The sequence below is a fragment of the Podarcis gaigeae genome (assembly GCF_964106915.1).
Source record: "Podarcis gaigeae genome assembly, chromosome: 3".
NCBI classification, from domain to species: Eukaryota; Metazoa; Chordata; class Lepidosauria; order Squamata; family Lacertidae; genus Podarcis; species Podarcis gaigeae.
Window position 1 is genome coordinate 10,763,876 of NC_139680.1, and position 123,890 is coordinate 10,887,765.

Here is a 123,890-nt window from a genome sequence, read left to right on the forward strand (position 1 = left end):
ATGGGGCTACCTTTCAAGGTGACTTGGAAACTGCAATTAATCCAGAATGCGGCAGCTAGACTGGTGACTGGGTGTGGCCGCCGAGACCATATAACGCCAGTCCTGAAAGATCTTCATTGGCTCCCAGTACGTTTCCGAACACAATTCAAAGTGTTGTTGCTGACCTTTAAAGCCCCAAACGGCCTCGGTCCTGTATACCTGAAGGAGTGTCTCCACCCCCATCATCCAGCCCAGACACTGAGGTCCAGCACCGAAGGCCTTCTGGCAGTTACCTTGCTGCAGGAAGTGAGGTTACAGGGAACCAGACAGAGGGCCTTCTCGGTAGTGGTGCCTGCCCTGTGGAACACCCTCACAGCAGATGTCAAGGCAATAAACAACTATTTTACTTTTAAAAGACAACTGAAGGCAGCCCTGTTTAGGGAAGTTTTTAATGTCTGATGCTGTATTGTTTGTAATAGTCGATCAGGAGCCGCCCAGAGTGGCTGGGGAAACTCAGCCAGATGGGTGGGGTATAAAAAAATTATTATTATTATTATTATTATTATTATTATTATTATTATTATTATTACATAACATTATCCACAACTTCCATGTCATTCCCCCAGAATCCTTGGCTGTACCTTTTCACACAGCACACAATTGAACTATGAAATTTGCTCCCACAAGATCTAATGATGGCCATAAATGTAGATGATTTTAAATGAGAATTAGGTAGATTCATAGAGGGTAAGACTATTGATGGCTGGTAGCCATTGTTTAGTTTCGTATGCCTCTGAATACTAGTTGCTGGGAATCACAGATGGGGCAATTAGGTTCTGCTTGACGGCCTCCCATAAGCATCTAGTTGACCTCTGTGAAAATAGGATGGTGGCCTCTATGAACCTATGAATTATTATTATTATTATTATTATTATTATTATTATTATTATTATTATGACAGATTCAAGGATACAGGGATATGTATGGAAAAGGGGAAAGTGAAAGGAAACATGATAGCCATCTTCAAATATCTCAAGGGCTGTCACACGGAAGAGGGAACAAGCTTGTTTTCTCCTCCTCTAGAGGGTAGGACTCAAACCAATGGCTTCATGTTAGAAGAAAGGAGACCCGGCTAAACATCAGGAAAAACTTTCTGACCATAAGAGCTGTTTGAGAGTGGAATGGTCTCCCTCAGGAAGTTGTGGACTCTCCCTCCTTGGAGGTTTTTAAGCAGAGGTTGGGTGGCCATCTGTCATGGATGCTTTAGTTGAGATTCCTGCGTTGCAGAGGATTGGACTAAAGGACCCTTGTGGTCCCTTCCAATCTATGATTCTAGGGCAGGCAAGTCCAACAGGTAGATCATGATCTACCAGTAGACCACTGGACGTCTGTGGTAGATCAGTGGCTCCCCCCAAAGAAAGTGAACAACTTTGGATCCCCTAAAAAAAGCTCAACATGTTGGAATGGCATACAAAGGATGAACAAGTTAAATCTGTGATGATTGATTGGGCAAGAGATGTAGGACACAATATAATGTTGGATGATTGGGAAAGGCTGTGGAAGAAAGGGGTTAAGTTTACTGCATGTACTGTATTAAAAGAAAATATTGTGAAAATGATGTATAGATGGTACTTAACCCCGCTGAAACTACCAAAGATCTATCATACTAATGATAATCTATGTTGGAAATGCAAAGAAAAAGAAGGTACCTTTTCTCATATGTGGTGGACGTGTCCCAAGGTGAAAGACTTCTGGGAAAAGATTTATAATGAACCAAAAAAAAATATTGAAAAATACATTTATTAAGAAACCAGAAGCCTTTCTACTTGGAATACTAGGAATGGAATTGCCCAAAAAAGATGCTAGACTGTTTTTGTATGCCACTACAGTGGCAAGACTTTTATTAGCCAAAAATTGGAAATCGCAAGAAATACCAACAATAGAAGAATGGCAGATCTTCGACTTTTTGGAGCTGGCCGACCTGACTGGAAGAATCCGCGACCAGAAAGAAGAGGAGACACAAGGGGATTGGAAGAAATTCAAAGAATATTTTGCAAAATATTGTAATATAAGATAAATAGAAAATAACTTGGAAGTAACAAATAGGCTTAGGGGTAGAATAAGGATACGTGGTAGTAAATATTAAGGAATAGAATATTAATAAAGGAGAAGAGGTTAGTAAATGAAAGGAATTTATATTATTAGAAATATGAACTTGGAGAACTGTTATAAAGATGATATAATGAAATTCAGTTAGAGGGGATTTGAGGAAGTCAGTTAACAATGTAATGAGGTAATTGAAGAAATTATGTGATGAAAGTTGGATATTAGAAGAGATAATCTTTTTTTTCCTCTTGTGTGTTTAGTTTATTGTAGTGTGGTGTGTGTTTTTCCCCGGTTTGTTCTGCATTTTGTTATGTTATTTTTGTGATAAATGTTGAAAAGCAATTTTAAAAAAATGGGGGGGGGAGCTGAACAACTTTGACCTTTGATCACTGCCAGTCTTCAACTGTGAGTAGATCGCAGTCTCTTGGGAGTTGGGCAGCCCTGTTCTATGGCATATGGAATGGAGGAGACAGTAAGTCACATGCTAGGAAGGAAAGGGGAGAGGGTGAAGCATGTTTTCGGAAGGATGAGGAAGGAATACACACACACACACAAAATCTGTTTGTCTGGAACCAACAGGCACAGCTGCAGCGCCACTTAATCCTGGGTTTACACCTGCTGAAGATTTGGGCCAAGTGACAGAACTTCAGTAATGTCAAGACTGCAACCCCCTTCTCCACCCTAAGCAAACAAGCAGCATAACCTGCTTCCTGAGCTTGCTTCAGCCAAATGGAAAAGGTGCCAAACACCTGAAAATGCCATGTGTTAAATACCGAGCTAATAATATGCCTTAGTCAAGCCAAACATATTGCCAGTAAAACTCCTTGGCCCCTTTTCAGTAGCGGAACAATGACATCCAGCGGACAGTTCTGTTAATCACAGGGGTGTTGCAGAAGGCGGGGGGGCGTTGATGAATGCTTTCTAATTATAAAATTAAAAAAATAGCCCCACCTAATCCTGTTCCCAAAAAGGAAGTTTCCACCCTTTCCCAGCTCTGCTCCATCCCTTGCAAAACTTTCAGACTTTCACGCTGCCTGAAGTCGACTCTTTAAGAAACATCTCCCCCCTTTTCCGATTATTATCTTTGTCAGTTGGGTGGTTAACTGACACAGGGAGACCACCAAACACACATTTAAAGAGCTTCGTCCTCAGTTGCTGGTTAGCTCCAAGCTGCAATTCTAAGTCTTACTCACCTTAAAGCCCTAAATAGCCAAATTGCCTTGATGCAGATGACCATCTAGTCCAGTCATCTGTTTCTGATGGTAGCCAACTAGGTGCTGCTGGACCCCTGAACACAAAGCGTTTTCATTTAGCTGTGATCATAGTCCTCTATTTCCAATGTTTGGAGGTGAGTCCCATTCCTTACGTGGTTACCTGTACTTACCAGTACTCGTCGTATACATATGACTGATCCATCCACTGCAATGATTAAGTTTGCAGATGATACTACCATAATGGGTCTAATTACAGGTGGAGATGAATCAGCGTACGGGGGGAGGTTCAAAAAGTATCTACATGGTGCTTAGAGAATAACTTGCACCTAAATATTAAGGGATGCGGGTGGCGCTGTGGGTTAAACCACAGCCTAGGACTTGCTGATCAGAAGGTTAGCGGTTCGAATCACCGCGACGGGGTGAGCTCCCGTTGCTCGGTCCCTGCTCCTGCCAACCTAGCAGTTCGAAAGGACGTCAAAGTGCAAGTAGATAAATAGGTACCGCTCCGGCGGGAAGGTAAACGGCATTTCTGTGTGCTGCTCTGGTTCGCCAGAAGCGGCTTAGTCATGCTGGCCACATGACCCGGAAGCTGTATGCCGGCTCCGTTGGCCAGTAAAGTGAGATGAGTGCCGCAACCCCAGAGTCGGTCATGACTGGACCTAATGGTCAGGGGTCCCTTTACCTTTAAATATTAGCAAGACAAAGGAGATGGTGTTGGACTTTCGGAGGAAGAAAGGAGAACTAGCCCCGCTGTATATCAAGGGGGTTGTGTGGAGAGAGTCTCTTCCTTTAAATTCACCTTAGTGAAGACCTCACTTGGAAAAATAATATAACTCAGGTGGTTCGGAAGGCCCAACAGAGACTCCATTTCCTCAGGGTCTTGTGAAAGAACAATATTAAACAACAATTGATGACCTCCTTCTACCGGTCCACAATAGAAAGTGTCCTCTCATATTGTATCACAGTGTGGTACGTTGGCTTGACAGCCATGGACAGAAAGTCTTTACAGAGGGTGGTGAACACAACCCATGATATCATGGGCTGTCCACTGAGCCCACTAGATGACATCGCAAGGGATCGTTGCCTTAGGAGAGCGAGAAAAATTCTCAGGGACAATTCACACCCTGGCCAGCACTTCTTTAATCTTCTACCCTCAGGCAGGAGATATAGAAGCATGATCAGTCCTACCAACAGGCTAAAAACCAGTTTCTATCCGTGAGCTGTTAGGCTGCTGAACGGAAAATAATATAGTGCAACTGACTTTTGGGGTTGGTGTGTTGTGCGACAAGCACACAGAGTGCAATGAGATTGAGTGTTTGTGGGTGGGGGAGGGAGGCTTGGTTAATTTCATTGTACACAGGTTGTACATTGACAATAAAGTAGTTATTATTATTATTATTATTATTATTATTATTATTATTATTATTATTATAAAACAGCGCCACTAATGCACAAGTATCAGCAGGCTCAGAAAAAACAAAACTACAAAAACAGTGGCTAACGCTTTTCAGTTCCTACCTTAATGTCTCCTGCCATAGAATTCACCATTCATGGAATGCTTACAGGCTAAATCAGAATTTCCCAAACTTGGGTCTGCAGCTGTTTTTGGACTATGGCTGCCATCATCCCTGACCACTGGTCCTGATAGCTAGGCGTGATGGGATTTGTAGTCCAAAAACAGCTGCAGACCCAAGTTTGGGGAACCAAGGACTAAACATTGGGTCAGGAATATGAAACAACCGGGTGGTTGTGTTGGAATGAAATGGAGTATCCAGGACAACATGGCTGGCAGACTGGAACAGGGAGCAAGAACACTCCACGTTGCAACTCTTTGTTGTGGCAGTACATGGACCTCGCTCCCTAGTGTGGCACATCAGGCCCGTTTTGCATCTGCTTTTAGACATCTGGTAGACTTTTAAAACATTGGTTAACTCTACTGGGGTGCTGCTGCTGGGCTTATTTTTTATTTCCAGCTTTTTAATTTTATTGTTGTTTTACACTGATGGTTTTATTGCCCTTCTTGGGGTTGTTTTGTTTTAATGCTTTAAGTTTATGGTATTTATGGCTATTTTTATGGAGCAAACAGCCTTGAGGGTCTGGTATGAGCCAAAAGGGCGGGTTTAAATTAACAAAACAAGTAGCATAAACAGCTTTTGACCTGGTTTGCAGCTCAGAGGAAGTAAACCTGGCTTCCCCCTCCAGACAGTTTCATCCCTGGGGTTGAGGGAGCCACGTTGAGCCACCAATTCTCTCGTTTACTTATCCTTTAAGCAAAGGGAGGTCATCCATTCTGGCCTCCCTCCTCTCCATAGGTACACCTCTGATATTGGATCATCCAGCCTATAAAAGGTAAAGGTACCCCTGCCCGTACGGGCCAGTCTTGACAGACTCTAGGGTTGTGCGCCCATCTCACTCAAGAGGCCAGGGGCCAGCGCTGTCCGGAGACACTTCCGGGTCACGTGGCCAGCGTGACATCGCTGCTCTGGCGAGCCAGCACCTGCGCAGCACACGGAAACGCCGTTTACCTTCCCGCTGGTAAGCGGTCCCTATTTATCTACTTGTACCCGAGGGTGCTTTCGAACTGCTAGGTTGGCAGGCGCTGGAACCGAGCAGCGGGAGCGCACCCCGCCGCAGGGATTCGAACCGCCGACCTTTCGATCGGCAAGTCCTAGGCGCTGAGGCTTTAACCCACAGCGCCACCTGCGTCCCCATCCAGCCTATACTGACAAATAATTGAACGAGGAGGAAGTCATGTTTCTTCTCACCCTCACAAAGGCAGATTCAGAACAGTGGCAGATTACCAACTAGGCAGAGTAGGCCTTGTGCGTTATAGGACCCCCGTGACAATGGATCAAAATAATATTGATTTGATCTTGAATGAAAATTGCAATCCAGCTTTCCACTCGATTGGGAGCCGCCCAGAGTGGCTGGGGAAACTCGGCCAGATGGGCGAGGTATAAATTTATTATTATTATTATTATTATTATTATTATTATTATTATTATTATTTATTACATAACATTATTCACAACTTCCATGTCATTCCCCCAGAATCCTTGGATGTACTTTTTCACACAGCACACAGTTGAACTGTGAAATTTGCTCCCACAAGATCTAATGATGGCCATAAATGTACATGGCTTTAAAGGAGAATTAGGTAGATTCATGGAGGGTAAGACTATCGATGGCTGCTAGCCATTGTCCAGTTTCAGAGCCGTATGCCTCTGAATACTAGTTACAGTACTGGGAATCACAGATGGGGCAATTAGGTTCTGCATGACGGCCTCCCATACTCACCTAGTTGACCTCTGTGAAAAGAGGATGGTGGCCTCTACTGTATGAACCTTAGGGCTCCTCTTGTATACATTATTTGCAGTTGCCTAACTCCTCAGACTTTTGAATTCTGGTCTGGAGGAGACTCTTGAGAGTCCCATGGACTGCAAGAAGATCAAACCTACCCATTCTTAAGGAAATCTGCCCTTAGTGCTCACTGGTAGGACAGATCCTGAAGCTGAGGATCTTTGGCCACCTCATGAGAAGAGAAGACTCCCTGGAAAAGACACTGGTGTTGGGAAAGATTGAGGGCACAAGGAGAAGGAGACGACAGAGTATGAGATGGTTGGACAGTGTTCTCGAAGCTACCAGCATGAGTTTGACCAAACTGCGGGAGGCAGTGGAAGACAGGGGTGCCTGGCGTGCTCTGGTCCATGGGGTCACAAAGAGGTGGACACGACTAAATGACAACAACTCCTCAGACCCCACTTAGTAGGTACAGAAGATGGGGTCTCTTGTCCCTTACTTAAGCACCCCACATATTAGTTCAACCATTTCCCCCACAACTTCCTTCCTGACTTGAGAGAGATTGATGGTGTTGGATGCCACTTTCGGACAGTTTTAAAACAAAGGGATTTGATGGTTTACCCGTTTTCGCTGCTAGCTTTAAGCAGTCCATAACTTCCCATCGAAGCCTCTCTCTTCCCAAGCAAAACAATCCTTAGCCTCTGCAATTTATCCCCATACATCAACCCCGCCCAGACCTCTAACCATCCTGTGGCAAACTCTTGTCCACTTTCCAAGCCAAGAAAGCTTTCCAGAACAAGCCTCCAAAACGTCTGAGGTTTCTCCATCTCTGCAAAAGCCACTTTCCAAGAGCACACTCCCAGCAATTTTGGACACAGCCTTATAAACTAACCATCATGTAGTCAGGAACATGTCTGGTTACATTTTATAATGAACATCTATGTTCTTGGGAAGTATTAAGCAGTGATGCGCAAACCTCAAAAGTATTAGAAGCTCTCTGTTTTGAGCTGAAAGGCTGGCAAAATGGGCATCAGGGGGCAAGTGCTCCCATGCTGCAACAGGACTTTTTTTTCTTTTTCAGTTGACATTTCTTCTCAATTAACGCTGCCCACAAGTCTTGTCCTTGGTAGGCTGATAACATTGCTCCAAATGGTACTGTAGAAACTGAGAAAGAAATACGCCTTGTCAATTTTTCTAAGGGAGTATGTGTGTTTTTTCCTATACTCATTTCTATGTGGAAGGTATAAACACACACAGTGCTTTTTTCTGTTAAAAAAACCAGATGTTTAGGGGTACTCTCATTTTGACTCAAGAAAATCAACATTTTATAGTTCAAATTGGGAAAAATAAATACAGTAAATGCACAGAAGTACAAAGATTCACAAAATGTTTAGGGGTATGCATACCCCTGCAGAGGGATGCGGGTGGTGCTGTGGGTTAAACCACAGAGCCTAGGACTTGCCGATCAGAAGGTTGGTGGTTTGACTCCCCGCCACGGGGTGAGCTCCCGTTACTCGGTCCCTGCTCCTGCCAATCTAGCAGTTCGAAAGCACGTCAAAGTGCAAGTAGATAAGTAGGTACCGCTGTGGCGGGAAGGTAAACGGCATTTCCATGCGCCGCTCTGGTTCGCCAGAAGCGGCTTAGTCATGCTGGCCACATGACCCGGAAGCTGTACACCGGCTCCCTTGGCCAGTAAAGCGAGATGAGCGCCGCAACCCCAGAGTCGGTCATGACTGGGGTCAGGGGTCCCTTTACCTTTACTTTTTATGCGTACCCCTGCATACCCCCAGAAAAAATCAGTGTGTGTGTGTGTGTCTTAAAGATGTGTGCAAACTAAGACATAACCGTGTGTAGGGTTGCCATATTTTGAAGAGCAAAAAAGAGGACCAATTTGCTGACTTCTACTTTTAACTATGGATTACTATGATGACTCTCGTTCTACATTCCCATGAAAAAGAGGATGTGTCCTGGAAAAAGAGGGCATATGGCAGCCCCTACAGAATCACACATGGGGTATACTGAGTATAAAAAAACAAATTACAGAGATGCAGTTACATATAGCAAAGTTTTCAAGAAGAGTCTATATAATTCAACCCCATATTGCTGCTGTCTGAACTTTGACTTTGCAGAGAAACGCCGTGCTCTTTCCTGAAAAGATGCCATATAAAGTTTTGGTGCTTTCGGGTTGGGTGAGCAAAACGATTCCAAGGTTCTCTGCAAAATTCAAAGGCCGTCCGTATGTGTCTTTGGCAGGGAAAGAGCCCATCCAGAACTCCTGGAGGAGGGAAAGAAAGGTGGGTAGAGCTGCCGCTGTAAAGTAATGGTCAGGTACCCCTGACTGTTAGGTCCAGTCGCGGACGACTATGGGGTTGTGGCGCTCATCTCGCTTTCCAGGCCGAGGGAGCTTGCGTAGCATGACTAAGCCGCTTCTTTCAAACCAGAGCAGCGCACAGAAACGCTGTTTACCTTCCCGCCGCAGCGGTACCTATTTATCTACTTTGATGTGCTTTCGAACTGCTAGGTTGGCAGGAGCAGGGACCCAGCAACGGGAGCTCACCCTGTCGTGGGGATTCGAACCACCAACCTTCCGATCAGCAAGCCCTAGGCTCTGTGGTTTAACCCACAGCGCCACCCGCGTCAGGAGACAAGACTAAATGCACAGCCCTTCCCCTCTTCTTCCTCTCTGCTCAAAATCACATGAACCCATAATCAAAATTACCATTGTGCAGTGGCGGTGAGACCTGTAGCAAGCATTGGCTTGTAAATTTTAGCTATGCCCCAACAAGCAGTCTTCACTTCCCCAACTTTCCTGACCCTTGACCACAGTACCTGGGAGCGATGGGAGTCCAACTCATCTGGAAGGCCAAAGGGTTAACTATCCTGATCCAACTTTTGTCTAAAATCTTTGCACAGTATCTACTTGATACGCGCCATTACCTGCCAGCAATGCCTTTCTTCATTCATACAACAAACATGCCATACTTTGTGCACTAGTTGCAAGTTCTGGTTCATCTTCAAGGGTAGTGTCATCTAAAGTACAGTGGTACCTCAGGTTAAGTACTTAATTCGTTCCGGAGGTCCGTACTTAACCTGAAACTGTTCTTAACCTGAAGCACCACTTTAGCTAATGGGGCCTCCTGCTGCTGCCGCGCCACCGATGCCCGATTTCTGTTCTTATCCTAAAGCAAAGTTCTTAACCTGAAGCACTATTTCTGGGTTAGCGGAGTCTGTAACCTGAAGCATATGTAACCTGAGGTACCACTGTATACTCTAACCAACCATCCTGGAGGCTACCAGAGCATCGATAGCTGTAGGCATGCTATCCCTATCCAGAAAAAGCTATACAGTGGTACCTCGGGTTAAGTACTTAATTCATTCCGGAGGTCCGTTCTTAACCTGAAACTGTTCTTAACCTGAAGCACCACTTTAGCTACTGGGGTCTCCTGCTGCTGCCGCACCGCCAGAGCACGATTTCTGTTCTCATCCTGAAGCAAAGTTCTTAACCTGAAGTACTATTTCTGGATTAGCTGAGTCTGTAACCTGAAGCGTCTGTAACCTGTAGCGTATGTAACCCAAGGTACCACTGTAGTTTACAAAAATATGCACACTGTCTCTTTTTTCAACTTGTGTTTTCTACAGATCAGTTTCATTTGTTGTGAGACACCTACAGTGTTAGGTTAGGAAGAAATGAGATGAGTGACATGGGGCCGGGTGGTAATGCTTCTATTCTTCTCCTTAGTGTATGTGTGGGGTTTTGTGTCAGTGTCACTTGTGTGGGTTGTCTTTACTATTCACTCGTATTTCTTTGGTGGTGAGGGATGTTGGGGTGGCCTTGGGGGTGGTTGGTTGTCTTTGAATGGCTGTGGTGAAATTTGTTTTCATGTGTGAGTGGGGTGTGTTTGTGTGTGTGTGTGTGTGTGTGTGTGTGTGTGTGTGTGTTTGGGTCAGGTTAGCCAGATTGATTCGTATGCTGTTGGTGGATTCTTGTCGTCTTTTTGGGCTTTTTATGTGATAAAGGGGAGCCATACCAGGGTGAAGGTGTCTTCTATTTGTCCCTGTGTCAGTTTCAGTTTATTGGTTAGTTTTTCTCATAAGGCTGTTTCCCATACTATTTGATACCACTGGGCCATACTTACTCCTGACAGGTCTCTCCAGTGTCTGGCTAGGATGTTTCTGGCTGCCGAGAGTAGGTGGGTTATCAGCTCTTTATGATGTGAGTGGGCATTATTATCTTGGAAGATGTTTAGTAGGGCCAGTTCTGGAGAGAAAAAGCCATAGTTGATGCACCAACTGAAGACGGACGTAGGCATGTCTCCCCACTTGGGCCTTCTGAGCTTCAGGTGATCATGGGGTATCTAGGAGCACCCCAAAAATACAAACCTGCTGCCTTCAGGCATCAATTTGGGGGCTTCAGTGCCTCTCCTGATAAGGATGGAACAAAGAGAGAAAGCTGGGTGTTCTCAGCATATTGACGATCTTTCTTTCCAGAGCCCTGCTCCATCTGTATGTAACACATAGTCCACTTTTTAAATCTGTTAAGCAGGATCCAGTCTATGAACAATTTTTACTATCACAAAGTCCAGCTGAACAATATCTGGTTTCTAATTTTAACTTCTGAGAGGAACTTTTCTGTTTGGCCTGGCCTGGGTGGACAGGCATTGGCCAATGACTGGCGGTGGTGTTAATATGTCAGGAATTTAGGCTGGCATCCCACATCCTCCTGGAGTTGGTGAGGAGATTTATTGCTTCTTTGTGAACTCTCGCTTTTCCTGTCTGCTGCAGAAGATGGCCTGCAAGGAGGTCAGAGAACAGGAGACTTCGAGGGTCAAGGTTTGGAACACTTCCCAAACTATGGGCAACTGGTGATTGAGCTTTGTTGCCTGTGTCTGAGCCACTTCCCAGTCCTCAGGTGAAGCCAAGGTCAAGTTGGGAGACGGCTCTCTGGGAAATGTCAGGTTGTTGAATTTTGTGTCAGAGGTCAGTTCATCTGGAGCGTTGCAAAACACAAATTGAACTTCTCTTTCCAGGGTATGTGTGTGTGCCAATGGTGAGGGAGAGTTCAGGATCCTTGTTCTGGCTGAGATGTTTTCAGCCTCAAGGTAGATAAACACAACCACTTTCCCCTCCTTAAACTGTGTTCAGGCAGAAGCATGTTGAGTCCTTTACAAAATCAGAAAGGGTTTGGGGGTCTCCTGTATGATGTTAAACAGAATGGGTGGGAGCAATATTAGATAAAACCCGCAATTGCATGCAAATATGAGTTGCTACAGGACGAAGGCTGCTCTCAGGGACAAAAGACTACCTTTTGGTGATTGTTGTTGTTTAGTCATTTAGTTGTGTCTGACTCTTCGTGACCCCCATGGACCAGAGCACGCCAGGCACTCTTGTCTTCCACTGCCTCCCGCAGTTTGGTCAAACTCATGCTGGTAGCTTCCAGAACACTGTCCAACCATCTTGTCCTCTGTTGTTCCCTTCTGCTTGTGCCCTCCATCTCTCCCAACATCAGGGTCTTTTCCAGGGAGTCTTCTCTTCTCATGAGGTGGCCAAAGTATTGGAGCCTCAGCTTCAGGATATCAGTTGCTATAGGACGAAGGCTGCTCTCAGGGACAAAAGACTTCCTTTTGGTAATGCACACCTACAAATGGAAATACTGTCTTCCCTAATCATAATGATTTCAACCTATTTCTGGTACTTACACTTGCACAGGGGTTAAGCAATATCTTCTGTCAACCAGTAGAGGTTGCCTAGGAGGATAGGGAAGACAGCCTTACTCTTGCATTTAAAGGGTAAGAGAAGATTGTAAGAGATCCAGGGCAGGGGACTTTATAAAGATTTTTAAGACCTTGATACTCTGGAAAGTGGTGTGGACATTGATGGTGCTAGGAAATTAATTCTGAAGGGTGCAAGATGGTGAGGCAGTAACAATGGCTTCAGAGGCCATCTGAACCCATCCAAAAACTTTCCTCAGCAACTCCATGTAGCAATTCAAAGTGTTGGTGCTGACCTTTAAAGCCCTTAAGCAGCCTCAGTCCAGTATACCTGAAGGAGCGTCTCCACTTCCATTGTTCTGCCCGGACACTGAGGTCCAGGTCCGAGGGCCTTCTGGTGGTTCCCTCCCTGCGAGAAGTGAGGTTACAGGGAACCAGGCACAGGACCTTCTTGGTAGTGGCGCCCGCCCTGTGGAATGGCTTCCCATCAGATGTCAAGGAAATTAACAACTATCTGACTTTTAGAAGATATCTGAAGGCAGCCCTGTTTAAGGAAGTTTTTAATGTTTGATGTTATATCGTGTTTTTAATATTCTGTTGGGAGCAGCCCAGAGTGGTTGGGAAAACCTAGCCAGATGGGCGGGATATAAATTATTATTATTATTATTATTATTATTATTATTATTATTATTATTATTATTTATTGCCACAATTGCTATGTTCTGCCTGTCCTGTTGGAAGCAGTAGGCCTGTGAAGACCAGTTGCTGGGGAGAGGGCTGTTGAGGTCAGGTTCTGCTTTCAGGTTTTCTACGGGTATTTGGCTGGACCAAATGGGCCTTTGCCCTGATCCAGCAAGCTCTTCTTAAGTTTGTAAATTCAGCAGAGACTCCCTCTTCCCTATTAGCCAGAAACAGAATTCAGAAACGACATCATAACTTCATTTGTAACGCAGAGCAGCATCAGGGAGAGCAGGATCTTGCAGTTAAATAGAAGCATTTTGTGATCCCCATACAGTGGTACCTCGGGTTAAGTACTTAAGTGGTTCCGGAGGTCCGTTCTTAACCTGAAACTGTTCTTAACCTGAAGCACCACTTTGGCTAATGGGGCCTCCCGCTGCCGCCGTGCTGCGGCTGCACGATTTCTGTTCTCACCCTGAAGCAAAGTTCTAACCTGAAGCACTATTTCTGGGTTAGCGGAGTCTGTAACCTGAAACGTATGTAACCTGAAGCGTATGTAACCTGAGGTACCACTGTATTTTGTTCTTTGAGGTCAGCAACTATGTGACGCTCCAGCCACACACATCCTTGCCTCGCTGGGGTAGGGATGCACACAAACCCTTGTTGTGGCCATTGTCATCTCCAGCTACAGGAAAACTGGCGCTCAATTTGCGAAGTTGTGCCAAAAGAGACCAAGGGAATGAAGCATCCAGTTAAAAAAAATGTACGGAAACAAATGGGAAGACCAGTGAGGGCGAGTCGGCAGGAGAAGCAGGTTCTAGAGAGGACAAAGGGGAGTGGGGATGAGGAAACAGGAAACAGGAAGGAAGAAGGGAAGGGAAGCACCTACTATGGTTTCTTGCAACACGCCCCACAAGAAACAGTTGCCATATTTCCCTTGTGGTATTGTAGCCACCATTAACACAGTCCTGGAACTGCATTTGCCATTCCGAGCCGAGAGACTGTTATGGATCCAGGAAATATTAAATCCAACTGCTGTGGAGAAAATGTGTTTTATCAACAAAACTTTTTACAAAAAAACCCCATTTGATTTATCGTCTAGACTCACGGCTCAGACGAAGGCACTAAGTTGTGCTATCTCATGTGGTCAGACATGGACTTCTGTCTGGGCATTAGTCACTGTGTTTACTTTTCCCCCTTTCCACCGCCTTACTCATATGACCCCTCCCTCCTCATTATTGCTTTAGTCTACTTGATAGATCATAATTTATGTATTAAGGGGTGAGGCTTTCATGCCTTTGTCCGTAACCTGAGCTGAGGAATTGAGTTCTTGTTTTTTTCTTTCTTTCTTTCCTTTTTTTTGCCTGTCCCTGCTTGCCCGTCTGGTGCTCCCATCAGCTGGAATCTTAACGTACGTTTAGAACGTACAGCCGCAAAGCCAACGCCAATAACTTAGCAGGGTCATTTAATCATCGGCTTCACTTCCTCCCATTGACAGAGTGTGAATGTGTTAGTGTTGGATCTGTCTCATCAGCATGACTTAGCAACTCCCATCCAGGAGAGAGGGGAGGGTGCACCCATCTGTGAATTGTGCAGTGTTGCACACACAGACACACACACACAAACACACACCCCAAGAGTTAACTCTGTAACTCTAGCTGCAGGCTGGGTACAAAGCATACACTGAAAGCACATGGCTTCCTCTAAAGAACCCTGGGAACTGTAGTGTGTTGAGGGTGCTGGGAATTGTAGCTTGGTCATTTACAGCAAAAAACAACAACAAAAAAACCCCATATCCTTGCCAACAAAGGTCCACATAGTTAAAGCTACGGTTTTCACAGTAGTGATGTATGGAAGTAAGAGCTGGACCATAAAGAAGGCTGATCGCCGAAGAATTGATGCTTTTGAATTATGGTGCTGGAGGAGGCTCTTGAGAGTCCCATGGACTGCAAGAAGATCAAACCTATCCATTCTGAAGGAAATCAGCCCTGAGTGCTCACTAGAAGGACAGATCCTGAAGCTGAGGCTCCAATACTTTGGCCACCTCATGAGAAGACAAGACTCCCTGGAAAAGACCCAGATGTTGGGAAAGATGGAGGGCACAAGGAGAAGGGGACGACAGAGGATGAGATGGTTCGACAGTGTTCTTGAAGCTACCAGCATGTGTTTGACCAAACTGGGAGGCAGTGGAAGACAGGAGTGCCTGGTGTGCTCTGGTCCATGGGGTCACGAAGCGTCGGACACAACTAAATGACTAAACAACAACAATTTACAGCCCTCTAGATTCTTGTGGGGATGGGCAGGGGAGAATGTGTTTTAAGTGTATGATGTGCACACAGCCATGGCAGGACTATAGGATGCTGCCTTTTACTGAGTCAGACCATATTATTTTACTGTATCACAGCTGAAAACATCCCTCCAGGCGTATGGTGCTCACCGACAGCACATCAGCTGGCAAAGGGCTTCTTACTAGGGCTTGTTGCTATAGCTTGTTGCTATAGAAGGCAGGAATCCCAGAGATCGCCTAGTCCATAAATAGCATAAATAGTCCGTAAATAGCAACACCCTAGAGGTCCCGGACCCTAAGGAAGTTAGATTGGCTTCAACCAGAGGCAGGGCCTTCTCAGCACTGGCTCTGGCCTGGTGGAACGCTCTGTCTCATGAGACCAGGGCCCTGTGGGATCTGATTTCTTTCCACAGAGAGTTGTTCCGCCTGGCCTTTGGCTTGGAATCGATTTGATTCCCTCCCACTCTTTCGTTTTTCCTTTCTCCTTCTGTGTTGGAACTCCTATTTGGGGACTTCCCTGGCTTTTTTCTGGCCTGGGCACCAGTTTAAAATGGGGTTAGACAAAGTCAGATGCATCCTAACACCAGTCACTGAGGATCATGAGCAGGAAAGGGCTATTGTTCTCTATTTCTTTATTCCCTATTCATCTGAATATTGATATACCATCTGCTTACGTTATGGTACATCTGCAGCAGCATAACTGAGTGGCTTCATTTGCCCCACCTGCAACAAAACATGTCTCTCCTGTGCCAGTCTCTTCCACCACAGAAGGCGCTGTAAGCTTGCCACAGTTTGACTTCACCCCCGAAGGCACACTCGTCCATTGTCTCCCGAGGAAAGATGGGTGCAACTTTATGGTCCAGTATACCTGAAGGAGCGTCTCCACCCCCATCGTTCTGCCCAGACGCTGAGGTCCAGCGCCGAGGGCCTTCTGGCGGTTCCCTCATTGCGAGAAGCTACAGGGAACCAGGCAGAGGGCCTTCTCGGTAGTGGCGCCCGCCCTGTGGAACGCCCTTCCAGCAGATGTCAAAGCGATAAACAACTACCTGACATTCGGAAGACATCTTAAGGCAGCCCTGTTCAGGAAAGTTTTTAACAGGTGATATTTTAGTGTATTTTTGGTTTCTATGGAAGCTGCCCACTCTGGGAAACCAAAAATACACTAAAAACCAAAAATACACTAAAATATCCCACGTTAAAATATCCCAGCCAGATGGGCGGGGTATAAATAATAAATGATGATGATTATGATTATTGTCACAGGACAGTGTAGAAAAATAAAACAAATACAGTCTTGATAAAAACTACACAAAATTAAAACTGCAGCAACAAAAAGAGCAAAACCAAAACCAAAACCAAACAGTACAACAGAGGGAGATGCAACAAATTAATCCAAACCACCCTAAATTCTTTTGAAAAACTTGGAAGAGGTGTGTATTATATCTATCTATCTATCTATCTATCTATCTATCTATCTATCTATCTATCTATCTATCTATCATCTATCTATCTATCATCTATCTGTCTAATCTATCTATATCTATCTATCTATCTATCTATCTATCTATCTATCATCTATCTATCTATCTATCTATCATCTATCTATATCTATCTATCTATCTATCTATCTATCTATCTATCTATCTATCTATCTATCATCATCATCATCTATCATCTATCTATCATCTATCTATCTATCTCTATCTTACCCAACCTTCACCATAAGGTCCCAGGGCAGATGGTAACAATTTTTTAAAAATAAAATATTAAAACAGTTAAAACAAATTAAAATCAAGAGTATAGTGTGTCAACCACCAGAATTAAGAGGCACGTCTTCAGCATATGATGAAAACTCCATTATGAAAGTGCCCCACACACCTCGGTGGCGATGTGTGTCTGAGAATGAGGTGTGGCAGAGAGAATGCCCTCTCTAGGGTTGTAGTCAACCCACTCTGGACTTCTTTTTTTAAAAAAATTAAGGATTTTCTTGGCTTACATAAGTACGTGCATCATTTCTACTGATCAGTTACTTTCAGTGTGAGACATTGATATACAGTATAAGGCTGGGGAATAATAATAATAATAATAATAATAATAATAATAATAATAATAATAGTAATAGTAATAATTTTATTATTTATACCCCGTCCATCTGGCTGGGTTTCCCCAGCCGCTCTGGGTGGCTCCCAACCAAATATTAAAAACACAATACAGCATTAAATATTAAAAACTTCCCTAAACAGGGCTACCTTCAGATGTGTAATGGTTCTAGGGGTTGCTCGTGCGTAAACCGGCGCCACACCTGGCTGTGTTGCCTGAGCGAACCTTTTCTGTCCGTACAGCCACTCGCCCGTGGCTGTCTCAATCGCTGGCAGAATCCGTCAGTGGGCGTTTCTTGAACTTCTTCCGGCAAAGAAGCTCTTTGACGCCTAGTCTCCACCTACTCTCCCTGCGCGGAAGCCTTCTGCGCAAGGAGGGTGTGGGCAGCAGAGGACCCGTGCTCTCCCCGCTGGTCCCCGGCGAGGAGTCATGGGACCGCCTCGCCGATTCCCCCATCTGCCCCCCTTCTCCACTGGTGCTACGCTGATTTCCTTCCCCAGAAGATGGACTGCTTCTCCCCATCCCGGGATGCTCTCCGGAATCCCTCTGGAGCCCTCCCTCTCCCTCTGGCTCCGATGGCAGTTCTCTGACAAGATGTCTTTTAAAAGTAAGATAGTTGCTTATTTCCTTGACATCGGATGGGAGGGTGTTCCACAGGGCAGGCGCCACTACCGAGAAGGCCTTCTTCCTGGGAAAGGGGTGGGGGGTGAACTTACATCCATTTGCTATGGGGGGGCTTTGTGTCAGCGTCACTTGAGTAGCCTCTCTATTTGTTTATTACATTTTCTTGGTGGGCAATAGACTTTGGTCACATGAATTGGATGCTTGGTATAAATTATGGGATGTAAATATGAAATTTGCTGCATGTACCGCTTTAAAAGAAAATTTGATGAAGATGATTTATAGGTGGCATCTTACACCTGTAAAGTTGGCGAAAATGTATAGGATGAGGGATAAAAAATGTTGGAAATGCAAGGAGGCTGAGGGAGATTTTTATCATATGTGGTGGACTTGCGATAAAGTTAAGAATTTTTGGGAGGTGATTCATAATGAACTTAAGAAAATATTTAAATATACCTTTCCAAAAACCCCAGAAACCTTCCTGTTGGGTTTGATGGGGAAAGAGATCAAGAAATCGGACAACGACTGTTTATGTACGCCACAGCAGCAGCAAGAAACATGCTGGCCCAAAATTGGAAATTACAAGAAATTCCGACCATTGTGGAGTGGCAGACGAAAATGATGAACTATGCAGAGTTAGCGAAGCTGACCGGCATGATTCGGGATCAGGACAATCAGAGATTCATAGAAAGTTGGAGTAAATTCATGGTTTGTTTGTTTGTTTGTTTGTTTGTTTAAAGATATTTATTGGAATTTTCAATATTAATACAATAAAAATCAAAAAGAAAAAAGAAAAAATATAACAAAAATACAAAAGTAAAAATAATTAAAAACACACAAAATTTCCATAACTTATTTTCCTTTAACTTATTTCCCAGACCTCCTCATACCTCCCTTCTTTGTATTCCAATTCAAATTGTTAATTCAGCAAATCCTTATCCATAAACTTTAACCTGCTTCTAAACCTTTTTTTCATATTCTCTTAAAACATTACAGCTGGAAACCACTTAATTTCTATCCGACATCATTCTAACATTCATTAATTTTGCAATATTTCTGTAAATAGTCTTTAAATTTCTTCCAATCTTCTTCTGCCGACTCTTCTCCCTGGTCTCGGATTCTGCCAATCCCATATAGTCCATCACCTTCATCTGCCATTCTTCCAAGGTGGGTAGGTCTTGTGTCTTCCAATACTTTGCGATGAGTATTCTTGCTGCTGTTGTTGCATACATAATGTTCTGTCCTTCTTTGGCACCAGTTGACCGACCATGCCCAGGAGAAAGGCCTCTGGTTTCTTCAGGAAGGTATATTTAAATACCTTTTCCATTTCATTATATATCATTTCCCAGAAAGCCTTAATCCTTGGGCACGGTGTATTCATGGAGTATTTAAAGGATAATTGTAAATCTTTAAAAACACTGGCAGGACTGAAATAACTCCTACAATGTAATAGATAAGAGGTTTAGTATCAAAATACGCAATTAAAAAAAATAAGGAATACCTGTTGAAGGGAAGGAGGGAAGTCACAAGCTTGGCAGAGCTAAAAGTATGGATGTGGTTTGATGTATTGTATAAAACTGTGTTGAGAAAATAATAAAAATTTATTCTGAAAAAACAACATTATATTTCCTTGGTGATGAGATAGGTTGGGAGGGCAGGGCGTGGTTGGCTGGAACCCACTATGAAACATACCTACAGGTGGTACCTAATGCTACGGAAACTAGCGCTGATACACCCAGGTTGTTGTTGTTTAGTCGTGTCCGATTCTTCGTGACCCCATGGACCAGAGCACACCAGGCACTCCTGTCTTCAACTGCCTCCCGCAGTTTGGTCAGACTCAAGCTGCTAGCTTTGAGAACACTGTCCAACCATCTCATCCTCTGTCGTCCAACCATCTCATCTTCTGTTGTCCCCTTCTCCTTGTGCCGTCCATCTTTCCCAGCATCAGGGTCTTTTCCAGGGAGTCTTCTCTTCTCATGAGGTGGCCAAAGTATTGGAGCCTCAGCTTCAGGATCTGTCCTTCCAGTGAGCACTCGGGGCTGATTTCCTTCAGAATGGATAGGCTTGATCTTCTTGCAGTCCGTGGAACTCTCAAGAGTCCAGGATACACCCAGGGACCTCGCCTAAATGCTGGAGAAGCTGTACCTCTACAGGCACATACCTCCCCATGTGGTGGGAATGCCCCCACATCCAACCCTTTTGCACCACAGTCCTACAAGAAATAAGCAAAACAACTAAACAGGTACTTGGAGTCACCCTAGAACTGGCACTCTGGAGTTCTGAGAAGAGGGGAACTACCAAGAGGGCCCCAAGAAGGTGTCGGGAAGGTGGTGGTTCTTGGAAGACACACCTCAGTAGGGAAGGTGTTCCATATGCAGGAAGCCACCAATGAATGGTCCTCCTTGTGGAAACCCCATTTGGCACACCGGCGGGGGAACTTGGATCTTGCACTAGATTGGCCTTGGGTCTGATTCCCCAGAGCTCTTCATAAATGTGCATTTGACTAGAGCCTTAAACCAAGTCAAATCCCTGAGCTCCTGATTCGGTGTGCAAGAGTACCCTGGTTTTGCCTGAATATCTGGTAGCAGGAGAACACTATTGCCTACACATCCTACTTGTGCGATTCCTATAAACATCTGACTAACCTATGTTGGGACACGGGTGGTGCTGTGGGTTAAACCACAGAGCCTAGGACTTGCCGATCAGAAGGTCGGCAGTTCGAATCCCCGCAATGGGGTGAGCTCCTGTTGCTCGGTCCCAACTCTTGCCAACCCAGCAGTTCGAAAGCACGACAAAGTGCAAGCAGATAAATAGGTACCGCTCCAGTGGGAAGGTAAACGGTGTTTCCGTGCGCTGCTCTGGTTCGCCAGAAGCAACTTAGTCATGTTGGCCACATGACCCAGAAGCTGTACACCGGCCAATAAAGCGAGATGAGCGCTGCAACCCGAGTCGGCCACGACTGGACCTAATGGTCAGAGGTCCCTTTACCTTTACCTTTAACCTGTGCTGGAAACAGGATACAAGACCAGATAGGCCCTTTGTCTGATCTAGCAAGGTTTTGCTTATGTTTTTCAGTTCATTCATGACTTTTTACTAATTTTTTGCATATTAACACTTTATAAAAGGCCACCATTTCTTATAAAAGGCTAAATCTTTGGGATGGTTTAAAACAAAATTGAAAGAGGGGGGGGGGGATTGTGAACATTTTGTTTAACTCCTATATATGCATTTGTTCATTTGTTGGAGCGTTTCACTTTTAAGACTGAAAGCCTGGTATGTGTTCTTGAAAATATTTCCATATGCTAAAGATATGCAAGCTTTTGCCAAAAAAACTGGCTATTAGAACAGCAGGCCAGAGTGGTTCTCTCTCTTTAAAGTGGGGGAACTGCTACAGAGACTAGGTATTCACAGAGGAACTAAACCAACCTTAACTACAGTCACCTCGAGATGACCTACAACTCCTCAGATTACAAAAATGAAAAGGTTGTTAGTAAATCTGAGGCCAATTAGGGGTTCTTTTTCCTGGAGACATGATGAAATTTCCTGAAACAAAAAACTTTTTGCAAACTCTATAAAATATTTCTAACTTTGGTGGAAAAATAAATAATCTCCCTTTTTATCTTCTCATTCCTGAGGTGCAAAGCTAGCCCATTTCTGTTTGTGCAGATGGAGGGGAAACACCCCAAGACAGAGCCAAACGACAAGGTTTTTGGCAGGAGGGAGTCGAAATGTGAGGCTCGCCTTTTCTTTTCTATTCTTTCTGGCTGTCCATTTGTCACTGGAGCAGGAATCATTAAACTATGTACTACTATGTGGGTGCTGGTGGAAGGAACCAACAGGATGCGATGGGAACATTACATGAACGCAAAGTTTCTTAGGTTTTGAGGTTCCTCAAGTCCAACTCTTGTCTTGTATTACCTTGATAGCCGCCGCCCCTTTTGTCAGTAAGCCACACTTCTCCTGTACTCACTTTATGCCCTGCAGAGGACCTTAAGGTCCATGAATAATCATAGCTTAGAGGTCCCGGTCCCTAAAGAAGTCAGATTATCCTCCACCAGGGCCAGGGCCTTCTCAGTGATGGCTCCAACCTGGTGGAATCCTGTCCCATGAGACCAGGGCCCTGCAGGATTTAACTTCCTTCCGCAGGAAGATATTCCAACTGGCTTTCAATTTGAACTTAGCCTGATCTTTTATTCCCCTTCCTTCCCTCCCCCTCCCCTTTTTATGAAGATTAACCGCTCTGGGATCCCACAGTTAATTCTCCCCTGGTCTCCTCGCTGGCCCAAAAGGACTTAGCCAGCTAGCCCTGGTGATCTTCTAATGTTTAATGGATGGATTTCCCCCCTAAATTGATTTTTGATTTCTGAATTTACTGTTATTCATGTTTTATACTGTTTTTTTATGCTTTTTTGTTGCATCAATTGTTTTAAATTTGTTGTTAGCTGCCCTGAGCCCAGTCTTCCGAACCGGGAAGGGTGGGGTATAAATAAAAATTTATTATTATTAATATTATTATTAGGTCAGGTCTATAGCAGGCATAGGCAAACTCGGCCCTCCAGATGTTTTGGGACTACAACCCCCATGATCCCTAGCTAACAGGACCAGTGGTCAGGGATCATGAGACTTGTAGTCCCAAAACAACTGGAGGGCTGTGTTTGCCTATGCCTGGCCTATAGTGATTGACTCAAGCTCACCTGATCAAATTTTTTTTGGCAGAATTGGGATTTGAGCCTAGATCTCCTCAGCTCCCGCCTGCCACCCAGGTTCTCAGTGGTGCCATCAGGGCAAGACTTTGGGGGCAAACGTCAGGGGAGGGACCCACTCAGAATGAGGTGGACGGCCCCCAAATGCAGCAGGGCTGTCTTACCACATTGTGAACAGCCAGCCAAACAGTGGTCCTCATTCATTCCCACCCACCCCCCCGGACTAGGAAGTCCAGTGTCTATCATGGTCTTACTCAGGGGTCAGCAAACTTTTTCAGCAGGGGGCTGGTCCACTGTCCCTCAGACCTTGGGGGGCAGACTATATTCTGGGGGGGGGGGGATGAATGAATTCCTATTCCCCACAAATAACCCAGAGATGCATTTTAAATAAAAACACATACTGTATTCTACTGATGTAAAAACACCAGGCAGACCCCACAAATAACCCAGAGATGCATCTTAAATAAAAGCACACATTCTGCTCGTGTAAAAACACGCTGATTCCTGGATCGTCCAAGGGCTGGATTGAGAAGGCAACTGGGCTGGATCTGGCCCCTGGGCCTTAGTTTGCCTACCCATGGTCTTACTAAACTGAAAACTATGGAGAGACCTGGTCTGAATAGAGATTGGATTCTTGTCTCATTACATATGCTAAAGCTATTCTTTGTCATCTGCATACTACCCCTTACTTTTTCCTGTAGGACTAATTGCAGTCGTTAACAGTCATCAACAGATTTACCATACCCATTGAGTCAATCACCCTCCTCCTACTACCCTTCTGAGAAACACCCAACCCCACTCTCCCACTATATATAATAATAATAATAATTTTTTATTTATACCCCGCCCTCCCCAGCCAAGGTCGGGGTCAGAGCGGCTTACAAGCAATAATAAAAACAAGATGAATGATTACAACTTAAAAACAAAAATAAAATACAACATTAAAATAATGGAACATTAAGATATTAAAATGTAGCCTCATCGCAGGAGGAGAAGGATCTGGTGACTTCTGTTTCAGTGTATCTGAAGAAGTGTGCATGCACACGAAAGCTTATACCCAGAACAAACTTAGTTGGTCTCTAAGGTTTTAGCAATGCCTCAGTTCATGTGGGATTGTGAAGCTGCCATTTGGCTCAGATCTACCAATGTTTTATCAAGACATAACTCTACTTTTACTATCATTTGTGTATATTGGAGATGGTAGGATTGATGACAGAAGCCCATTCAAAACTACACAGGAAACACAAATTTCAGCCATTCAGAATTAGAACTTGATTGAAGTATAATAATGTTGGGTTAGTAATATGGACAAAAAGGTGTTTAGAATTTTTTTATTAAGCACATTCCACAGTACAAAGCCTTATATCATGAACAATATCTGTACAATTCAACAGTTGTCCAATAAGCTGTTCATACACAAACTTTCCAAACAGGTAACTGGCAAACATAATTACAAGTTAGAATAAGACTATCCCAGTGCTTTGAAACATTAATCTAGCAGTAACATACAGCTGCTCAGTAATGATTAGCGAAACAAAGTCCAGAGTACAGCCAGGATCACTATCATTAAATCCCAGGAGCCAAGCTCCCCTGGGTGCCAGTCACAAACTCCACAGCTATGTTACACCAAGCACAATCAAAAGTAGTTTAGGCTGCATCTTCAAATACCATTATTTCCCATGGAAAAAAAAACATGAATTTCATCTTACACATGCATTAAAAAAGGATAGTTTTCCATAAATACCTTTTTCTTCAGGGCTGCAATAGTCTTTCACATGACAGCCATTCAATGACAATTGGGGGGGGGGGTCCATTCATATTACAGCTATCATAAGACAGTTGTGTGACTGTCAACCATATTAAAAGCCGAGAACATGGGAAAGGCATCCTCTGATGGATTTGATCATATCCATGTCTTAAGTCTTTGAAGCAGTGCTCCGAGGGGGGAAATTCATGAATGCAAAAAGCAGTTGATTTGTAACATCTAGGAAGGCAAAGAGTGGAATACCAGAAGCAGATCAAAAAGTTGCGCCTTTTGTTCACATCTCACGAGTGCTTTCTTTTGACTGACAAGTTGGCAGGTGTGTGCAAGTGAAATATCCAGCCGCAGCTGTTCCACTAAAATAAGCGATATTCATTCATTGGTCTTTTTTTTAATATTGGTTATCAACATTCCTTGACCCCTCAACCAAAAGAAAAAAGGGAGAGGGAAAGAGAAATCAGGAGTGGCGGCAAAGGAAAAACAAATACAAAACCATATGACTAAGGAATGACAGTATCCATATCCATGCCAACTACACAGTTCTTAGACCATCCAGTATTATATTTTATTAGTTAATAATTTTCAAAACTAGCATTAAGAAGAAGCCACTAAACAATATTGCCCAGCAATAACTTAAAAAGATGAGAGAGAGACTAGGAAGTTTGCTTTTGTACAAGGAAGCATATGACTAACTGCCCCCACCAGTCATACTTTTAAAGGAGAAGACAATCCTGCTGCCATGACGCTGCCATAATCCGCCGGGTTTCTCAACAGAACTGTTAAGGAACACAGACCATCTCTCTTACAAGATCACAGTGGAATTGCAGTTTCTGCTTCAGTTCAACACATAAGCATGGTAAGATCAAGGACTATCTGAATGGATTGTAAAAGTTGTTTCCAGGTATGCAACTTTGGCCAACGGCTTAAGATGGTTTGCAAATATTGCAGCATGGAAAATCAGAACCACTTTTAACTTTAATTTTTTTCCTTAAATTAAAAAAACGTTCTTGAAGCTTAACATTAAGATGTTTCGCCTCATTTTTTCTTCTTCTTTTTCTTTTTTTTAAAAAATCCCAATGGATACCAAAAATCCTCCTATTCACAGAGAAATATTTCTAAAGCAATTCATCCCAACCCCATTATGGTGCCAGTAGTTAAGAATGCCTTGATGCTTAAAAACTTATTCCTTGAAATCTGCATACAGTATCAGGAGACCCTGACTCCCAGCACTTGGAGGTTACAATGTTTATGTACAATATATCTACATGCTTATACAGTTACGGTATTGGAAATTATGAGGCAAGCACACATGAAGGATTCGACTATACCAAACATGAGGAGGAGGAGGAGGAGGAGGAGGAGGAGGAGGAGGACGGCTGTAGTACAAAGCACAATTAAAAGAAAGGACAGTGCTGTACACCTAGTTTAGATACTCTAGCCCAATTTACAATCGTTAAATTAAAGCAAATTACTGTTGCAGAAATAAGTAAACAATCATCCAAAATATTACTGATCCATTCAGAAATATCTCTATCAGTCCAACTGATACTCCTAGCCAACAGAAGAGGATCCGCCTCAGTCGTGAAACGTAAAGTCTACAGGAGGAGGGTGGCTTTGAGAGCAAAGCTCTGTACATCCTGGGTATGTTTGGCACCCACATTTCACTGAGAATGTTTTTCTTCTTCAGAGTCAGATAAAAGTGCAAAGCAAATATAAATTAGGTCAAGTCCTTCCTTGACATCTGATTTACTCCTGGAAAAACAAGCCATCAGTTCAGTGTATATGGGCAATTTACTCATGAAGCTTTGGATCTTGCATTGCAGTGGAGGACAGACTGAATTTCTTCTAGCTGGACTCAGTGAATTCCTAGTCAGTTTCTCAGAGGAGACCAGACTGAGTGGAGGAGGACTGGAAAAGGTAAGTTTAGATATAGACTTGTGCTGCTTTGCATCTACACAGCATCTAGAACCACTTCTGACTTTAGCGGTGGCTGATGTCTTCAGGTGTGTAATTGCCAAATGTCCAGTAGTTCAAAGACTGTGGAATCCTAAAAAAAGAAGAAGTCTGAATTAATTTCAACAGTCTATAGTTGCTTACTGTCAGATTTTAGGCAACGGTGCACACATCCACAAACACCATTGGTCACAGTTGTCATTTAGGGAACTCTTTGTTTTGGAAGTTCTGCTTTTTCAGTGGTATTTCACCACTCTTTAAAGACATAGTTTGTCTGGCAAGTACTTTTAAATTCCCTAGGGCTGGCTTGTTTTTTGCTACAGTGGTACCTCAGGTTAAGAACTTAATTCTCTCTGGAGGTCCGTTCTTAAGCTGAAACTGTTCTTAACCCAATGTACCACTTTAGCTAATGGGGCCTCCCACTGCCGCTGCACGATTTCTGTTCTCATCCTGAAGCAAAGTTCTTAACTTGAGGTACTATTTCTGGGTTAATGGAGTCTGTAACCTGACGTGTCTGTAACCCGAGGTACCACTGTACTTTATTTAGTTATTTGTCATTTTGTCCACTTCTAACCAATACATTCTGTGGCTAATATTTGGCTGGTGAGATGGTTTCTTCCCCCGTCTTCCAGCCATGCTCACCTGACCTGCAACCGACGTCGTATGACGTCAGGTGTAAGCCAGGTAAAGCAGTGGCTGCAATTTTTCCCAATTTTTCCTCTGCAAGCCTAGCAGGGACCAGCTCCCCTTGGCAGCTCCTGAGCAGAGCCAACCGGTCAAAAGCAGGAATGGTGTGTTATCAGGAACAAAAAGCTACAGTGGAAGGGGAAGTCAGGAGACATCTATAGGGCTATCTTGTATAAAAGTGTCCTTGTGTCCACACAAGACAGCTCTGGATCTAGGGCATTATCAAGAAAGATTCAACTGATTTAAAGGAAGACCTTTTAATGCAGGCAAGAGTTAAGTTCTCTCTGCAATATTACAGGTATATAATTGCAGTGCTTTATTGGCTCTCCTGAAACTAATGCAACTTACTGAAATTAAGCACAAAGTAATTAAACCTAATCTTCTATATATTTTTTTCTTCCCAAGAGAGGCAAGCTTTGGTGCTCAGTTATGGACATGGGAGTTTCGCCGCTAAGAGGCTAAAACATTTTTTATTTTATTTTCCACTAAAGTGTTTAAATAGCGGATTATATTAAGATTATCATATGGTAACAATTTTGATCCTGTTACAATAAAAAAAGGAATTCAACAGAAGGCAATAAAATTCTCTTATGGCCAAGAGCGCCAGGGTTGTCAGAAATGATCGACTTTAAAAGGCATATTCATTTGGGACAGCGAGAAGGGAAAAGGTGCAGGATTTGGTTAAAAAGTTAGAAGCCTACATTACTTGAGCTGAGCACATAAAACGGCTCCTCTATCATTAGTAGTATTTGTTATTTTACAGCTATATAAAATGGAGCAACATTTCTGCCCTGTGATGTGGGAAACACTGCAGAGAATAGGAAGCTTCTTTAAACAGAGCCTGATCACTGGCAGTCTGGCACAATGGACTTGGATTGGCAGTGGCTTTACTCTCCAGGGAAACCTGCGACCCTCCAAATGTTTTTGGACTCCAACTTCCATCAACGCCAGCTAGCATGGACAGCAGGCAAGGATGATTTATTTTTATTTATTTCTATACCACCCTGCATCTGAGGATCACAGGGAAGTTTACAATACAAAAACACAAAAGTACCGTATTTTTTGCTCCATAAGACACACTTTTTCCCTCCTGAAAAGCAAGGGGAAATGTGTGTGTGGCTTATGGAGCGAAGGCAGACGGGAGGCAGGCGGGGAAAGCCCCCAACACATGCTCCACGCGGCTCTTGCGGGCTTTTCCCCAGGAAAAGCCAGTCAGTCCCTTCTCCCTCCTCATAGAAAAGCACGCAGGAGCCGCACTCTCTTTAAAGGGTGTGTGGCTCCTGCGGGCTTTTCTACGAGGTGGGGGACCCGCAAAAGCCACGAGCTCTTTAAAGGGTGCGCTGCTCTTGGGGGGTTTTCCCTGAGGAGGGAGAAGGGACTGACTGGCCGCATCAGTCTCTTCTCCCTCCTCATAGAAAAGCACGCAAAAGCCGTGCGCTCTTTAAAGGGTGTGCGGCGTCAGTGATGTACTGCCCTTCTCACTCCTGGGGAAAGGCCTGCAAGCGCCGCACACGCTCCACACGGCTCGTGAAAGGGAGCGCTGTGCAGAGCCTTGGATGCATACAGGCTCTGCTCAGCGCTCCCTTTAAAAATATTTTTTCCCTTGCATTCCCCTTCCAAAAACTAGGTGCGTCTAATGGTCGGGTGTGTCTTATGGAGCGAAAAATGCGGTAGGTAACATATTAACAAGCAGAAACATTGCCCCCACCTCAACAGTTTAAAAGACCATAGACTGTTTAATTAGCCAAAAGCCTGGGAGAAGAGGAATGTTTTTGCCTGGCACCCAAAGTTGCAGTTCGACATCTGAAGATGGCAAGGATCAGAAACTGAAACCTCCAGCTTCCAGGGGACGTTGTTTTGCTACAGAGTTTTGCACTTTTCTGACAGCTGTTCAATGACTTGCCTACCTCTCTCTCTACTTAAGGGAGACACGGCTTTATATTTCCAGGGCAACTCAAGCCTAAGTCAGGGTTTGGAAATTGCCCAAGGCCTGTAACAGCAAAGAGGTATTGCCTACAACTGTCCCCCACCCCCATCCACAATTATCTCCTGTTGTACATGATCCCCACAACCATGGCAGATCATGCCTCTCAGATGACTGATGCCCAATAGGGGGAAAAAAATCCTTCCAGTAGCACCTTAAAGACCAACTAAGTTAGTTCTTGGTATGAGCTTTCGTGTGCATGCACACTTCTTCAGATACTTCTGTTTCAGTGTATCTGAAGAAGTGTGCATGCACACGAAAGCTCATACCAAGAACTAACTTAGTTGGTCTTTAAGGTGCTACTGGAAGGAAATTTTTTTGTTTTGACTATGGCAGACCAACACGGCTACCTATCTGTAACTGGCCCAATAGGAAAGCATGGGAGTGAAATCCTTTCACTGGTGATTGCTCACTCCTCCAACATGTGCCTCTAGCCCATGGGGCTGGATCCGGCCCAATCGCCTTCTTGATCCGGCCCACAGACAGTCTGAGAAACACTGTGTTTTTACATGAGTAGAATGTGTCCTTTTATTTAAAATTCATCTCTGGGTTATTTGTGGGGCCTGCCTGGTGTTTTTACATGAGTAGGACGTGTGCTTCTATTTAAAATGCACCTCTGGGTTATTTGTGGGGCATGGGAATTCATTCTTCCTCTTTTTCCAAAATATACTCCAGCCCCCCACAAGGTCTGAGGGACAGTGGACCTGCTCCCTGCTGAAAAAGTTTGCTGACCGCTGCTCTAGCCAAGTAACACACTGGCTCAAGGAGCCTGGGAAGGGGACATTAGATCCCCATTCCTTACAATTACTGTCCTCCTCAAAGAAGCATGCCTCTCATTTGAGGCATATACACTTCTTTGGGGAAAGCGGGGTAGAGAGGAGGAGAGGTGTGTTTATCACTCACAAGTTTTTGAGAATACCCTAGTGATAATTCACCTTGTCCAGTAAAACCTTAGAGACCAACTAAGTTTGTTCTTGGTATAAGCTTTCGTGTCCAGGAGAGACCTGGTCTTAATAGAGATATTGGAGTCCTGTCTCATTACATATGTTAATCATCTGCATACCACCCCTTGCTTTTTCCTGTAGGACTAATTGCAGTCGTTAAGTCATCAACAGGTTTACCATACCCATTGAGTCAATCACCCATCTCCTACTACCATCCTGAGAAAAACCCCACCCCACCCCTCACTATATATAAGGGTCTGGTGACTTCTGCTTCAGTGTATCTGAAGAAGTGTGCATGCACACGAAAGCTTATACCCAGAACAAACTTAGTTGGTCTCTAAGGTTCGAAAGCATGTCAAAGTGCAAGTAGATAAATAGGTATCACTCCGGCGGGAAGGTAAACGGCGTTTCCGTGCACTGCTCTGGTTTGCCAGAAGCGGCTTAGTCATGCTGGCCACATGACCCGAAAGCTGTACCCCGGCTCCCTCAGCCAATAAAGCGAGATGAGCGCCGCAACTGGACCTAATGGTCAGGGGTCCCTTTACTTTTAAGGTGCTACTGGACAATTTTTTTTTTAATTTTTTTATCTAAAGATGGTTTGCACTTGTTCTACTGAAAAATCTCACTGAAAGCATGAACGAAAATTCACTTTTGCCAGGCCCACTGCCAGGGCTGGCGGTATAGTGGATACAAAAAGGGCATCCTTAAAATAGCAAAGCTTACCTTGGAGAGCAGTACATTGCAGACTGTTATCTGGAGATGTAAGTGTATGTTCTTGATGGAGAGCGTGTCTCATTTTGTGCATTGGGGGGCACATTTAAAAAATCCCAAATCAAAATGGTATCATCATGGGAACTACTAATGATCTGAAATTCATCAAATTGGAGTCTAAACACACGTCCTGAGTGTTCCTGAAAAATGGCAAAAGAGTTTGCAGTTAGGAGGGCAGAAGACTCTGTTTATCGTGTTCATACTTGCACTCAAATATTCATTTCCACTTGTAGTTGGAAGGAAATATGAATGCGACAATCATGAGTTTTATAAAATGTTAGTCAAACTCAGAATAGGCCCCACTGAATTTAATGTTAAGTTAGTCACATTCATTTCTGCATTGCAGGGGTTGGACAAGGTAACCCGTAGGGTCCCAATTCTACAATTAATTTCAATGGGTCTACTCTTGGTTTGACTAACATCAGAAAGAGCCTCATGAGATAAAGGATTTCTTAAAGGAAGGAGGAAGCGTGTAGGTTATCATTCAGAAGACAAAGGGACTGGAGTAATTTAGCACAATAGTGACACCTTGGGACATTTTAGAGACTACCGTACTTTCCCCTCTATAACACACAGATTTTTTCTCCTAAAAAGTAAGGGGAAATCTCTGTGCATGTTATAGAGCGAATGTGTGGTCCCTGGAGCCGTTTGTCCCAAGTGCATGGCAAAAATCAGGCAAAAATCATATTGCGCCGTCACGGAGGAGAGGAGGCTGCTGCTTTCCTGCATTCTGCCTCAGGGTCTTACTGCCCACCCTGTTCTGTTTCGGTTGCTGTTTGCTCAGATGGAACAAAGAGCAGTGAAATCCCCTCCCCTCCAGGCAAGTAGAGAGGAAAGCAGAGCGTCCGTGCTCCGGTGCTGCTGCCGCTGCTGCTGCTGCTGCTGCGTCTGGGGACTCGGCAGGCAGCGGAAAACATGCAGATGAGAGAGAGGGGGGGGCCTGGCTTGAGTGGATGGACTTTTGCCTTCCTTCCCCCCCCCCTTTAAACCCCTCTCCTGCATTCTTAGCCAGCTGCTTCTCCGCACACCCCTCTCGTGCTCCTTGTCCCTTCTATATTTTTCCTTCCCTCCCCACTTAAAACGTGGTTACAAAGCACGGATCCACATGGATCCTCAGGATCTTTGCATTGGGTCACCCCAAATTCACCATCAGATCACATAGCAATGATCTGATGCAAAAACAGGGCTGCAATGGTGCAAAAACGTGGTTACAAAGCATGGATCCACATGGATCCTCAGGATCTTTGCATTGGGTCACCTCAAATTCACCATCAGAGCACATAGCATGTCCATGGCTACAGCCTGCCCCCCCAAAATCACGCACCCACTGTTGCCTGGGGCTGCAATGGTGCAAAAACGTGGTTACAAAGCATGGATCCACATGGATCCTCAGGATCTTTGCATTGGGTCAGCCCAAATTCACCACCAGAGCACATAGCATGTCCATGGCTACAGCCTGCCCCCCCAAAATCACGCACCCACTGTTGCCTGGGGCTGCAATGGTGCAAAAACGTGGTTACAAAGCATGGATCCACATGGATCCTCAGGATCTTTGCATTGGGTCTGCCCAAATTCACCATTAGAGCACATAGCATGTCCATGGCTACAGCCTGCCCCCCAAAAATCACACACCCACTGTTGCCTGGGACTGCAATGGTGCAAAAACGTGGTTACAAAGCATGGATCCACAGGGATTCTCAGGATTTTTGCATTGGGTCACCCCAAATTCACCATCAGATCACATGTCTGTGGCCACAGCATGAAGCACAAAAATGATACATCCTCTGTTTCATTCAGAATGTTTTTTCCCTTGTTTTCCTCCTCTAAAAACGATGTGCGTGTTATGGTCAGGTGCGTGTTATAGAGCGAAAAATACGGTAATCAGGAAGAGCTGGATTTCACACAGACAACATGCCAAATATTTGCTTTCAACAATTACTGCATCCATTTAATTGGTTTATTTAATTTGTGTACCACCCTGCATGTGAACGTCACAGGGCAGTTCACGATCTAAAATGAGAACACAAAATGCACAATAAAAACAAGGCGCACCAGTTATGCCCCCATTGCCTGCCTACAAACATGTTTAAAAGGGAATAGAATGCTAATCAGCAAAAAGCCTGGTTAAAGAGAAACGTTTTCACCTGGTGCCTACAGCTATGTAATGAAGGTACAAGGTGAGTCTCCCCGGAGAGGGAATTAAGAAAAACAGAGAGCCACTGCAGAAAAGGACCGTTCTGGGGTTGCCATCCTCTGGCAAAAACACACCAAATTTCCACTCCATTACAAGGTAGTAGATTTAGAAACAAGCAGACAAAAGTATGGTCAACGTGTACTACTGTTGTACAATAATATCTGTATAGTTAATGTACATACCACCAATGTACGTAAGCATAGTGTACTTGCTGGGGCACGGGGGTCAAGAGCAGCTTGCAAGTCCCAAACTTTGATTTTGCTATGAAGCAAAGAGAGAAAAGGCAGTGAGAAAACTACAACACCCTCCGAGTACTAAGAACCACCAAAAACCAACCTCCCAAGTGAAAACAGAACTTTGCTTTCAAGCACATACCCATCGTAGGCTCCGCTTACAATCCTCTTGTTATCAAATCTGATGCACCTAACCAGTTCTTCGTGACCTTCTAGCACTCTTAAACAGGCCCCGCATTCGATATCCCAAAGCCTGAAAGAAGGAACACGTACAGCTTTTTTCAAAAAAATAAAAGCAACAACGCATGTATTCCTTCTTATATACCTTTTGCAATTTCCATCACAGCTTGACCTGATTATTTCTGAAAAGGCTATACTCAACACAATATTGGTTGTGGATGCTGAATCACTTGGGGGCCACGCTGGACAGATTCCCTGGAGTAGGGCTCACTACTTCCCTCTCGCACCAGTGGTTAAGCTTGATTACTTGGCTCAAAGTAATTTAATGTACTAAGCAGAGCTTGCATTAAAGACCATTCTTCAAAACGGTAAGTGAGTTTCCATACAGCCTTTGCCTGTCCCAATTGCTTTTGACCCTAGCACTGTCTCCCCTCTGAGCTGATGCTACTGGGGAAACCCAGCCAGTTGGAAAGGGTATAAATTAATAAATTATTTGTTGTTGTTGTCGTTATTATTATTTGGCCAAACTCTGTGCAACACTGGCCATACATAACAGGCCAGCAGCTTTGTACGTGTGCAATGGCTTCTTCTTCTTCTAGAAGCTCACCTGCGGCCAATGCTACTTGCACCAGGGGATCAAATTTGTGACAAACAGCTAACCGAACTAAGAATGGCTGAGAAAAGCACACAGATCCCTTGGAGGTGGTCTGAAGGCAGGTGAGGCTGCCACCTAGTTGAAGCTAAGCATTCCTGGGTCTGATCAGTGCCTTACTAGGAACTAGACGTGTATCACCCAGATTCCACAATGGAAGAAAGACAGGACAGGCTATACATAAAAAAAAAACCTTTAAAAAAATGAAATCCAGCAAGATAAGACAACAAAAAACTGGAACCTGGTGCTTGGGCAGTCAAATGAAAAGGGGTTGCAATGAAACAATACTGTTTCCATTTGTCTTCACAGATTCCACCCACCCCTTACCTAATGGTATTGTCTGATGATCCACTCACAACAAGCCGATCCCTATACTGCAGGCAGGCAATGCCTCGCTTGTGCCCATTAAGAGTGCGAACAAATTCACATGTGCTTGTGCTCCAGACCTAGGAGGAAAATAAATATTTAACTGCAAAAGATATAATGGCAATTTGGCACATTTTGAAATTCTGCATTAAAAGACAGAGATGAAATGAGATGAAGGCAAAATACAGTTTTCATTCCGAAGGCCTTCCCTTTTCCCCCGACTATAGATCACATTCCCCCCCCCCCCGGGAAGATTGGAGGGGGGCCACGTATGCCAATGGTGGGCGTATTCAGAGGCCAAAGTAATGGATGTGACTCCAATCTTAGTATATTGGGCTATATTTCAGCTATGCAAAAAGTCAGAGGATTCTACACACCCTGCCCGCCACCTCCCCATCCTTCATCTAGGCACACACCAGCCAAGCAAAAGTCCTTGAGGAGAGGATGTGCTTGGGGAGAATGTCAAGGGTTAGGCAGAGAGAGCTGGAAGGTCACAATCTGCCCCTGGGCAAGAATAAGGTTTTCCCCACTCTACTCTACTTAACCTCATGACAACAGTGTGATACAAAGGGAAATATCTAAAAAAAAGCTTAAAACCATTAAAGCAGCCTTTCTCAACAGCGAGTTCCCAGATGTTCCTGAACTACAACTCCCATCATTACTGGCCAAGCTGGCTAAGGATGATGGGAGTTGTAATCTAACAAGATCTAGGGGCCCCTGGTTGGGAAAGGCTGCATATGGGGAATGTCAGACATGCAACCACTATCCTTAGAAACTACTTTAATGGATGTTTCAGCAACACGTCAGTCAGAGACCAAACTTATTCTCCCATAACTCCTTTCTGAATTTGCTATTTTGAGAAACTGGTTGTCCACTTACTTTAATGGTCCTATCACCAGAAGCAGATACAATATACTTGTCATCGAAGTCAACGACGTTAACAGCCGCCCGATGGCCAACTAATACGCGGCGCAGAGTGATGTCAGTCGGTGAGGCCATATCCCAGACAGCAATAGATCTGTCCTTGGAACAGGTCACCATTAAGCCATTGCTGAAACGCAAGTGGAGCACAGCCTCGTTGTGATGAATCAGTGTGTTGAGGACTTCACCTGTGTTCACGTCCCAAACTCTGCAAAAGCACATATACACACATCAAATCATTTGGGATCAAATGCTATGCAATCAAAAGCTAGTTTCATGGGTGGTGGTACTGGTGAGCCTTTAATTGTTTCAAACCACAAACTGCTAAATATCATCAGTAGCAGGGCATCATTCTTGCAAAGACACACCACCGTCCATCTCCATGTTCAAGTGCTCAGAAAGCCCTGTCCACTTTCAGTGGTTAATAACACAGTGGTACCTCAGGTTACATACGCTTCAGGTTACAGACTCCACTAACCCAGAAATAGTGCTTCAGGTTAAGAACTTTGCTTCAGGATGAGAACAGAAATCGTGCGGTGGCAGCAGGAGGCCCCGTTAGCTAAAGTGGTGCTTCACGTTAAGAACAGTCTCAGGTTAAAAATGGACCTCCAGGACGAATTAAGTACTTAACCTGAGGTACCAGAGTAGTAGTAGTAGTAGTAGTAGTAGTAATACCTTTATTGTCAATGTACAACCTGTGTACAATGAAATTAATAGAGCCTCCCCCCCCCCATACAAACACTCAGTCTCATTGCACTCTGTGTGCTTTTCGCACAACACACCAACCCCGAAAGTCAGTTGCACTATATTATTTTCCGTTCAGCAGCCTAACAGCCCACGGATAGAAACTGTTTTTTAGCCTGTTGGTACAACTGACTATACTTCTATATCTCCTGCCCGAGGGTAGAAGATTAAAGAGGAGCTGGCCGGGGTGTGAATCGTCCCTGAGCATTTCCCTCGCTCTCCTAAGGCAACGATCCCTTGCGATGTCATCTAGTGGGCTCAGGGGACAGCCCATTATATCATGCGCTGTGTTCACCACCCTTTGTAAAGACTTTCTGTCCGTGGCTGTCAAGCCAACGTACCACACTGTGATGCAATATGAGAGGACACTTTCTATTGTGGACCGGTAGAAGGAGGTCAGCAATTGTTGTTTAACATTGTTCTTTCACAAGACTCTGAGGAAGTGGAGTCTTGGTTAAGCGAGGGTGGTTAAGGCCCATTTGTTGTTTGAAGTCCCTTTTATAGGGCTGCTAGGAGACAAAACCGCATGACTAGGGGCAGACCCAGGTCTTGAAAGCAATGTTGGCTCTCAAACTGCTATAAGCCATCAGGATGATGTAAGGCAGCAGTGGTGTGTGGTGCTTAGCCTTTCCTCTATGGAGCTTCTGTAACTGTCTTCCCAAGGTCTCCCCCAAACTCAACATATTGGTTGTATTATTGGGAAATGTGGCTGGCAGAAGAAGGTTATGTCTTTTCCTCATGCCAACCCATTATCCTCTGCCAACTGTCCCCATCCAACAACATTTTAGGTGTCGCACAGAGACTGAAGTGTTTCTGCAATCGTAACGACAGAAGCCATAATTCACAGTATTTAATTAATCTGTTCTGGGGTTTTCCCCAACCCTCCAAAACAGATTTACGGGATCATGCAAGGAGAGGAGGAGGGCAGGGACGTTCCACTGCACAGCTAAAAGTCCTTGTTGTGCTGGCAGAACTGCTTAGTTGGATACAGTCCTTAATTGGCCTGTAAACCCAAGACTGACTAGTACCAGGAACATGGGAGAATCTAGAGAATTCCAGATTTAGGTGGGCAACCCCTCTTTTCTCAAGAAAGGTTGTACTTTTCACTGGCTGTCAATTTCCCCTTTGCATCATCCTTCTCACCAGTTTCGCAGCTACAAAAATGCTCACCTCACAGTGGAGTCAGAAGATCCAGTTACAATTACTCTTTCATCATATTGCAGACAGAGAACGGAGCCAGTATGTCCTGTTAATACTTTCAAACATTCCAATCCTGTTTTATCCCAGATCTGCCAAACAGAAACCCAAGAGAATTATATGACTGCAGAATCACTATCTGTAAAGCCATGTCGAAATGAGTCCACAGTCCCTGTGGACATGGGTTTCCCCACTTGTTTCTTCTATACTTTCTATGCCTTTCCGGAAACGCAGAAATACATAATTCACCTGAATATCTGAATTATAGCGTTGTGCAGAGGGAGGTTTGTTTTTTTTTAAAAAAAGAAAATCACAGAATCCTGACTGCCATTATTCCCAGCGTTACAACATTTTAAAGAAAAATTATATTCTGGCTCCCCTGGTTACAAATAAGCTTGAGAATGCACGCGTGGTTTTTGCAGAAGCACCAGAAAGTAGAACTGGGTAAGATGGTGCAAAAGTGACTTAATTAAGATCTATAGTCCTCTAATGGCCCCCAGTCCCCAAACCTCTTTTCTCCTCCTTCCCAAACACTGTTCACATGTTCACACATTCCCAACTGCATGGGGAGCACGCTTGTTTGTCTTGTATCTTCTGCCACATTCCTAGCAGCTTGGCAATGCCACCCTCCCCATGTTGAGGCTCAACATCCGCAGAAAGGACACATTCTCCCTACAGGGTGCCCATGTCGCTTAGAACCCTGAATGAACAGTATGAGGAGCCTATACGAGCCTCGCCATTGTAGAGTTTCAGCCTTAGCACATCGAGGGGCTGCAGAGACAGGCCGCCAGAACACGATGAAAGGGACAGTGCCAATGAGCACATTCTCATTCTCCTCTCTTGTGATGAGGAATGCTTAATTCAAGGAAATGAGGCAGACTACAAGCACAGATTTTTTGCATGTGTTCAAAAAAATTTTTTTTAGAAGGTATATATTGTATTCATCTGTGTTATGCTCTGACGTGCTCTCATACTGTGATAGCTGCCTTGGGCATTCTCTTTTAAACTGAAGAACAGGGTTTAATATATGCTTAAAGGTAAAGGGACCCCTGACCATTAGGTTGTTGTTGACTCTGGTTGACTCCAGTTGTGGTTGACTCTGGGATTGCGGAGCTCATCTCGCTTTATTGGCCGAGGGAGCCGGTGTACAGCTTCCAGGTCATGTGGCCAGCATGACTAAGCCTCTTCTGGCAAACCAGAGCAATGCACAAAAATGCGTTTACCTTCCCACCGGAGCAGTTCCTATTTATATACTTGCACTTTGACGTGCTTTCGAACTGCAGGGACTGAGCAACAGGAGCTCACCCCGTTGCGGGGATTTGAACCGCCGACCTTCTGATCGGCAAGCCCTAGGCTCTGTGGTTTAACCCACAGCGCCACCCGCATCCCTTAATACATGCTTAATCAATAATAAATACATAAACCTCTGGAACAAAAGAGAAATTTTAAGAATTACATCCTGCCTTTTCAGATCTGCTCTTTCTTCTTCTTGTGAAAAGCAGAATGTAGCAGAGTTCAATGGGCAGCATGTTGTATTCTAGACTATTAGTAAGGGCTCAAGACTTCTTCAGCTACAACCAAGCAATATTCTACTTTTGTGCTGAAATGAATCATAGAATTGTAGAGTTGGCAGACGTGCACAAATGATCTCACCAGAAACAAGACAAAAAGTCGTCAAGAAAGGCCTTCTTACCTTGATGGAGTTGTCCCTTAAGCCACTGATAATCTTCTCATCATCATACTGTAAACAGTAAACACCTTTACTGTTTTCAGAACGGCATTGAATTCTTTGCAAGTTGTGCCTTCCACATCGCCAGTTAGACTCTATAGTCTAAAAGAGACCACAAAAAGGGGGTGGGTGGGTGATGTAGAATCCCGACACGTTTTCATATCACACATGGTTGGTTAAGACTATGTTACAATTCCATACCCACTTACCTGGAAGGAAGCTTCACTGAACATAATGGAACATGAGTAGACATGTCTATGAGTAGATATGAAGAGGACTGTTCTCTAACTTATCCCAAGCCTTCCCTTAACCCCCCTCAGAGTTGTCATATCAGGCAGAAAGCAGCATCTGAGTTAATGAACATAGAATTCTGCGGCAAAAGACGATTCAGTCTGCAAACCCAGTTTGTCCAAAGGAAAACCACACGTCTACATGCAAGTCACTGTAGTGTGAGACACCTAAATGCCAGAATTAACCTGGAAAGAGAATTTATGTGATAATTTGAACAGATTGCCTGTTACAGCAACCTGAGAGTTAGGAGGGATTTTTAGAATGGGAATCCAAACCGATCAGCTTTTGCCTAATCTCTAACTTGCAATATTAACAGTGGACTAACCTGCTGCTGCATGTTATGTTTTCAACCCAACTTGCACCATGGGGATTAAAAGCAGTGGATTTAATGGAAGGGTCATTGTAATCAACTCTCAGCCCAAACACAGACCCTCTATTGAAGGTTAATTCCTCTGGGCAATGCCACAGGGCTGCTGTAAACCATTCAGAGTCTACCCTGAAATATTCAGTGTGGTACCACAGGCCTTCATGGTCACTGTCTCAGAGGAAGTGTCTCTTCAAACCTGAAATACTGAGAGAGTGCACTGAATGTTCTTAGGTATTTGCATAATCAGGACTATTTTTTAAATTTGTCTGTTTTAAATAAAAACTGAGAAAGCGCACAACTCTTCTTTTTGCTGCGATATTTTGGAGGGCAGCCAATCTTGGGTTATGCTAAAATCTTGAATTTCTCCCCCAATTTCTATAGGCAACTCTCACTTCCATTCCTAGGGACATTTTAAAATAATCTAGGGCTGTATTCAACACTGCAGCTAGGCTTGCACAAGCGACATCTGTGCACCATACAAAACTTGCTCTTCTTCGCAAGTCCCCTTCACCACCCTACGTGCCTTCAAAATGAAGCCAGGGGGGTGTTGGGGAACGCTCCAGAGCAGATTTTGGGAGTGTGAGGGGCAGCGAAGAGGGGAAGTCCCACTGCACAAGTGGAACTCTGCTTGCACAGTGTTTCACGCAACCCTTAGTATTTATGCATCACCCATCCAATTTGCTGGGAGGTTCACACAGACACATAAATAATTCCAGGTGTGAACTATGAAATGGTTCTCTGTACCTTTTTTATATCTATGTGCCTCTTTTGTCATCCTCTTTTGCTCAATTCCCTGGGAGGGAGAAAGAGAAGGGGAATAATGGAGCACAATTCAATGGAGGAAGAGGCATAGAGAAATAACTGCCTCCTGTACCCCTTGTCTTGAGTCTTCACTAGCCTTTTCTGCCTGCCAAGTAATCAGTAGCATTTTGTTGTGCCATGACCACACCTTCTTCTTCTTCATCAGTAACTTTCCACCAGACCGCTAATTCCTCTCTCTCCCCCAATTACCTGCTTTTCTTTTCCGTCTAACTCAATGTTCGGTATCTTGGATTGTTTTGTGGGGTTTGCAACTCCCTACAGAGGTTTTCCATCTCACGAAAAAGGGGTTTTGTAAACATTACAGTATCCCCCAAGCCTACTTATACCTCTCTCAGGTGCAGAAGTGGTGCAGTTTTGGCAACAAAAAAGATTTTAACTCCTCTCCAAACTTTGCAAATAGAGGGAATAGAGGTCAGAGCTTTCCAAACTGTGTACGTCGACTGAGTCCAAACATTAGTGTGTCGACTGCAGTGTATAGATGTGCCTGTGAATTCTCCCTGCACTCCTCCCTGGAAAGGGGTTAGTTTAACCTCTGGCTTGCTAGTAAAACAGAATTACTGTGTCATGAAATGATGCATGTCTAAAAAGTGTGTCACCAACATGAAAAGTTTGGAAAGCTCTGCAGTAGATTATATATTTACTAGTGTGGCAAACAGGCAAACAGTGTGGACATTTACTTTCCCTCTCATGGGGAAACACTGTTTTGCCCTGTAGCTAATCACCCATAAATCCAGATTGCGCACACCTAACTTTGTCTTAAAACAAGGGACCTTGCATTGTTTTCTGCATGCGAACACAAAGCCAAAGAGAAATGCGTAAATTTCACAGTTTTTCCTCTTTGTCTACACCACTACAAATGGGTTGTACAAAAGGCACAGGAGTTGCATGACCACAAGTTCTGGACTGTACTCTTAGGTAGTATAAACACTCCCAGGAAATGCATTTATTATAAAATGGGGAACTTGATATAAACCTGTCTTTTCTCCCCTTCAAACAACTGATTGAAACATAGATTTAAAATAAATTCAGTCTATGCTGGATGGGCATAAAATAGTCCTGCAAGACTCAGGTTGTACTCAACACAGAAACCCAGTTGATTAGTATTAACTGGCTAATTCATTTGGTTATATATATGTGCTTCAGTTGTTTACAGTTCTCCACACCGGCCACGTGGGCACTTGAATCGGTCACATATTTTGGCATGCCACTGATTCTTGAGGTATTGCACATAAGCGCCTGTTCACCAAATAAAACACCAGTCAAAACAATTCTACCTAAGAGGTTTAGGGAGAAACATGCTTTCCATTTTGTGCAATTTTCAGATTTTTAAAAAGCTCCTTTATAAAGTTACCAGAAAAAAATGTGGGCTGCAAATCAAAGCAACTGGAGCGTGTTATTCATCCTCGGGCCAGAGAGCTGTGAATCAGTAAGATCCATGCAGGTGCACAGTTTAATTCTATGAGTAGATGTGATTTCAGAGACACATTAATGTGGTGTTGCTACTGTGGGAAAATATTTTGTATTTTTGAGAATTTGTAAAATCCCCTTTGCCGTGTCAGTTGCCAGTATACTGGGAAAGTAGCCACAATACACAAAAAGTATACAGCTGCACAGAAATTGGCAGGAGTAGAAACATATGCGACTACAAAGCAGAAGGATTCGAGAGAACTAAATATAGCTGAGTGGGTGGGCCCTTTGAGGACCATCAAGAAAAGGCCCTGCTGAATGCAGCCCTCTGTAACCAGGCACATTGGAGGCTGTGGGTATGAAACATATTTCTAATATATGCAGCTCTGATGCAGGCATAACAGGCCAATCACAATACCAAGAACCAGGAGCACCTAACACTGGTGCACTTTCATTTTGCCATACTTGTGACTGATGCCTTGTGATGCCTCATGGATTGTTTCAACATACTCTAATTGAGGTTGCCCTTGAAGACTGTACAGATAGATACTCCATTTCTGAATCCTGATGCCTGGGCTTCAGCAGGAGTTGGGCTCAGGTGGGGCGTATTAAGTCATCATCTTGCTGAACTGGCTAAGCTCTGGTCTCATTCCAAGGCAATGGGATGCGATCTATGAAGACCTAAATGGCATTGGTCTTAGGGGCCACCTTTTCCCACACGAGTCTTCCCCTCTCGTTAAGATGTGCATCAAGATTTCTGCATCCTCCATATTGAAAATGGCAGAATTGTGGAGGGAAATTAAGCAAAGTTTGCAGACTTTATAGGGGTTATGGAATCCAGCTTTTCTTAGTACAGAATTTGAGCTGCCTGATTGCTTATTTTATTTATTTCAGTACTGAGTGCATGCAGTCCTAGCATCAGCTATGGAAAATGACCTTGGGTGGTCTTTCCAATTTATCAGCCTTGTAATTTACAGCTGCCTTCAGGAGTCTAGGGCCACTGCTGTACTATGTTCTGTACTGCCCTACTATGACAATTACAAGTGGGTTTTCTTTTTTTTAAAAAAAAAGGCTTCTAGCCAGACATGTAATTCTTCCTAAAGTGGGAAGTCTGCGTGTCTGGACCATACTGTTTCAGTGCAATTGAGGGTTAATATGACATAATGCTCTTACCAACAAAACAAATCAAAACCCTCCATAGAGAAACAAGCATATTAAGCGAAAGAGAAATTCAGCCTAACCTTCTCTTTGATATTCTCACTTTCTTCACTGAGCTTGTTTTTTGTATGGACAAATGGTCAAGTCCTATGTGCCTGCCCTGCAGTTGGTGAGTGGTGTCACAACAGATCTACTAAATCAGAGGGGAGAACTAATCCTTAGAGATATTGACATCAGCCTAGAAGTAATGGATGCCTTTCTGCAACATTCCTAGCACCATACTGCATAAAGAGAATACAGCCGTAGAAACTGCATGAGTGGCTCAATCTTCGTTCTAAGCCTTAATAGTTACTGTCACTTTGATTACAAGGAAGAACAAGAGGAGCAGGAATAATGATCTCCATAACGCAAGGCAGCACTAAGGAGGCTGCATGTGTGCAGCTCTTAACTTTCATTTTTGGTCCCTGCCCTAGACAGCACCTAAAACAGCTCCATAGCAGCTATAAGAGTGTCTGTCGTGGCGGTGGTGGAAGGAGGAGGAACTCTGAGGGCAAGTAGGGCAGAGATTCTCCAATCAAGTGTTCACAGGGCTGCAATTCCATTTTAGTCTACTTATTCCGAGGAACCATATTGCTCATGGTGTTATCTTTCCAGCATGGCTCGAAATATAGTGAAAATCAAGCAACAGATGTGCCCAGAAGTCCTTGTAGTGAATAATGCTTCAATATCTTGGTCACTTCTGGATGGATATAAATCCATTTTTCTATCTTGTCTCGATGGACGGAGGGAATGTAGGTGGATATATTAACCCTCCCTTCCTTGGGTCCAATAGTTGGAATCTTTTTGATAGTCTGGCCACATTCTCCATCCCCACTTCAAAATCTTGCAGGGGAGTGGAGAGACAGGGAGCTTCCATATGTCACAAGACAGGAGAGCAAAATATAGTGTTTGTAACTGCTCATGAGGAATAAATTATATCTGTACTAATTCGAAAGGAATAATGAAGAATTTGGCCCAGCATCATGGATAATATGGAAAAGGCCCAGGGATTTAGAATTGGGAGATCAACAGTACACCTGGCAATCTGCCTATTAACACAGTCTGCTAATAAGAGTCAAATTGTACTACAATATTTTGGGACTGTGTCCAAGCACATGATTAACTGAACCAAGTCAGATTTCCACAAAAACAAGTTTTGCATACCTAAATAAAATTTCCTGGGAAGAACCCAAAAGTAGTCTTCCCTTTAAGGGAGTTCCTAAAACAGTTAAATCTGGCAGGTCAGCACAATGGATCCAGGCAGTACCAGAAGTTATTGGACCACCCTGAATGCAAGAAAGCCTCTTCATAAAACTATTGCCCTCAACTGCCTGCCACTGTGGAAGGAGAGAAATCATTTACCTATTTCCAATAATCACCCCCTCCCATACACAACGGAATGTTGTGCGTTTTAGGCACAACACTGTGTTCTTGTAAGACTTTTACTGGGGATTAAACACACATTGATGTCAAGTCTACAATGTCACTTGCCAACTCCTCATTGCAGCTGCATGTATTTTTGGCCCCAAATTTAAAGAGGGGTCAAAAAGGCCAGGTTACAACTCTGCTATGCATAATTCCTCACTGCCATTGAGTTTAACAGTTTCCTTTTAAACTGAATCAGTGCACTGATGTAGCTAATCACAATAAATTAAACAGTTTCCCGCTCACATTAGTAGCAAGAAAAATTATGTGCCTCAGATCTCTGTGTCCCCCTAGAAATAGTTGCTCCACGGTAGTGTAATTTTTGCTCCTTGGTGATCTGTTGACGTCCAAGCCTAAGCATCTTTTGAAAAACTTTCTTTTTGTTAGCTTCTAGCAGCAGGAGGGGAGAGGCTAGGAAAGGTTCTTAGCATTTTTCATGTCTGATTTACTTCTATTAACATTTTTAAAATGAATGAGCGGCCCCAACCTTTTGGAAACTGTGCAGGTTGCAAATTTAAACAAATAAAAAAAGATTGACTGCTGGGAAATAACAGATTTAATAAAACTATTTGTATTACGTTGTACCTTACTGCCAATCTTTTTACTGTAACCATTAAACAGTAGGGCTGGGCGATACCAGCTTTTCAACATCATGGTATATCGCCAGCCAAACATTGCGGTTTGGCTATATAAATGTGGTTTTTTTGTTGGGGGGGGGGGGCTATTAGGTTGTTGCTTTTATTTTTATTTTGTGGTTTTATATCTTGATTTTATTCTGTGAACTGCCCTGAGACCCCCGGCTATAGGGCAGTATATAAATTCTATCTATCTATCTATCTATCTATCTATCTATCTATCTATCTATTATTATTATTATTATTATTATTATTATTATTATTATTATTACTGCAATGTTGAAAAAACAAGATGCCTTGGCCTCTGCTCGTGAGACACTGGGTGAAACTGCCCCAGCTCTCACCTTGAGAGCTGAGGGGGTTTCACCCAGGCGCTTGCAGGCTGGGACGATGCAACTTCTTTGCACAGCTCAGCTGGGGATCAAGAAGGTTCCCCCTCCCCAGCTGAGACAGCCCTGCTGCATTTCATGCAAGCGGGCGAAACATTGGGGTTCCTTTAACTGCTTGCTGCAGGGAGCGGCAACCACGCTCCCCTCAGCTGAGCAGTTTCAGGGAGCCCCCACCCTGCCGGAGCCACCGCCAACTGCTCAACATAACTGTCAACCTTCCCTTTTTTGCAGGACATTCCCTTATTCCAGCGCCGTTTCCCGCTGCTTCCCGCTGCTGTCCCAGATTGTTAGATATCCCGTAGACTGTCCCTGGGACAGGTGAGGCTGCTGATCCCTTATTTTCGAGGCTGCTGATCCCTTATTTATTTATTTATCTATCCCTTATTTATCCCTTTATTTTCGAGGCTGCTGATCCCTTCTTTTCAAATCTGAAAGTTGACAGCTATGTTGCTTGACTGAGGCAAGGGCAGCTGCATGCACCTCAGTCAAGCAGTTTCAAGATGCACAGCGAGGCGCAAGATGTATCAGCGCCTCTCTGACACAGCTTGTTTCTCCCTCTGCCTCGTATGCGATTGCAGTTGCACTCAGCGATATAGCGCAGTTGAAACCGCTGTCGCTCCTGAGTCCCTCTGCTACCACTGCCTGCTGGAAGAAGGAACCGTTGACTCCCTCCAGCTGCTGGCAAGGGGACTCAAGAATGGTGGCGGTTTCACCAGCGATATATACTGCTGAGTGAAGCCGACATTGAGGTCTGCTTCTCATACCAGTCCTGGGCAATATATCTCCCAGGTCTACTAAAAAGCTATAAATACTCTCCTTTTACTTATAAACAAAGATCTCTGAAGAGACCATTCCCTTCAAATAAGAAATAAAATCCTCTAAATTTATCAATTTAGGGGGAGGGAAATCAAACGGTCCCCCAGAACAGATTACGTTCAAAAATCGAGGTACCACTGTATGATTATTCTGAGTGTGGGTACGGTACAAAAATGTTCTTTCTACTAAAGTCTGGGAGCACAACATGCTGAAACATTGCAGGCTGCATTATCCAGTCTATCATTATCAGCACCTTGTCTTTAATTAATTTAATTTGAAAGTTGTAATGTAATGTTCACTTATATTATATAAATGTGTTTGTTTGTTTGTTATAGCTGGGTAAGTAACAAAGAGCAGACGTTGCCAATCATTTTTTCCCTCACGCCCCTGCAATTTAAGCACCCATTTGGAATGGGCGAAAAAGAATAAACCTCCTCTCCCAGTTTTTGAACCACTGCCCTCTCCCTTGCTTTCACCACCAGAAAAGCACAAAGGTTAGATAGAATAGAAATTCTCATGATAATAAAGCTTTTGAGACCCATGTACTCCAATTATCATCAGGCTTGCAATATGCTATTAGAAAGAAACCCCTAAGGAGAAATTTGATGATCTAAACTTATATTACTAATACTTTTATTATTTTAAAGCAGAAATAGTTACTTGGCCCTGTTCTAGTGACAGGGCAGGATTAGTGGCTAAGCTAAATTCTCCTGTGCTCTATTTGAGTAATTGTAACTGAGTAAAGAGATTTGCAAATATTGGAAGCTTTGCTCTGTTCAGCTTTCAATAAGGCCAAGAGTCCTGATCCTCTGGGCACAGAAATGCTGACGTATACACCAAACTCGGAGAGAACAAAAGAACGCAGACATGGATCTTTTGCCTCTGCTGTAATAAATGGAGTGGCCACCATCTGCAGACCAGCTCCATGTGCACAGAAAACCTGGATCAGAATACATTAGCTTCTTCCCCTGCAACTCAGTAAGTTATTGTGAGTTTATCACATCACCTAACTTACTCTGCTTTGATACTTTCACATTTCTCAATTCCTTACTTTACGGTAACACTTCTTAAATCCACAATTCTTTAAATCCACGGTTGCTCATTCTCATAATTCTTTTTTAACTACTTCTACCGAAGATCCTTATAACACTGAAACACATTTCTAAAAAGCATGGCAAAAGAATGAAGTTTCATGAAAACGCAGCTTCAAACTCAGTACAGTTTAAAACAAGGTTTTCGAAAACATACCTCTATATCTTGTATTATCTTTGGGTACAGTGACCTGTAAAACGAATTAGGAGGGCCATCTGTGGGTCTGTTTTTAAACAGGTACTGATCCCTATAATAATAAAAAAGAGAGAGGTGAAATTTTGCGTTTAGAAACAACAAGCCTTGCAAAATGCACTAAAGGTAAAAGGCAAGAGCAGCTGTAGTCCTTAAAAGCTGCCTACTTGACAAGTCAACTGTTGCTATGGCAAGAACAAACCACGAGCGGAGGATGTCCAGTTATATTTGCCCGTCTTTTCTTATGCCCCACCAACCCACAACCCTGCTCATAACCTGAGCTGGGGGTAAGAGTACGTAGAACCGCAGTGACATGGATAAGGATGGGCCTGCATAGCTCTTTCATGCCTCCTGTTTTTGCTTTTCCGATAGTAGCAGAGAAACCGGGCCCACCTCAACTTCCTCAGCAAGACCAAAGGGCAGGAGTCACCTAACAAACCCTGCCAGCTGAAGACCTGTGTGAAGGCTTCCACTTGCACAACAGGCCTTCCCACCCCCTCGTGTGACCCCCCTGAAATTGGCTCAGGATTTGTGTCAGGAGAGCATCCATAAAAATCAGGTGGGGGAAGGTAAGGGGAGAGGATCGGTCTGCCTGGCAAGCTAATATGCTTGTGCAGACAGAATGTTTGCAATAGTGCAATGTTAAATTCCACCCAAAGAATTGTGGGGCCTAGAGCATCTATGGCTTACATGGCTCCTCCCGTATCTTGATGGCGCAGGGGAGCATACCCGGGTATGGGTTTGATTCTGGGAGACCACTCCTAGCATTTGTGCTGCGTACAAGTTACATTGCTCATATGGAGTTTAACATATTCTACCACCTCATAGAAATGCACACTTAAGGTGGTTGGCATAATGGCTAATTACAGCAGAAAAGTAGTCAAGGAGCAAGAAGGCTGAAGACCAAAAAAGGGGGAGTAAGAGCACACAAGTACCAATTTTTGAAGTCATTCACTGTCATGTAATCTTTCTACTAAGAGTTTAAGTTGCCCAGATGTGCCCAGTGTATCTTGGAACTGTTTCTGTTCTAAAGCAAAGGAGCAGATTTTGCACAGATACTTACCAGCCCCTTCTTTCCGATAGCCCCTTCCAAAGTGGATCGGTTCGTACCATTCTTTCAATAAGCTTCTTCCATAGCATTCCTTCTGAAATAACTCGCTGCCATTCCTTACACACCAGCTCTGCTGCACAGAGTGACCTGGCATCAAGGTAGGAGAGGATATTTTCTGCTATGTGATCTAAGCCTTGCTCTAGCAAGAGAGAAAAGAAAAAGAAATAAGTGTCAGTCTTTTCATAGCCAATGACTCTCTTGCCTGCAAATGTACTGCGCATGCTATGAGGCTGTACTGCCTCAGGGGGAAAGTCACACACAACAGATTTAGCCTTTTTTCACATATTTATATCCAATTTATGGGACACAGGTGGCGCTGTGGGTTAAACCACAGAGCCTAGGACTTGCCGATCAGAAGGTCGGCGGTTCGAATCCCCGCGACAGGGTGAGCTCCCATTGTTTGGTCCCTGCTCCTGCCAACCTAGCGGTTCAAAAGCACGTCAAAGTGCAAGTAGATAAATAGGTACCGCTCCAGCTGGAAGGTAAAACGGCGTTTTCGTGCGCTGCTCTGGTTCACCAGAAGCGGCTTAGTCATGTGGCCACATGACCCAGGAGCTGTACGTCGGCTCCCTCAGCCAATAAAGCGAGATGAGCGCCGCAACCCCAGAGTCGGCCACGACTGGACCTAATGGTCAGGGGTCCCTTTACCTTTACATCCAATTTATTACTGCACAGTTTTGGATAAATGCAATGTAACACTGACTATATAGCAAATTGCACAGCACTGTGATAGACTTTGAGGAGCTCTTGGGCTTATGTGACAAAGTGCCTATGGATCCAAATGATGTTATCTGAAAAAAATGCCTGGGCTGGGATCCAAAGAGCTACTTTAAGCATACCCAAAGGCTCACTTGCTCCCAGTGAAGTTTTTACACCCCCCCCCTTAAGAACAGATCCCATCTCCCCCCAAAAACTGTTTTGAAAGTGGCATGCCATATGGCTAGCAGCTTGCCATTCCAGTTCAAAGCTCCATACTGCTCTGGATCCTGGCCTTCGTTCTTTATGGTAACATTGGTTACCAGGCTTCTAAAAAAACATTTTATCAAAGGCATGCCCACAAGCAGAGGCTGGATCAGACTAGCATCTACATTCAACTAGAAGTCTCAAGCCATTTTCTCTCCAAAGCATTTGTCTAAAGTAAAATAACTGTGCATCCACACACATAACATCCACATACATTACATACTTGTTGGTCTTTTCTTACGTGTCAAACCTTCAGTCTAACACATTAGTATATTTGCCTGGAAGAGTCAACATGGTTGAATTAACCACCATGTGGACTGCCTGTGTTTTGATTCTTAACAACCCTCTTCCCAGGAACCTAGTGAGTTATGGATAGAACTTGGCAAGCTTGTTATTTTCTTGGCTTTTCAAACTCCATTACTGGTTATCTAAAAAACATGGTATTTTACTAGTTAGAACACTGAAATGCTGGTTGGCCAACAAATTGAAAAGCCACCCAAATTGTAGAACAGAGACCCAAGCCTCTTTTGGGGGGGCAGGGAGCCCCAAGGTTCTCCCATATCCTACAGATAACTATTTCGTGGGGTGTGGAGCCCCCAAGCACTGTTCCAGCAAGAAGTCCTGGGATGAATTCTTTGGGTCAGAAAATGTCATGGTCTTCTCCACTGGAATTAGGAGACAATTGTCCAAAAGGATTCAACTGTTATTGATATTTTATTAACCAATTAGCATAGTACTAGGGAAGGCAGGAGATTGACAGTCATGGTCTTTCATTCCTGACACATTTTTAGGGTAACATTGAGAAAGTGTGGAGGTGGATATAATGGGAAAATATTCTCTTGATCTCTTGAAAGAGATTCGGAGCTCTTTGGAGAACTGGTTCTTGATGCATTTTCTTCTGTCTTTGCACTGCTTGGATGGAAACTGATTTCAGGAGCAGGGGACGCCAGCCTTGCAGTAACAGCTCAGTAGCTGGTGCTACCATCCTGAACTAGACACGCTGCTCTAAAGTTTCAACATGTACAAGCCTAGCAACCAATAATATGCACTTTCTATGCCAGCAAAGGAAAACCACCACATAATTTGGCATTGGCTGCAGAATTCAGTAGCCTGAGAATCCCGGCTTTGATGTTTCAAGAAGCTTCAAGCCGTTATGGCTGCAAAGACGAGCTTGGTAAAGTGTGGCTAATGCCCCGTTGGAAGCCAGAAAAAGAAGCTAAGTATGGTTTGCAGTGGTCAATGAAGAGGCTTCAGAACTATAACCCTTTCCATGCTTTGAAGTCTCAGAATAAAGTGAGGACGGCATGAGCCATGTCTGTTCAATACCTGGCCAGTCAATTTTCCTTGATGCACTGAGTACCCACAACCCTGTGTCAACACTATTCTGGCATCTGATGAGGAAACTATTGTGCTCTTGCACATTATATAGTTCAGGGGCAGCTGAAATCAAAGGGCAAAGCTTCCTCCTCAACACAGATGGAAGACAAAAACAAAAGTACCAACCACAAAAGCTATTCATACTGAAGTGCGCCAGCGGCATCTAACCGTGGTGACTTTATTAGATGGGAAGACGGAAGTGGCAATGAGCTTTTGAGAGATGACAGAAAAATTTTAAAAATGTTAACAGCTTGTGCATTTCAAAAACAGTTTAATTTCCTTCAGACTTCACAAGCATCCTCTCTCTTGTGGTGAAGCAAAATTGGCGTGGAGCAGGTCAAAACAATTCTATAATCCAAAGTTAATGGATGAAACTAAAACTTTATAATGGAAGCTAGCAGCAGCTCACTTTCCAATAGCAACATTCAACCTTTGGACACTTTGGTTGCTTATATAGGCTGAGGTTGCAGTTTATGAGTAATCAGAGCCCAAATTAAAAATCTAAACACTTCAGTTTCTACAGTTCAAGGTAGACCAATCCATCCTCCTATAGATATTGGCCAGGCGTTATAATGTATGGGAGTCTACCTATTCTGGCCAGTAAGAGGCAGACCTGCCAGAATCCTCACAGAAAAAGACTAAGGAGCATTCCTTATCACCAGTTAATTCTCTGCGTACAGGAAGGTAAAACTGCAACAGATGTTATAGCCTGCATGAACAGTTGTATCAAAAGCATCCTACTGATCAAAGTGGTAGTGAGCTAAGTTCCCGACTCTAGCAGACTTGAGGGATGAGATAATAAACATTAATTAAAATGCTAGAATGCTCAGTTTATGTTTCATCCACTATAGTGTAGCCATGCAGATGTATTCAGAAGCTGAGTGACAGCTCAAGGCAGCTTTCCCCAACCTTGGGTTCTGCAGATATTGTTGGACTTCATCTCCCATCATACGAAGCCAGCATGGACAATAGTCAGAAATGGTGGAACATGTGGTCCAGACCCCAGAACACAGTAACTTCTTTGGAGGGGAGACCAAACTACTTGAAGACTGCTCCTGAAGACAGTTTGGAAACTTCAATAGGTCAAGAATTCAGCAGCCAGACTATTGGTCTCACGCTGGTGAAATTCTCTTTCATCTGACACACATTTGAGCAAGGTCCTTGTTAGCATACTTGTAAGTTATCCATTATCTCCTTTATATCTAGGTACACTCACTTTTTATTGATTTCAATTTTGTATTGATTTTAATTATGTCAGTTTGGTTTGGATTGCACAGTATTGCACAGATATTTTTTGGGTGCTCCTGCTCTGGGAACTTTTGGAAATTGAAGAGCCGGTTATAAAATCTCCACATAAAGTATTGTTGATCAGATTTTAGTTATATCCTTTCCTGCATTCTTCTCCATGTTTTATCTTAAGGGAATTGTTTTTAAAACCAAAGTTAATGAACGATCCCATGTGGGAAAGAACCAATCAGAAAAAATAAATCCTGATGACTGATATAGTGTGATGATTTATCCCATGTGGAACAGAACTAAAGGATGTATTTTTACTGAAATTAGTGTTCACAGACATGTGTGTGCCTGGTTTGCTGTACTACTAAAAAAAGAATACACACTGCTGGTGACATGACTGGCTTATGACAATATTTAATATATTATACTTAGTATTACATATAGAAACAGAAAACAGTATTCCATACCTAAAATTACTGGTTTCCCCCCTTAAAATATAACTTAACTTTAGTTTATTAGAATTCTTGATTTACCTTATATGCTCAATAACTCTTTCCTAAGGCCACAAAAGACCATCACTGTTTGAAAGCTACTCAATACAAAAACAGATAAAGGCTAAACAGGATAACTGGAAAGCCATCAAAGTTAACTATGCAGATTATATATAGCCCCAGGTCAGTTTTGCTCCTTAAACATAAGGATTTTTTTTATCCTTCTTGTTCAGTGTTAGAAACTCAGATATATAAACTAGGTGCCAAATAGCTTCTTAAACCAGGGTTACAGTCATCAAAACATTAATGTCTAGTTGCCATTTTGGGGCCAGACAGCTCTAGAGTCATATTTTTCACTACGACTTTTTGGTTCCTCAAATTCATTCTGATCATGCAGATAAAATATCACAGACAGAATTCTACAAGGTGTGATGCTAGTATATGAAAACAGTCAAGCTCCAAGAATCCACAGGCATGCATCTCCAGATGGTGGAGACGTCAGGTACCATGCAGACATCTTCACTTGATGACAAGTGGTTGATAAAGGTAAAGGGACCCCTGACCATTACGTCCAGTCATGACCGACTCTGGGGTTGCGGCGCTCATCTCGCTTTATTGGACGAGGGAGCCAGCGTACAGCTTCCGGGTCATGCGGCCAGCATGACTAAGCCGCTTATGGCAAACCAGAGTAGCAAATGAAACACTGTTTACCTTCCCGCCGGAGCGGTACCTATTTATCTACTTGCACTTTGATGTGCTTTCAAACTGCTAGATTGGCAGGAGCTGGGACTGAGAAACGGGAGCTCACCCCGTCGCGGGGATTCGGACCGCCAACCTTCTGATCGGCAAGTCCTAGGCTCTGTGGTTTAACCCACAGTGCCACCCGTGTCCCTTAAGTGGTTGATAGCCAGGTGCAAAATACGCCTGGTGAATTTCTAACACCGTTCTGGTTATAAAGCGAGGGTTGGGTAACCTATAGCCATCCAGCTGTTGTTGGGACTTCAACTTCCATTACCCCTACCCACTGGGAATGCTGGCTATGGCCAATGGGAATCTGGAGTCCAACACAATCATCTACTATGGTAAAGGAAAGAACTGCCTAGTGGCAGATATCTCAAACCATTAACTTACACCCTGGTGTACAACAAAAGGTACACTTGGGTCACATAATGCTCTTTCAGGGACTCAAGGGCAAAGAGCTAACTCAATGAACAAAATGGTCTTTCCAATCCAAGCCTGCTAGGTGCTAAGAGAGACTGTTGCAAACTGCCTTTTCATAGAGCAAACTAAGCAGTGGAGAACAGCTAAAAATGCAAAAGGGTACAGTTATTCAGGATGCAGCACTCCTTCTCCACAAGACATTGTTTCTGTCTGATGTTCTATGAAAAATACAATGCAGCGAAACTTTCAAGAAAATATAACCCAGCAGTAAGAAAAGTTGAGGCTATCTAAACACAACACCTGCAGGGTCAATTCCAGGCTCTATTTCAACAACATCTTATTCACAGCATGACAATACATCTTGCCTCGTCTGAAGCGTACGCCTTCATTGCTAACCACAAACTAACTTGACAAGAACAGACTATGCAAACTAAACATTCTACCACCATTTTTTGAAAGTTCATATCATAATTATCACTTTTTCCACTCAAAGGAAGCCAGAGACCACAACTATTTTCCATCTTGTCTGCATGCGGACAGGTGCAAAATCCAGAATGGATGGTAGCAAGCGAGAGCAACTTGAGCATTATTTAAGTTTATACAAGACTATATTTTTCAGAACATTTTATTTTAATGTGGCATTAGCCAATTATGGGATTAATTCAGAACAGCTGACAGGATAATCGGCCAAGGCCATGTGTGTGCCATAATCAAGATTATGCAAACATCTTTTCCCCCCCTCTTGATTTGTAAGATTTTAAGATTGCCCCAGAACACAAATCTTTCAATGCCACTTGGTGCTTGCTCACAGTGCTAGCATTACAACACCATCCTTACAATTGCAAACTAACCAAACATGTCACAGGAAATGGAAACTGCTCTTCATACAGAAAGCACAATTTGTATCACATACCAAGGTTTCATGCAGCCCAAACGACAGGCATTTCATTGCTCAGTGAAGATAAACCAAACAAAACCTTTACAGAAAGTATATTGAAAGGCCAATGGGCAGGTGTTAGAAGATCCAAAATTCTAGTATCTTCCCTCCCCCAAATGGGCAGTGGAAATTTTCTAAAGCACATGACTGAAGATTCTAGATACTGCAATGTGAGAAATCAAGACATTTAATATTTAATCAAAGCTGGGACATGTCAGATGGTAAAATATCGCCAGAGATCAATGGTGTTCCAGCAATTCCAAGTGCCTTTTGCTATGGATGGTCTAAAATTTGCATACAAAAGACTGTGGAAAACAGCGCAGAAGGAGAACAAATATTACAGCTGGCTTTAAAAAGGCGTAAGGTGTTAGGACTACTAAATTAGCATGGTCCATATCTGCAAGGCCCATCCAGCCAGGAAACAGGCATAGGCCAGCTTTGTAGATAAGCCCACAAACGTATTAGCCTGCAAAAAGCCCCTCCCACCTTCTTCCCAAGGGATGTGGGTGGCGCTGTGATCTAAACCACTGAGCCTCTTGGGCTTGCTGATCAGAAGGTTGGCGGTTCAAATCCCCACGATGGGTTGAGCTCCCGTTGCTCGGTCCCAGTTCCTGCCAACCTAGCAGTTCGAAAGCACGCTAAAAAAAATTGCAAGTAGATAAATAGGGATCGCTCTGGCAGGATGGTAAACGGCATTTCCGTGCGTTGCTCTGGTTTTGGTGTTCCGTTGTGCCAGAAGCGGCTTAGTCATGCTGGCCACATGACCTGGAAAAACTGTCTGCGGACAAAAGCTGGCTCCCTCGGCCTGAAAGCGAGATGAGCGCCGCAACCCCAGAGTCATCTGCTACTGGACTTAACTGTCAAGGGTCCTTTACCTTTTTTACCTTTTTCCAAAGTTGGGAAAGTGCCAACTAGGCTTTGGGAAGGAGATGGAGGGGGCTATAGGACCCTGTCAGAGCCCTCTTGCCTCCTTCTCAAAGCCCAGGTCTCGCTTGCCTGGCTTTGGGAAGGTAGCATGAGGGCTGTGGAGGGAGGGAGGGTGTCAAATGTTGCCGAGGGCAGCTAGAAAAGGCCTTGAGGGCCGCATGTGTCCACTGGGCTGCTTGTTGGACCCCCCTGGCTTAGGGTGCGAGCTAGATCCAGGTTATGGAAAGAGCATGGAAAAAACTATGGAATCAGGAGTGGGGGAAAGTGAGGCTAACAACAGGTACCCTTATGTATAGCAGAGAGAAGAAGGAAAGGTCCAAAAATTCATTTCTTCAGGTAAGTCCATTATCACTCCTACAGACCTGTGCTTGACTAAATGTTTTAGAAAGATATGCTAGAAATAGATCTCTCAGGATGCCTCTGGAGGACACACACATTGTATAAGGAAACATTTTTTTTATATTCACTCTTTCTCTTTACAACATCTCTGTAATAGCCCCTACAATTTTGAGAAAGGCATGCAGAGGTTTCGGGTGAACAAAGCAAAGCCTCAAGGTCACATAGAGAGTTTCTGCAGACTCAACTAAACTATGCCAGACCGTTGCCAACTATAAGGCTACCTTTAAAAAGAAAAGAAAAATACCTGTCTGGTGAGCCTAATACTGATGAGTATAACCGCTTACCAATTTATACAGCTTTGACCTTCGGCTTGTTTTTAGATTCACAACCTGCTTGCCTGCTGCATCAACCTGCCACTCTCAGACAGCAGCCTATGCAGCACTTATCCTTTTCACTTATTCCATGCCATTGAGCAGTGGTGTCCAAACTTTTTTCAAAGAGGGACAGATTTGATGAAGTGAAGGGCTGTGAGGGCTGACCAAAGGGCCGACCAAATTTGCTGACTTTTTTTGAGGATTGAAGTTGTTGAGATTTTTTTTTAGGATTTTACCCCAAGAAATAAACTGCCACTGGGGCCAGATTAAACCGACCAGTGAGCTGGACTAGACCCCCAAAATAGACTTTGGACGTGCCTGCCATAGAGAGTTTTGCGAGCCATTACAGGTTCAAAGACAGATCCTCAAGCTTTTGGTGCAACAGTAACACCTCCCCAAATCCCACTCTTCTCCCCATACCATAAAAAGCTCTCTGTCCTATAGCATCCCTCTAGGTTACGGGGTCCTTCCTCATGAGTCAAGGCCGTGAGATACACAGCCAGTTTCTCATGCCTGTTTTCTATTACAGTTTCCAACTAGCTGGGATGTGTGGGCAAAACTCACAGGAATCGTTACTCATATGTCATTTAGGAGTGCCTCAGGCCCGTGTTTGGGATGAGAGGATTGCCTGGGCACCTTAAGTACACTGCTTTGAGCTCCCTGAGAAGGATAGAAACAGACAGTATGCTCAGATACCAGAACTGCAGGAAAGTTAATTTAATGCACTCATTGCACAATGGTCATAAAAGTCTTCAGGTTTACAAAAGGAAGCCAGGCATCACTGCAGGTGTCCATTCCTTGCTCTCTATTTATCTAGGGTTTTATAATATTCTAAGACATCCATATCAATAGTATACTAGGCACAAAACAGTGAATATATCTAATCAATATGTTGGGGAATAGGAAGACCCGTATCAGCATAAATAAGTCTAAAACTAATTACAATCCAAGTCCTGAGGGCTGTCAAAGGAAGTCACAACAACTTCAGTGGGCTTATCTGTCTAGGATCAATGCGGCATTACATCTAGCACAATAATATTGAGTCTCATAATGAACAAGTGTATGAATCAGTTTCTTTAACTACCCATCCAGTTTTGAAACAAAACTTTTAAAAAGAAAAGCTACTAGGCTCGTTTTAATACAATGCACCTGGTACACAAAAACCAAAATAACTAGGTTAGTTGAAAAGGTATGGACCTTGTTTTACCTCTGAGACAGTTTCTAACAGTAGCCAGGAAACACAGCATTGAAAAATGCAGCACAAGTCTTGCATGTAAGTTTGAGAAGTTTAAAATACAGTTTGCACTTCAGATAAAATCCCATTTAAAGACAAACAAGGCACATTCTATGTTTAGATGGAACAATACTGGCATCCAGTGGCCACTGCAATTATTCAGACACAGCTGACTGGTTTTTTTAAATATGCACCGTACTGACTCCATCAACAAGAAATGATATTAGATCATAGCACACACCCATTTTGTACATTCCTTCTTTTAAATGTGATGCAGCTTACCTGGTAAAGCAGTGATGAAATCCCTTTGCAACATAGGCTTTAGGTAAGAATTAATATGTCCATGCTGATAATGACACATTCGTGAAATAAGGTGTTCCACAAATTCAACCTGATCCGATTCAGACCACTGGTCAAAATATTTAATACACAAGTCTTTTTCCTTTTCGTAGTTTCCTTCAGATGGTCGTTTCCTTGAGACTATCACAGATGAAGTTCCATTGCTTATCTGTTTTTTAAGAACACAAAATTAAACCATATCAGCATTTCAAATTCTACGTTTGGGGGAAAGGGTTAGATATAACCAACAACAACAACAATCAATCAATCAATCAATCAATCAAAAACAAAATAGCTACTGGAGCACCTTTTTTGCACTCTGGACCAGAATTTTCCCATCAAACATTAGTCTGCACACATTTGGTACATTCTTTTGACATTTCATTTCTATGTGGGTACTATTATAGATTTCAGCATCTGAATTGCTGTCCGTTGATCTCCCCCCTGCCCTATAAAGGAATAAGTTGTGCACATTATTCCAGCAGTTGTCTATGATCAGTTTCTTGAACAAACGATACTTTTGATTGACGTACATATACACAGTGATAAAGACAAACTAGCTAGTTAAGTGGCTAGATACAGATAAGCTTGCTGCCTTTAAGATGTACAGCATGAACAAGGCACAAGAGTTTTCACAACAGCTTGATCCAATTTCATAAGCTGAAACTGTTGCAAGAGCTGCAGTCTGACATAACGAGTGTGGTTTCACGTAAAGCCAACCTGAACAAACTGGGTCAGCTACCAAATCAAATATCTGAGTGCATCTGGAAACTGCATCAAGCCAGGCACCTATCCTAACTAGACTGTATTCTGTGAAAAATGTTCTAATCTCTACAAGTTGTCCACAAAATAAAATAAGATTCAGCAAAGACAGGAGAGCTGTTAGGGTAATTTCCACAGTTATTAATCTTAGGCTACTAAAAGCAAGCATGTCAGCTAATTTCCTAATCTCTGATGTGAATCTCAATCATTGCACTCACAGCACCACCTAGTGACTGCAAAAGGCAAAAGAGACGCCCAGAATTTATGAACAAGGAAACCAAAATTCATGATCCACAGAGGAAAAGATTAATTCACAGTACCATGCATAAAGGCACTAGACAAAGCCCATTGACTGTTGAACTTTGGCGATAGCCCACAGGGGCCTCAGACATCAAGCAAGAACACTGACAGTCCACCTTAGAACTCAGAAAAAGCCTCCTGAAACTTATAAATATGAACCTTACAACTGTACCTTGACCCCTTATTCAAGGGTTGTTAAAAAAATAGAACAAATATTAGGAGAAATACGTAACATCCTTGTAATTTATATTTGCCTAGAATGAGGACATGCGTGGATAACCAAGTGGCAAACTGAGCCTGCCACTTTTCCATAGCCACACAGCAATATACCGTATTTTTCGCTCTATAAGACGCACCAGACCATAAGACACACCTAGTTTTTGAAGGAAAACAAGAAAAAAAATATTCTGAATCCCAGAAGCCAGAACAGCAAGAGGGAACACTGCACAGCAAAAGCAGCGATCCCTCTTGTTGTTTTGGCTTCCTTGATAGCTGCGCAGCCTGCGTTCCTTTTTAACCAGGCCTTTGGTTGATCTGATTTACGTCCTGTGTCCTTTTAAAATGTTTTTTTTGGGGGGGGGGACCTACTGGGTTGCTGTTATTATTCTGATTATGTATTTTGTGGTTTTATATCTTAATTTTATTCTGTGAGCCGCCCTGAGACCCCCAGGTATAGGGCGGTATATAGCAATAATAATAATAATTTCTATTTAAATTCTAGTAAAGATGTATAAATCTGCAGCATTACATATAAATTAGCATACTGAAAAATTAATGCAAATCAGAATCCTGTTCTGTTTTGTCTTTGCTGATGCATTTTTTTTTGGGGGGGGGGGGGGTTGTGGCACAAGACCACAAGACGCACCTAGTTTTTGGAGGAGGAAAACAAGAAAAAAAATATTCTGAATCTCAGAAGCCAGAACAGCAAGAGGGATTGCTGTGCAGCGAAAGCAGCGATCCCTCTTGCTGTTCTGGCTTCTGGGATAGCTGCGCAGCCTGCATTTGCTCCATAAGACGTACACACATTTCCCCTTACTTTTTAGGAGGGAAAAAGTGAGTCTTATAGAGCAAAAAATACGATACCACATTTCTTGGCCAAGAAAATACAATCCATCAGCTTGCAGCTCCGAGTTGTATCCAACACTACCATTCCAGTTCTGCACAACAGAACTTCTTTCTCCTCTAGCACCCCTGAGCACACTCCAAAATCTGCATAAAGGGGGAGGAAGGGAAAGCTCTGCTGCACAAGGGGAACAGTGCTTGTACGGTGTTGCATACAACCCAAGGCCTTTGAGCCTTAATGAGTTAGGGTGATGTGTTAAAAGTGTAGTTGCTATAGCTCTGCAGGTTCTGCGCTGTTCCGCTTTCCATCTTATAGCCAGAACAGCTAGTGTCACACAACCACTACACCCCTTCAAGCTCACCCAATGATAAATGCCAAGTGACAGTGGCATGTTGAATGAACCCATTTCCAAAATGGCTGCATTTGTAGCTGAGTAAAGTGCCATTTGAGATTAGGGAGCCCAAAGTAAAGAAAATAAGGATTTTGGCCAACAGAGCAGTGATGCTGTGATTATTAAAAGCTCCAGGAGCAAACCCCTTCCAAAAGTGAAGATGAAACTTAAAAGTAATTATATTATTCATCTGCGTTTCTGTAACTGCCACCCTGTTGTAGACCACCAAGAAACCCAAAAGTTGAATTTTTCTGTATATAAGGCTAGGTTCCCCCCCCAAAAATGTCCAAATTTGGGGGGCATCTTATACATGGGGGCCATCTCCCCCCATTTTCTTAAATCGGAGTCCCCCAAAATAGGGGGTGTCTTATACATGGGGGCGTCTTATAGACAGAAAAATACGGTATAGCCAAGCCATAACTTCAAGTTGTTGTTGCTGTTGCTGCTGTTGTTATATTCGTATACCGCCCTATACCTGTAGACCTCAAGAGTGGTTCACAACATGAGGCATTCCTGGAATGGAGATACAGCCCTGAATTTTGTCTGGTAGCTCTTGCATATGCCAAACTTAAAAGCATACCAATAGCATCTGAAGACACCATGGCTGGGGAAATGCCAAAGGTAATAATCCCAAAACAATAATAAAAGAAAAAGAAGAGAAAGGTGACATCAATTTGCTGCATTTTAAAGAAAAGCAGAGAGGCCTACCTGCCACAGTGTGTTTTTCTTTGGAGACTCATCTTCATTCTGATCCTCCATTACTGATGTGTTCTAGGAAAAGAATACACATATAAATTAAATAGGCATATAAACTGAATTTTCTTCTCCATTATTATGAAAATTTTACACCAATTTCAGAAAGCAAATTCAGAACACTATACGATCCTACTCATAGTTATAAGATACATGCAATAGTTGTGTTTCTACATACTGATACCCAGCTATGTAGATTCGCCATGTACTGATATATAAAGTAAGTCTGCAACTTACATTTAATTTGTGTGCATTTAGCAATCTGCATGTGGCGAAAAATTAAAAAGGGGCCAGAAAGGAGGTGGGGTTCCGGGGGAAATGAATTTGGCAAACCCACCCACCACAGATCCCAATGTGTTTTGAGAATATGCAGTTTTGGCTTTAGGCGCAACCCCCAAAATGGAACCCCCACATAAGTTGCGGGCTTAGTGTTTTAGTAAACCAAAGAGTAAGAAAGTAAGAGAAATGGAATTTCTTTGATCACTTCTCATTTGGTTTTTTAGTGGAAACAGTCCATTTTAGACATCAGTTTCTCATCCGAGAATAATGAAAAAAATGTTAAGCGACACACTTCCTTATACGAAAACAAAGGTCTTTTAAAAAAACTTTGAACCTATAATAAAGTTATTGAACTCTGAGCCTTTGTCTATATAGTACTACTTCCTTCCTACATATCAGATTCTTCAACCTATGCATATTTCAAGCAAGAAGATAAATGCAACTGTGAGTTGCATCCAACACTATACACCCAGAGGTGCACTCCATTATATTTCAAGACAGATGGATGACAACAACAACTGCAGTTCCAACTCAAGAAGCGGGATTTCTCTATCTACTCCTCACCGGTGAAGCCATCTGCACCACCACCCACATCTTCTCTCAAGGGTCCTCCAACCCTCTGGAGCTGATTCTGGGGGCATGTGGCAGCGGGGGCTGTAGGGGAGAGGAGAAGTAGAAATCCTGCTGCGTGGGCAGGAATCTGTTGTGCCTTACACAACAACAGTGTCCCAAAGCCAGATTCTTCTCTCTCAGATCTCCTTCCCAGGCACTATTTTGCCAAAGATCTCCTCCCAACCATTGGCTATGAGACCTCATAATGCATTATTGCAGAGCAGCAGACCAATGATGGAGAGGCAATAGCAGGGTGCTAAGGGTCAAACCACAGAGCCTAGGACTTGCCGATCAGAAGGTCGGCGGTTCAAATCCCCGCGACAGGGCGAGATCCCGTTGCTCAGACCCAGCTCCTGTCCACCTAGCAGTTCAAAAGCATGTCAAAGTGCAAGTAGATAAATAGGTACCACTCCGGCGGGAAGATAAACGGCGTTTCCGTGCGCTGCTCTGGTTCGCCAGAAGCGGCTTAGTCATGCTGGCCACATGACCCGGAAGCTGTACGCCGGCTTCCTCAGCCAATAAAGTGAGATGAGCGCCGCAACCCGAGAGTCGATCACGACTGGACCTAATGGTCTGGGGTCCCTTTACCTTTAAGGGTCAAACTACATGTGAAGTTGGGACGCAGGTGGCGCTGTGGGTTAAAGCCTCAGCGCCTAGGACTTACCGATCGAAAGGTCGGCGGTTCGAATCCCTGCGGCGGGGTGCGCTCCCGCTGCTCGGTCCCAGCGCCTGCCAACCTAGCAGTTCGAAAGCACCTCCGGGTGCAAGTAGATAAATAGGGACCGCTTACCAGCGGGAAGGTAAACGGCGTTTCCGTGTGCGGCTCTGGCTCGCCAGATACAGCTTTGTCACGCTGGCCACGTGACCCGGAAGTGTCTCCGGACAGCGCTGGCCCCTGGCCTCTTGAGTGAGATGGGCGCACAACCCCAGAGTCTGTCAAGACTGGCCCGTACGGGCAGGGGTATCTTTACCTTTACCTTACATGTGAAGTTAGTCATGTGCTTAAAACAATCATGCTAATAATAATAATAATTTTTATTTATACCCCGCCCTCCCCGGCCAGAGCCGGGCTCAGGGTGGCTAACACCAATAAAATCACAGTAAAAACATAATATGGGGGAAAGAGAGGAGCTATTTAAGATACAGGTTAAAATGCAATTTAAAATGCAGCCTCATTTAAAATAGCCAATAAATCAAGACCATAAGGGGAGGGAAACATAAGGGTCAGACTGAGTCCAAGCCAAAGGCCAGGTGGAACAGCTCTGTCTTGCAGGCCCTGCGGAAAGATGTCAAGTCCCGAAGGGCCCTAGTCTCTTGTGACAGAGCGTTCCACCAAGTAGGGGCCAGTACTGAAAAGGCCCTGGCCCTAGTTGAGACCAATCTAACCACCCTGCGACCTGGGACCTCCAGAATGTTGTCATTTGTGGACCTTAAGGTCCGCCGCGGAGCATACCAGGTGAGGCAGTCCCGTAGGTATTTTTTATTGTAGGTATTATTTATTGTCTACATTTGTACAGTGGCCCAACAGCACATGTTCTCTGAGTGACTCACAGAATAAACAAACAAACCACAACATTGAAAATACAAAACAACAAAAGCTGCATCAAAATTGGTACTTTCTGGCAGATATACAGTACAATAAAACATGAGTCATAAACTGGGACACTCAGATTTGAAAAAAACACTCAAGTTGAATATAAAGGTTCTCAGCTTGGACAGAAAAGATGCTTTTAACCTTTCTGGAGAAAAAGCAGCCGCAGGGCTGCAACACAGAACATGCTCCTGACTGGGGTCCCCTGTTGGTTTTCTAATGAAAACCACTCCTTCCTGGCTGTTTTTGCTCCCCAAGAGTACCGGGGCAAAAAGAAGTCAGGTTAGGAAGGACGGAGGCTTCAGCAGAAAACTGGTGAGAGGCCTAATTTGAACCCTATACAGTGGTACCTTGGGTTACAGACACTTCAGGTTACAGATGCTTCAGGTTACAGACTCTACTAACCCAGAAATAGTACCTTGGATTAAGAACTTTGCTTCAGGATGAGAACAGAAATCATGCTCTGGCGGTGCTGCATCAGCAGCGGGAGGCCCCATTAGCTAAAGTGGTGCTTCAGGTTAAGAACAGTTTCAGGTTAAGAACGGACCTCCGGAACAAATTAAGTTCTTAACCCAAGGTAACACTGTAGCTGCTTTTTCGTCAAAATAACAACAGCTAGGTTAAGCATGTTTGATGAAACAAGACTGGCATCGTATGTAATTTGGCCATAAGAGGGTTCCTTAAAGCCAAACCAGAATCACAGTCCCAAATGGAGTTGTGGTTGATTCCCCAACACATTTCTTCCTCTCGTCAACAGTTGTGGGCTCTGTTCTTGCAACACCAGAAATCTGCGGGAAATATTGGCCTATTTAGGAAAACCAGCTTTATAGGCACCCACTCCAAATTTACCCGTCTGACCAAATATAGCTTATGTGTATGTCAAAAAAAAAAAAAAAATTATTCTGCAAGAGGTGGCTCAATCATGAAAATAAAGCAACTTTTATTCTTTATTTACCCATCCATCTATTACTGCAATCTAAAAGGACACTGTTCCTTCCTTTGGGAGGAAGGGTGGAATAGAAATTTAATAAAATAAATAAATTAAAAGAGTGCATTATTTATTTGCTAGACTTTCCAGAAGGGTATACCTGAGCGAAATCAATTAAGAGCAAAATGAAAGTACTCCACAATTCTTTGGAGTAACTTTTCATCATATCAGGGCTTTTACTTTGATCCCTTCTGTTTCCATATGTTGAGATCAAGGTGTGCTTAAAGCAGTGGTTCTCAAAAAATAAATAAATTCTATGGGCCACATTTTCAGAATAATAATTTGCTTGCACCACACCTCATTTTTTTATTGATAAGAAATACATTGGAAAACAAAAAGAAAACTTCTAGCAGTGCTTGATTTATAACAAAGAACACAACTACTTTCTAATATGATCATGGGACATCCAGAAAGTATAAAACAATGCAGCTATATAAGAACATAAATCGTTCCAAAAATATAATTATAAACGAGCCTCTTACATATGTTCCTTAAGTAGGTATACAAACTCAATGAGAGGTATGAGTTTGCTTTTGCCAGGTAATCTCATATTCGTCAGAATTGAAAATCCGTGTTCACAACAATATGTCATGGAGAACTATAGCAATGATCTTGAAGAGGCATGGATACTGTTTCTGTTTGTGTGTATGTACACACACACAATTTTAATTTGACACTATACCATACTGTACTGAAATGTTTAAAGTTTCTCTGATTATCCTTGAATCTTCCCACCACACTTGCCATCCTCTCCTGCCACACCAGTGTGATGTGCCACACCCTTTGAGAACCACTGGCTTAAAGCACAGCAGCCTCTGGCTCAAGAGAGGGCTGATTATCTATGGGAGGAAAATTAAAAATAAATAAATCAAAAAATCAGGATTTTGAGAGGCAACCATTAAAATGTGCTAGCCAAGCCCTGGAACTAATGGATGCTAGACATCACTCTGACATTCTGCAGTGTTCCTATGAACAGCAGGAATGGGGAGGCATAGGAGTTCCTTCAGCCAAAAATCCCAGTGCTTTACTGAGTTATCTGACTAGTTCTGTGTGTTCATAATGGAATTATCAAGACTCTTTGCTGTTGCTTAGTCGTTTAGTCATATCCGACTCTTTGTGACCCCATGGACCAGCGCACGCCAGGCACTTCTGTCTTTCACTGCCTCCCGCAGTTTGGTCAAACTCATGCTGGTAGCTTCGAGAAGACTGTCCAACCATCTCGTCCTCTGTCGTCCCCTTCTCCTTGTGCCCTCCATCTTTCCCAACATCTGGGAGTCTTCTCTTCTTATGAGGTGGCCAAAGTATTGGAGCCTCAGCTTCAGGATCTGCCCTTCCAGCGAGCACTCAGGGCTGATTTCCATAAGAATGGACAGGTTTGATCTTCTTGCAGTCCATGGGACTCTCAAGAGTCTCCTCCAGCACCATAATTCAAAAACATCAATTCTTCGGTGATCAGCCTTCTTTATGGTCCAGCTCTCACTTCCATACATCACTACTGGGGAAAACCATAGCTTTAGCTATACAGAACTTTGTTGGCAAGGTGATGTCTATGCTTTTTAAGATATCAAGACTCTTAGTATACTGAAAAGTGGTCTAACGCACAGCCCCTGAGGCCGTTTTTTTGGCAGCCCTCAGTAACATTTGAGCCACCCCAGCTTTGCAGCCTTCGTGTTGCCTTCCCAAAACCAGGTAAGTTAGGCTCTGTGCTTTGAGAAAAGTGTGGGGGTTCTGGAGGGCTCGTAGAGTCTCCCACACCCTTCCCAAAGCCTAGCTGGTGCATTCCCAGCTTTGGGAAGGAGATGGGAAGGCTCTAGGACCCTGCCAGAGCCTCATGCCTCCCACCCAAAGCCCAGCACCTTGCTTAACCAGTTTTGGGAAGGCTGCATGAGGGCTTTGTAGGGATGGGCATCAATTTTTGAGCTTGCTCTCCCCCACACCCCACATACGCAAGACAAGGCAGTGTGCAGCCTGCAAGTTCCATGTCCCAAGTACTCTTGTGGCCCACTTGGTATGAAAAGTTGGGCTGCCCTGGTATACTGTATGACTGCAGGCTAGAGAGAATAAAAGAATCAGGCAAAACCAGTTAAAGAGACTGGGCGTTTATTCCATGTTGAGAGTAAATAAGGCAATTATACATTTCCACAGCCTAAAGAATTATGGCTACAATGCACTAATTTATGCTTATTTAAAAAACTGTCTAAATACAAGTTTATGTTTTACTGAGATATTCATGATTGCACTGTTTTGTTTGTAATCATGGCCTTGCCTGGACTAGTTAAGCTTTTAAGGACAACAAGGAAGGTTCAATTACAGTAACACAGAAGACAGTGGAAATGACATTGGTTATAAAACTAGCTGTTTGTTCATTCAAAAGGAAGCACCTTTCTAAAGAACACAACTGATGTGGAGAGGGGAACTGCTAAGGTCTAAGGATATTCATATCATATGGTTGGAGAGCACCTCTCCATTTCATCTAGTTACTCATTTTTATGAAAAATAATTATCCGTGCTCCACTGTATCTGAGGAAACGTGTTACTATGTACCTAAGCAAATACAATGTTCCCTAAAAACAGCCTCTAGAATTAATTTGTCTCTATTCATTTGCGAAGAGTGAACATTTTTGAATGCTGTGAAGAGTGTCATAATCAAGTAATAATATTAGCAGCTAATAACTGAACTTTCAAACTGTATTAATCTAAATTTATTTTAATGTGGACATGATCTACTGTAAAAAAAGAAATCTCTCTGTTTTCATACAGAACTGTGAACCTGGTCACACGAAAGAAGAGAGAAGGTGGCAGAAGAAAACAGTCTGTAGGGAGCTTTTGGCCACAGTACGTTGACTAGATGAAAAACCTAAATGTAACAAATAAAATAAAGGGCTGTACTAAGGTAGTGGCACCAGTTAGGGAGCTGATGGGAAGAGGAAAAAATAGGAGGGAAGGAGGCATCACACGAAATTGGAAGTAAGCTGAAAAAAACACCCTCAGAAATACAGTGTTACTCCTGGATGCGAACGCGATCCGCTCCAGAGCCCCATTCACATCCTGAAGCGAACGTAACACGCGACTTCACGCCTGTGTGTGTCGCATTTCGCCGGTTCTGCGCATGCCGTCATTTTGAGCATCTGCGCGTGCGCAAGCGGCGAAACCCGGAAGTAACATGCTCCGTTACTTCCGGGTAGCTGCGGAGCACAACCCGAAAATATTCATCCCAAAGCTACTTCAACCCGAGGTATGACTGTACAAGATATTATTTCTCATTTGGATGGCAGAATAGCTTGGGAATAGCTTGGGAATAGTGAAGTACAGCGCGCGCGCACGCACACACACTCACACACTTATACTGTAATTAATTGAAATGTCAAACATGCTCTGTTATGTACAGTATTTTAAGGCATAAAGTACAAATTTAAATGCCAGTCTTGCAAGCAATTATTTGGAGCCGTAAGCCCTGAACTCCTTGACTGCCTGCCCTTCTTCCTTCAATGACCCTAGCTTTGCCTCCTTGCCTCCTGTTCCAAGTACACTTCTCTACGCCCAAACTCAATGCTCCCACACCCCACATGAATTCTGCTGAATGGGGCTTCCACATTGGACAGGACACCATACTGATTGCAAATATGGCAGGCACGTCCCTTTCTAAGATACGAAGAGCTTCTGGCTCCCAGTCACCATGAGGAAAGTAACCAATCCTCACCATGCACATGTCCAGTGCAAGGGCAGTAAATGGTCTGGATGAATGCAGAGGTTTAATTTCCCTAAATGGACCAGACTGCTCCCTAAAGAGTGCCTGCTAAGTGAGAACAAGACACATTCCCCACACTTAGAGATATAAGCTCCATGACTGGAAGGAAGAAATCCCAAGGCAGGTACCATACTGCTGCCACTGTGAGGCTTTCTGACTCCCTTCAGCATTTTAGCGTGTGGCCCTTTAAGGTAAAGGGACGGTTAAACCACAGAGCCTAGGGCTTGCCGATCAGAAGGTCGGCGGTTCAAATCCCTGCCACGGGGTGAGCTCCCGTTGTTCAGGCTCAGCTCCTGCCAACCTAGCAGTTCGAAAGCACATCAAAGGTACTGCTCCGGCGGGAAGGTAAACGGCGTTTCCGTGCGCTGCTCTGGTTCGCCAGAAGAGGCTTTGTCATGCTGGCCACATGACCCGGAAGCTGTACGCCGGCTCCCTCGGCCAATAAAGTGAGATGAGCGCCGCAACCCCAGAGTCGGCCACGGCTGGACCTAATCGTCAGGGGTCCCTTTACCTTTACGGCAAGGAGGGAGAAAACCGTATGATCAATCATGAAAGCACAACACAACTTGGGGGAAAACACAAGGGCAGCAGCCTGGAGACTGCATGCACACAAATCTATCCGTACATCAAGGATGTAATTTTAAATCTCCCTAGGCCAGGCATGTCCAAAGTCGGTTTTGGGGTCCTAATGCGGCCCCCCGGCTGGTTTTATCCGGCCCCTGTGGCAGTTTAATCCTAAAAAAGCTCAACAACTTTGGTCGGCCCTCACGCCTGTTCACTTCATCAAATCTGGCCCTCTTTGAAAAAAGTTTGGGCACCCCTGCCCTAGGCGATCTGACGAATGCCATTTGTAAGTCCATTAAATACCACAAGAAATTACGGAATTCTTACTTTCTGTGGCCAGCACAGCACTAGCACCATCTGATCTAACAACAGGAAGTAAAAGGCATGAAGGCCTCTGGAAAGTGAAATAACGAAGGATCCTTGTCAAACTATCATGAAAAATATAGAAGTGAGATAAGGGAAGCGCATTTAGCAAACCAAAGGTACTAACTATTCATCTTTTGTGGTTAACAACAGAACTGTATAGGCTAAAAACTATTTAGCACATTTGTGAATCTTAAGCATGTTGTTCTATTAAATGTTTTATTTGACTAGCTACAGAGACCATCAGTTATTGTACTATCTTATGATAAAGAATACAACTGAAGAGTGGCAAGGTATCCACGAATACATCATCTAATCTAGAACTGGCTCAACTAAGCAGGAAAACCACATTATAGATTAAAATTTAACATGTCAAAATCAATAACCAGGCCTTAGTTAAGATCTACCATTTTTAGGTATCAATAAGCATACCTCGTCCAAACTAGTCTACCTGTAAAGAACAAGAGCTGGGATCCTGAATCTACATACCGGCCAAGGGCTCTCCTCAGATGCTGCGTCTTAAGACTAAATTGAGAATATACTTCTCAAAATTTGCCAGACACTCTATTTTCCTCCCTCCAACGGTACCCACCATTTCTTGTTTTCTCTGCACTTTCAATAGAAAATACATCTTCCCTCACTTTGTCTTCTATCTAAATTTGTTCTAGATTAATTTCCATTTTTCTCCAAACCTCTGGCTCTGTATTCAAAGAACAGCCACATAACTGTTGCAAAAGTTACCATATTTTTTTGTGTATAAGATGCTTCCATGTATAAGACGACCCCTATTCTTTTTTTTTTTTTTGAAGCAAAAATTACAAAGTCAGTATTTCTTGAGCTTTCCTGGGGGGGGGGGGGAGATTGCCCTTGAGTTGTTAAGCTTTTCTGCAGAGATCACCCAAAGTTGTTAAGCTTCTTAGAGTGGAGTTGTTTGGCTTTTGTGGGGAATGTCACCGCCAAAACAAAACATTGTCTTGGACCCGGAAAAATGGTCTTGGACCCAGAAAACTTCTGTTTCTTTTAGGCCACAACCTCCTACTGAACCACAATAGGAATATGTGGGCTCATATCCTATAGGTATTTGCAAAGCTGCACTAACAAGTATTAGGATCTGCAGACTGCCTAAAATATGTAGTGCAAGAACCACCTTGTTTCTAAGCCCAAATATTGAAACATGTGCTGTGTTGCTAATCTATATTCAGCTATCTTGTGTCTTCTGGTTCTTGATCTCCTTTTCCATTATTCTTCTCTTTCTCAGTGGCAGGCACTGTGATCTGCCAATCCTAATTTCTTACAATCTTCATCAATAGGGCAGAGACATGGATCAAAGTATGCCAAGGAAGCTTAATCAATAAGCTTAAACAGCTTGTTTTGGCCCCACGACCTGAAAAATCTGAACGATTTGTGAACATGATATACTTTCCCATGCAGTGTTTTGATTTCATTCCTTCTCATAATTCTTGTACACAATAGCTCCCTAAGGCTTTGAAGCAAAATAAACAACTGCTTTCAAAGGCTACTATCCAACGCTATTCATTGGCTCACAGTAAACACAAAATCTGCCATTTTGTATGCACCAGGCTTCCTATAAACACACATTTAATTATATACCGGAGTAGCAACTCTTCCTTACTATCTATGCAATGAGTCTCCAAAGGCACTTTTTACCAGAAGAGCTGCTGCCATCAAGAGATAATGGGTGGAATCCAAACACCTCCACCTGGTTCCTTGGGCAAAGGGACCCAAGGTTGATGACCCCCTGAAAGGGCACCCTCTGAGGGTGACACTGCCACTCTTATGTGCACAATGTGGAAGCACTTTCCCAAATGCATGAAGTTTGAATAAGTGAAAAACTGAACCCAAGACTGGATTAAAGCCCTAAGGCAGGCATGGCCAAACTTGGCCCTCCAGCTGTTTTGGGACTACAACTCCCATCATCCCTAGCTAACAGGACCAGTGGTCAGGGATGATGGGAATTGTAGTCCCAAAACAGCTGGAGGGCCAAGTTTGGCCATGCCTGCCCTAAGGCTTGCAAAATACTTTTAACATGTGAAGTGCAATTGAAACATAATGTTGGAAAGCTCCCAGGCAATGGCCCTGATCTGCAAAACAGCACGTGCACTAGAATTCATTTTTTTGTGCTGCAAGTCATTGCAACTACAGGCATCAGCACTAGCTGTCATATAGACACCTGTAAGAAATCTTGCAGACTGGAAGTGCGAGGGATAGAACTGATTTTCCTCAACTGATTTTGTAGCTCCATGTCAATGGGGCTTTAGGCCTGGTTTTGGCACAGAAACTGCTTTGATCGCCCAGTAGAGGCTTGTCTGGTGTCTCCATTACATATCTTTAGGCACCAGGTGAAAACAACAGAGGGGAGGGGAAAAAATTTATTCATTTTTATTTAAAACATTTAGAAATGGTTATAATATTTTTAAAAATATCTCAATACTGTACAACAGAAAACTGCAAAGAATATAATTAAAACAATATACAACATAAAACCAGCAAAATAGTATTATAAAAGCATATAAGAACACAAACAAGAATTCAGGGAATTTATAGACAAAAATAGGGTCTGATCTTATAGGTCAGGGAAAACTTGGGCAAAACATGTGCCTTTTAGAACTGCACCTTACTGTTTAAAAAAAAATCCTACAACATGCAGAAAATACAAAATCCAGGATGTCATGACCTTTTCAAAACCAGATTCCCTGCAATTAAAAATGTGATGTAAGTGCTGAATAATCTTAATTTTTGGTGCATGATTATATGAGAAAGAATGGTGTGGAAATGCCTAACTGCAAGTTTTACTCACTCCATGCAGCCTTTCCTAGCAAACAGGAATAAAGGGTCTCTTGAGAATTGTAATTACTAACTCAGTAAAGCAACATGAATCCCAAAAGCATAAGTAACACTTTTAGCCATTTACATTAAATCCAACAGATATAGTTAAATAGGTTTTATAAATATTAACACCCTAACCAGTCTTCAAAGTACAGAAGAATGCAACCTCAAGCCTTTACAAAGTTTTATTTTCGAACACAGAAGAGGGGATTGACAGACATGAGATTTCAAATGCAGGTAGAAGAGAAAGAATTAAATTCAAGCTTTCTGGGTTGTATCCAACTGTGTCACACCATTGATGGAAGGCTCTTTGATCAATTAGAGGCGCCTGTGAGCAATAAAGGGGGGGTTCACAAATTCCCTCTTTTCTCCTGCAGGCCCTTGCATCACGTCTCATTGCTGTTCCAAAGGGTCCCCCAACCCTCTGGAACGTATTGGCATGGCAAAGGGAGCTGCAAGAGGGAAGGTGGGATCAGAGAAAATTGCCTGTACCCACCCTGCTTCCCATTCACTGAAGCCTCTGTTGGTTCAAAGAGAATTCTTTCACAACTGATAAGAGGACACAAATGGATCCAATTTTCTGTATACAGCATATATCCTGTTTGCTTGCAAACTATCGGAAAAAAGAAGAAGTAGTCGTATTTGTAGCTGAGAAATGGGGACGGGGTAGAGGTCTAAAAGTCCCTTAACATTATCCAATAAAAGTACATTTTCGACTGCAATCCCATTATCCAGTTCATTACATCCGAATCACACCCAAGCTTTTATGACTTCAGGGCAACATATACCGGGCTCTTTCATTTGATCTTCAGACTGAAAGGGAATGGTGAAATGACTTAGTGGAGATTTCATCCCCATGTTTCCTGAATCGAAGTCCAACACTACCCATTATATCACAGTGGCCAAAACCAGTGAAATAAAAGGTGCTATGAACAAAACTGACCTTTTCTCCCTAAAACAATTTACTTCTTTCCTAATCTTTATCATCAGTCTACAGTTGATTTTATCTTCCTAAATTTTACATTTCTTCAACCTTCTATTTTAATTTGGGGAGCAAGCGCCAAACAAACACAGAAACACAAAGTGCAAAGGGAATTGTCAGCCTAAACAACACTCCACCACGGTATCAAAGCCTTTGGGGTGGGGAAAGCACATTCATTCATCCAGGGTCTCGCATGAGCGAGCGAGAAGCATGAATGAGCCATATAAAAGCATGCTTCCTGCCCAAACAGTCAGCCAAATGGGGCAGACATAACAGCAGTTCAGTTTTGTTCAGCATAATATGATCAGTCCAGATACTGTTGCAATAATTTAAAGTGAGAGACTTTTCACCACTTTGGGGAACAATATGGGACCTTACCATTCAAAGTCTGACCCCGTTTTTTTAAGAGAAAAACTGTTAAAAGAAATACATTCTCACAAAACTCTACATACGCAATGTACACAAACTTAGATTAAGACTAAATATCTTTCCTGAGCACCTGTAAAATACACTTTTCTTTTTCAGTGCACAGAGATTTCTATTCATGTGCTTACTGTCACCTTCCTCTCTGTTGTATTTGAAACTTAAGAAAAGCAACACACCTCTTTCCCAAATGGGACAAAACCTAGGAACTGAAACTGAAGTTGACCTAGTTTTGTCACGCAACGGCTGAGGCAAATGTAGGTCAGTAGAACATCAAGTAAGCTACAAGGTAGAATACCAGGTTATCACTCAGCACCTCCCAACTTTACTCACACACACCTCGAAACCAAGGATAAAAACTACTACCTGCTTTGGATTTAATTCCTGTATTTCTTTGCTGTTTACAGCACTTTACTATTTTAAAATATTTATTTAGCACTAAGGTGTGTGCAAAGCCATGAAACTAATATAATTGCTGCCCAGAAGGCATATGATCTAATACTGAAACAGGACCAAAAAGGAGACTGGACAAACTTCAGTTGGAAGAGGCTGGAGAGTATTAGCTGGTAGAGAAAAACTATGGTGGCTTCAAAAAGTCTTTATGAAAATAAAAAAGTACTTCTGGTGCTGAAAATCACTCGTGCCTTTTACTGTTTTCATCACTCAGGAATCTTTCACCATTTCTGTTAATGCAAACTAGCCAGATCATAACTTACTATCTTCCCTGCATTAAATAGATTCCTTTCAGCAGTTGCAGATAAAGCCACTCCTTCCCACCTACCTAGCCTGGTAAAAACCAATCTGGATTCTGAGGAACTCTCACATAGATGTTTCTAATGCGCCCCATTGCCATTTAGGCTGGATCCAGAGACATCAAAGAAGCAATTCAGTTAAACATGTTGTTAACTCATATAGGGAAATCTGGTAGGGAAAGACGGGGTTCCACAGCACCATGTGGTGTCACAGTGTTATATCGCATACAACGCATATAAAACACTTTTATTTTACCAATCTAGCCGAGTCCTTAGTACATTGTCCAACTTCTGCTCAGCGGAAACGGCTGAAATCAGATTCACCAGTGACTTCTCTCTCTTTTTCTTTTTAAAAGTATTGCTGAGCAGCAGTGTGCATGACCTTTTGAACAGGAAAAACAAAATCCACCTGCATTTCCAAGCAGCTTCAATTGTGGCAGAAGAAACTGGAACTGATGCAACTGACAAGTGACAAGGTTTTCCAACCATACATCAATAAAAGTTTTTAAAGTGCAAGTGGGTAAATGGTGGTTGGGCTAAAAATGTGCTTGAGATAGAACTTGTCTATTCATTACAGGTAATGCCTGCAATTGTATATCCATCTTCCAGTATGGCCAAAAACCATTTTTTTAAAAAAGCTACGCATTTAAAATTGCATCTCTGTCTTTCACATAGGCACATTACAGCATGGGAAATAAATGAAATAAATATATAGTCCAGATCAAAGAGTGTGAAAACAGCACTGCAATTAGCTTCAGATGTGAAGTACCACCCAAACTGATCACCTTAAGCTATGCCCTATGACAAGGGCAGGCGGACCACTGATTTGTTTTGGAGGGGGAGGAAAGTTTCTTCGCAAGACTGCCTTATATTTAAGGGCTAAGAGCTCAGAGACAACACAGACATAGTAACAAATCTAGTACAGAGATTAATAGCCATCAAGACTTGCAACAGGACTGTAGAATGCTATAAAACGAAAAAATAGGCACACACTTTTTATTTATCTAAATATCTGTAGCCTGCCCTTCAGTGTCCAAGCCTTCACAAGGCAGCTCATGTTATAGCAAGGCAATATAGATTTAATTTAGAAATTCCCACTAAAACTGAAAACTAAAGAAGTAACTGAACTAAAAACACCCCAAAGAATTGACATAGCCATAGCAAGTTAGTACAGTCATGCCCCGTGTTGCGTTAGGGTCATGTTGCGTCTTTTCAGCTTGCGAACACGGCAAACCCAGAATAGTATATTTCCGGGTTTCGCCCCGCGCACACACACAGAAGCATTCTGCGCACTTCGCACATGCGCAGAAGTGCTCTATCACACTCCACGCTTGCACAGAAGCGCCACTCTAGTTGCGGACTTTTCAGGGTGTGAACGGCACCCCGGAACGGATCGTGTCTGCAACTAGAGGTACCACTGTATGTGGAAGAAGGTGCATCTCTGCCAGCAGGCAGCAGCTTCACCATTGAGTGGGCAATGTCCACTGCAAAGGAACGGCCCTCAAACAGTGTGTTTAGGGAGGCAGAGACAGATCAATGATGGCTTGGGATGCAAAGCTCCTTTGTACTTCCAAGAGGCCCCAGGGTTAGGCTAATCAATTCCCCCCTCCTTATTACAATGGAGGCAAATTCTTACAAAATGGAAGTGTGGTTGATATGCCCCTCCTGACTCCCCACTGGACTGGACTGGACTGTTACATAACAAAAGAATAAAACCTAGTATTCTACCCCCAGCAAAATATGAGTTTAAGAGGTAGTTAATCTAAGATGTTCCACTGTGCCAGAGACAGTTGGTTCTGACAGAATGAACACCAGAACTGAGAGTTTTCTTAGTGCTACATTCAAGTGCTAGCACTTTTTAAAAAATTAAAAAACAACAGCTAAAGCCACAGAAACAGCGCCACGGGGACTGCCTGGTAGTGGAGGAATGTAACAACAACAAATAAGGGAAGGGCAAGGAGGAAACTGGTTGCTTCCAGATTAACAGAGTTTATAACTTCTATGTATTGATGTAATATTTTATAGTTGTTTATCCCAATGTCTACCATAACTTCCTGAAGACATTTTGCTGCTCAATTTGCAGTCAAGACAATTCTTGTGGCTAACCCTGGATCCTTGCATTTTGAGGTAACAGCTCTCCCCAACTCACTTTCACCACACCATTCAATTTTATAAGCACCTACCACATCCTCAAAAGCAAATTTATCACCTTTTAAGTTTTTCTCCATTATAAATGGATTATCATTTTAACCTGCCTTTCTTAAACATAATTTTCCCAATTATATGATATACTGTTGGAGGTAAAGCAATGTCAACGAAATGCAGGTACATGTAGCCAAATTGTACCTACGATTCTAATAATCTACAACTAAGATGGCAATTTCTTGCTTTTTATCTGTTCTTAAATTCTTTATATTACGTTTGCTTTCTTCATTATCACGCTGCTCAAAGTTGACATTTTCACACTGCTCAGTTGACATTTTCAAATGACTGCAAAGTATTTATCAAATAGTTAAAGTCAATTAAGATATCTGTGTGTGCACTTGGGGGTGAATGTGTAGGAATAATGGTTCCAAATGCCATTTATTTATGATCAGCACTGAATTTTATTTTGCTTTCTCTTGCCCAATTTCGAAAGATCCTTAGGGGAATAATCTTCTTTGAATTTTACTATTCTGAATAGCTGGCCATCTTCACAATTTACTCCACTCTGCAGATTTGTGTTTTAAAAACACACAGAAAAGGTCTCAAAACACTTCCATGTTACACCACAGAGAATGACACCATAGAAACTCTGGTTCTGTAGTCTTCTCTCAGTCAAATGACACTTTCATTGTTATGTACAGAGCATCATGTACAAAGATCAATTTATTTAATACACAAATATGACAGAAGCTCACAGATAAGAGTGATGATGAGAGCTAAGGCTTAGGTACATAGCTAAGCAATTATAATAAAAAGATAATCATTTACAAAGAAGGAGAATGATAATAGAAGGTTGCTTTTCATGCATACAATCTCACATTGCTAAGCAGTCCTGTATTGTCATCCATAGCATCCCAAACTCTGAAGCATGCTTGCAATAGACTCCGACCATATAACACAGCCATACATATTTCAAGGGCAGGCTCATGCATTTTCAGGTAATGATCAAGGGTGGATTTATCATGTGTAGTCCAACACATATCAGATTCAATAATGATATTATAATAATAATAACAACAAATTTATTATTTATACCCCGCCCATCTGGCTGGGTTTCCTCAGCCACTCTGGGAGGCTTACAGCATATCTAAAAACATAATAAAAACTTCAAGCATTCAAAACCTCGCGGAACAGGACTGCCTTCAGATGTCTTCTAAAAGTTGTGTAATTCTTTATCTCCTTGACATATGAAGGGAGGGTGTTCCACAGGAAGGGTGCCCCTATGGAGAAAGCCCTCTGCCTGGTTCCCTGTAACTGCCTGGTATGCATTAATTCAATTTCTGAGGTTTGCTGAATTTATAGTAGTCAGGAAATTAACATAAAAGGAAAGCCTCCCATACACCAACAGAAGAAGTCTTCAAAGATTTGGCCATCCTATGGATAAATGTTCTAGTGGTCAACCCCAAAATGGATATTTAGATTACTATTTCCTTTGTAATGACTGAAAATAGATATTTCCCCCCTTGATATGTAACAAGTTTATTATCTGATGTTTAACACAGCTAGAAGGTGTCAGTTCAAAGTATACCATCAGTTGTTTACTCCTTTGCCACTATTTTCTATACATAGTGCACATTTTGCATAAGGTGTACTTTTCAGTGAAGGCTACCAATGCTACAAAGCAGACTCAAACATTACCTTGTACACTTACTTTCAAGAGATAGGGTTGTATTATATTTATACCATATCAAGATACCAAATAATGGATTATATTTACATTTCTCTAACACATAACTGCTGATATGCACTTTTGCAATGGAATCATAGAGTTAGAAGGAACAACGAGGGTCATCTAGTCCAACCCCCTGCAGTGCAGAAATCTATTTACCCAATGTGGGGCTCAAACCCATGGCCCCGAGATTAAAAGTCTCATGGTCTACTATCTGAGCTATCCCAGTGATGTTAAGAATGACAAGGGGACAGCTTTCTGTCTGCTTTAACATTTCTATAAACTTACTGAAGAGAGCCATCTGAAGAGAGAATATACAGAAGGAAATCTATTTTATTTACATAGAATATGATAACTAAATGAAATACAGTGGTACCTCGGTTTAAGAACAGCCCTTTTTACAAACGATTCGGTTTACAAACTCCACAAAACCGGAAGTAGTGTCCCGGTTTGCGAACTTTACCTTGGTCTAAGAACGGAAGCCGAATGGTGGAAGGGCACCGGCAGCGGGAGGCCTCATTAGGGAAAGCGCACCTTGGTTTAAGAACGGTTTTGGTTTAAGAATGGACTTCCAGAATGGATTAAGTTTGTAAACCGAGATACCACTGTATAAGGGTCAATAGCTGTACAGTGGTACCTTGGTTTACATAAGTCTTGGTTTGCTTACGTTTTGGATTACAAACACGTCAAACCCGGAAGTGCGTGTCCCGGTTTACAACCTTTTTTTGGATTACAACCCTTTTTTTTTATTATGAACAAATTTTTTTCCGAGGCCCCATTAGTGAAAGTGCGCCTTGGGTTACCACCTGTTTTGGTTTACAAACAGACCTCCAGAACGGATTATGGTTGTAAACCAAGGTACCACTGTATTTTAAAGTTTTTAGTTCTGCCACTATCCAGGGAGGTCATATAATATAGGGTGTTTGAGATATGGGTCCTAAGGCATGACACTGGTGGAAGCATCCACAAAAAACACCAATTGTCTGGTTGTTGTTGTTTTTAGTAAAGTCTCATATCAACAATCTAGGTACAAATAAGCTAGAGAGAAAGTAAACAAATGTTAGCGTTTTGTTGTGCTCTGGTTAACAATTTAGACTGGAAACCTATTTGATTTCTTTATCTCACTATACTGTATGACTCATGGAAGAAGGAGGGCTGTATCCTTAAATTCCCAGGAAAGCCTCCATACAACATACCCAATCACCTTGTCAAATCCAGTATGTCACATACAATTTGCATCCAACATAGAGAATTACGATTTACATTATGATCAACATTCCACTATTCTCTGTGGGCATAGAGGATTCATGTTTCAGAAGACTTGGGGCAACTCATATTTATGATATTTATTAGGGTCAACAGAAAAAAACACCTAAAAACACTAGTTATTCTCCTTGTGCATTTTGAGGTACAGGGGTTGGGGAGGCAGAGACAGAGAGAGAGAACAGGGCTGCCTCAAATCTCAAAGCACAAATATAAGTCCCATCCACCTGCTGCATGGCCTGTGGCCTAACTTATGTGAAAGTTATTTCTCATACTTGGGAAAGACCAATTAAGCCCACATAGTGAAATCCCAGAGCGAGAAGTGCACAAAGGTACTGGTGGGTAAGCCACTGAGTTTGGCCACTAGAGACAATTTAAAATGATCCCAGTGGCCCAAATAAATTACTAATCACTTGCCATACTTAGTTCAGCTATGTCCACAAACGAAGCCCTCAAAAATTAAGAAACGCCACTAACATATGCTATTCTTTAGCAATACCTATACAAAACTAAATGTACCATTGTGAAGAGAATCAGAGCTAGTGATCTTGCTATTTACACATGTTCTCAAGCTCCATAATTAAAAAGAAATAAATTCATTCATTTGAAAGAAACTCAAGCCATTTAAGTGGGTTCCATGCTAGCACTATTGTAAGAATTTGAACACTGGCACAAGAGAGTCCCTGATTTCTTCCATCTAAAAATCTCTTCTCTCTGAACATTACAAAAACTTTCTCAGGAAGATTTGCTGTATACATGGAGGATTCAATACAGTCGAGAAAGGAATTAAACTGATGTATCATTGTATTTGCTTGGCAGATTTATTTGTTTATTTTGTATTTTCACACCACCCTTCATCAGTTATTCCAATGATTTTACTGTGGAAACTCACAAACAAAAACAGGCAGCATGCAAGCCTTATTTGCATCGCAACTGGAGGCAACAGGTAGAACAAAATGCGTACTACTTTCAAATTAGGAGTTTTATCATGCAGAGCCCTCTTAAGGAGGGCTCCTACAAAAAACTGAAGAGGATCATACAGAAAACATTCAGAAGGCTATAATATTTAAATTGAACCCAGCGAGATTTTAACAATGACCACAGCATAAGCATAACACATTTACAACAAGAAAGAAGAAAGGCACCTGGAGACATCTGACACTGGGCATGCTCTGCAGGCATCTCAGTGCGCACATGCTCTCTACCAGGTTGGAGCAGCCTAGCCACAAAGACCTTGGCACAGAACACTGCAGGATGACAAAAAGGAAGGAAGAGAAGAAGCAGTTAGATGCCACAAGTTACTGAACGCAGGTAACTTATTAGTATGTTAAAGTGGATAACCAAAGGCAAGCAACCAAAAACATCTAATCCCATTCCAAACTGCTTAGCCAGATCATCAATCAAGGGCTGAATCCACCAAACACTACAATTAACCTACGCTATCTGAAGCATAAATTGGGTTGAATTCACACCAAGGGATTGTCCACATTTGAGCATGAATTAGTTGTTAATCTACTATCTCTCCATTCACATTAGGCTAGTGTGGTCCACACATGCCTATATTTGAATCTGTGCATGGGAAACAACTAATAGGCATTCCCTTTTGGATGTGTCCCTACCGTCTAATTTGTTGATTCTTTTATGCCAGGGATGTCCAACAAGTCAATCACGATCTACTGGTAGATCCCCAGGAGGTTTTGGTAGATCGCGGTCGATCGCTGGGTCCCCTTCCTTAGCAGTGCTAAAATTTATTCCTGCCCCGCCCCCCATTGCTGCAACATCTGCAGACTGGAAGATGGCATTTACTGAGTGAGGCTGTTTGTTTCCCCCGCAATTTGTTAGTGAGTGTCTGTTCCTCTTTTTCCCAAAAACCCTTAAAAACGGGGCTTTCCTCCTCCCTAAAAAAATATCTCAACAACTTTGACCTGAAACACCCCCCCCCCCCAAATGGCGGTAGATCACTGCCAGTTTTTAATTCTGTAAGTAGATCGCAGTCTCTTGGGAGTTGGCCACCGCTGTTTTATGCCAATGCATGTGCACAGACAGCTTTTTTTTTAAAACAGAAACAAAAACCCACTTATGAAGTAGGCAAGTCAAGCAACTGTAAATTTGCTTGTGCAGTCTTCTGGTTTTCTGCAAATCATGAGAGATCAGAGGCCGGGATTGAGGGGAGAACCTCCATTCAGGAGCTCACAGGAACTAGTTATGAGCACAGGCAGAAAGAAATGAGAGCATCAAGGAAGAAATGAGAGCATCAAGGAAGTAGTGGGCATGGATAGGGGAATGGAAGAAAGTGAAAATTGAGTCACCCAGCCAAAAACACCCAAATAAAACCATCTGTGACCCTGAGGAGAGTGGTTTAGAACCCAATTTCCCTCAGTTTTTCAGATTATCTCCATAACAGGTATGCAATGAGACAGGTGTTGTTTGAGGGTATTGCATGTGGACTATGCAAATTAAAAGGCAATACAGTAAACATTGGTGTTGACAACCCCCAAGTTAGTTGCTCTTGAATCTCACTGATGTAAACGGATCCTAAATTTGTCAAAACTAGTTGATTTCTTACGGGACCAAAATGCAACTAATTTTATCCGCTAATCTACTGGAGTTTTCAACAGCCCCAATGAAATGGAGCTTGCAGAGTAGCAATTCTTAGTGCTGCAATTATCTAGTAACTTTCATTGGTCTAACCACTTCAGCATTTATGAGCTCCGAAAGGAAATAAATGAGAACAGAGCCCTTGAAAGTGGAGCCCAGAGTGCTCTGTGTTAATCGCTTTTTGTACAAAGCCACTCCCAATACACTACCCAAAAAAAAGAGAATCACAAATCTGGCACTGGGATACAAGTGAGGAACTTGATTCAGTGTTTTAAGCATAAGTTTCTCACTGCTGAGTTTGAAAAAGCTTGCTGATCTATTGTGCGTAACTTGCCGTTGAATCAATTAGTTTCTCTGCAACTATTTCTAATGATTCATTCCAAGTCTCATGTACTTAACTTGGAATGAAAAGAAGTTGAATAGTGCAGGCAGTTATGATGAGCCTATTACATAGCTCTTCTGTTATTGTGGACAGAAAGTGTTACTGTTTAAAGAAAAATAGATGTTTGTCAAAGTTGATGTTGAGGACTGAGCCCTACTAAGGATTTATTAACTTGTACAGCACATAATCCCAATCAGTTGTTAATGAGCCAAACAATTTAACATCAGATTACATAATTTGGCAGGCCACCAAGTCTACCCAGGTCACAAATACTTAACAGAGAGGCAACCTAAGGATAATTGATCCTGGTCATAAACTAAATGAGTTTAAAATCATAAGACTTTAAAGTTTCAAAATGGATCATAGGCTTTCAAATAAATCTAAAACAACCCCCCCCCCCCCCAGTAATAAACACCAGGGAAGCTCTGAGCATTGAGTGCCCTGGCTTTAATTTAAACAGACATATTTACTTATAGTAAATAGATTTTACACCACCTCTGACATTAGCAAATATGTAAAAGTTAAGGCTATAAAACAGAAATCTACCTTACACTTGACAAAATGCATTGAATGAGGCATCTCTTTTGCATTGCAAAGAACAAACCACTATACCATAAGCTCCCAGCTTATTGTACTGGGAGAAACTGGGGCTGCAGTTTGAGAAATGCAAATCTAAAGTTGATGGGAGTGGTCATTAGTTTTGAGGCAAGGTGCCATCAGTATGCTGATGATACTCAGCTCTATCTCTCAATTACATCTGGATTGGGAGAAGACATGCAGTCCCTGGATTGGTGCCTGGAAGCAATGTTGAGATGGATGAGGAAAAACAAGCTGAACTTGAATCCTGGTAAGACAAATGTACTGTGTGTAAGTGGCTCCTGCGTCTGTGAAACTGGTCAACTTTTTACCCTGGATGGGTCAAATAATCTACTGCTTTATACAAGAATGCTTGTATTTTAAAATACTGCAAATTAGTACTGCTGACTCGTATCAAGTACTTGTATTTCAATTTAAGGCCACAAGTCATATGGTCATAAGAAGGTCATCAGGTACTACCATTTACCTCTCATGCTAGTGAATAAGAGGGCAAAAAGTCCGGCTTTTAAGTCCCTGCACAACTTTGGTAAATTGCTTATTAATTACCGTATTTTTCGCTCTATAACACGCACCCGACCATAACACGCACGTAGTTTTTAGAGGAGGAAAACAAGAAAAAAAATATTCTAAGCGAAACAGTGGATGTATGATTTTTGTGGTTCATGCTGTGGCCACAGACATGTGATCTGACAGTGAGTTTGGGGTGACCCAGTGCAAAAATCCTGAGGATCCATGTGGATCCGTGCTTTGTAACCACGTTTTAAGTGAGGAGGGAAGGAAAAGCACTCAAGGGACAAGGAGCATGCGTGGGATGGGTGGAGAAGGATGCTGCTAATAATGAAGAAGAGGGGTATAAGGGGAGAAGGCTCCTCTCCTCTCCTTTAAAGCAAGCAGGCTCTGCTTTTCTCCCTCCTCCCCGGCTTAGCTTAGCGAGCTGAAAAACTTTGCTGCTATTTAGCGAGCTGAGTGGGGAGGAGAGAGGGACAGAGAGCCTGCTTGCTTTAAAGGAACCAACCGGACAGGTGCCGCTTACACTCGTGTAAGCAGCTCCTCTCCTCTCCCACTTTGCTCCTTTAAAGAAGCAGGCTCTCTGTCCCTCTCTCCTCCCCACTCAGCGGCTCTTCTCTCGCTTTGCTGTTTCAAAGCGAGCCACGGAGGAGGAAAGGAAGGGGAACCATGGATCCTCTGTTCACGACTGCAGCAGACCCCCCCCCCCGCCACCTGTAGGCATTCCCTCCATAACACGCACAGACATTTCTCCTTACTTTCTAGGAAGAAAAAAGTGAGTGTTATGGTGCAAAAAATACGGTAAATAAAAGTGCTAACCCATGCAAGTGGGGGGGGGGGTGCTGCTATCAGGTCTGTTTTTAAATGAGCAAGAGAATTAACTTTGGAAGGGTTCAAAGGCTTATCTTATCTACTCAAAACAGGCAATCCTTTCCCCAATTAGTCCAGATCACAGTGGGCCACAAGACAAAGATGGTTCTTGCACAGATGTCAATGCAATAAAATCAAACCAAGCACTATAGCACAGGAAAGGAAAGCGGGCATCACCCCCCCCCCATCAGTATTGCTGGTCAATCCTTCCTGGAAAAACATGTCTTCCCAGAACAACATATGCTGGCCAGCTAGCACTAATTTATTTAAACAACTACTGGCATGCATCTCCCCATATTTTACAGCACAGTGAACTGCTGCTTCATGTGCTGGTCAGCATTCTTGGCTAAGTAAGTCTAATCGCTACAGTCCTTTCAGTAAGGTGGGAAAACATAGGGTAGATCAACTTTCAGTAAATTTTGCATTGAACAGCAGGAAGCAAACATGTTAAAGGTAACACAGTTCGAAAGCAAACTAAACTAATTTAGCAGTAAACATTAAACACAATCATTTAATGCTACATTTATGGAACATGTGAACTTTCTGAAAAGTGATCTAAATGTGATTACATAATTTAGGGAATTTGTTATTGCAATCACAACATATTGCTATAAACTGGACATGCTTCAGGTGGTGATCGATGCACAACCCAATGCATTCCTATCAGTACAGGTCATCCTGTTTTTGACTGTGTGATCAACAACTTTCTTCAAATCAAGTCAAAAAATTTTAAAAAAAACCTAACACAGAGCAATGGTTTTACTTTCCAATAACTGACTCATGGGCTGACATTTTCTAAAACATTAACATAATTTTTGCTCTCGTGTACTTTGGTGTGCTACTAACACTAACCTTCTGCATCTTTTTAGACTGACAGGATTATTTCATTGTAATATAGGCAGTTCGTTTGTAGGCAGCAGGCACACTAGTTCAAGCTAGAGCATTTTGGCATTTAAGCTCAGCAAACGCTTTGAATAGTAGTGCTCCTGTAAAAAACAAACATCTGAAGATGCCTTACAGGTAAGTAGATCACTGGCCCATCAAGACCAGTACTGGCAACTCTGTTGGCCAACACCTCAGGGAACCTTCTATATTCTGCTCTCCAAGATAATTTAATTCACAGATGGACTCCTAATTCCCATCAGTCCCATCTAGCATGAGCAATGGTCAGGGATGGCAGGAGTTGAAGTCCATTATTATGTGGAAAGCCACAGGTTTCCTGCTCTAACTGGAGATGTTGGGCACTGAAGCTGACACCAGCTACGTGCTCACTAGGTTCTCTATCAGTGAGCAATGGGCCCCCCTCCCCCTTCTTGCAAAATGAAAAAAAGCAGGAAGGGAGAAAGCGCAAACCTTAAATTTGAAAACAAAGAATTGGAAGCATTTAACAACTTGCACACAGCTCTGATAGAAGTCGAGTAACATAACATCTGTGTGTTTCATCAACTTTAACAATATGCTAAGATTCTTCTGGTCTGATGCCATCCCCTCCCTATTTGTCTCTAGGATGAGACTGGAAAAAGTCTTTGTTCAGGGAGAAATGAACAGCTGAGCAAGAAGAACCCTGTGGTCATTTGATGAGGTGCCTCCTTTTACCTAGAAAGAATTAACCCTCCTTAAGGATAATAGGGGATGCGGGTGGCGCTGTGGGTTAAACCACAGACCCTAGGACTTGCCGATCAGAAGGTCAGCAGTTCGTATCCCCACGACGGGGTGAGCTCCTGTTGCTTGGTCCTTGCTCCTGCCAACCTAGCAGTTCGAAAGCACATCAAAGTGCAAGTAGAAAAATAGGTACCGCTCCAGCAGGAAGGTAAACGGCATTTCCATGTGCTGCTCTGGTTCGCCAGAAACAGATTAGTCATGCTGGCCACATGACCCAGAAGCTGTACGCCCGCTCCCTAGGCTAATAAAGCGAGATGAGTGCTGCAACCCCAGAGTCAGCCACGACTGGACCTAATGGTCAGGGGTCCCTTTATCTTTACCTTTAAGGATAATGGCCAGGGAGGTTTTGTTTAGCCTTACATGGCTGACTTTTGTCTGCTTGGCTTTTAAGTTTTAGTTGAGCCCCTCAATTTCACTCGACAGAAGTTGCAAGTGGTTCATTAGTGTCGTGTTATTAGGAGGGAACACGCTCTCAGCACTGCATCATTTACACAGTACTATTAGTGTACATCTCCTCTGCAGAACAACTAACAAAAAGAGACATATTTTTGCCCATAGGACATAATCGCCTAACTTTTGACATTGAGGAAGGCAACAAGGAGAGACAGCTGTGAACAGGGGATGAATGCAAACAGTACGAATGCAGCATGTAAATACGCACACTTGTCCACTGTGGGACGTTCCATACACAGCGGAGCAGCGGGAGGATGAGCAAAGACAATACGTATTTCGCACACATATTTTACATGTGTGCAATTCACATTTTTTACACACACACACACACACACACACGGTGTCCCAGTCAAATGAAGTTTCACTTAACCAGTAGTGGAAAGAAGACTTCTCTCCCCTTAACTCACTCTAAAGAAAATTCACCTTGAAAACAAGGGAGGGGGGAAACGATGGGTTGCTGCTGGTCACATCAGTGGCAACTTCTGAGTTCATATCATTACGGTCATTTTACAAGGACTGTATGTATTGCTTCATAGCAGGAAGGAAAATTGCTCTAAAAGTGAGAGCAGTAACAGATGTGGCTGCAAGTTGGCTGCATCATCAATAGTTTTTTTTAAAACCCTACAAGATATAAAAATCAAATATTTCTTGAAACATCACCAAGGACTTAAGCAGCAAGGAGTGATGGTTCCTTTTACAGGTGACAGTATTATGCACCCTTTTTTCCAGTCTACTAAGAAAGCACCATTCAATTTGAGAGGTCTCAACCCTTGGATCATATGGACCAGTCCTGTAGCAACAGCAACAAACTGCATCTTGCAGGGAACAGGGCTGCTGGTTGAGATCTAAAGAGCTGCTTAGACTCACAGAATGGGCTTGCATGAAATTTTAGGCTTCTCATTCTTCTTTGAAAACAGCTGACACAAACACACCCCACATCATGTGACAGAGTGCTTTTGAAATCTTTCATAGTTTTCAAAAACTCAGTTTGCCAGGCACAACGGCAAACTGCTGTTTAGTGAAAAAGTGTAAAGCCCTCTTGGGCTCATGGAATTAATCCCACAATTCCTTGGATCCCTGCCCATAACCTCTGCTTCATAAGGAGCCTCTTTCAGCTACAACACAGTTGTTACAGGGAAGAGATGGAGGAAGGCCTAACCCAGTGTAAAGCACCATCACTTCCGATGGTGACAAAACATTTCTGGGCATAGAAACCCTAATGTAACACATTTACATGCCTTGCTCTCCATAGCTTTTTTCAGGGATTCTCCCTTCCATGTGTTTACAAATGAGCAAGGGGGAGAGCAGGGCTGAACCTGCTACCCCTGCTGCCATGTACTCACAGACACCACTCCCATAATCCACATGGAGGGAAGGACGTCTGAAGTGAGTAGCCTGCTGTATACTTATAGGCTTTCCTTATGGCGCTGTGGTCTAAACCACTGAGCCTAGGGCTTGCCGATCAGAAGGTCAGCGGTTCGAATCCCCGCAATGGGGTGAGCTCCCATTGCTCAGTCCCAGCTCCTGCCAACCTAGCAGTTTGAAAGCACATCAAAGTGCAATTAGATAAATAGGTACCACTTCGGTGGGAAGGTAAACGGCGTTTCCGTGCGCTGCTCTGGTTTTGCCAGAAGCGACTTAGTCATGCTGGCCACATGACCCAGAAAAACTGTCTGTGAACAAACGCCGGCTTCCTCGGCCAGTAAAGCGAGATGAGCTCCACAACCCCAGAGTCGTTCGCGACTGGACTTAACTGTCAGGGTCCCTTTACCTTTACAATCTCTAATCCTGCAAACCAGAGCAGTAAATTGTGTGGGTAGCAGCAGACTACGTATGCAGCAGACTCTCCTGCTTCCAACCTCCCCCAATGCATGAATGGCAAGGGCGAGGGAGCAAATTCAGCTCCATTCCTCCCCTTCCGTGATTGCAAATGCACAAGGGCAAAATGCCTGGAAAGTGCCACTAAAGTTAAGTATGGTTTTTTCCCCCTGACAGCTGAGATGGCCACAGGCAGATGCAGTCCCCTAATAATTCTAACTGGCCCCTGGTGACCCTAGGAAATTTTTGACAAGATGTGGATTTTGTATACAAATGTAGGTATTTTGTATGTTATGCACTGCAACTGTGAAGCCTTTACTGCTAAATGATGACAACCTTGTTATGGGGGCTGACCACTCATGGGAGAGCTTTTTTCTGATCCCACCTCTCATACTGGAGGCAGTTCATAACTATTAGAAACAAAAACCATCAAAAACCAGCAGTAAAAAAATAATACAAACACACATAAAACAACCCAATTTAGCAACAGCAATTTTATTTCATTGGTCTACGTAGGAAAATAATGCTTCTGGAACCCACACCACTGTCCCAATAAAAGTGACTCCCTTCCGCTCCCCCAACTCAAGGCCAAGGAATACCACACCAGAAGTCATGTGTGAAACATGGGGAAAGAAGTACCAGACTCATTTTGCATATATGATAAGCATATGCTCCTTGACACTACTGCCATACTACATAAATTCTATTTTCATTTGTTGGCAAGTCACAAGAGTGCAGAAGGTTAAGTATGGTACTTAGCCACATTGTTCTCAGGTCACAAAGGGCAGTTTTGTTCTTCAAAGTGAGGCTGTTGTTTTCTTCCAACATGAGCATCATTGAGGAGACAAATACCAGGAAACTACAGCAAGTAAGCAGAACCATCTTGGGTTTTCCTCTTTAGCTTCCAGCCAACTTCACTGAATCCAAAATAGTGATTTGACACTGAGTGAAATCCTGTGAGCAACTACTCAGAAGTAAGCCCCACTGAGTTCAATAGGGCTTGCCCCCAGATAGGTAGATCTAGGATTGCAGCACATGGGTCAGTTCAACTTCAGCATCTATATGTATTTCTTCATTAATCCTTTCATGCAACAATGAACCAGTCAGTTCAGCTAATGGTCCTATGTTGTGTTCATTAGGGCACAATAGCAGGGGAAATTATCTGTTTTTCATTTTGTTTACTTGGGTTTCGAGTCCACCCTATCCCTCCTATTGATGGGACAGGAGATCAACACTTCATTCTTCTGTACAATCTGGTTTTTTAACAAAACAAAGACCTTTGTGCTGGAACTCCCTGTCAGTCTCATGTAGTGACCTGTTGAGCCCTGACGGAAATACATGTGGGCACATGCCACACTTGCAATACAAGGGGACCGTGCAGTTAATGTACGGATGAGCCAGACCCAGTTGCAGATATTACACATTGCAAATAAGTAATTTGTAATCTTGCTCCCACACAAACTAGAATTTGAAAGCCCACTTTAAACCCTGGTTTAGTTGCTTGGAAGCAACAACCCAGGATGCTAGGCTTGCACATTATGATAAGCCATTGCTTATTGCAGTGGTTTTCAAACAGTGTGACATGGCACCCTGGGGTTCCCTGAATGATGGTCAGGGGTGCCACAGGCAACACTGGCCTCTGTCCTTCTTTCCTTCCCTCCCTCCCTCACTCTCGTGTCTCTGCCTCCCAAAAGCTTGCACAGCTGTTTGTTGCAACAGCTCTGGCTACAAGCTCCCCAGGCGAATGGTGCCTCTGGTGTTGGCCAGGGGGTACTTCCCAGGCCTCTGTTGGGTGGTGTGAGAAGGCACCTCTCTTTGGGGCGGGGGGGGGGGTGGCAGCTCAGAGACCAGGGATGGCAGCTGTGACTGCCCAGAGGACTCTGAAGAAGAGGGGAGAAGAGAGGCAGCTGAAGGAACACTCCACAAAGGAGAGTGTTCAAAAAGGGGTGAGGGGCTGCTGGCTCTGCAGGCAAGGGGTGACTTAATGGGCTCCTGAGCCCCACAGGGGTGCCACAGAAAGAATGTAGTTAGTCAAGGGAGCCATGAACTCCGAAAGGTTGAAAACCTCTGGCTTATTGGTTAGTCTAAACTGCTCACACAAAGGGAAAAGCAAAGCATGAGAGACCAGCAGGTTGCTCATTCACAGTATGCCAGGATAAACTAGGAATCCTGGATTTACCTTGATATGCATACAAGGACCTGGTATATTTCCAAGCCATCTAGAACACCAAAATACCATTACAGAATATGCAGTCAAAAATCTCTGTTAAGCTATTATTTGCTTTCCCTCTAAAGTGCAGAGGAACTTCACAAGAATCAGTTTATACCTGCAGCTCTAAGCAATTCAATATGAAAGGTTTTAGACTATTTATTCAAGTAGGTATTTCAAGAACTACATTTCAAGATTAGTCTTTAGTCAATAAAAAGTCAAGAAGTGATGTTCTTAGCAGCAATATGCCAGCAACCCCAAAATAACAGTTGATATTCAAGGTCAACATCGGCTTTAAGGCACATGTTTTTGTCTTTCTAGAGCATTATTACTAAGGATGTTTCTATTATTAGCTATTCAACACAGGAAGGTACAAACTGACAGCAAGGTACTAATTTCATTGTTTTCAAAGTGTTCCTTCTAAAGTGAGGATAGGCAGTGTGGTTGTCTCCAGATGCTGTGGACTAAAACGCCCATCATCCTTGACTACTGGCCATCCTTGCTAGAGCTGATGGGAGCTTGAATCCAATAACATATGGAGTGCACCATGTTGCCTACCTGGGTTCTAGTTTCATTCGCAAATACAAGGCAACAAAGAAACAAAACCTCTATGTATGTAAGAAGAATGGAAACTCTAAGATTGTCTGAGTTGATAAAGTTAAAACTGATATAAAAACATGTTATTTGCAAAGGATCATGAACAACATAAGGGACCCGCAGGAGGCATATTGCCTCCAGAAGCTATCAGTCAGGAGTTTTGCTACTAAAATCTAGGAACAGCTCAAACAACAATGGGTACATTTCTTTCCTTGATACAGCTCAACACTCTGTAGTATGGAAAAACTAGAGCAAGCTGAGAAAGGCACTGGTGACTCCTAAACCCCTTAATCGCTAGCTCTTAAGAATGGCTAGTAACCCAGTTTTTACATCACATGAAATCATATACTAATCATATGCTTTATCATGAATACTAATGTCATTCCAACCTTGCTCCTCCTCTAGTGTAAGTGAAACCAGTAATTGCTTGACTTGCTGTGTCTGAACCAAGAATTCTGGTTTAGTTTGATCAAACAAAACATGATCAGGAAGCAAAGAGCAAACCTTGGCTTGTTTCGAACAATGCAAACCGTGATCTCTGGTGTGAACATAGTACTAAGCCAGTGTTGGTGGTTTGCTCCTCTCACATGCAACAACTGAATGGATTGTTCATTTCTGTCGTACAGTCTCCAAAACCAGGCTCCCAGGGCTCCCTTACAGGTCAAATGGCACACACGATAGTAGCTGATTCATTTGTTTCAATGCAGGCCACACCCCTACAGAGCATTTCAAAGGAAAATGGGGCAAGCAGGTGAGGAAAGTGGCCCACAACAGTCAATCATCTCTCCATACCCTCTCCTCTCAAATGCTTTCCTCCTAGCTGAGCTCGCTGATTTTCAGCCAAGCTCTGACACTGAAGAGTACCCAAGAGAGACAGATTGCAGAGAGGTAAGTCATAGGCCTGTCACCATCATGTCTAGTTTGGCCCCAAGCCCAGACTCATCAGTGCATTCTTTCCCATGTCTGTCTCCTGCTGTCACTGTACTGTGTGTGTGTGTGTGTGTGTGTGTGTGTGTGTGTGCAAGCATGCACAGCTGGACAATGTAAACCCACACCTGGCAGATCGCTCCCAAAGACACAAGACACTCCATCCATCCCCAGACTGCATGTGACCAACTTAAGAGCAGCCTCTGAAGTTTTACTTCTACTTTAGTGTTCTGCAATATGAAAAAGGATTCAGCATGTACAAGTAAATAGACATTCTTTGTGATTGTACAATGTTACAAGAAATGTGGCGTATAATTGTCAAGGAATCTATTTTGCACCCAGCTGTATTTCACTTAATTTGATGGTTCTGTGCTAGAATGTTTCCGTGACTGTCAGATTTTTTAAAAAAACAACACCACCTGACTTGTTTAATCCTGCCTAATTGGCATGTATGTGTTACCATAAAATTTAAAATCTAAACTGAACGTACAAACAATTAACCCTGAGCCATCAGATGCAGGCTCTAACAACAATACAGGCATTTATGCAACATACATGCTGCTATAATCATGACAATAATTCTGTAAGATAAGCCACTGTCATTACTCCCATACTGCCAGGAGTGGGACAGATGGAGGGAGCCGCCTGAATATACAGATCCTTGTATCTATAAAGTATATGTAAATTTATTTTCCCCAGTGAATCAACTAAGTGTGTTTTCTTTAAGCATACAAGAAAATTTTCTTCATCAAGAAAAAGCTAGTTCCACAGGTTGCAAAGTGAAGATCTGGGTTAAATAAACCTTGGAAATTTAGAGATCAAGGTTGGGAACCTCGGGCCTGGGGACTGAATATGGTCCTCCTGGAGTCTCTATCTGGCCCTCTTGAGTTTCTCCAACTGCACATGCTCTTCCAAGGCCACACCCCTCACTCATAGCTCCTCCCTGCTTCACATCCTACCAAAGTGTTTTTGCCTGGTTAAGAATGTGTGCTTTCAATTGACCCTTGCTTACCTTGATGGAAGATAAAGAGGAGTATGAGTCTGTGTGTAGAAACTAGCCTATTGTACAAAGGTAAAATTTATACACATTGCTCTGCTCACATTTGCCTCTGATTCCACTCTCTCATATGTGCCATGAAAGCTTGCCCAGAAGGCAATGAAGCTCTGAGGCTGAAAAATGTTCCCACTCCTGCTAGACCTTCATGCAAAAGCATGCTTATCTAAGAAGTATAGCTTCCTCCACTTCCGGAGTTAGTTAGGGGATGATGGGAGTTGTAACCCAAAAACAGAACCAAGTCTGGGAAACTCTGATCTAGAGTACAGGTAAGCTGCCATTTTAGACAACAACTTGACTGGATTTGATTCTGGAAAAGCTTGGGATGTAGCAAGTAAACAACAATCTTAGAAATAAGAGTGTCCAAAATAGGTATGGAAAACCTTTGGGCTCTCCAGATGTTGCTGACTACAACTCCCATCATCCCAGACCACTGGCCATGTTGGCTGGGGCTGATGGGAGTTCTAGTGCAACAACACCTGGAGGGCCATGAGTTCCCCAGTCCTGTCTAGAAAAAAAAACCAAAAAACAGAAAGCACTTGAATACATTCAAGGCCAGTAGCGACTTTAGCATTGTTCAAAGCTAACACAACTGCAAAAAATGCTGCTGTAAACACGGACCATTCAGATGGGAAATGGACAAGGAGTACTACAGATAAACAGTGATTCCTCAATGATGATGATGCCGCCCACTATGGGCAGCTTCCAACACATATCAAAACATAGTAAAATGTCTATCAAGAGATTCCTCAAGAGAAGGAATCTGAACAAGTTGTAGTAGGAACAAAACTCATAGCACAGCCAAGAGTTTAGAGTCTACAAAAACACAGCTAGTAAGCAGCAGTTTTTATGCAGCCTCGTGATTCATGCTATAGAAGGAAGAGGGATGAGGAAATCAGTGAATCAGCAATTTTGTCCAGTAACAGATCCAGCTGTCACAGCAAAGGAGAAAAGCAGAAAAGTGTGAAGCACTTGGGATCAGGAGATTCCTCACCCAATGTAAGAACATGCATCTAAGAATGACCTTAGGCAAAAGCCTATCATGCTCTAAAATGGGAATGGGGCAAATGTTTCCAAAATATTGTTCCCTTTGAAAATTAAGAGTCAAATGCCAAATAGCTTTTAAAGTAACTATATAGAATAGATTTCTGCAACCCCTATTGGATTTTTCAATTTCTTTTGCAGAGTAGCCTTTAGAGGCTTCACCCCAAAATACATTATGCAATTTGCTCTCTTCTCTCCCCCCCAAGGGGGGTTGTCTTTCAAACTGCAAAAGGTATTTCAAAACTCACCTAGATGCAATCACCAGGTACTTAAAAGTGCCAGCACAGGTCCATTTTCCAAACACTTTGTTTGGCTTGGCATCTGAATCAAGCTTTTCCGTGTTTTAGAGTGGCTGTTCACTCAATTCATCCCCTTATCAAATGGAGTTACTTACATATATGAGGATCAGTGTCAAATAGAGACCAGTGGAGAAAGAATAAGAGGCTCAGAAAGCAGGAGATCAGAATGACGGTATTGTAAGCCAGAAATACCGTATTTTTCGCTCTATAGGACGCACTTTTTCCCCTTCAAAAATGAAGGGGAAATGTGTGTGCGTCCTATGGAGCGAAGACGCCATAGCCCCGCGACCCTCTCCCGGCTGGAGAGGTGACGCACGACTATGGCAGCAGCCTCTCCGCTGTGCCTTTCCGCTGCTCCCTGACCTGCTCTTTGGGGCTGGTAGTGGGCTTCCCCCCGCCAGCCCCAAAGAGCAGGTCAAAAGGAGCCTGAAGCCTGGAGAGCGAGAGGGGTCGGTGCACACCGACCCCTCTCGCTCTCCAGGCTTCCAAGGTAGCCGCCTGAACGCACCTTAAACGGCATCTTGTTTTAGAGCAGGAAAACAAGAGGGGGAAAATTCTCCCCCTCTCTGCGTAGCGCCTCCTGCCGCTTCGCTGAAGGGGCGCTGGGCAGAGAGGGGGAGATTTTTTTTTTCTTGTTCTCCCCTCTCTAAAACAAGGTGCGTCCTATTGTCCGGTACGTTCTATGGTGCGAAAAATACGGTAATTTTCTCAAATAACAATAAATGGCTAGCGGGGGGGGGGGGGGAGTGTTATCAAGAACTGTTCTTTCTTAGACCCCTTTGAGTACCAGTAGTAAGGATTGGCCTGGAGGCAGGAGAATGATTTTGTATGAAACAACTTCCAGAGTAGTAACCACTGGAAGTGAAAACAAATCATTTCAAGTTGCCACACTATTGTTTTAGACTTTATAGTGTGCAACTGAAAAATGAACTCAAACCTGAGTGCAACAGATTTTACCACATGCAAATTTGCATAAATAGGACCAAATTTCAAACACCGGTGGGAGCACATGAAAAACTAATAAAAGGCCTGGGGAAATGTTTCACTACAACTGAGTACCCAGTCGTTTTTAAAAATGGTGAACTAGCAATTTTTGTGGATCTGCAATGCTAAATCTTTAAACATTTGCTCACTTTCTTCAGCCCAGGCTAGAGAATTATGCAACGCTAAATTCGAAGTTTAAAAAATGTTTCCAAAATGAAAACTTGGTCACTGCTACCAGAAAACAAGGAGTACACATGTTAGCCTTGTACAGAGCTTTGTCTAAACAGCTTTAAAAATAGAGATGCAATCCTAAATACACTTACTGGGAAGTAAATTCCACTTTAGAGAGATAGGCTTACTTCTGAGCAAACATGCACAGGATTACACTGTTGGTGACCGTAAGCATGTCAAAGTTGTTTCCAAAGGTAAGACAAAATATTTCATACCACTGTACTTAAAAATCAAGCTGCTTTCATTTGGCTAAAAGTTGTTTTTGTACGCCATGAACTACCAAGCTTATGAACACTTTACAACCAGCTGTTCAAATTAAAATGATAATAAAATCCAGCCCTCAGACTACAAAGTCATAAACTAGACCTCAACAGACTTTCCTTATTTATTTAAGAGAATCACATATTTTACTCAGATCTACCAATGACATTTCATTGGAGATAAATGATTTAGGAATCTTATCCATGAGGAAAGCGGTATAGTGAAATAAATACACTGAACAGACCTGCCATGATATAAGGCTTAAATGCTTTTATAAACTCTATGCAGTCAGTTTTGGTTAACCAAACTCTGCATTTGTAACACTATTGAGTACAGGGAATTTCTTACCTGAAACTCTGTTTCTGTGCTTCAGATCCACCAATCCAGAATGAATGGAAATTCGAATGGGGTTTCCTTTTCACACTTGTCTGTCAAAAGAGAGCAGCCAATCATCTTCAGCTTGGTGTATCTACTTCTTTTCTTGAACGAAATCCCAATATGCACTCCTAATGTTGTTAGAAAGACAAGGAAACCTGTACAGCTAGCAGGGTTCCGGTAGCCATTAAATCAGATGGGTCACCGGATTGGTGGATCTAAGACAAGAAACTACATTAAAGACAAGAAATTGTACTTCCTCATAACTGAGACAACCGATCCAGAGTAACTGACCTTGGTTATGCACTATGCATGCTGCTATGACATCTCAAACAACAGTACAGGCCTAAGGAAAGCATTAACCTCAATTTCAATAGGATAAAAAAAATGCTATTTCTCCTTAAAATACAAAGTACCTATAGATTATCTATGCCAGACCCACAAACTATAGCCAGGCATAAAAGAGTTAACCTGAGTGTGCTTATGGACTTTGGTGTGATAAGTATGATTTTTTATTTTTTCTTCTTTGAAAGGGCATTCCTCCATGCCAAATCACAAACAACTCCTGAAATTTCCTTCTATTTCCCAATAGGCATTCTATATAGCATTGCAGAAGATGGGAGCTACTGTTCAAGATACGCCAGCCCAAAGCTCCCTTGGGCTCATGGAACTAGTTTCTATGTTCTTTGGATCATAGCAAATTACGTCTTTCTTATCACAATGTCATGTATGTACCCATGGTGCTTGTATTAACCAATAATGCCTAAGACTGCATTAAGACATTGTGCCCAATGATTTGACCCTACATCTAAAATCAGCTTAAGTAAAAGTGGCAACACTTATCTCTGGAAATTTAAAAAGGGAACAAAATGGCACCTTCAATAGAGAATGCAATCATTATACACTGTTATACATGGTAATAATGAAGGAAGCAGTCCTATTTTATTTATTGACTCAGACAAACTAATTCTGTTTAACCTATAAACTTTAATTATATCGTTTCCCAGTTTGCATGCAACCAGCTAGGCCTTGCTACATGCCCTTGACAAGCCTTCTGGTGTCTATTTTTTCTTACTGCCAACACAAACCTCGCTTTTGATCAGGTGTGGGGAAACTCTGACCCTCCAGATATTGCTGATCTACAACTGCCATTAGCCACAGCAAGCAGGACAAATGGCATGGGATAATGGAAGTTGTAGTTTGGCAATTTCTGGAGGGCCAAAGGTTCTCCAAACCTGGTTTAACTGAAACACACACACACACACTTCAAGGCTACATTTCAACACAATGTAGGGTCAACAGCTCTCAGTGAACTAGGTCCTTGACAGCACAGGTCCTTGACCATTGTATCAGATTTAGCTCCCTTGTCGGATGCTGCTTAGATTATCCAGATATAAATGTTCACCAAATGCTTGTTAGTGTGCTGCCCATGAAGACGACAAATGAAGCCTCATGGAAACTCCTTTGTCAGATACATCAACTCAGGATAAAGGAAAAACATTGAAAAATAGCAGCTGCCACTCACTGCACTCTGTGCATAATCAATTATTTTAGATACTCCTTAGTGATTAGGACAAAAGCCTGGTTTTTACATTCTGAAGCCTCTTTTAACAAGAGAACACTTGGAATGGATATTTACAACAGAAGTTACAGATAGGTAGCCATGTTGGTCTGCCATAGTCAAAACAAAAAAATTCCTTCCAGTAGCACCTTAAAGACCAACTAAGTTAGTTCTTGGTATGAGCTTTCGTGTGCATGCACACTTCTTCAGATACACTGAAACAGAAGTTTCCAGACCCTTCTATATAGTGAGAAAGTGGGGAGGGGTATTACTCAGAAGGGTGGTGGGAATGGGTGATTGGCAGATAGCTGTGATGAGCCTGTTGACGACTCTTAACGACTGCAATAGGTCTTACAGGAAAAAGCAAGGGGTGAGAAGGTGAAAAATGGCTTTGTCATGTATAATGAGATAAGAATCCAAGGTCTTTGTTCAGACTGAACTTCTCACCCCTCGCAATTTCTCAGTTACATGAAGTATTCCCATCTGTGCTCATAGAAAGACACGTAGTTACCTTTATAAGGATACTGCAATTGAAACTTCCACATTTTGTAACCTTTTGTCCAATAAATAAGCCTTGCTGGAAGGCATCTCATGACACACCAAGAAGAGATATTCATTCAAGTCTGCTGCAGATTCTCCACAAACCCCATCAAGTCAAAATATGCAGTGTCTGCAAAAGTACAGCACTGCTGAATCAGACCACTGGTCTACACCCTGTCATCCTTTTTCTTACACAGGTCACCCATCAGTAGGGCCTGAAAGCAGCAGGTCTCCCTTGCTGTTGCCTCTTAGCAACTGGTTTCATTTTCAATTCTTAGCAAATAAGAACAACCCTGCTGGATCAAGCCAAAGGCCCATTAGGACCTGAGTGCAATAGCACTCTCCCCACTTACAATTTCTAGCAACTGGTATTCAGAGATATACGCCTAAGATGCCTTTCATATGTGCTGTGTCAGGAAGATTTGGGCATCACATGGCAGGACAGAGTCTCAAACAAAGATATGCTCTCCCAAGCACACATTTCTTGCATGTTCGCACTTCTGTCCCAGTGACATCTATGCTGGTTTGGTCATGTACACAGAATGGAAGATTGCAGGATCCCCAAGGACATGCTGTACAGGGATCTGGCTTCCGTAACTAGGCCTATGGCAGACCAACTCCTATAAAGATGTTTGCAAACTTGACATGAAGGCTGGCAACATTAACGCCGCCATGTGGGAATCCCTTGCTGATGATTGCAGTACCTGGAGACAGGCAGTCAGGTCGGGTATCCACAGCAGTGACCAAAGGAGGAATGACCACCAGAAGGAGCACAGACAGAAGAAACGCCATGGTGCACTTGTAGCAGGTAAACCAAAACACAATTCATCTGCCTCAGTTGGTCTCTACAGTCACAACATGTGCTAAAACTCTTCATCAGCACTCTTCCATTGTCTCCAGAGACAGATGGATGCCAACTCATTCACTCAATGCCTCCGATACTGGATGTAGTATACAGACATCATGATTAGCAGCAATGAATAGTCTTAAACTTCATGAACTTGTCTAATCCCCTTTTAAAGCTGTCCAAGTTGATGGCCATCACAACATCTTGTGGGTGCAAATTCTAGTTTAACTTTGTGCTGTGTGAAGAACTTCCTTTTATCTGTCCTGAATTTTCCAACATTCAGCTTCACCGGTTAACCCTGGGTTTGAATATTTTGAAAGTAAGAGGGAAACATCTTCATATGAACCTTCTCTACTCTGGGCTGAATTTTATATACCTCTATCACACTCTTTCCTGCTACACCTTATTTTTAAAAAGCCCCAAATGATGCAGACAGCCTTCCATTATGAAGAAACTGCTCCAGCCCTTATCATTTTGGTTACCTTCTTATGAATCTTTTCTGGCTCTACTATAACCTTATTGAGATATGGTGGCGACATCTGTACAGAGTATTCAAAGTGTGGCTCCGTCACAGATTTGTATATTATTATATTGGCAAAATCATTTTCAATCCCTTTTCTAATTCACCCTTTTCACAGCTGCCGTATAATAAGTCCACATTTTCATTAAACTATCCACCATGGCTCCAATATCTCTTCACTGGTCAGTCATTGCCAGTTCAGACTCCACTGGCATACATGTGAAGTTAGAACTTTTTGAGCTTAATGAGCATCACATTATACTTCCTTACACTGAACCATATTTGCCATTTTAATGCCCACTCACCCAGTATGAATAAGTCCTTTTGGAGCAGCTCACAGCCCTTTTTCATTTTAAACACCTAGAAGGCACCAGTCACACTACAAATCCTTGGGAGATCTCACTTCTTACATCATTCCATTGTGAGAACATTCTGTTTATACCTCCTCTCTGCATCTTGGTCTTTTAAGAGACCTTCCTGAGAGGGTCTGTAGAATGATTGCTAAACTTAGTCAAGAGTTTCTGGAGAAGAACTTTACCAAAAGCTTTTTGGAAGTCCAAGTACACAAAGTCCACTAATTATTCACATGTTCTTGACACTCTCCAATAAAAATTTAGATACAACTTACCTTTGTGGAACCCACACTCCTCCTTCTTCAGCAAGACTTGTTCTTCTGTATGCTTGGTAATCTTAACTTTAATAATGATTTCCAGCAGTTTTCCTGGAACAAATGTTAAGCTAACCAGTCTCTAAATACCCAAATCCTTTTTTTAAAAAATGGTGTTGCAATGCTAAATAGCAGTTATTAACCTGTCTAAGCTGTTTTTAAAGTGACTAAAGCTCATGGCACTCATCACATTTTGTAACAGGAAATTCTGTAAAGCTAATTATTCATTCTGTGAATAATTACTTGCTTTTTCCAATTCTGAATCTACTATCAATTAATCTCATTGGCTGATCCCAAATTTCTGTGTTACGAACAAGGAGAGAAATTCTCTGTCCTCTTTTTCCACACGATGCACAATTCTGTAAGACAGCCATCCCCAACCCAGTGCCTTCCAGAATATTTGGACTATAACTCCCATCAGTTCCCTTACTTTGTTCTACTTCTTAAACTGTAAATAATGCAAACCTCTTAAACTGTAAATAATGTGAGGCTCTGAATCTTTAAAAGTCAAATGTATAAAGAAACTACTTCCTAGGGATAGTCACCTGGAAAAAGTTAAAAGCTTTGATTTTAGATCACCAAATATTATTGGTATTGTACACATTCATAATTTTACTAATTATTTTCATAAAACCATACATATCTATAAATGGTAAAATTTCAGCGGAGAAGCAAGTGCAGCAGAAAATTTTCATTCCCACTTACTGGTTATGACCAAGCATCTCATTGATTTCACTGAAACATACTTTCAGTAAGCATGCCTATGATTGTAGGCTAACCTGAACTTATACTCACCTCCATAGCTCCACCAACCATTTGCAACAAGGAGTCTGCCGAGGTGCAATGAAGTGCAGCACCTATAATTTGCAACGTAACAAGTAACCATGTTGCTACTTGTTTAAGCAGGGAAAGTGTTTCAGCAGAGAAATGCCAAACACCATGAAGTTGACTGGCAGTAGGCTCAGGACAGACAAGTGACATTTCTTCGAATTTAACTTTCAGAACTCACTAACACCAAGTGCAACTAGGCTGCAATCATAATTCCACTTACCTGCGACTTGCTTCTGAGTGGATGCAGTGAGGATTGCACTGATAGACAACTTAAAAATCCAAATCATGGAGGATAGCCATTGTGCTACTAGCTGATAAAACTAATCAGAACATCCAAAACAGTGACAGTATACACCTAAGCACTAGAGGCAGGGGACAAACAGAAGCAGTCACCCTCATGCCTCCTCAAGGACTCCCTGAAAGGAGACTGATCTGTGGCCTGATCCAGAATGGCACTTCTGTTTGAGATATAAAAATTAACGGTATAATTTCCATCTCCGATAAATATAACAGTGAGACTATTTTGCCCATCATATCTGCAGTGATTACTAAAAAAAACAGCAACCACCAGGTACTACTATAAACCACAGGTGCCTAATACACAGAAGAACAGCTTTGCTTGAGCAATCCAGTCATAATTTTAAAAGCAAAAGTATTTCTGTACAGTGCATTTTTTACATCACTTTCCCCCATAGATTTCTGTGATACTTTGAATTACTATATCAGGCTGTCCTGTCTATTGCAGCATCCATAGGTCCTGAATGAGTCTCAATAAGTCTCACTTTCATTGCCTCATACTAATGTATATTAATCCAACTTAAGTTGTTTTATGTCTGAGGAAGAGTTAAGCTGAATTTTTAATTGTAACAAAAAAAAGTGAAACATGGACTAAGTTGCCATATCACATAACTTTAAATGTGGTCATCATAGGTGTGGTTAAATTTTGCTGTAATACAAAACCTGAATTAGAACTTACTAGGACATGGAAATTTATCACCGCCACCCTCACTTAAATTTTAACAGAGACCAAGAAAATTAAGCCACTGATGGAGACTTTGCAACATTGTTTTGTCTAGAAATTCAAGTAATAGCTTGTCACATCTACTTATCCAGAATAGAGATAGCAATAAAAAAACGTCCTGTCAGGTACACATCATGATTAACATCAATTATCTTTATACTAGACTACCTGCGAACCCCACATAGGATTAGCTGTTAACAGCCAATCATTAAAAAATTGGTACAGAATGCTGTAGCCAGCTTTTTGCTAGCACGTTGTAAAAAGGCAACACTGTTCCTAGAATTTCAGAAACCCACAAAATGGCAGACTAGCTGTAAATTGTTTTTTGCAACTATCAGCTCTTTCTGATAGTTTTAACTAGGCTGCTATTCACTGACATACAATGTACAAGAACAAAGTATTACGTAGGTTTGGTCTTTGAAAGTAACTCCTTTCTAGTTACTGGCAAAACAATTTTCTCACCAATGCTGGACAGACAGAAAGATAGGAGGAGGATGGAGACGGGTACATGGAAGAAGGCATTTCAGTTGTGGTTTTTCATATTTGTTTAAACATTTGTTAATTACACTCTTGCTGGGCAACAACCTTCAACTGATTTAGAGACACACAGAGAAGTAAGAACTTCATATAATGTTCATTTTACATATATTCCCAAAGCTCTCCTTCTCCCCAACCTTATTTCATACAGATAGCAAGATGTTCAAGATGGCAAAGACTTGTGAAACATATAGAAAAACTAAGGTCATAATATTACTGTCATCAAATTCTGTTGAATTTCAGTCCTGAGAAAATGGAAATATGCTCTGCTACAGTCTGTTCATTTTCGGTTATTGCTAAAGTATATATTAATGCAAATTAGTGCACTTCTGTGCACGCAATGGGACTTTTCCTTCCTCTCCCCCATCCTGCAATCCCCACATCTCCTTCAGATCTGCTCCAGAGGGCTGGGGGACCATTCAGAGCAGATTTTGGGGGTATAGAGAGAAGGCTTCAGAGGGACGACATCCCACATAGAAATTGCAACTTTGTTCTGCTTATGCACACACAATGGGTAAAAACCAGTACATTTTCTTGCTACAGTTAGAGTGCCTTCATGCAGAATTGCAACCTAACAGAATATGGAGGAAAATTTAAAATTAATGGAAATATATAGGCTACTGCAAGCTATGGCAAATATACAAGTGGAAAACAATATTGCATAGGATTTGCTGAATGACAACAAAAACTGAATATGGTACAGCCATTGATTAAAGATCTGGAAACAAGAAAATTATCAAAATGAAAAAGAATGCTTAGCAGAAATCAAGACCAACGTCATAACATCAACTACTCAGTTCATCAAACATATGGGGGGAAATAGTCGCTGTACTTATTTTAAGTACAGACAAATCCCACTTTGCACGCACTGAAGACATGCATGACCCCTGACACATGCGCCGTTTTTGGCCCCGGAACAAGGTGAGGCGGGCTTATGCCTACCCTGCTGATGCACGCAATGACCAAGAACACAATCCCTGTGCAAATGGGGACCTGCCTGGAGTCCTCTATCAAGCTTGGGGCCGCTTTGATTCATAGTTGCTCTTGTGTGGCAGCCCAATACACTAAGGACCACCTGCATGCAAAAACACACTACCATGTGGAGATCAACATCCGGGAAAGGTCTCATATATAATAAGAGTGGCACAATATGGTACAAAAATCTTTTACCTAGGTCTCCAGTAATCACTGCCACATGAATTCTACATATCGATTATCATCATGCACATGACCTACACAATCAGATTGATGGGAGTGTTAAGGAAATGAATCTAGGCCCTGGTTAATGAGCAGTAGCAAAGTTTACAGTGAATTGTGTTGAGCTACAGTTATTATTTTCCTAAATATACTGATTGTTACTGTCTTTTCTCATTTTTACTCATTTTGTATGCTCTACATTACAAAACAATGCTTATGCTCCGTTGTTTCTGTGTACGCATCCACTGGGAGCTGAGCGTTCTCAGTGTCTAGATTTTATTTTAGATATAACTTAGATTAGTTTAGTATTTAGCTCAATCAAAATTGGCCACATATAACTGGACTGCCCTCCCCCTCAGAAATCTGCTGACCTTTGAGGCAGTCCTGCACATTTGAAAGTTTCTTGCTCTCTCTCTCTACCTAAGCAAATACAGCAGGCACTCAAGTTTGATAACCAAGCATTCTTTATTTCCTGATGGGCTGAGTAGCAACAGATCACAAGTGCCTCTGCTGGGATTATAAGGAATGCAAGATCAGGAAATGGGAAATAGCCCAAGCATCATTGTGGGGATCTCTAGGACAAACACTTTTTGATAGGAAGGGGACCAGGTGACAGAGGAGCAAAACTCACTCACCCAGCTCACATTTTCTAACTGGAGGGGCTCTAGGCAGTGAATGGAATTCACTTGGATAAGAACACTACAGAAATGCAATTCTTAAAAAGTATGTGAAAGAGAGGGGGAGAAAGCAAGATTAATGTTTAAGCAGTTCTTCTGCTGTTTATGGGTAGACCGGGAGGGCAGGCGAAAGAGAAGCTGCATGCACAAGACCAGTTGCAGTTGAAAACACTAATGTTTGGTGATCTACCTAGGTAGTTCGTATGCCTGATTTTGCAGGTCAGATGGAATTTCCATGTATATTTGCATTATGCCTCTCATATATAATAAATGTTTTTAAAACTCTAAAAACCATTAATCTAAAAAAACCCTCAGAGATTTCCTTCCTTTGCTTTGCTAGAAAGTAAGCTTAAGAACAAAAATAATGTCGATTTTAATTATAAACATCTGTAAAAGTAATTAATCAAAGAGTCATCCCCCTCTCTCCCAAAAAAAGCTTTCACCTTAAAGTCAACAGACAACAAGCAAATGTACCATAAATAAGCTGGTATTAAAAAAAATCATGTCTGAACATCAGGTTCAAAATGCTTGCTTTTCACCTTTCTAAAATCCAAAGACAGTAAAACGATGGATGATATCTAACGTTAGTCACAGAATAGGGCCACTGAAATTAATGGACTTCAGATTATGTTCATCAATTTCAACGCATTTACTCCAAGGACGAAAATACTGGAGATCACCACAAGCCTATAATTGTTGGCACTTTTAGAATACAGTCATAACTCGGGTTAGATGTGCTTCAGGTTGAGCGTTTTCAAGTTATGCTCCGCGGCAACCCGGAAGTAACGGAGCGTGTTACTTCCAGGTTTTGCCGCTTGCGCAATGCTCAAAATGACGTCACGTGCATGCGCAGCAGCGGCAATTTGCAACCCACACACACGCTCCGGAATGGATCCCGTTCGCATCCAGAGGTACCACTGTAATAACTTGAATGCTTAAGATTAACAATGGCAAAATTAAGCCACCTGGAATTATCTGCTTGATTCATCATGCCTGTCTATGCTAATTTTACAGTACACGTTTTCACAGAGGCGCTTTTTAGAAAAAGTACTGCTATGTTATCAAAACTGAAGAGCAGTAGTCAACAACAACACCACACTGTCAAAGTTCAAACACTTCAACAAATTATTCTTAATATTGATGATTCAATTACTGAAAGTAAATGCTGCAGCCGAAAAAAACAATGCCTTGATCCAGTGTCACATTTCATGTTACAAAAAGAGCTTTCGACTTGCTGTCCAAGACAAATGCAGAGTCTGTTTAAGTACCTTACCTATCTTAATGTTTTCTTTCATCGTTCTGATTTTGAACTCCCACACCAAATATCCAGTCAAGAGTTGAAAGAAATGATACCCAAAAGAAGCAAGTGGGGAAAATCTGCTCCAAGAACACCACAAAAATGTGGCTGTGCTTACAGGCAATATCTATGTAGTATAAGTTTGATCCACACTACAACATATTACCCTAAAATTCAACATAAAGGAAAAGGTAGAGGTACCCCTGCCCGTACGGGCCAGTCTTGACAGACTCTGGGGTTGTGCGCCCATCTCACTTAAGAGGCCAGGGGCCAGCGCTGTCCGGAGACACTTCCGGGTCACGTGGCCAGCGTGACATCGCTGCTCTGGCGAGCCAGAGCCGCACACGGAAATGCCGTTTACCTTCCCGCTGGTAAGCGGTCCCTATTTATCTACTTGCACCCGGAGGTGCTTTCAAACTGCTAGGTTGGCAGGCGCTGGGACCGAGCAGCGGGAGCACACCCCGCCGCAGGGATTCGAACCGCCGACCTTTCGATCGGCAACTCCTAGGCGCTGAGGCTTTAACCCACAGCGCCACCTGCGTCCCTAAAATTCAACATACTACCCTATAATTCAGTTCACTTATTTTGAATCTGCAATGCTGTTTGTGAGTACTTATTTTACACATTTTTTTTTCTTTGAGTTGTCAAACAGCTATGACTTCCCGGATATAATGTACAGAAAGGACTATTAAGGTTTTCAGAGCAGGACAGAGAACTTCCTCCTCCCTATGGCACTGTCATGACTCACTTACTGGGATTTCCTCATTCTCCTAACATTGAATAGCATAGCTGGATGGGGTGGGGGTTGCGCCAGTACAGAATTTATTGGGAGTGGGGGGAAAGCAATTACCCAGCAATGAAACCCAGTTTGTCTAATTGGTTTCCAGGATGCTCCAGGTGGGAGGGTTGCTGTCCAGAAAACAGACTGGACCTTAGAAGGTAACTACTGCAAGTTGTTGTACTAGTACACTGATCCCAATGGGTGAAAAAGGCCAGGATAAAAAAGTCACCTGTATTAGGATTCAGTCCCTCCCACCCACCTTGCCACAGCCTTCTGGAAGGGAAAGGTGCTAGCTTGCTTCACTCAAGTCACATCAGAGGGCATAGTTTAAGAGCAGCTCTCCAAAGTATTAAGATACAGATCTTTCCTAGTCCTAAAATCGTTTTAATAATGATGCCAGACACTGAATCTGGTACTCTGTGGGTGCAAGGCAAGTGCTGTACTGCTACTATAGCATAGTGGCCAGCACTAATGGATTAAGAAATGCAAGAACACACAACCATAATATTACTGTAATGTTTGGCCATGATTAGAATTCTTAAGACAGAGTTTACATGTTTCCTAAAACTAGCAGTTTGCTTGTCAGCTTAAATAAATCCCAACTGCTGTCAAAACCCAACTGTAGCAAAGTGCAGTGTTTAGTGTCAACAACTCAGTAAAATGTTCATTACAGAGGCTACATAAAATATACATATAATTCATAGCACTCTCCTGATCACTGCCAAGTCACTTTACCCCATTCTTATTTTTAAAAAAATGCTTCTACTTAACCAAATTTTACTATTGGGCCTTTGGGTTTGTTACAGCAATGTTACCCTCTTCATTTTCCCTGTGGCCATTTTATCTGCTATGTGCTTCTCCAACAATGTAGACTTGAGCAGTCTTGCCCTTGCACTTCACTAAATTATACTGCTTCTGTAAAATGAATGGTTCTACTGAGGAAAATTCAGCACATTAATGTAAAATGAAGATAAACAAATTTAACATTCTATGTTTATTCTGCACACTTTCTGAAGTTCATAAAATGAGCTTCTGCTTTAGTATTGACACACAAAAGGAAACAAAATTTCCAAGAAAAAATAAATAAGCACATTCTTCACATTATCAACCATGTTTGTATATATGACAACAGGAAAGTGACTAAAAATGTAATAATCAGGTACTGGCCCCAGTTTAATAGCTCCAGAACATATGTGAAGGGTTGTCCCCACCAAAGAGACAAATGGAAAGTTTCTTTATACACCTTTTTCTGACAAAGAATGACTGCAACTAAGGACTTCTTTGGTTGTGATCCATACTTGAACTCACAAAACCCGAACTGATCTCCAGGGAATCTCTATCAGCAAAGACAGATTTGTAAGATAACAAATTTCATTGTTTTGTATAAACATTATTCCACTCAAAACAGATTTCTTTTAAAGCCCTTTCATTATTATGTTAATTGTAAAACAAAACGAACAGAAAACCTCCAACTTCTTCAGTGTTCAGAAGGTGTATAGCTGACATTAAGGACACATATTTACAAGGATCAGAGCAAAACTAACCACCTTCTGTGTCCGCCTCTGGACATAGAAATATTGCACGAGGGCTGGGAGCGAGCTCCATAGTATGTTGAGCACGCCACATTTCAATCCACTGCATATTGCACATATACAACACGGCTCCACAATATCCCATGACAGACATTTCCCCTTTTTGGCTAAAAGTGTCAAAGTGTTGCTTGCTTACGAGTCTTTTACATTAAAAAACAAACAAACAAAAAACTCAAAGTACCAAAATAAATAAGTACGTAAGCAAGAAGAACACTAGCTTGCTATCTTTCTACCGTGGTAGAGCACAGTTCAGTAGTCATCCAAGACAAATGTACCCAAAGAGAACTAAGGCTATCAACTGATACAAAGGATTTAAAATCAATTCAGCATCACCATCTTAATGTTTATATGATGACCAATTTTAATTACCCAATTACAATTGAAAGTGCACACAATCAACAACATTCAATAAAGTCACTCTAAAGGAAGAGGTCAGCATCTCTTGAAGATGGTCACTTATGATTATGAAATCTTAAGTTACCACACTGCAAGGGGGAGGGGGAGGGACACCCGCCATCTTTAACCAGCACATCTGTGCAAGCCTCTCTGCATGGCAAGTAGGCCACATAGAAGTCCTGAGGCCCAACGTCTTTGCCTGTCATCCACCCCAACAATGATCTTTTTCGGAGGGGTGAGAGAAGGGGCCGAATCTAACCCACTAGCTGTTCAATCGCCCTGATTGATTGATTGATCAAAGCTTTGCAGTCCTCAAGAGCCTGGAAGCTGAAATGTCCACACAGCAACAGCCCAAGCACATCGCCCCTCCAAACCATGCCCCTTGCTTTGTGAAACTGGGCTCTTACGCTGCGAGAGACAACTTGGCTCGCAAATGTCACCTTCAGCATATTCTCTCTCTCTTTTTTTTTAGGGGGTGAGGAGCGACACATTTACCCAGAGGCCTTTCACCTGCGTAGATGCCCAACACCTTGTGTGGCTTTTGTCCTGGTTGCTTGGGACAGTAATAATAATAATAATAATTTTTATTATTTGTACCCCCGTCCATCGGACTGGGTTGCCCCCAACCACTCTGGGTGGCTTACAACAGGGGAGGAGGGAGGCGAAACACCCTGGGTGTAGAGGTCGGGGTGGTGGGGAAAAGAAGGGGGGCCAAAAGGGGCCGATCTCTCCCCACCACCCTCTTTCCCAGCTGACACATAACGGGCAGCGGCGAAAGGCGGCTTTCCGAGGATCCCTTTTGCGAATGAAAGAGCAGGAGAGAAAGGAACCTGGCCTGGAAGTGCGAGGCCGGCCGGCAGCCCGGCCCGCCCCCTCCTCCCCCCCTCTCGCTCCCCACTGCGGGGACGGAAGAAAAGGAAGGAGGGAGCGGAGGATGCGCAGGCGAAACCCGAGGCCTACAAAGACCAGCTCCCACCGCGCCGGCGCCTCCCGTTCCTTCTCTTTTCTGTCTCTCTCCCGGTTCCCACCTCGCCCCCCCCCCGCCCGGTTGTGGCGTCTCCTCTCCTCGCGAGGCCTCGCCCGCCTCTCTGGGGCCCTGAGGGAAGGCGGCGGCGGCGGCAGAAAAGGGCTCCGGCGTCGGTTTCGGCCCCCTCATACTCACCATCAACTCGATGGTCTTGTCCTCGATCACCGACTCCGGCTCCATGGCGGCGGCGGCGGCGGGAATGGCGGCGGCAGCGGCTCCTCCTCGGCGGCTGAGGAGAGAAAAGCCCGTATCGACCCCCCCACCTTTTCCTTTTCCCTCAGAGGAGGAGGCCGGCTGCCGATAGATCGACCGACTGACCCGCCGCCGCCTCCTCGGCCGCGCGCCCGGAAGAGGAAGTGACGCAGCAGGCCGACGCGGCGCGCGGGCGGGCGAACGTTAGCAACGGCGGCGACCGTTTCCCCCTCAGCAGCCGCGTCGGAACCGCCGTCGCGACCAAGGGTGGGGGGAGGAGGAGGAGGAGGAGGAGAGGCACTACAGCTCCCGACAGGCTTTGCGCCGGCCGGCGGGAAAAAGAACCACAAGGCCCAGCATGCATAGCGCCGAGGGGGGAGTGCTTAGCGCTCCTCGCGGCGGAGCGGCTAAAGGAACTACGTTTCCCGACATGCAAAGCGGTGGCGAGGAGGGGTTTTTTGCCTCCCAACGGCGGATTATTTTAATTTTTTTTAAAGAACTGGCTCGAAGGAACGTGCTGCGCCTTTGCTTCTTCCCAGTTGCCCGGGGCGAGGCCCTTTTTGGGGGTCCCGGTTGCTGCTGGCGACGGGGGAAAGGCCGGCGTAGGCCGCAGGCTCCGAGAACGCAGGCGCAGTGGAGCTGCCTCATGGCGCCTCAGGCCACTGTTTCCTCACAAAAGGCTCCGTCGTGGGCGCCTTTACCTCAGGCGTGAGGGCGCCGAGGGCCCCACGCCGTGTATGGCAACGCTAGAGGGTGGGGGCGGCTATTCCCTTTAATATTATTGCTATTATTGTTTATTACATTGGTATACCGCCGACCTTCCGTAATTTACCGTAAATTTACCGGTTCTCAGTGTAGGTTTATCGGTTCACTTCATTTATATCCTCAGGACTATTTGCAGCATAAGCCTGTAGGGATAGTTATTCTCCCATGATAATGGGGACATCCTATTCCATAATAATACGAATAATTGCATTATTTATACCACACCCATTCCACTGGGTTGCCCCAGCCACTCGGGGCAGCTTCCAGCATATATAAAACATAACCTATTTTTAATGTTTTTTTATATATGTTGTGCTACAGGTATTCTCCCATGAAAATAGAGGTGTCCTATTCCATCATCATAATTTTATTACTTATACCCTGCCCATCTGACTAGGTTGCCACAGCCACTCTGGGTAGCTTCCAACACATATAAAAAACAGAATAAAACATTCAACATTTCTTTAAAAATTCCCTACACAGGGCTGCCATCAGACATCTTCTAATATAGTCCCTTATCTCCTTTACTCAAGGGTTGCAAAACTGCATACCCTCTGATTGCTGCATCAGAAGAATCTTTTATTTGCATCAGCCACTAGCCATAGCAATAAAATACAATACTGAAGATAGAGGTAAAAATTATAAAAAATACATTTTGGGGGTTTACATCAATAATAAAATAATTGCTCTTATTCTAATTGCCCCCAGTTTGACATTTTTGCTGTCACCTGATCATCTTGATCTGCTAAAAGAAAGGACACAATAGCAATGGTTGAGCAACCCATCATGGACAATAGTAGAGAGGTAATAACCTCACTCCTCAAATCTATAAAGAGTGCAAGCCAGAAGCAAATGAGCCACTGACTCAATACTGCCATCTCCACATGGACGTAACCGTTTTCCAATGGAATTTTTTGAAATCGACCCTCAAGTACAGCCTCAATCTTGCGAAATGAAAGCACATCTGTGTTTTTCAAACAGGGTGCCAAAGTGTCAAAATGACCAGGTGGAAAATAATCATGCCATGGACAAAATTTCCTTATTGTGGCCAGATTATTCTGTTGCTCGATATCATATAGGCACTGTCTAAATTATTTGCTTTACCCTCCGATGAAAATATGGATGTCCTAAGGGAAAGCGGGATCAGAAACTGTGACGGCTTCTATAAATCCAGAACTGTCTCTGGAAAATAGGGACACTTGGGAGGGTCTGAAAGTGGCCCAGGGTGGGTTGCTCCACAGCAAGAGTTGGGTATATGCCGTTTGTACATCACCCTCATTGATCAAATTTAAATACTGCGGAAGTTAACAGGGCGGTTTACAGCGTAAAAATCTGAAATGAATATATCCAATGCATAACACAATGGCAACGTGAAACAACAGCAATTCCAATCCTGTTTTAAAGGCCCCAAAAGAACAAGAAGAGCTCCAGTGGATCAGGCCACATTCCAGCATCATGTTCTCAGGAGCAGCCAGCCAGAGTCTCTCTGCATAGCTTACAAAAAATTCTTAAAAGGAAAAGACGTCACAACTGAGATTGGCACAGTGATCCCTTGGCAGCGTTTACCTGGAGTCATGCCAGGCAACAAAAAGGAAGAAGTACGTCTGCTAAAACACTGGTTTTCAATTGGGTGTGTGTGTCCTGATCCAAAATGGGTTGTGACCAGACCACTACCAAATGGTAGAAGATTAATAAATGTGTCTCCAAATACCTGTTTGGGTTAAAAGTGACTTCTGGGTCTGAAAATACCTGTTCTAAAAAACTGGCTGAAGTGGCAATCAATATAGCTCTGAAAATTATTTTTTGACATTTTTTCAGAGCTGTATCTGCAACGAAGCATAATTTTTTTCAACTCATTATTTTCTCAGATTTCATGAACACCCAGTTTTGCCCAGATTTTCTAATGGTGCATTTAGGAGAACTCTGGAATCAACCATTCACCAGGCTGGCCCAGTGCACTGTAAACAGTCAACTTGCGTTGACTCTAGTGTGACAAGAAAAATGCCGTGGAAATCTCCATATTGAGAAGAAGAAAAAGCGGCCTAGCCCTCTCCTGGTGAAGGTAGATTTATCAAAAGATGATAAATCTAACATGGAGTGCAAAAGCAGCCCTATCGCCATCAAATGTATGGTAAAAAAAATAAGAGAAGGGTCTCAATATTTGTGCTAAACGTCAGGTCCAGGGTCTGAAAAGATTGAAGGTGACTGGCATGCTTCTTAAGGTCTTTGGCAGGAGGAACTTGAGAGATGCCACACCAAAATGGTCTTTCCTTCACACTATAAAGGAGCAAGGGGAGGAGTCTCACATATTAAGTAGTCTTATGTTACCTGGTCCAATTATGATACACATACACACTTGAAATGAATCAAGAAAAGAGTATTGTCATCTACTACCATACAGGAAACTTGTCCTTCACTTGTGCTTCTGCATTAATAATATCAAGCTTTTTTTTTTTTTTTTTTAGTTGTCTAAAACTCTTCGTGACCCCATGGACCAGAGCACTCCAGGCACTCTTGTCTTCCACTGAATATCAAACTCTAGACTGCTAAAATGTTGGTCCACATGGATTCTAGGACATGGATCCACCCACAAGTGAGAGCCACATCTCAGTTGCAAGTTTTTCTCAAAACAGTCACTGAAACTAAAACTACCATGTCTGACTCATCCTTAGTTTGCAAAAACAACAGAACCACTTTACAGGGAGGTAGTTCCCAGCATCATCGGTCCATAACAGAGCTGGAATTTAAACCTGGGTAGCCACATTTCCCATATCCTGCCTGTATCCTAAGATCTGATGGAAGGTGTTTGTTTGTCTCTGCACAAACTCTGGCCCAGTCTGCATGTCGCTCTGTGCCAACCCATGTCTCCCAAAGAGGCAATTGAGGTTCCTTTGCTCCTCTCCAGATCATTTTGCTGCTGCACAGTACTGAGCTAAGCTATGGTTTGGCTTAGTGTGTCATTCAAACCCAGGCTCATGCTTAGCTCTACTAGACAACTCCCAGACTGTAAACCGGGTCAGCAACCTAAGGCCCGTGGGCCACAAGCGGTCCATGGGGGTCATTTAACCAGCCCATGGACCCCCACCACCTGCTCGGGGACGCCTGCTGCCCGCTTGATCGGCTCCCATGCGCCGCACTAAACCGGCACAGAGCAGAGCACGGACCCGTCTTCAATTATTCTAGCCAGCTTACCTGCAGCCAATGGGAAGCTGCACATGCCTCCTCCGCACCAGAAGGAGCACTGGAAATAGCATTTGCGTATGTGTGCGTGTGTGCATGCGCACTCCGGCCCACCATGGCGCCTGCAGGACCGTGAACCGGCCCAAGCCACAAAAACTTTGCCGACCCCTGCCAGTGTAAACCACAGGACAAGCCTTGTTTACAGCGCAGAGAGTTAAACCATGAGCCCACAATCAGATGACACTCAAGCAAAACCATGTCTTGGTTCAGTACAGTACAAAACAGAAGCAGAATGAGCTGGGAAGAGCAAAGCAGCCTACCAGTGCTATTTTTCTAGAAAAACCAAACCCACTGTGAACACCTCCCTATTTCTCTTAGAATGGCAATGGTGCACACCTGAGAGGTGCCGGAACTGCGTTCCACTGAGTTCCAGCTGAACAAAAGCCCCGCTCCTAACTTTTAGGTCCTGTTCACATGATTCATTTCCAGACACTGTGATTAATATGGTTATAGCTTGTTCATCGTTTATATATAGAATATTTGTGTTTCAGGGCATCTGCACACAATAAGGAGAAAATTGCATTATGGACAGAGTTCGTTGGTATTTTGAGACAGAATCACATGATTGAGTAAACTTAAATCAGTTCTCCCTTCAAAAGAATGCTTTTTCCAAAGGAAAAAGCAACAACCCCTGAGGCAACAAAGAGTAACAGTAAGTTTGCTTTTAAAAAAGAACCTTTTTCCATACCTATTCTGGCAATTGAAATTACTATGGACCGTTTTGGATCCATATTCAATGACTATCTGAAATTATCCACCTGTTTTTAAACTTCACATTTAATCTAAACTAAAACATTTTCAGATATCCACTGCTATTCTTAGTTGCACTAAATCCCTAAAATGTTACATTAATTTTTGTTCCCTGACATGATGAATGGCTGAACTACCCCTAATTTGCCAGTGTACACTTAGGTTGGAGTAAATACCACTTAATTCAATATAGCCTGCTTCTGAGAGGACATGCATAGGATGGTGCTATCGAAAGAGGAGATTAAGCTCCACGTCATAAAAATATTGCATGTTATGAAGGAATTCTAGTTGTACTCTGTGGAATATTATTGTCTACAGAATATTATTCTACAGTTGTAGTATATTATTGGCTAATATACCATGAGCATCACAGCTGCTGCGATCTGATGTATCTGGTTCAGAACAGGGGAAAGGGAGCGCTTTCTATAGAAAAAAATGTAGGTTAGAATTTAATTAACATCCTTTTATGATTTTTGCCAAGTGTAAATGGTTCTTCCTGGTTATTACAATGACTCCTTTGCCCAAGTCAATGGCCCATCAAATTCGGAGTCCTTCCTTTGTGTAAGTCTTGGTAGCTAAACCTGCCACCCAGAGTGTTCCTGCTTATTTCTTTGTTAGAGATGTAATCCTATTACCTATTAAGTTCCTGCAGGAAATTACTTCCAGAGGCGTAGCCATGTTAGTCTGTTATAGCAGAAATAAAAGAGAGTCTTGTGCTACCTTAAAGACTAAAAAATTATTATGGTGCCATAAGCTTTCATGGACCAGAGACCCCTTCAGATGCACCAGACAATAGCTTATGCCACAATAAATTCATTAGTCTTTAAGGTACCACAAGGCTCTTCATTGTTCAAGAAATTGCTTTACATCTTAGACGATCAAGTAACGCTGGGGCTCCCTGGGAGCTGAGGTCTGGAGTTAGCTAAAAATTATGTCACCCCTCCCTTATTTAATCTTTTTCTTTCTTTCAAGTTTGTCCCATGACTTTGGGCTTTGATCTGTTTTGTTTTCTGTTTTTTTAATTTGCTTTTGACTAGTCTAGAATTTCTCTGATCCCAGGTGTCCATTTTGAATTTGTAGGTCAGAGAGTCTGTCTGGGGAGAGCTAATTCTTACTAAATTGTTTGATTTGAATTCTTTTACAAAAGCAACTAAAGGTCTCTGCAGCTTGCCTGTGCACTGACTACCATCAGTGCCCAGGCAAAGTTTTGCTTTGTTTTGTATGCTTTTCTGTTTTCTCAGTGTCTGAATTCTGCACCGATACCTAATTTGTTTAAAAGAGATTCCACTGGTGGTTATAACTTTAGCAACGTTAACCTTTACGTTCAGTGATGTTCCATCTGTCAGTATATTTAAAATATTGTGCGGATAATAATAACTGCAGTGAATTTACATAGCATGCTCATCCATCCTATATATCTGGTCTCCATGCTTGGCCAAGGTTTGAATGAAAATAGGGGTTTTCACCACTGAGCTTGTGGGCAGGATTGCCAACCAACTCTTCAACAACTCCATTGTAGAGTAGAGAGACCACTTGCCAGTCTCTTAATATGATTGCTGGTGACTTCTTCTGAGCTACACTCTCCTACAGAGTTGGTAAAGGAATGGGATTCCCCAGGAGAATTCAGACCAGTGGTTTTAAATACCCCTAGCTTAAAGGTAAAGGTAAAGGTCCAGTTGTGGCTGACTCTGGGGTTACGGCGCTCATCTCGCTTTATTGGCCAAGGGAGCCGGCGTACAGCTTCCGGGTCATGTGGCCAGCATGACTAAGCCGCTTCTGGCGAACCAGAGCAGCGCACGGAAACGCCGTTTACCTTCCCGCCGGAGTGGTATCTATCTATCTACTTGCACTTTGACGTGCTTTCGAACTGCTAGGTTGGCAGGAGCAGGGGCCGAGCAACGGGAGCTCACCCCTTCGCGGGGATTCGAACCGCTGACCTTCTGATCGGCAAGTCCTAGGCTCTGTGGTTTAACCCACAGCGCCACCCGTGTCCCTATCCCTAGCTTAGACCTGGTCTATAATGAGGTGGTAGAAATTTGAGGGGCCTGTACCATGGACTGTGCCACCATGCATGGGGTGCCTTTATTGGTTGTAAAATATTTCCCACCAAAGAGGGGTTGGGGAAAGAACTGTAGCCTGGGATATCAGGGAGAAAGGCTCAAATCCTGCTCAATCTGTCCTGTGCTAATTTGATACTTACACAGGAATTGTGTTGTTTTTCACCACCACCCCATTGTTTACATAAGGGAACATTCAGAAACCCTCCAGTAGAGATGGGGGAGAAATTAATCCAGTTTGTATTTAAAGGTGAACATGCCTAGTTCACATTTTCTGAAAAAGAATGTGAACTAAAACAGCCGGCCTTCGAAATTTGCACATTTTTGAATTTTGCAATGCAATTCTCACCCCCAGCTAATGTGCACAGAAGAGCATATACTAAAGTGTGCATATAAATTGTTGTTGTTGTTGTTGTTGTTATTGACATTTATATACCACCCTTATCTTCCAAGGAGCTGAAGGTGGTCACATGGTTCTTCTCTTCCCCATTTCATTCTCACAACAACCCTGTGAGGTAGGTTAGGCTAAGAGATAGTGACTGGCCCAAGGTCACTCCCAGTCATGGCTGAGTGGGGATTCGAACCCTGCGCTCCCAGGTCCTAGTCCAGCATTCTCACCATTGTGGCACAATGGCTTGTGAAAGTAACATACAGTGGTACCTTGGGTTAAGTACTTAATTCGTTCCGGAGGTCCGTTCTTAACCTGAAACTGTTCTTAACCTGAAGCACCGCTTTAGCTAATGTGGCCTCCTGCTTCTGCCGCTGCACCGCCGGAGCACGATTTCTGTTCTCATCCTGAAGCAAAGTTCTTAACCCAAGGTACTATTCTGGGTTAGCGGAGTCTGTAACCTGAAGCGTTTGTAACCTGAAGCATCAGTAACCCGAGGTACTACTGTACTAGTGAAACACATTAGGGAAAGCAACATACAAAACATGCTTCATGGATTGGTTTGCAAAAGGCAAAACTGCAGACAAAAACGTGTATATTAGTAGGAATTCACACTTAGAGGTTTATGAGGGTGTTTAAAAAAAAATCACAAAGGATTATGGAGAACTGACTTTGGCTGGAAAAAGGAGAACCTTGGAGAAACTGAAAACGACAGATTCTCTCATCCCTATGCTCCAGAGCCCAGCAGTTTAAGTGGGACAGTCCGTTCTAACACCTCATTTTGCTAATGAAAGCCCAGGTCAAGGGCACCAGAAACTTGCTTCCCCTGGTGCTGGGAGTTTTGTAGAGATCTTTGGTTAAGTATCAATGGAATGCTCCCGGATGAAAGAGGAAAGGATCCATTGAGCAAAGCACACTCACCAGGAAATTCTGACACACAGATTGACAGCAGGGTTGTGGCAGGCGGGCCCCATCTGATCTCGAAAGCTGCAAAGTGCATTGTTAGCAGAGACTTGTTTTTCCAAACGCCCATCAGCTAACATAGCTGTCGGCTCCTGCTCCCAGCCAGCTAGTCATGATCCGTTCCATCAGTGTGATGTAGGCTGACAGTTTGAACTTGCTCTCCGATGGGCCCTGGCAGCGAGAGAAGCTGTTGGATGGATTGGTGCATTCATAAGCATAGGGAGAGAAGCCGATGGCAATTAAAAGTTCAGGTGCTACGATGAACGGCCAAGGTCACTCGGGAGGAAATGTGATGCCGTCGACATAGCAAGTGCTGATGGCCTCAAGAATTGCCAGAGATCGCCGCCAGATATTGCTCTGAGCTAGCACCCGGGGACAGACACTTGCGAAGCACTTCTTTTAAATGCAGCAGCTAGACTGGTGACTGGGAGAGGCCGCCGGGACCACATAACACCGGTCCTGAGAGATCAGCATTGGCTTCCAGTACGTTTCCGAGCACAATTCAAAGTGTTGGTGCTGACCTTTAAAGTCCTAAACGGCCTCGGTCCTGTATACCTGAAGGAGCGTCTTCACCCCCATTGTTCAACCCAGACACTGAGATCCAGTGCCGAGGGCCTTCTGGCGGTTCCCTCATTGCGAGAAGTGAGGTTACAGGGAACCAGACAGAGGGCTTTCTTGGTAGTGGCGCCCGCCCTGTGGAACGCCCTACTTTCAGATGAGAAGGAAATAAGCAGCTATCCTATCTTTAAAAGACATCTGAAGGCAGCCCTGTTTAGGGAAGTTTTTAATATTTAATGCTGTATTGTTTTTAAAACTCGATTGGGAGCCGTCCAGAGTGGCTGGGGAAACTCAGCCAGATGGGCGGGGTATAAACAAATTATTATTATTATTATTATTATTATTATTATTATTATTATTATTGTTGTAGTTTTTAAAGGTAAAGGTAAGGGTACCCCTGCCCGTACGGGCCAGTCTTGACAGACTCTGGGGTTGTGCGCCCATCTCACTTAAGAGGCCAGGGGCCAGCGCTGTCCGGAGACACTTCCGGGTCACGTGGCCAGCGTGACAAAGCTGCATCTGGCGAGCCAGAGCCGCACACGGAAACGCCGTTTACCTTCCCGCTGGTAAGCGGTCCCTATTTATCTACTTGCACCCGGAGGTGCTTTCGAACTGCTAGGTTGGCAGGCGCTGGGACCGAGCAGCGGGAGCGCACCCCGCCGCAGGGATTCGAACCGCCGACCTTTCGATCGGCAAGTCCTAGGCGCTGAGGCTTTAACCCACAGTGCCACCTGCGTCCCAATTGTAGTTTTTAGTCACCGCTAAAGGATGAGGATCATGGGCCAACCTTAGGGCAAGTCGCTATCAGTCTGGTCTGCCTCACAGAGTTGTTGTAAGGATAAGGTGGGAGAAGAATGATGCATCCACCATCTGAGGGCAGCCATTTGGCTTTAGGGGCACAAACATGACACACAGCTCTCTCACAACCATTTCCTGTTCCCTCAGTATCACTTGCTGCCCGTCTCTACCTAATAGTTGGCATAGCCCGACCCCAAACTATTCAGGCACTATTTATCCATATCTGGGTAATGAGAAAGAAACGAAAAACCAAGTAAATATTCTGAAATTTGTCTAAATTTGACCCTTTCAGCCTTCTTTCCAGTAAGTAAGCTGGATGAATCAAAACACATCTTGTTCTTTCCTCTGGGAAATTTGTCTACGATCTCAGAGCTACTTTGTGTCCTAAAAAAAACCAGGCTTAGTTGTCAACTTCAGTCTCTTCTATTTTGTGTCATCAATTTTGCCTGAGGAATGGGTCGACTTCAGACAACAACAACACATTTCAGCAGCTAAGTTTTTGGTACAAAAGCAAGCATCGTATAAACCTTCAGAAAACCAGCCGTGCAGCCCTTTGCATATCAACTCACTGAATTCAACAGGGCTTACTCCCAGATATGTGGATAATAGGATGGTAGCCCAATTTCCTGATTTTGAACCTAAAACAACAGAGGTGGTGATTTTTTTTAAGCTTGCATGTGAACTTTGTGTATCAATCAGCTACAGCCTCTGAAAACTAGAATGGGGGAAACTAGCAATGCTCTTTTGGAATCTACCATAGAAATAAAGGACAAGCAGGTGGAACAGTTATAGAAGAGTCCGCCTTGTGGACTTGCATAATGCCCAAAGAACTGCATTGCTATCATTTAACGAAGAAGAAAAAATCATCATGCAGATCATAGAATTGTAAAGTTGGAAGGGACCTAAAGCTCTTTGCTGGAAAAGTCTGATCATACAGCTGCACAATTGTGGACGATAACCCCACCATAATTATGGTACACTGCAGATATAAGGCCTCCAACCAACCAACCAACCAACCAACCAACCCAATTATACCTTGTAGCAGACTTACCGTATTTTTCACTCCATAAGATGCAATGGCGCAAAAACATGGTTACAAAGCATGGATTCTCAGGATTTTTGCATTGGGCAACCCCAAACTCACCGTCAAATCACATGTCTGTGGCCACAGCATGAACCACAAAAATCATACACCCACTGTTTCGTTCAGAATACAGTGGTACCTCTGGTTACATACTTAATTCGTTCCAGAGGTCCGTTCTTAACCTGAAACTGTTCTTAACCTGAGACACCACTTTAGCTAATGGGGCCTCCCGCTGCCGCTGCACTGCTGGAGCACGATTTCTGTTCTCATCCTGAAGCAAAGATCTTAACCCGAGGTATTATTTCTGGGTTAGCAGAGTCTGTAACCTGAAGCATATGTAACCCGAGGTACCACTGTATTTTTTTCTTCTTGTTTTCCTCTAAAAACTATGTGCATCTTATAGTCAGGTGCATCTTATGGAGTGAAAAATATGGTAGCTTTAAAGAAGTTATTGATTCTTGTATCAGATCTTGGGGAAACCATTTCTTACATGGCTCCTTATTCTGGATTCAGTGGCTAGTGTCAGAAACCGAGGGCAATCCAAACTGATTCAAACAGCATCCAAGCCCAACCCGCCAGATCCTTACCCCAGAAAGACCTACCCTGCCTTAGCGCAGCAACCCGGCCCCTTCCTCCAGAAAGCGCTCAGAACCACTGAGCAAGAGTAGAGGTTGCCTTCCATCATAAACCCTCCACTATGACATCACCAGACTTGGAGAGAAAGAAGGGAGTCAGATGTGAGTTTTGCTTTCAAATTTTGCCTAGAACGGAAGGGATATTGTTGGAGTGGCACACAAAGGATGAACAAGTGAAATCTGTGATGATAGATTGGGCAAGAGATGTCGGACATAACGTAATGTTTGAACAAAAAAATTTCCTTCCAGTAGCACCTTAAAGACCAACTAAGTTAGTTCTTGGTATGAGCTTTCGTGTGCATGCACACTTCTTCAGATACAGTGTATCTGAAGAAGTGTGCATGCACACGAAAGCTCATACCAAGAACTAACTTAGTTGGTCTTTAAGGTGCTACTGGAAGGAATTTTTTTTGTTTTGACTATGGCAGACCAACACGGCTACCTATCTGTAATGTTTGAAGATTGGGAAAGGTTGTGGAGGAAAGGGGTCAAGTTCACTGCATGTACGGTGTTAAAGGAAAATGTTATGAAAATGATGTATAGATGGTACTTACGGTAACCCCTGTAAAACTAGCAAAGATTTACCATAAGAGAGATAATCTATGTTGGAAATGCAAAGAAAAAGAAGATACATTCTATCATATGTGGTGGACCTGTCCCAAGGTAAAAGACTTCTGGGAAAAGATTCATAATGAATTGAAAAAGATGTTGAAGTATACATTTATTAAGAAACCAGAAGCCTTTCTACTTGGAATAACAGGTTCAGAATTGCCCAAGAAGGATGTTAGATTGTTTTTGTACGCCACAACTGCAGCTAGAATTTTGTTTGCCAAAAACTGGAAATTACAAGAAGTACCAACAGTGGAGGAATGGCAGATGAAGAAGATGGACTTTTGGGAGCTAGCCGACCTGACTGAAAGAGTCTGCGACCAGAAGGAGGAGGAATACCAGGAGGAATGGAACAAATTTAAAGACTATTTAGCTAAATATGTTAAGATAACTTAAATAGAATTACTTGCAAGTATTAAGATTGGCCTAGAATTTAAATATGTGATGTTATAGAAGAATATGTTTAAAGTTAAAATGAAAAGAAAGAAAGAGGTTAATTGACTAAGTAAAGTTTAGTTTTGGAAAACTGCTACAATGATATATATCGAAATTCAGCCAGGGGGATTCGAGGAAGTCACCCAACAATGTTAACAAAAATGGAATTATTAGTTAGGATTTATGTTTGCTTGTTTGTTTGTTTTTCTTTTTGATGTTTTCTTTTATTTGTCATAAATTTGGAAACTCAATAAAAAAAATTGAGGGGGGGGGATAGAATGGAAGGGATAGGCAAACGGCTGGGTGGTGAACATCAAGTTGTTAACCCGCCTGTAGTTGCTCAGGAAAAAAATAATCTCTCACATTGGAAATGACAGACTTATTTATATCTAGTGTGCATGTTTATATGTATGCATGCAGGAGGGGTGCGTGTTAGAGGAGAGGTAGTACCTCTGGACTCGGGTGGCACTGTGGTCTAAACCACTGAGCCTAGGGCTTGCCGATTGGAAGGTCGGTGGTTTGAATCCCCATGATGGGGTAAGCTCCCGTTGCTCGGTCCCCGCTTCTGCCAACCTAGCAGTTTGAAAGGATGTCAAAGTGCAAGTAGATAAATAGATACTGCTGTGGCAGGAAGGTAAGTGGTGATTCCGTGCACTGCTCTGGTCCACCAGAAGCAGTTTAGTCATGCTGGCCACATGACCTGGAAGCTGTATGCAACCCCAAAGTCGTCCACACTCTTAGAAGCTGTCAGCATGCAAAAGTGGGCACAGCCCAGGAAACGGCTTCAACTGGAAAGCTAAACTGGGTGAGGGTGGCCGATGGGTCTCAAACCCTTGGTGAGTTGGGGACTTCCCCGGCATGCGAAGATAGGCTCTGGTGGATTGAGTGCGTGAGACCAATTTTGTGGGTCCTACAGTTAAGAAGGCAGTTTTTGTACCCGCTGTAGAGGGAAGTGAGGGGCAGATAGGGCTTGAGAACCTGGAAAGGTAGCCTATCTAGGAGAAGGAAAACTCTGATCCTAAACCTCCACTGCTTTGGGGGATATCTTCAGGAGAAGAAAAGGTTAAGGAGTCAACCCTACACAAACTCTAGAGTGGAGTCCCGAATACAATTGGATGGCAGCCTTTACGCCTCCTGCCAAACAACTCCTGCAGCCAGGTTGGCGCCAAACGTCTTGGTCTGCTTCCCTTTGGACCACATCAGTGAGGCTGAGAGCATTCTTATCGTCTGGGCAGGCCAGGACCCTCATACAGACTGCCCAGGCTTGCGCCCTGGGGAGGTCACTTTGGTGCTGCTAACACAGCAATTTGACTTTGTCCCTGGAAGCGCACACCACTGTCTCTCGAGACAGATGGATGCCAACAACA

General features: G+C 43.1%; 1 protein-coding gene across 5 annotated transcripts; it reads right to left on the reverse strand.

Moving 5' to 3' along the window:
- Window positions 1-24,013: 24,013 nt before the first annotated feature.
- On the reverse strand, window positions 24,014-118,599 carry FBXW11 (F-box and WD repeat domain containing 11). 5 transcript variants are annotated; one of them, XM_083730401.1, is made up of 15 exons: window positions 110,185-110,489; window positions 96,532-96,611; window positions 80,836-80,937; window positions 61,360-61,422; window positions 58,079-58,304; window positions 48,710-48,896; window positions 47,611-47,701; window positions 38,978-39,115; window positions 37,258-37,376; window positions 35,302-35,551; window positions 34,384-34,502; window positions 33,367-33,477; window positions 33,174-33,252; window positions 30,750-30,937; window positions 24,014-26,505 (listed from the first exon to the last, which is right to left on the reverse strand). In XM_083730401.1, the coding sequence occupies exons 3-14, from the start codon at window positions 80,884-80,886 to the stop codon at window positions 30,776-30,778; spliced, it is 1,596 nt and encodes a 531-aa protein (XP_083586527.1). In that variant the 5' UTR covers window positions 80,887-80,937; window positions 96,532-96,611; window positions 110,185-110,489; the 3' UTR covers window positions 24,014-26,505; window positions 30,750-30,775. The 5 variants fall into 5 exon arrangements, with proteins under 5 accessions (XP_083586527.1, XP_083586529.1, XP_083586526.1 ...); XM_083730403.1 differs by lacking the exon at window positions 80,836-80,937 and having other exon boundaries at window positions 110,185-110,522; XM_083730400.1 differs by lacking the exon at window positions 96,532-96,611 and having other exon boundaries at window positions 110,185-110,499.
- Between the last annotated feature and the right edge of the window lie 5,291 nt (window positions 118,600-123,890).

What these genes read in the sequence shown, in the direction of transcription:
- FBXW11 (XM_083730400.1), bottom strand. Translation starts at nt 110,229, where the DNA reads ATGGAGCCGGAGTCGGTGATCGAGGACAAGACCATCGAGTTGATG. An exon ending in TTTCATCACTGCTTTACCAG is followed by an intron (nt 48,897 to 58,078) that starts GTAAGCTGCATC and finishes CTCTCTTGCTAG; the next exon opens with AGCAAGGCTTAGATCACATA. An exon ending in TCATCAGACAATACCATTAG is followed by an intron (nt 33,478 to 34,383) that starts GTAAGGGGTGGG and finishes TCCTTCTTTCAG; the next exon opens with GCTTTGGGATATCGAATGCG.